The 119,939-nt window shown below is 44.3% G+C and overlaps 1 protein-coding gene across 1 annotated transcript; it reads right to left on the reverse strand.

The window, feature by feature from the left end:
* Positions 1 to 11,142: 11,142 nt before the first annotated feature.
* SCFD1 (sec1 family domain containing 1) lies at positions 11,143 to 115,906 on the reverse strand. Its single transcript, XM_066608574.1, has 25 exons — positions 115,825 to 115,906; positions 110,851 to 110,921; positions 107,994 to 108,082; positions 107,818 to 107,908; positions 104,978 to 105,100; positions 102,116 to 102,203; positions 95,413 to 95,502; positions 92,804 to 92,859; positions 91,269 to 91,354; positions 89,199 to 89,298; positions 72,012 to 72,151; positions 69,765 to 69,855; positions 66,929 to 67,002; positions 66,380 to 66,461; positions 45,128 to 45,224; positions 29,827 to 29,897; positions 25,843 to 25,922; positions 25,679 to 25,741; positions 23,357 to 23,432; positions 22,627 to 22,680; positions 16,968 to 17,020; positions 16,717 to 16,750; positions 14,573 to 14,638; positions 13,722 to 13,790; positions 11,143 to 11,757 (listed from the first exon to the last, which is right to left on the reverse strand). Exons 1-25 carry the CDS (start codon positions 115,853 to 115,855, stop codon positions 11,734 to 11,736), a joined length of 1,899 nt encoding a protein of 632 aa, XP_066464671.1. The 5' UTR covers positions 115,856 to 115,906; the 3' UTR covers positions 11,143 to 11,733.
* Positions 115,907 to 119,939: the final 4,033 nt, after the last annotated feature.

Consider the following 119,939-nt stretch of genomic DNA (forward strand, 5'->3'; position numbering starts at 1 on the left):
GAATTCCTATATAAACGTGGTCAAAAGAATACAATCGTTATTAGCCTATATAATCTTTTAGTGAAAAAACAAATAGTCAAAATTAACTTAAACATTTTATTTCAAGCATTAATTATTTTCTGTATTGTTCCTAGCTGTAATAATGTAATGTATAACGTTATGAATATGGCCTAATGATCATCTGTGCTCTCTTACTATGTTGGATTCTGCTGCAGATGCTGATGATTTCAATGGCAGGTCTGACTCTGTAGCCCAGGGCAGCATTGAGATGAGTAAAAAACTAAATTCTTTATTCCTCCATTTTAAAATGGTAACCAGCGACGTTTCGACCCGTCCAGTGGGTCTTTTTCAAGCTTGGTTAAGCCAGGCATAATGGTACATATATATGCAAAATTCTAAAACCACATAACAGCTGTACAAAGGCAATTCATTAGCCATTAACTCTTCCATAGTTACTTTACTCATTCATATGCGAATTACTCACATTGATGGTAACCTATTCCACAGTGCAACAAGGAGCTGTCTCTGCTAGTCACCTGAATAGGGTTAATCCACATCAATTAGGGAGGTATGTGTCAGTGCGCATGCATGTGAACTTACGTATTCACACGATGTTTGGCAATGGCAGGTCTGATTGACTTTAGTATAAGTCGAGGGGAGATTTTCAGCCCACTTTTATTGCGTTTTTTGGGAGGCAAAAATGCTAAAAAAAATTTTTTTACACTTTTTGCCGTGCAGGATAAAAAGAGTGTTTCATTTATTGCATACAACGTTACGGACGCGTTGATACCAAATATGTAGGATTTTTTTTGTATTTTTTATGCTAAAATGAGAAAGCATAAAAAAGTTGTTTTTTTTGTTTTGTTTTCTTCATTTTTATTTTTAGACATTTTTTTTTCTTACACCATCTGTGTCCCTCTGAGGGACTTTCACTGCAGCACCGATGATCGCTACGATAAGGCATTGCAGGACTTCTCTCCTGCAATGCCTTATCGCTTATTACAGTGATCATAGACAATGGCAATACATGACACCGGTATCTGGAGTTCTGTTGCCATACCAACCAGCCGGGCTCTCTGCGATAACATTGCAAGAGCCGGCTGACGTGATAAAGGGAGCGCGCTCACGCTGTGAAGCCTTTCCCTGCCGCGATCTACTTAGATGCACCCTATTTCCAATGCACCCCCACTGTCGCAGTGGGAGGCTGGCTACTAGTGACAGCCGGCTCCTGCTGTGGGATAGCGCGAGATCTGCTATGATCTTGCGTTATCCCTATGACGTAAGGGTACGTCATTTTGCGGGAAGTACCCGGCTCCCACGACGTACCCTTATGTCATGGGGAGGGAAGGGGCTAATGGATTATTAACTAAATAATCTTACTGATCTACTTATGTTATAATCTTGCGGAAATATATTATGAAAAATTATACAATGCTTACTGTTCAGTACTGCGCGGCGCAGACAAATACGCATTTGGTACATTATTTGGTACATTTGGTACTCGTCATTATTGGAGGAAGTAGATTATAACTCGGTATTATGCAAGCATCAGCAAAAATAAACTATAGTATCATTTTCTATACATATGAATGGTTATTTTAATAAAAAATATAACGCCGGACTAGTCCAGGCTAATTTTCTAGGTCTCCATATTGTATCCATATTGAAAGAGCTCTTATTTTTAGATCCACTTACCCCCTATTTTTAAAAACGGATAAATTTAATAGCAAACTAACAGAATTCTGAAATCCATCCCTTAATTATTTTCAGTAATCACTTCTTATATAAAACATAAATAACTGTATTACACAAAGATAGTGCAAAACGAATAAAAACAGCAAATTCACAATCCGAAATATAAGAACAAGATGCGACTTGAAACGATTGCATCAGACGAGTGGTGATCAGAACAAAACTTGACTCTACCCATCGGAACAGACTAGTCCCTCATCTTTATTAACAAACAGTTATGAGCGCCATTTATGAAACTTGATTTTTTGGACTTTTCACCAGTTATAGGAATTCTGGCCCACTGTGTACTGGTGTGATGGTCTGGGGGGCCATCGCATATTACAGTTGTTCATCTCTAGTATTGCCATGAGGGAGCATGACAGCTCAGCTTTATGTTCAGGACATCTTGCAGCCACAAGATCACCAGATGCAATGCCAAGCATCATGTGAGAGAAGCCATAATATTTTCTATCCTTCATTTTGCCTTATAATCTGCTCTTCTCCATTTCTCTGTCTTTCTTTAGCACATATTCAAATATTATGATAGCAAACAATCACAGCAATGCAAGACCATTTTCAAAGGCCATTTACTGAGGTCTCACGAGAAGCAGCTTCAATCGGCCTGAGAGAAGTCCTGCCTTTAAAAAGATGTCATAGTACTGGCTGAGTTTTAAATAACCAATGATGATAAAATGAATTATAATAAAATTAGGCATATTCACAAGTGAGGCGTCTTCTAGCCTCATTTCAAATCTCTTTGTATAAATGCTTCTGCTGATTAACAAAACAGACTACTTCCTATCACATTCAATGTGGTGTGTGATTTGTAAGCTTCCTTCGAGTATTAACTCTTTGAATTTGGCCACCTGAAAACATACCAACTAGCAAATATTGCGCTAACAATTATCTGGAGTGGTATTAAGCATGCTGCAAATGGACTCTGGAGCAGTCGAAATGTGTTCTCTGGAGTGACAGATCACGTTGCACTACCTGGCAGCTTAATGGACAAATCCAGGTTTAGCAGATTTCTAGAAAATGCTACTTACTAGAATTTGGGGCAAGAGCTTGGGGAAAGCCATTTTCAGTTTTAGCATGACTTTGCCCCCGTGCACAAAGGGAGGTCTATAAAGATAGAATTTGACAAGTAACTTTTGGCTGCAGGAACTCAAGTGCCACAAAACCCTGACCTCAACAGCACTGAGCACCTTTGGGGTGAATTAGAACACTTATTCCGAGCCTTTTTATCCAACATCACTGCCTGATCTCATAAAACATTGGGCACAAATTCCCACAGACACACTTCAAAATCTTGTGACAAGTCTTATATAAGAGTGGAAGCTGTTACAGCTGCTAAAGGAAGCCAGCTCCATATTAACACCCACAGTTTTGGAAAGAGATGTTCAACAAATAAATTAAGGTGTGATATTTGGTTGTCCACATACTTTTGGCCATATGGTGTTGCTTTGAAAGATTTCTTCTTTTGCATGGATACTCAAGGTGGAAAAACCATGTTATTATCACAAAAACATATCCCCACTCATGCACATACAGTACAGATTTTTTTAGGCTATGGGGCATGTTCTAACTTGTGTGATTGGCGTGGTCTGGTTTTCCAGTCTTAAAAGGAATCTGTCATCAACTATAAGCACTATAAGCTAAGTTATGGTGCTTATGGTTTAGGTTGTGTGAAATCAGGAGAGCTTCTTTTCATACTCACCCAGTCCCTCTTTTCTGCGGTGGCCCCCGGAGACGTTAGTGCATGAACAACCAGAATGACTCTTCTGAAAAAAAAAGTCAAGCGGCCTGCACATGCTGACTTTGCTGGTGAAAACCGCAAGTACGCGGAACCGACCCACATAAGTTGTAGTGTACAGCAATGTACTATATATTTAGAGTGTGACAATTCAGTCTCTGATCCAGACATTACACATCTGCTGTCAAGTCTAAAAATCCCTTCTCTCAGCTCCTGCATCCAATAGCTGGTTATCAGCACAAACATTGTGTTCAGTCCCTTTGTTTTCTGTTTCAGAGTCCACGCTCTGATTACTTTAACAACTTCTGCTTTGCAACAATTCAGCAACATATCTTCAGTTCACGTCAGTGCCACACCCATAAGCATTCGGCATTTTAAGTATGTGGAATCACGTCTCAACCATTATGTATAAGGGCATTCTAATTTTTAAACCACCATTAGCAATATCTGCATTATCACCATTTCATATAAAATGGTCTAATGGTCATAATAAACTGCCCATCATTGTCAGGATCAATGGATGTCTTTGGGTCAAATCCAGAAGTGACACCTGAAGTACTCAGTTCTTCACCCTTTCACCCAACCAGTTGGATCTGGACTTTGCTGTTGGGGACCCAGGCTGTTACACTGGAAGTGGTACTAATAATATGGTAGCTGACGCTACAATAGATCAAAGTGTGGTACCCGACCGAGTGTGTGAACAGAAGAACATTCAGAGAAATCCAGATTGAGACAGGCAGCATGACTTCAGAACAAGGGACAGTCTAGAGATCAAGGCATACAAAACAGGTGCAACACGGTACAAATAGATCAGGAGCTGGGGCAGGCAGGAAACAGGAGAATAGTGAATACAACAAGCAAGGTCAGCAGTGGCGAATGCAGAGAAATCAGGAAGTCAACACAAATAAATAGTACCTTAAGCTGAAGAAAAAGCTTATGCACCCTGCCTGATAAAACCAGTGATGCTTCATGATTAGTAGGGAACAAATTAGTAAGGTGCGTGCTGGCCATTCAATCCCTTAATGACGCGGCCCCCTTCCCCCCCCCCCCTCCCCCCATTTTCGTTTTTATCTCCCCCCCCCTTTTAAAAAATCATAACTTCTTTATTTATCCATCGACGTAGCTGTATGAGGGCTTGTCTTTTTCTGGACAAGTTGTATTTTTCAATGGTGCAATTTAATGTAACATAATGTACTGAAAAACTTAAGAAAATTCTAAGTGGAGTTAAATTAAAAAAAAAAAAAAAAAAAAAAAAAAAGACATTCCGCCATCTTTCAGTGTGTCTTGTTTCTACGGCACACAAACTACAACAAAAATGACATAACTTTATTCTATGGGCCAATACGATTACTACCATACCACACTTGCCTTTTTTTTTTTTTTTTTTTTGTTGTAGTACTTGTATTTTTTTCAGACATTTAATTTTTTTAAATTATTTTCCGCTGCATCTTCTGCGCGCAATAACTTTTAAATTTTTCCGTTGACATAGTTGTGCAAGGGCTCATTATTGTGGGTTGTCCTGTAGTTTACGGTAGGACCAATTCGGAATACATAAGGCTTTTTGATCGCTTTTTATTGCATTTTTTCTGGGAGACGGTGACTGAAAAAGTGCATTTATGGGGTTCTTAATTTTTTTTCGAACAACGTTCACCGTGTGGGGTAAATAATGCACTAATTTTTTTTAGTCGCGGTAATACACAAATATGTATTTTTCTTTTACAATTTAGATTATTTTATTAGAGTTATGGCAAAAGGGGGGCGATTTAAACTTTAATTGCTTTTTTTTTATACAATAAAACTTTATTGATGTTATTTTCACTTGTTTAAGTCCTCCTGGGGGACCACAACATGTGATGCTTTGATCACTCCTGCAGTATGACGTAGAATAGCAATTACATCTTACTGCGATTTGACAGGCAATCTATAAAGCCACTACATGTGGACGGCTCAATGGGCAGTCTGCCAAGGCAGCCCTGGGGCCTTTCAGAAGGACCACAGCTGCCATGACACCTGCACGGCTCCCTGCAATCTCACGCCGGGAGGGCGTACGGGACCCCCAAACATCGGGGGATTTAAATGCTGCTGTCAGAATTGACAGCGGTGTTTAAAGGGTTAATAGCAGCGATAAGCCTCGCGGGCGATTGCAGCTATTGCCCGCGGGTGTCAGCTGTAATAAACAGCTGACATCCACGATCTCTCTTCATACATATCCCGACGCTCCAGCGCTCCAGGATGTAAATGTACGTCCTGGAGCTGGAAGGCATTAATAGCACAAGCTGCTTCCTTGAGTCAGCAGAGAGAAAGTGGGAGAACAATGGAGCCAGTTAGAACATATGGATGCCGTAGGAGGGTCCTTCCCCAAACTACTCTGAGTGGGCAACGGCTACAGAGATAATTTCTCATTTTGGCTCACTTGGCAGAACCCTTTATTTTGGTCTCCCATTCATTTATATGGCCTGGTTTAATATAAACTACTACAGGGAAAGCATGTGGACATCCTAGAGATATTGTCTGATCACAGGGTTTACAGTAGGTGTATCCAGATGGTCATTAGAACAGCTAATTTCTGAGAAGGAGCCATACGCTTTAGACAACCCTTTAAATGTTATTGAACATCTACTCCATCCCAGTCACCTAAACAGAAAAACTAAGAAGCTCAGGACACTTGTGTGGACAGGTTTATATGTATGTGAAGTTAAGGAACAAAAATCATCCCGTGGATTAAAGGCGCAATTCCACTTGCTACTTGGTTTACACATCTGTCATCTGGTGTTTAAGCTTTATGACATTTATTGTTGGCCTTGTACGTATAGTCCATAATATGCTGACGATAGTTAGCTATACAGGGTACAGCCGACTGGTAATAACTAACTGTTCTAGTGACCATTTCTTCCAGTGGCACCATAACATCTGCGAATGGGTTAAACATGTAAGAAGAGGTGTAACTGCAGATGTGTGGGGAGAGGAGCAGATGCTTGGAACAGTTACATCAAATACCTGGAATTGCCAGTTCTATTCCTCTTCCCGGACCTAATAAACCTCAGCTGTATAGCATGAAATAGCATTACAAGCGTTTCAATGAACAAACCTTGAGTAAAAAACATAAATCTAGTTCAGTTACATAATAACATACCACTTGACTGAAAATGGACGTGTGTCCATCAGGTACAACTTACCCAGACCTAACAGTCTGACTTAATTAAGCAGATAATATGTATTATGCCTTTCTCTAAGGCCAGCTTCACACGGCCAAGAAAATCACACGAGATTTGTGCGTTGCGAGGCGCACAAAGCTTGCACAAAATAGGAACCCCATTCTTTAGAATGGGGTCATAGACATCAGCGACTTTTTCTTGCAATAGCACCATGATGCAAGAAACATATCGCGGCATGTTCTATCTGGCTGCATGATCTCGCCTCTCATTGTTTTCAATGTAGTCGGCGGCAACAGCAGCGCTGGCCCTATTAAAAGAAATGGGAGAAATATGCGTTCTTCTGCCATGGCTGTGACAGCCACGGCGGGGGATTCCCTGTATTCCCGAAGTGATGCCAAGCTGTCTTCACATGAAAACACCTTGCATCCCTTGGGCTTTCACATGGATGGCCCTCACACGTGTGAAGTTAGCCTAACTTTTCCAACATTTGACTCACTGTAGTGTGAGAATTTCCCCGTATCAATTATGTATCATTCAATGCTAAATTAATAACTACCCTGAAAGCCATTTATAATTAGATAAACATCTAGTCATTTCTGAAAACAGTCATGGTCTCTGCCATTACTATTTCTTGGGGTAGGCTGTATTTAAGGCTGTATTTACACGGGTGACTTTCCCGTGTGAGCTTTCTGCATTACGAGATGCACAAAACTGGCACAGACTGACCCTGTTGTTTTTAATAGATCTATGTTCATGTGCGATTTTTCTCTCTTAGCGTCTTAGAGTCCTGAGTTAGACTCGGTTATCAGAAGAAAATCGTCTAAATAGGGTACGATAATAATGCTAAAAGATTGTAAAAAGGCTACTCCTTTTAGAATTATTTTGGAAAAAATCTGAGGGGCGGAGAAAATCCGGAAGGGTAGGCACACAAACTGGTGTGTGTTCGCGATAAGCAACGCGAACCGAAGGTATTGCTGGAAGTCAGGATGAATCGGCATCCTTGAGATCAATGGTGGCCATAACACTATGTATCGCAATTAAGGGGAGATAGTCTCCATTTTAAATCTTTTACACATAATAAATTTATGATTTTAGGTTTATTATAGTTTTATAGGACCCATTTGTTCCTAGTTTAAAAACAAACAAAAAAAACAAACAAAAAAAAACTAAGGGGAAAAGAATCTGCTGAAAAGGTCCCCCACTGGGACCTGGACAATAGCCCCGCAAGGACAGCAAATCCAGGAACCCTAACAGCAGTGCCTGTTGCAGAGGATATGACTGGCAGGGGGTGACCACAAACCTTCCTGGAGGAGTAGAGAACTCGATTCTATAAAGTACAGAGCCCAAGGGTTAGAAGTCACCTCTTCCCGCTTAGAGGCACAGAGAGACAATCTACCCCTTACTTTCTGAACGCAAGGCCTTAACAGGCCAGCAGGTGGACTCTCACCCCTTCCTCCTTTCGGATAGGACCAACACGTCTGGACTTCTTTCCCTCTATATCCTTTCGATAGAGGGTAGGATAGGGGAGGGCGCCTGAACAGCCTCTATATCGAGAACCTGTCAATCAAATGCCTTCTCCAACAGGGATTCCAGAAGTGGACCAAAAATGTGATGGCCTTGAAAGCCTAACGCACAGTCTATTTTTAGACGGACTATCCCCAGACCATGCCTTAACCCACACAGCCCTCCTGGCTGTATTGGAGAGTACTGCTGAGCGGGCTGCAAAGCGGATGGATTCCATTGGGGCATCCACCAAAAATCCCATAGCTAGCTGGAGAACGGACAGACAATTAGTGATGTCCTCTCTGGAAGCCTGCCTAGGTAGACGCTAGTCTCGCTCTCTTAGCTAGACCTCCTGGCTGAACAAGGAGGCTGGATAAAGCAGATTCTATTTCCACTTGAATGATGGAGCATATAGGCCCATTTAGACACAGCGAATATTGCTCAAAATTTGCTCAAAAGCCATCTTTTGAGCGATAATCGTTGTCTAAATGCGCTGCCATCGTGCACTGTTAGTTCATTGTTAATTTCTAGCAAGCTAGAAATCAACAATGACTTATCAGCACTGCACATTGATATTCCCAGCGGGCAGCGCTAATAGAATTCCTTTAGCTGGTATCCCACTGGGACTTCCCAGCGGGATACCAGCTGAAAGCTCTGAGAACAAAGGAGCTGTCAGCGCTCCTGCTGTTTCTCTGAGCTATCAGCTCAGCAGGACACCACTGATAACTGTGAGAACAAAGCAGCTGCTTGCATATACAAAACAGCTGCTTTGTTCTGAGTTATCAGCGGTGTTCAGCTCCGCCTGTATTTAAAGGAGTTGTCCGGCCACACAGGGTAAAAATTTTTATAATGCTGCTGCTTCCCTTTCAGTAAGGATAGTAACAGACAGCATACAGGGGCTCAAACCGGCCAGTAGATCAGCTGCAATGTCAGTTTATTACCTTAGACTGATCTTCTCTGCAGTTTTCAAAGATGGCGCCTCTGTGCACCTTCTCACATGCCCTGCGCCCCCCTCCCTCTTCTGTGTGCGCGCTCCCGATGGTAGTAAGACATGAAAAGGCAGGATTTCCCTCAGCTCACGTCCTAGCCCCGCCCACGACACGCCCACCTCTATTGAACTGCTCTACAGTCTCTCCCCGCCCAGGCCCCGCCCCCTGCTAAAGTAAAGTAAAACATTTCCCCACACACACATGCCCTCATAGTGCCCCTCTCACAATGACCCCCCCCCACACTTCTGTCAGCCGGGTCAATGCACATACACATCACTGCACCCCCCCCCCCTTCCCCTGCACACATCCATCCATCCATCGATCTCTCCCACTCCACACACCCTCCCTTCCCCCGGGACTTCTGTCAGCCGGTCCGTGCACATACACACACATCACTGCACCCCCCCCCCCTTCCCCTGCACACATCCATCCATCCATCGATCTTTCCCACTCCACACACCCCCCCTTCCCCCGGGACTTCTGACAGCCGGTCCGCGCACACCACACACACATCACTGCACACCCCCCCCCCCATGCACACATCCATCCATCTCTCCAACATTTCTCCCCTTCTCCCCTACTCCCCTTCTCCCCTTTCACATACTTTTAAAGTCCCGACGGTGTCTTCTTGGCTCTTGTCCAAGCAGCAGCGGCAGGCAGTCACTCACTCCGCTCTGGTATATGAAACCAGGAAGTGAGTGTACTGCGCATGCGCCGACCGGCGGCGCGCGTCCCCTGCGATGATGAGGTAAAGAGCGCGGTCCCGGCAGAAGAAAGAAAGACTGCACATGCGCGGAAGGGAAGAGGAGCGTTCCAGCGCCGACGAGAGCTGCTGCCGGCCCGACAAGAAATGCAGAAGATTTCTTGTCGTAACCTGGGACGACCGAGGGTCAACACAGGGGGGTGCACCCCTAAAGGTAAGTCCAAAACTTCTGTTTGCTTCATTTTCCATGCACAATGTATATTACAAAGTGCATGGAAATGGGCAAACAGAAGTAATGAGCTATGATGTTTCTGGCCGGACAACCCCTTTAACTCTTTTTTGCTAATTAGCTACTTAAGATATGCAAAGATAATCGCTCAAAACGGTCACTCAAACTGCCGTTTGAGTGATTTTTGAGCAATCATCTTTCAGTTAAATGCACCTTTAGTCCGTCATTATGGAGGTTCTTTCATCACGAGCAACTTTAGCCGTGCAATCTGCGCAGAATGACTTGGTACAATCCTCTAACCACCTCAAGCAAACCGGACATTGTTTAGTACGCTTTTAAATAGCCTTATCTTTCTGCGTATTCCTGTCCTGCAAGACATGGAATAGGCAGAGTTTTAAATTTAAACACTAGTGCATAGTTTAAAGAGGATACCCCCTGGCCAGAGGCTACTCACAATTTGTATGCTCTGAGTCCTCTTGGTGGACATGATAGCAGTCTGGACACGCTGACGTCCGTGACAAAGGGATTTTGGCTCCATTCCCTTTGAGGCTTTTTTTAAAATTTCCTGTGGCTCTGTGCTGCCACGCCTTTTCCCGGCATGTGGCTCCTCCCATGTAACGCAGCGGAGTCTGACGTGATTCCGTGTGCATCAGACCCAGGGGATGCGCTGCAGGTGGCTGTTGCTCACAGCCGCTCCGGACGAGAAGCTCCACCAGGACCCTGCTGTACCATAGTGCCTGGACAAGCCCCAGGTGCGTATTAGCTCTTGGGCAGGCCACTGGAGACTGCTCCGGCGGTCCTGGCGGGTGAAGGACCATACTTGGAAGTCTCACCTGCGCAGTCCCTGACAGCACCCAGAGAGAGGAGTCTTCCCTGGGGTGGATGGGCTGCAACTTGCTTGCATACATGTAAAGCTATCCACCTGGACGGTCCTGTAGGGACAGGAAGACACTTGTAAACTGGTGGAGGGGAGTTACCTTTGTACTTTCCGCTTCCTGCCCCTACAGGGGTCCAGAGGACAGCCCTCAGGTGTATGCTGTCAAGATGATGAGGGGGAAAAACAATTATGAATTACCACCTTGGTTTAACTTTTGTTTATTCTTTCTAGTGGACATTGTATAAGAAGAAAAAAAAAAAGGGTAAAATAAATGGCAGTAACCACAGCGGTCATTCAGATTTGACAGCAGTCTACTTTCATACTTTTATCGCCACTATCCACTTTGAATAGGGTGGTCCCCAGGTGGCTGTTTCATAATTTACATTACACTCCTCAGGGTATCCCATGTTACAGTATTCGTTATGTTACCTTCAAATCCTGTTGCTGTTAAAATATATGAACTCTCAACATATATTATTGCTTTACAAAATTATACATCATCAATTGTTTTATTTGGAAGTGATCTGTGAGGACAGAGATTGCGTTAATGTCTCGTTACACAGACTGGTCACCTCCAGCATATTTAAATAAACAAAATTGGTAGAAAAACCAGAAAGTTATTTGTGCAGAACACAATAGATCTCTCTGGGGAGTAGTTTCACTGTTCTTCTCCCACACCTGCAGCCCCTGGTGCTGGTGAAAGGGTTAATGGAACAGTACAAGTATAAGGTTTAGTCTCTGACGATCCCTTCACAGACACCAGAGAGGACTGTAATGCGGTCACCGACGTCTCTTACTTCTGTCCAAGCTGAGACAACTGAAAGAGGAAGACAGAAAAAGTTACTTCAGATTAATCAATAGTAATTTGTATGTGCTGTAAAAACTGAACCTCCTTTTTCATGGAGCGATTTATCGTTCGCATCAGTGAATGATGACGGAGGTCACTTGTTCTGCCTGTTTACAGGCAAATACATTGTTCGCTCGTAAATCATTCAGTCGTTCCCATTCTCTGTACAAACGACATGCAAACAATTCTTTTTATGTCTGCATAAAATGAAAAACAATTTTTTGAATGATAATCATTCCGTGTAAAAAGGCTCTGAGGCGTGTAATGAGAAAGAATAGTGCTGGAAGAGTTATTAAAACAGATAGTGGCCCAGAAAACTGTATGGATAAGGGTCCGTTTAGACCTGCCAATTTCTTGCTTGATCTAGCGAAGGACACCAGAGTTTTATACATCGTTGGCCCATTCAAACGAGAAATGGTTCAGTCGTTCACATTCGCTGTATAAGTGAGAACGACTCAATGGTGAGTATTTAAACTAAATGATAAGTGAACAAGCCAATCATGGTTTGTATGCCTGCATGAAATGAACGACGAACAAAAAGCAAATGACTTATTCATCGTTAGCTGCGTTTACACTCAACTATTATCATTCATTTTTGCTCGTTTGAATAATTTTTAGAATGATATTCTCTCTTTCTGCGTAAAAGGACCTCAAGTCAAGATCAGCTAGATGTTCCTGAGATTTCTAATATTTCATCTTGTGTTCTTGGAGAACAGATATCAAAGTATGTTGATACAAACATAGTAAAAGCTTTTTTCCCCTCAAGCACTGAATACAAAAACAGTTCACTTCAAATATGACTCTATACAAATTTAAAGGTCTCATTAGCATGACTGCCCATACATGATCATAATAAAAGATTAATCTAGTTCGGCATCAGGTTCTGAGCCTGGAGTACAAGTACCCCATGGGATATTAGCCATGCTTCTAGAGGCTGCTTATACTACAGTGTTTCAAATAAGACTGTGTCTTATAATTTTTGCCCCAAAAGAGGCACGATGCGGGTCCCTTCCGTGTCTCTCCATAACTCCGTCGCTCCGCTGTGCTGCTTGCATTATTCGGCCACCAACGCAAGATCACTTCCTGGTTACGGCATTAATAAATCCCACCTCCAGGAAGCGATGGCTCAGACTGATTCAGCGACTGTGCTCAGCCAATCGACGCAGCACTCGCTGAACCAACGTGACGGCTGTGATCGGTTCTTTGACTGCTGCATTGATTGGTTCTTCGACCGGTGCTCAGCCAATCACAGCCGTCACGTTGTGGCTACCAAGCGCCACTGTGTGAGATCACAGCTGTAGGGCTTTAACATGCCATTTGAAGAAGTAGAGATGAATACTTAGTTTAGAAACATTGCATTAGGAAGGTCCAATATAGGGATAACTGCAATCATACAACATACTACACAAATGGACCATTAAAAGTTAAGTTACCCTCAAGAACCACAACTAGTCAAGCAGTGCCACATACTGCAGTTCACTCTCTAAACCCAAGTGCTGCTGATAATTTCCGCTATGGAGTTTGCTGTGGATCTGCTACAGATTTCACCTTATGCATTGCAAAGGATGAAATCTGCAGGGAAAATACCATCTTTTCTACAACATAATGAGCTGCAGACTTAAAAATCCACAAGATGCTTATATTTACACACTCATTTTTCCTCTATGTGTTGAGGGTGCTTTGGAAACAGCATCCACGTGTATTGTGCTACAAATGGATTTGCAGTGTGACACCTCAGCTGCGTCTGGACCCAGCCTAATACACTACTTCAACACTCCATGGTATTGGTTGTCAGTCTTTCTATAGAAGAAAACTAACATAACTGAAATGTCAGATATTTCATTATGACATAATATACAGTACAGGCCAGAAGGATGCTAATCTATAGGTTATATTTGGGTTTAGAAACAGTCTATGGCCACTTGGTAGATCACCTGCTTAACGAACTGTGCAGCATTGAAGAGTTCAGTGCAGCCGTAGAGAATGTGCTTTGCTTGTTTGGTCTGGTAAGAGAACACAGCAAGGTAGAAGGTTTAAACACTCATATAGGCAATACATGGACTGAAATAGGAGACAATACAGAAGGAAACACCAACGCTCCTAAGTATGTTACTGTCAGTCAAAGGGTTAAGCAAAAAACTAATGTATTGCAAGTAGCTTATGATTATAGAAGAAATGGTCCTGGGAGGAGTTCTGTAGAGTTGGCCATGTAAATAAATTCTACGCAACAGTCAGCAAAAGAAAGACAGACCTTAGCAACCGGCAGGAAGATCCAAAAGCAAAGCAAAATCAGAGCCAGATGCCTGCCATGAAATTTATTTTTATGGGGATGAGTGTCTGCATGTCAATCAGCCAAAGTCATCTGCTTGAGAGAGAGCAGTCCAGGGAATAGTTACAATGAAGGAAAGAATATAAAGACATTGTAAGCAGGATAAACAGCAGTAGAACGGTCCAGTGAACAGACAAAGTGGTAAAGAGCTGTCAAATAAGGCATAAAAAAAGATAAAAACAATAGATTAGAAAAACAGACGAGATAAAATAAGAAGCAATAAACAGAATGTGAACAGTGTGGAACACAGGAGGAATAGGCAGAGGGGATGGACAGGAGGACAGAACATAGAAGACGCACAAAGTGCAGTGCTAAACTGAAGGGAAAACATCATACCTAAAAGGCAGGAAAAACTAGATTTACAATAATGTAAACATAAACCCCCAGGAATAAAACAATAGAGGATAAAAAGTCAGTCAACTAGAAAAAAAAAAAAGGTTTGGACTCAGAACATACCTTTATGTAATCCACTAGGTTCTGATACTCAATGTAGTTTCCTCCTCCAACGACAAACACAATGGCCTGTGCAAAACACAATATAGTCATTAAAATTTAATGTTAAAATACCGATGGCATCATGCTTACCGTATATTAATAATGTACAAACAATACAGATTTATGAAGCACTTACAGAAAAACACAAAATTCACCACCACCCTCCACAGACGTCTATGGGCAGCATGACACAACACCCTCCTCCTTCCCGTTACCCATCCTGTTATCTGTGTTACTAGAAAAAGACTCCACTTGGCATAGGCAGTGGACAGCAAAGTATAAGGAAGGTAGAGTCCCTAGTGGCCAGCCCTTTAGAGTGAGTTTTCAACACAAAAATGTCATTTTTAGGTAAATAAAGTGAATTTCACTTACTTTTGCTAGCTATCCCTTTGACTACCATATTAGCATAATTGATCTAAAAGTACGGTGACCATTTAAATCTGCAATTTTTCTATATGAAATCCACAAAAAGATTAAGCATGTTCATCCTACTTGTGAACTTAATTTTCTGTGGCAGGGACAAATACTTCATTCACTTGCATCAGATGCAGAATGTTAGAAAATTAAGTTAGGTGTGCTATCGAACCTAAAGCCTCATCAAATCCAGAATGCGTGAATTTGATCTGGTATTACAATTGACTAGATCATTTGCTGCTCTCCAGTATGCTGTGGGGGCATGCTGGCATTACTCATGAGTACTCCGTGTACAATAAATATAATCATAAAAATTGGACAGTGAAAAGCCAATGTTCCTCTTTTTAGGGGAAAAAAATCCTTCCAGACTCCAATCTGGCAATCAGAATAAATTTCTGGATCAACAACCCTTCTGAAGTAATCAGTGACTATAACATGTAATATTGTTACACTGAAGGAAGGCATCCAGACACCTCTTAAAGTGAGTTTGCCATCAACACATCCTCAGGCAGAGACTTCCACAGTCTCACTGCTCTTACAGTAAAGAACCCCCTTCTATGTTGGTGTAGAAACCTGCTTTCCTCTAGACATAGAGGGCATCCCCTTGTTACAGTCACAGTCTTGGGTATAAATAGATGATGGGAGAGATCTCTGTATAGACCCCTGATACATTTATACATAATTAGGTCGCCCCTCAGCCGCCTTTTCTTGAAACTAAATAACCCCAAATTTGATAACCTCTTTGGGTATTGTATTCCATCCATTTCATTTAATTTAGTTGCCCATCTTGAACTCGCTCAAGCTGATATGTTCTTTTCGAGTACTGATGCCCAAAAATATCCACAATATTCCATGTGTGGTCTGAACAGTGACTTGTAAAGAGGAAGAACAATGTTCTCATCATGCGCCCCTAGACCCTCCCACCCCACCATGGTCATATTTGCCTTGGCAGCAGTTGGGCTCCAGTTAAGATTACAGTTAACTAAAATCCTCAAGTCCTTTTCCATGTCAGTTTTACACAGTGGTTTCCCATTTAGTGTGTAATGGTGACATGTATTTTCCCTATATTTGTTTTTAGGACAGCCATTGTATTTTGAGTAACCACTTGTACATAAATCAGATATAATAAAAAAGGGCCTTTCACTCAGGGAGAATTAATGCATATTAACTCCCACCGATCACCAGAAAATGCCGAAGGCCTAGTTTTCATGAACAGCAACTCTCTTGTCTAGGCCTTATGCAGACAAATGCATGGAGAGCAACACCGCACATTGTGAATTTCAGCAAAGAGCCGAGGTGCTCCACAGAACATCTCTAATAAATCAAACAAAAATGAATAGTACTATATTTTATGTGCAGCAAATGTTCCCTAGAGACTGGGCAACTTCTGCCTGTTTCATTATAGAATACTAACATTTATAAGCTTTTTACTGGCACACTGCAGCAGTACGATGAAAAGTTAGGCGGTTATATTCTGGCATCTCCTTGACACATGAATAGACATTTATGGGGTGTGAGTGTAAGTGCAGCTAGGAAATGTAATAGTAAATAGCAATTACCACCAAACTAAAAAGTCTTATTTTCTATTACTAATTGCAAAGATGCCAAAATATTTAGCTATAGAGTATAAATAAGTTCAGAATCTATCAATCTATTGCACATTTACATACGATTGTGTAGTAATTACTTACTTCCTGAAAGGGATTTTTGTTCCTTGGTATAGAACTGTTTTAATGAAGAAAACAATTTGATACTAGTCAATTTATTTCTTCCAAGAACATACAATTACACAAAGACTATTTTATTTGAAAATAGAAGCTTCAACTAAGAAACATATGAAAAAAAATCCAAAAAGGAGAAAAAAAACCCCAAAAGTGATGTTTACTGTTAAAATTGTATTGCTACAGGCAGGGAGAAAATTATGTGGATTTACAAGTGTCACCTGTCATTTCCACGTAACATCTTGGGGTCAAAGTATCTGTAGTCATCAGTTTCCTGCAAGAGAAAAAAAATCCAGTTTGACATTTTAGAGAAACAAAAAAAACAAACAAAAAAACCACTCCAAAATAACAAAAACTGACTGAAACAGAGCTGTAAAATTACGATTCTCCCTTGTCCTCTGCATCACTTATACGGAGCCACTGTGTTGCTCATAAAGTGCCAACATCCAGCGATAGCTGTTCAGAGTACATGTATTAAATGACAATTGCTGCCATTATAATGGAAGTGTAATGTGTTAAAAAATTGAAGACAGACATCCAGGTCCCTTTTGTACTCTTTTAGCAAGTTCCCCATCACCATATCCTCAGGCTGCCTTCACACAGGCATCAAAATCACGCGAGATTTGTGCATTGCAAAATCCACAAACATGAACCCCATTCTTTTGAATGGAGTTAAACACAAGTGATGTTTTCCCACATGGCACCGCGATGCAGGAAACAAATTGTGGCATGTTCTATCTTGCTGTGTGCTCTTGCATCGTGGCGCCCATTATTTTCAATGGGGCCGGCGGCAGCATCGCACCACGTGCTAGGTGCACGCTATGCAAGATATCCCATTGAATGCAACGGGAGAAACTCTGTGATCCTCTGACAGCCACGGCAGGAGGATTGCTTTTTTTCCTCAAGTGATGTGAGGCTGTTTTGACATGAAAGCGCCTTGCATCCTCAGGAAATTCACATGGTGGAGAGTGTGATATAGGGACGCGATTCATGGCCCCATATCGTACTCGCCAGTGTGAAGTAGCCTCAGGCAGAGAGTTCTATAGTCCCACTGCTCTTACAGTAAAGAACCCCCTTCTATGTTGGTGTAGAAATCTTCTTTCCTCTAGTCAGTGCTCAAACTAAACCTTGATTTGTCACTGAAGACAACTTGGTCCACTCAGTAGCAGTCCAGTTTCATTGGTCAGGACACTACTGCGAACTGAGGCGACGGTGCATGGGTGTCAAACGCACTACAAGTAATGAGAGCCATGAGATCAAAGGACCTTCAGTTAAGCGCAAGCTGCAAATGGATGTAACGATGATGCACGGCCCAGGTGGAGGGCAATTCCTCGATACCACCATACAGCTTCACACATTCCCTTTCAAATTCTGCTAACTGGCTGAAATCTCTTCGATTGCACTGCTCGCCCCACCACCTGCGCTAGAGATCCTCTTCCCTCACACCTCCTCCGGTCCCTCTCCCTGGTGGTCATCTCCCACCTCACCACTATATTCAATCTTTCTCTGACCTCTGGCATTTTCCCCTCCTTATTCAAACACACCATTATATCCCCGCTTGTAAAGAAACTGACTCTTAACTCGACTGATGCTACCAATTATCGACCCATCTCCAACCTATCCTTCATCCAAACTACTAGAACGTCTGGTTTACTCTCGCCTTATAAGCCATCTCAGAAAACGCTCTTCTTGACCCTTTACAGTACAGCTTCCGCCCCCTACACTCGACAACAACCTCCCTGGCTAAAGTGTCAAACAACCTCCTGACAGTCTAATTGAGGGGCGACCACTCCCTACGGATCCTCCTCGATCTCTCTGCATTTGACATTGTTGACCACAAACTCCTCCTCAGTATGCTTTGCTCCATTGGACTAAAGGACACTGCCCTCTCCTGGTTCTCCTCCTACCTAACTGACTGCTCTATCAGTGTCTGCTTTACTGGCTCTACCTCCCCTCCTCCTCCCCTTGCTGTTGGGGTCCCCCAGGGCTCAGCCCTCGGCCACCTCCTCTTCTCTATCTACACAGTCCCCATTGGACAGACCATCAGGAGATTAGGCTTTCAGTACCATTGCTATGCTGATACCCAGCTATACACCTCCTCCCGTGACATCACAGCAACATTCCTCCAGAACGCCACTGACTGTCTGTCCGCTGTCTCTAACACTATATCCTCTCTCTACCTAAAACTTAACCTCTCAAAAACTGACCTTCTCCTGTTTCCGCCCTCTACTAACCGACCACATCCTGATATCTCCATCTCAGTGTGCGGCAACACCATAACATGTCAGCTGCACCTCAAGATCATCGCAAAAATATGCCCTTTTCTCACTATGGACACGCTAAAAACGCTCACTGTTGCCTTCATCCACTCTCGGCTTGATTATTGTAACTCGCTGCTGATAGGCCTTCCCTGATCCAGATTCTACCCCCTCCAATCCATCCTGAATGCGGCAGCCAGGCTCATCTTCCTGTCCAGCCGCTACTCAGACGCCTCTGCCCTGTGCCGGCCACTGCACTGGCTGCCAGTTAAAACACAGAATTCAATGTAAACTCACTACCATCATCCAGAAAGCGCTCCACAGCAGCGCCTTGCCCTATACAGCTTCCCTCATCTCAATGCACCATCCAGCCCACGCCCTCCACTCTGTTAATGAAATCAGACTAAGTGCCCCTTTAATTCAAAACTCTCATTCCCACCTCCAAGACTTCTCCAGAGCAGCACCAGTCTTCTAGAACACGCTACCTAAAAATATACAGGCAATCACTGACACGCTGAATTTCAGGCGTGCTCTAAAAACGCACCTCTTCAGGGGTCTACTGACAATTTTTACCTTACAATTTTAGAATAAATCGAAGCAAAGCAGTAGGAAAAAATTACAATTTTCATTTTTTTGCCAATTGTGTCAATTTAAAAACGGTTTTCTTTGTACAGCACACATATAAATTGACTCCTTAAAAATAATCCCCCCCCCCCAACTTCGCACCCTTTTTGGCATTCCCCAAATCTTAGATAAAAGTAATGATGTAAATTGTGTGGGTTTTTTTCGAAGACAGGGGTAATTACAGGGGCCTGGTTGGGATGGGTACATGGGGCAATAAAATCTGGTATTCTCCCCCTCCTCTTACCCTTTTTGGGGGGTATTTCTTGACCTCAGCGGCAGGGACAGGGTGTAAAGTGGCGCACTGTGAGTCTCTGTAAGCTTGACGAGGTGCTGCGGTCTCACACAGGAGGCATTCAACAAGCTTCTTGTAAATTACGTATTACAGGTAGCGGCCTTAATAATGCCAGGCTCACACAGCCGTATGTGGAATCCGCTTGCGGACGCCTGCAGCGGATTCCAGCTGTGAACCTGGCCGTGGCGCGGCATACAGACGCGTAATGTACTGCGCATAACTGCCTACTCACACAGGTGGTCATGCGCAGTACACTTTTTTTGTTTGTATTTCCCGCACCGTCGATTAGCGATGACACAGGTACCCGCAGCCCGTACACAATGTAGTTGCGTATGGGCTGCAGATATATCCACGACCATGGAGCACAATACGCACTGTGTTGCAGATATCCGCAGTAAAATAGAACATGCTGTGTTCTGTTTTCTGTGAGTGGATTATGTAATTCCAACCCGCTAATGTGAGCAGAATTGTGTAATCCAGTGCGATTGATCCACGTATTACCGCGGATCAGACGCATACGGGATCCGTAATTACTATCCGGTCATGGGAGACCGGCCTAAGGTAGATCGCTTTTTTTTTTATCATGTGACCGGGGACCGCTCACCGCTCCAGGCGCTCGGCGACCGGGAGCAAGGAGATTTTAACTTTCCTAGGCTCCTGCCTCCTGCGCATGTGTCCGGCATTTTGCGCAGAGTTTCAGGAAGGTCTGCGGAGGAGGAACGCATCGGGCTTCAAATACGGAGGCCTCCAGTAAAAAGTTTCATCTCCTCTCACCGATCTGTGAGGGGATATGATCCATGAGAGGAGATGAAACATCAGCTTTTTAAACTTTTTTTTTTTACTTTTTCAAACTTTTTTTTTAACTTTAAATGATCACTGTTATCTACTGGATAAAAGTGATCACATCCTGGGTGACATCCCTCTGCTCCTGGCTACACATGGTAGCCAGGAGCAGAGGTATTTTGAATTTCCCGGGGCCTGAGCCCCTCTGTGCGCGCGCCCGATGACTGACGTCAGGCATGCATGCGCAGAAGGGGACTTCAGATCCCGGGGGATCGGAACACCGCTGAGGCCCGGGGGTGAGTATTTTCACATCCCCTCATGGATCCGATCCATGAGGGGAGGTGAAACTAAACTTTTTAAAAACTTTTCCGCGATCGCCGCTATGGATAGCGGCGATCACGGGCCTGGGGACTGCTTACCGCAGTCCCCGGTGACATCTCCTGGTTCCCTGTTACCTTCAGGAGCCAGGAGATTTTAAAATTCCCGCGGCTCCCGTCCTCCTGCGCATGAGCGTGATGTCATTTGTCTGGCGCGCATGCGCAGAACAGCGGCACGGGGTCCCGGAGGACCCTTTCACCGCCGGACACCTCCAACAAGGCAGGTGAGTTATTTCAGCTGCCCTGATGGATCTGATCCATCAGGGCAGCTGAATTTTTAACTTTTTAAAACTTTTTTTTAGTGTTATTAAGATCGCATTGCTTGGGGTGGGAGGGGGGGGGGGACTGCCCGCAGCCCAGGATAACAGCTCCATGCTGTTGGCTACCTGCGGGCACTGACAGCATGGAGCTGTCACGTCCTCAGCCAAGAGGGCTTTAATCCTAAGAGGATGCATGTTTCTACGTCCTCTAGGATTAAAGCCCACTTAGTGAGGACGTAAAAAAGGCAATGGGGCCGTCACTAAGGGGTTAAACAAAGCAGTTCCTATCCAAAGGGCGACTTCACATGGAACAATTATAATCCAAATAGTAGCTCAATAGAGCAAATGTAACCAATAGAACCATGGAACAGGGTGACCAGCGACAATTAGTTGGCTAGTTGCTCCGCTTCAGCTAACCTTAAAAATAGTTGCTGGTTGATGAATTATGGTCTGTTTTTCAAGGACTAGCGCAATTTTATCTCTCTGAAACTGATTAATGGCGCTGTGTAAAAGCACACAAACAGTTGCTTTTATGCTAAAAACTCACTGTTCAGATTATTTTAAGTAATTATTTGGACAAAAGTTGTCATGTGTAAAGCCACCCAAAAGGAAGAAAAGGTAGAACCATACATTGATTAACAAGTTAGAATGAATTCACTAACTATAGGAAGGTTGTGGACACTATGTAATGTTATCTAAGCTTATGCAGTAAAAGGTTAGCTTCAGTGTTTCAACCTAAAATCCTTCTCGATTTGCAGTGGGTGGACGGATATTGAACAAAATAATCCAGTGCACTACGGGTCTGGAACAGACAACAGTTTAGCTGTGTCTGGAAATGGGTCGGGCATTTACATGGAGATGGGACTTTGTATACAAACACATGGCCCCCAGAGCCATTAGTTTACGAGCTCTTGGCAAGTGATTTGGCTTTAGGGAGGGCGTCCGGCTGGGGCCACAGTTCTTTCCAGAACACAAGGCACTGTTTTTTTTTCTATCTATTTTTACTTGCAGCTGGGAGCAAATAAAATAAAACCACCAATAACAAAAACACAAACATATAAAAGAGGGAGAATAAAAATAAGTGGTAGGAACAGAGCGATCGGGATATAAATACAATTATAATGATGGAAGAAGAACATCTTCAAATTTCTCTGTGCTAAAAGTGATGGCATACAGTAGAAGAGGTTATAGGAAATTACTGCACACGCAGTAGAGAACATGATCTGCAGGGAAGTAAATTACGAGGGGACTACCGGAGCACCCGCAGGATGCAAACCCCTTCTTACCGGATTGGATTTCATTTCCATAAGGCTATCAAGGACTCGAGTGACTGGCAAGTTCTACAAAGAGAAGTGACAATATATATTTAAATACCAATGTACATAATAAGTGGGAGACACAATTACATTGTAGGATTTATCACAAAATGCTAATCTGGAATGATTTGTTATGAACGAGCTGTATGTCAATTTTGGGAGTAACTGAACAATACACTGACACTAGTATGTGGATTTCCACATTCACGTAGCCGTCTGGCTACAATCGCTGACATCTTCCAGCTGCCATTCTAAGAGTAGACGCATTTACTATGGGCTCAGTGGGAGATGTGACAGAAAGTTCTGTGCCCAGTGTTTGTATCAAATGTCCAAACATATTCACAAAGCTCCTTGTTTTGTGCAGCCAAAGCAAACAGGATGGGGGAACTGGGCTGGATGGGAATGTGGCTCGATTAACCCATAACGGGAAGATGGAAATGCTCCGCTTTACAGGGTAGAGCAGTGGAATGATACCTTTATGTTCAGCCGATTAGCATTGACCTACATGTAGACTTCTGCAGGGTTGGACCTCTCTGTGGTTCCTCTCAGTAATGACAACTGCATTGACTCTCTGCGATCACTTATCGTACTTTTTTATGGGTAGGTCAATCACACCCACATGGGCTATCAGTAGCAGGTGGGACGTCTGCCTGCTGATTTTACACTTGTCAAAATAAATCTTGTTCCTTAGGCTGTTTACCTGCTGCTTTAGGACCAAGTTTTTCACCCCCTCCATGACAAACTGTGACCCCGTATTCATGACTCTGGAGAGCAGCCTGGAAGTAGAAAAAAGAAGAGGCATATAAAGAGATGCACCTCTGGTGCCAGATACTACTCACTCAACAGGCTGCAGAGAAGGGGGTCATTGTACCTAAATAAACAGTGTGTAGCTTTGAACACTTCAGAGGTGTACACGTCTATGTGGTGTCTCACACCATCAGGGGGAGGCAAGTTGGGGCACAAGAGACCGTCTGTGGTAGAAGGGAAATGTGTAATGGTAAAACTGGAAGCATCCGCAGCTTTCCAAAGAAGGGCACATCTGTTCTAAGTGATGATGGAATATTAATGGTATAATATACTACTAGTTGGGCCAGGATGTAGTGTCTGAAAGCCAAAGGTCATATACAGGTAACTGGCAATAGAAGCGCTACTATCAACTACATGTCCATTATGTCCCTTGTCATATGTATGCATATGTATTGGGAAAGAGTGAGGGTGGTATGCTGCAGCACTTGATTAAAAGTCCGTAAGTTTATTAGTACATAAACAAATGGCAAGCACATTTCTGTGAAGTTTTCCTACGCGTCTGAGCTTTAGAAAGCCTGAATCATACATGTACATTACTTTGTATCAAAGGTATATATACACATATGATACAAGAAGAACAAGTTCCCCTCCCACTTGCTCCATACAACTCGCAAAAGACAATAAGTTAAAAAAAATTTATTATATTGAGATATTTTATAACATATATTAGCATGAGATCTGTTTGATGATCGAGGCCTTAAAGGGGTTGTCCCGCGGCAGCAAGTGGGTCTATACACTTCTGTATGGCCATATTAATGCACTTTGTAATGTACATTGTGCATTAATTATGAGCCATACAGAAGTTATAAAAAGTTTTTTACTTACCTGCTCCGTTGCTAGCGTCCTCGTTCCCATGGAGCCGACTAATTTTCGCCCTCCGATGGCCAAATTAGCCGCGCTTGCGCAGTCCGGGTCTTCTGCTCTCTTCAATGGAGCCGCTCGTGCAGAATGCCGGCTCCGTGTAGCTCCGCCCCGTCACGTGCCGATTACAGCCAATCAGGAGGCTGGAATCGGCAATGGACCGCACAGAAGAGCTGTGGTCCACGGAGGGAGCAGACCCCGGCGGCCATCTTCAGCAGGTAAGTATGAAGACCGCCGGGATTCAGGTAAGCGCTGAGCGGTTTGTTTTTTTAACCCCTGCATCGGGGTTGTCTCGCGCCGAACAGGGGGGGGGGGTTAAAAAAAAAAAAAAAACCCGTTTCGGCGCGGGACAACCCCTTTAAGGAAGTCTAGACCTGAGTTACATAATCCAAAAGGCTTCACGTGATAAGGACTTCCTAAACCAATTACCTCCTCTAGTAGGACATGAGACCTGTTCAATTGCAGTAACTCTCAAATGAGAAGTGTTAGCTTCTGTCCGAAAACCGGACAGCTGGACGGCAAGCGGGTGGACACAGTCGTCAATGGGGTCTTCCCGACGCGGTTTGGAACAGTTTGGCCGTGGAGTATGGCCTTTCTGCTCCCTAAATGAAGCTGGAAAGCGGAACCCTTTCATAGGTGTGAACGCACCCTTATTAATTGTAACAGAACCTGTTTGCTGCATTACGATAACAAATAATGTAAAGTATCCGCATTCCTTTTCAAGAAATCAGAGTGAAATTCACGCTGGCATTCTCAGGGCATGTTCACACATGGCGAATTTACTGTGAAAGTTTCTATTTGAATTCCATCTCTGGGTCCAAATCCGTGGCTTTCTGATTGGTTTCTTGGCGCAGATTCACACGCAGATTTTACCCACTGACAGGGAAGAAGCTGAGGATTCTGACCCAATATTCAGAGGTGGAATTTGCACAGAAAAATCTGCGTTGAATTCCTCAGTGTGAACATACCCTGAAAAGCAAAACTGACATACATATACAATAATAAAGAATATTGATGAAAGTGCATGGGTTCAGACAGGGCAATGCTGAAACAACAAAATCACCACAAAAACAGAATCAATTCTCAGCTTACTCTGCTAACCACCCCGGGCCTTATGGAGAAAACAGCTTAATTAATGGGCATTTAGAACAAGACATCTATTGAGCACCATTATTACACACACAAGTATATGAGCTTTGAATATAGCAGATTGATAAGTGTATACACAAGCAAGTCTTGTAGTAGTATATTGCAATATTTTTTACCATTGATAAAAAAAAAAAAAAAATTAAAAAATTTGCAAAACAGATCTTATCGGTTAACGTGTTAACTAGCCCTGTTAACTAGCCCTTACCCTTTGGATTTAGTAGCACCAATCCCATAGTTCGCTGGTGCTGCCGCCATCTTGGCAAAGGCTCTAAACAAATAAGCAGACACATGTCAGAATACAAGGAGTCTTTTGTGTTGCCAACATCTACTTGATATGTAATATGATATAATATACACTAATTTTCTTACTTCCATTGTTTGATGTAGTTTAGAGGAGCTAAGCTACAACCAGCATCCTCCAGAGCTTTCTTATATTGATCTAGATCAGTCTGGGAAAAGAAAAATGACAATTAAAAACAGCATTATAAAAAGTACAATATCAGCTTTCTATTGTCAGATCCCATGTACAGCAGAGTGCCTGCAGAGGGGGTCTGGAGAGAGATAAGGACTCATCAGGGAATTTATGACTTTTTTTTGCAGGGCGAAAAAGATCTATGGTTGCATCTATTGTTCCTGCAAAAACATTACTTTTTAGTCAACGAGAGATTTTTATTTGAACCTCTGCGAAACAGGCAGCGTATCATATAGCTCTGGTTTGCCGGACCCTAAGGGCTCATGTCCACGGGGAAAATATGATTTAGGATCCGCAGCGGATTACCTGCACGCGGATCCGCACCCCATAGGGATGCATTGACCACCCGCGGGGTAGATAAATACCCGCGGATCGTCAATAAAAGTGATTTAAAAAAAAAATGGAGCATGAAAAAATCTGGACCATGCTCCATTTTCATGCGGGTCTCCCGCGGGGACGGCTCCCGCGGGCTTCTATTGAAGCCTATGGAAGCCGTCCGGATCCGCGGGAGACCTAAAATAGGAATTTAAAGCATTTACTCACCCGCAGCGGGCCGGGAAGCTCTTCTCTTCCTCACGGCCGCATCTCCCTTGCTTCGGCTCGGCGGATGTGCCTGGCGCATGCGCGCGACACGTCGACGACGTGCCGGCGACGTGCCGCCGGCGTCAGGAATTCATCCGCCGGCCGAAAATGAAGATCCGGCCGTGAGGAAGAGCAGAGCGTCCCCGCCCGCTACGGATAGGTAAATGCTTTTAAATTCTTATTTTCAGCGCTCATGTCCGCGGGGCAGGAGGGACCCGCTGCAGATTCTACATTGAGAATCTGCAGCGGATCTGATTTTCCCCGTGGGCATGAGGCCTAAGAGTATGAAACGAACACTGAAACTCCACAACCAGCAGGATGAGTGTATGCTGGAATGAATTACTGCGCACAACTCATCATCATGATCAATAGAATTGTTTTAAAGCCATCCACAAAACAGAGATTCAACAATCATTACCATGGCTCTAGCTCTCGAATATATATAATATATATGTGCATGTATGACTACAGGAATTTTGTCCACCAAATTCCTTCATTCAGAATCAGACCGTCTACTTTTTCTGTCTTATTAACAAAACAGCGTCCATGTGTGAGAGACAGAAAGGCTTTCTCTTCTTGGAGAGACCATAGGATTTCCTTTAAAGTACAACTAGTAAATAAAAAATAGTCATTCTTAGTTGCACAAAGGATGTTTGTAAGGCTAAGACAGAAGAATGCACCGAGCTTATTAAAATACATCGCTCAGACATTCCACTTAAATACAGGATATGCTGGATGAAAACAACAACGGGCAGTTCTATCACTTAGTTGACTATTATTTGAGTTTACTTCAGATCGTCTTGCATTGTGTTGTATTTTATTTTAACTTTTCAACTTTTTACTTATCTCTGATTAGTTACTCTTTTACGCTTTAAAGCGGTTCCCATTTTGCTTTTTTATGGCAGAGATGGGAAAACCCACCGCTCTGTTCCGACCACCTATTGGAAAGAGCCAAGCCCTGTTTCCGTAGCGGTCATTGAAGAGGAGTGAATGGGAGCTATGGAAACAGCGTAACACAGCGTGCTTTGCAGTTTCTGTAACTTGGAGAGTTTTGGAAACAGCGTAGCATGTTGTGCTATGCCGTTTCCGTATCTCCTATTCACTTCAGTGAGACCTACAGAAATAGAGCTTGGCTCTTTTTTAGGCTGTAGCCCGATGGCCGTCAGGCATGGCAGTGGTTTCCCATCTTGGCAATGAATAGTCAAAATGGAAAAATCCATTTAAGGGCCATACACCTCATTCATCCAACAGCTATTGTGTTTTCAGTGGAGGGGAATAATAAGCTGCTGCTAAACACCTCTGGCGGCAGCCGATCACCGGTAAGAACAAAGGATAAGGCATGCTGAACTTGAACATGTCCAATCCTTCTTTCTTCAACATCTGCTGTCAGGGGAAAGTCAAGAGACCTCTATATACACATTAGGCAATTTTTTTTTTTTTTTTTTAAGATGAATCATTATGGAAATAGCAGATTGTTTTTTTAAAAAAAGTATCCCAACAATATGGAATGGATCTGTCTTTTTTTCTTCTAAAAATATGTAACAGAACCACACCGGCAGTGTTAACAGCTGCAGTTTATGCATTACCATTTTTAATTGTTTGGAAATGCATCTACATCAATTTAAACAATACAGAATATCAGATATAATATAGATACATGGTTAAACTCAAGCAGCACAAAAAAATAATTGAAATTTTAAAATGTAATTGAAATTATTAAATTTAAAAAACTTAAGTTTTACAGGTGTGTTCACACATTGTGGAAACGCTGTAGAAAAACTATGGTGGAAACGTTTAATATTAAAATTAGTGTGAATAAAGCAAATCCTGTTAACATGTAGAGGAAAACCAACGCTGCAGATTCCCTGCTGTAACTGTACTGTAACTCTCACCTAAGGTTTTGCTGCGGATCCACTTTGGAAATTCCACAACAAGACGGCAGCACATCCGCAACGTGTGAACGCACCCTAAAGAGGGCCTGTCATGTCAGTGGAGTTGGCTGCATAGCATTGCAGCTGCTTCCCCGCTGACTCTAATCAGATCTTTTTTGCGCTCATACTTGCCTTCATTCCCTTGTATGTGCTCTTCTTAGATTCAGCTCCCAATGCTGTGAATGTGTCAGTGGGTGGCATCAGACTTGATTGACAGTGAGTGGTGGGGACCACCGACATGATTCATCCACAGTACAAGAAGCTGAATCTAATTAGAGCCCATATGGGAGTCGGAGAAGGAGAGAAAACATAATAAAGCATTCTATACTCACCACCCCTGGATCCCCAGCAGTTCCAGCACCGCAGCTCTTGCGACGCTGTTTACAGACTGCAGTACCGATACAATACATCACAGACCTCAGTGTTCAAACGCTGAGATCTGTGATCAGTAGCGTCAGACTAACATCCCATGAATAGACTAACTGCAGCCTGTCAACAGAGACCCGATGTCGAGAACGGAGCCATGGGGGAGACAGGAGGAGTTAAGGGGGTATTCCGGGGATGGGGCATTTTTTCCGTTTTCACCTATCCACCAGATGGGTGAAAACTGATAGATTAGTGGGTGTACAACTGCTGGGACCTCCACCAATCTGAAGAATGGGGAACTCGTGTACCCCCTATTTCACAGTTCATAATACCTTCTCACACTTCTGTAGTGTAGCGGTAAAATAGCCCATTCGCCATTACACTAGTGAAATGAGAGAATGAATTGCGAACTATTAAATAGCAGATACACAGGTCCCCCATTCTCGGGATAGATGACGGTCCCAACTGTCAGACCTAACTGAAAAGAAGTTGCCCCATTGACGAAATACCCCTTTAAAGAGTATATTTAGACTAGCATTAAAGGATTCAGTTTTCCTGCTCCATTATGAGTGTAAGAAAACGGCACCCTCTGACCAAATAGAACTGTCATATGATGGAACTGAACACACCTCATTAACTGAAATGGAGTGCATTCAGTTTCCAGATAGCAGTGCTATTTCATTCTGGTTTTCAATTAAATTCAGTGAAAGGGGTTCCAGCTAGAATCGAACACTGATCTGAATGAGCCCTAAGATGTTTTAGTATTTTCAGGCATTGCAAGCATGAATTAAAAAAAAAATTAACTCTGACAAAGTCTTTAAGTTCTCTGGCTCCTGTGAGTAGACATAACAGAAGACATTCAGAGGATGAGCTAAATCCTTTTAACATTTCTCTCAGCAGCCACATTTCCTTACCTAAGATGTCTAAATACTTCATTACATTTCATTCAGAAAACCAATGGAAATTTCTTTTTACTCATCAAAATATAGCAGTTGTCGGTACCTCAGACGGGGGCTGCGCAGACGTGATGTAATAGATAAGAAACAACCGCATCTTGTCTTCTGGCGTTCCAGCTACAAATAAACAGCAGGAAACATACCAAAATGTAAAAAATATTTAATAAAAAGAAACTACTTGTTGCATAATCACAAGTCAATGGAATAATAAATTAACTCTAATCCGGACATAACGTTTCAAAAGGTGTAAAAGTAAACATGGTGTAAATGATTCCCTGCATGTCAGCAGCTGGCGAGGTAAGGACACGTGTTAGTTTAAGAATGCTGCTTACAGTTCTATTAACTAGTTAAGGTTGCTCCGACTGACAAAAGAGTAGGAAAAAAAAATAAAACTTTACAAAAGTTCCAAGATGCATTAACCCCTTGAGTGGCGGGTTTCCTACCACCCTGTCGTGCCCACCAGGGCAGGTTTTTTAAAATGGTCTAATCATTGAATTTCAACTAATTTTGCAGTTGCGTCTCAAGAGCCATAACTTTTTCATTTTTCCATTGACATGGCCATATGAGGGCTTGTTTTTTGCGGGACAAGTTGTGATTTTTTAAACAGGGGGGAGGAAAAAAAGAAATGGGGCAAAAAGAAAAAAAGGGGCCATGTCATTAAGGGTTTAAATAATGCATTAACTTCCTTCTCTGGGTCATTACGACGCACGGATACCACATGTGTGATTGTATTTTTGATTTTTTTACAAAGTAAAGGGAGACAAGTGTTTTTATAATTTTTTAACTTTTTTTTTTTTTTTATTTTTTTTTGTCCCTTTAGGGGACTTCCACAGTGACCCATCAGGACCCCTGATCACATTCCGCAGGTCGGATGGTGACAGCCCTTTACATGCTGCAGTGACAGCCCTTTACATGCTGCAGTCACATAGACTGCAGCATGTAAAGGGTTAACACAGCAGAGATCGGAGGTTTTCTCTGATCTCTGCTGTAAGAGCTAGTACCTAGCTGTCCTCTGACAGCTAACAACCAGCTCTCCCTGCCACAGAGACCATCAGCTTGCTTCTGACAAGCCGATGGTCTCTATGGCAACCTGTAAACAAAGCAGGAGAGTGCCGACATATCGGCAATATCTTCTGCTGGTTTTTCAAAGGCCTTGCTTTGTTCTCTGTGGGTCTGTGCAGGCAGAGCACAGTGTCACAGCTTGTGGCATTGTGCTCTGCAGCTCCCATAGTGATACATAGCCCGGAAATCTTCCGGGCTATGTTGCTATGAGCAGTGGAGCTCGTCCCGGAAAATTTCCGGGCGTGCCACTCAATGGGTTAAAAGTAGTTGTGTGACACAGTATAAACGCCTCGCAATATAAAGATTTATTTATTGGGCACTATTTTCAGTGCTCTACATTCAGCCATCAATCAAAATTATGATGGGTTTGCTCTGATTGACATGGCCAGATCTAGTTACACACAGACAGATCCTTAGTTGTGCCTATTTGGCAACACGGTGGAACACCCCTGTTTATTTCCTAAGCTACAGATCCAACTCTTTCCTAGCGGAGAAGCTCCTGTTCCTCTGGCACTATTGATTCCCCCACTGGCGGTGTTCCACCATGTCAGCTAATAGGCACAACTGAGAATCCAACCAGTAGCCTGTTGGGTTCTATCCCAGCTTAACTGAAGAAGAGGCTGCGCCTCTCAAAATGCCTTTTTCTGCTGGTTCTAAAAAACTTTATCCAATAAAAAGATATAATTTTCTCTTCAACCTTGTCCCTTCATTTTGGAGTCGTGTTTTGTGCCACATTTTTAGCTACTTCTCATACTTTGCATGAGCCATTACATACAGGTTTGGACTGGCTGGCAGCACCTACCTATAGGTAGGTTAACATATATATTATGAACATCTGTCCCTAGCCGGCCACAAAATTCCACCATGGGGTTGCTCCACCTCTCTTTTTTCCTTCAGCATTCACAAATGAAGAAAGGAATAATTTTCATAGGTGTTGAGGGCCGAGTTGTTTGGGAGACCTGCTGAAGTTAGCCAGACACATTTTTAGGATGGCCATACACATTAGTTGTGTATTAGTTAAAGCTGCCAATTTTCGTGGGTGTGGTTTATCGTCTAACGCAGGGGGTGTCAAACTCATTTTCACTGAGGGCCACATCAGCATTATGGTTGCCTTCAATGGGCTGTTTAAAAGGGCTCATCCACACAGGTGTATATGCGCTCAGTGTACATTTTGCAGGCATAATGTGGACAGCCTAATCCCCACTGATTTGCATTGGGGTTTTTAGACATGTTTCTCACATGTGCATTTTACGCATGTGAAATACGTCACAGTATGTTCCAATTTGGTCCGTATTACAGACCAAAATTTCCTATTGAAGTAAATCGGATCGCATTAATATGCGTAAACCATGAGTATTCACAGCATGTTTCTGCATAAAAGGCAGGAGAAATCTGACTTTTTTTTTACATTTTTTTTTTAAGCGCATGTGTAAAGCACAGTGAATGTGTGTGTAAAAAAAAAAAACAACGCAAGAAGGTCCAAATACGCAGTTTTGGTCTTTGAAAACACTGCACATTTCACGGACCGAAACTGCATATGGCCGTGTGATTGAGCCCTAAAATGTAATATAGCTACAGAGCTCTATACACTATAATGGTGTTTCTCCCATTCTGACTCTTTAGCACAATGTGTCCTACCATGGAGTGGCTAGGGTGCCTGGGTAGAGAGTTGTCAGAGCTGGGCCACCACTTTCGAGTTGTTGAACAGAGTAGTGTGGAGGTGCTCTCCAGAGCTCAGAATCCAAGATGGCACCCGCTCCCTGTACTGGATCCAATTCCTCTGCCAAGCACTGGCTAGGTCCCCCAGGGAAAGTGGAGAGTCGGTCCTTCTGCGTCTGGACCTCAATGAGGGTCACATAAAATCACATGAAAGGCGAGATTTGGACCACGGGGTTTGAGTTTGATACATGTGATCTAATTTGTATAGGGGGTCTCTTGACTGACCTTTGTCAGCATATGGCAGGGGAGATAAGGACCCTAAAGTAGGATTTCAATTACCCAATCCTTTTGTTCTCAGACAGCAACTTTCTTCTCCTTCATTCTGAACACACGCCTGTGCAGCAGATAGCATGTGTGTTGGCCAACAGCTATCTAACATGTATGACCACCTTTGCTAGACATATGCAAAGTACATGTACCTTTACAATAAAAGGTAGAATCATTTTAACTTCCAGTAGTGTAGAAAATCTACTAACCCAACATCATTACAGTCCATTGCAGACATTTGTAGTTACATGTGAAAATTTCTGCATTGCCAATCTGTGCGCCCGACATTAACATGTGAACTAATGGCTATAAATAACATATAGCTATAAACTACTCATCACTGTGAAGTACTTTGGGTCGTTACAATGTGCTGCGCCATGCTAACAAGAATACAGCATACTGCTCCCAGTAGGCTCACATGTTCACTTGTTTTGTAAGTAGGTAATTGCTTCGAAGCATCCTCAGTCTTCTAAAGGCACCCGAATATATGCCTGTAGTACCGAGGAGCTCTGATCCCTGGATCCAATTTATAAAGCATGTGTTAATCTCTCTCACCTAATAAAGCTTAACACTTCCTTGACAAATGTCCAGAGTAATAAGCTCAGAAATGATTATGGAAGTGTAATACTAACAGAAGGGTAGCAGTGCTCGGAAGCTCAAGACCAGCAGGACCTGGAATTGAAAAGTCTGATTACGAGAAGCTAAAACACTGTAATGAATTGTAATTGGTAAACATTCTAAGTCTTTCTCCCCCCAGTGCTGCAGCCAGTTTGGATGCTTTTGCTGTAACGTTTTCATACTCGCATTCCGAACGCCATGAATTTTTTTATCTTTTCTGTTGATGTAGCTGTACAAGTGCTTGTTTTTTTGCAGGTTGAGTTGTATTTTTAATAGGACCACTCGATGTACCTTATAGTTTATTGAAGAACTTTTAACCCCTTAAGGACCAAACATAGTAAAATTTACCGTGCTTGGTCTTGGGCTTTAATACCAGCCGATAGCAAAAGTACGACGTAGGATTAAAGATTATGCTCCTGCAATGAAGCAGGAGCAGGTCGGGTTCTTGGCTGTCAGACACAGCTGAGGTCCTGGAGGACAATGTACAAAAAAAAAAAAAAAGAGATAGCGGAGGTGTTAGTTCCACTGCTAGACCCAGCGATCACATGGTCGCCCAGGGGGCCTCAACAAGGTGGAGCTGCAGGATCCTAGCAGACCCTAAACAGCTCTGCCAGTGACTACTGTCACTACATGTAGAGATATGTAGGTCCGAAGCACTCAAAATATGGCAAAAACTCCCGCAAGGAAGGAACCACATTTAATATTAAAAAAATGCAACAGCCACGAACAGGTTGTGAACTGTCAACCTCCGTATGATCAAATATAAATGAGTGTGGCAGCATAAACTGGTGCGAATAGTTGTTAATTGCAAAAAAGTCAATACTTTATTATTCCATGGAGGAAGTATCAGGCAACGTTTTGGCCAATAATTGGCCTTTATCAAGCCACTTCTCCTGCGTGATCATGCAGGGAGTCCATGCTGGAAGCCATTTGCAGGGGGAGGAGTTGTCTCTATGCTAATTTTGGAGAAAGAACAGGAGAAACATTAATAATACCTTTAAAAGACTGCTGACCAGTGTTGGACTAAAATACATTGGTCTCACCAAAGAAAATAACCCTGAGGGCCTTGTATCCAGATAAACAGAACAGGTCTCCTTTAATTGAATTGAATTGCTTTTATGACTGTACTTAGACTATATCTAAAATAGAGAATGAGGCTTTGTTCACATCCCTAAATCCTGGCCAAAATAGTACAGAATGATGTTGAAAATGTTTAAGGGCATGGCAGAAAGCGGATGACCCCACTATAGCCAATGGAGTCTGTCTGTTCGCTTCAGTTATAGGAAAGATCTGTTTTTAAGTTTTCCTGCTCCGATGACCGAACAGGAAAATAGAAGCCTAAGCATAATAGTCAGACTTAGCCCAAATTGGTTATCTGTACTTGGATTCCCAAAATGGTAATAACTAGCAGCTACTATTGAGTCACATTATCCAGTCAGACTATGGTCCTTTGCTACACAAGAATGATGCATTTAGATTGGTCTGTTAATCTGAAAAGCATTTTGACCTTTTTTCAAACTTTGTGTCATAAAACAAATATTAGCCAGTTGAAATGCACATGATAAGGCAGTGACTAAGAAGGATATACAATCAATCAGAAGCCACATAGGATAAATAGGTAAAAGCCAACAGGTGAAGAATAAACGTTTACAATTAATGCAGAATTTTTCAGTTCACTGAACAAATGTGTACAAGCAAGAGGTAACCGCCTAGGGAAATTAATTCTTAGAAGCCGTAGCCCATCTTCTCAATGACTGGTGCCAGTTATAGAACTTCTAAAAGAGTTACGGTACTTTGGAAGGAACTCGCAAAGTGTTGCCACAAGGATGACATTTTAAACAGCGTTGCTTGCATGTTATATTTTCTTCTATTTTGAACAGTTTTATATTTCCCTTTGCTGTTTGTGTAGTTTTTTTCTTAAATGAAGTAGGTACTTCACCCATAATTAAATGGCAACATACGTAGAAGTTGAATATTATGATTAGGTTGCTGATCTTATCTAGACAAACTCCACAGAGTACATTTACTAACATCAGAACATTTTCTCCCTTTTTTCTGACATTGAGCGCTGAATAAGAATGTTGTTCCCTGGGGAAAGGGGAAAAAAACTGGACCACAAATTGTTACAACACAGAAATAGAGGAAAATATAGTCTGTGTGTATAAAACAGTCCAATATAAAAAGTGACGATGTTACTAACAGCAACCTAAATTCACTGTATATTGGTTACTATGATATTTATACAAGGCAATTGTTCTGAGGTTTTTAGGACATAATAACACAAAGTGTCTATCGTTTTTGTATTAATCTTGAACAAATTTCCCCAAAACACATTACATCACTATGTATAGTATAGACCAACACCCTGCTCAACCTCTCTCTCACAAACAATAGAGAAGAAAAAAAATTGACAAAAACAAATAATTACCAAAATATTATCCTCCTTTAGTCCTAGACAGGGAACCTAGCATGCGAGTTCCACGAGTTAAAAAATATTTGCAAGTTTTTCTTGGTAGAAATTCTCTTCTCCTTAAAAAGCATGTTATTTACCATGTATTTACAAGATTAAGATCCCCACCAATCTCCAAAAAGGAGGTCCCACGTTCCCCTTTTCTTTTCACTACACCTTATGCAATGAGATGGAGGTTGAATCGAGCGGCAGTCAGCAATGCTTACTGCTCCTCCATTCAACTCTATGGGACTTCAAGAGACAGCAGAGTGCAAACACTCGGCTATCTCCAGCAGTCCCATTAAAACGAATGGAGCAGCAGTGTTCATGCTTGGCCATGGCTCCATTGCAGGCCTTCCTCGCTGGGGGGTGCAGTAAGGAGAATTTAGGGACAATGGGACCAACAACAATCAATAAATGAGGTGATAATTATTGAGTCTGGGAATCAATCCCTTTAACAACAAAATACCGGCAGTGCTCTGGTTTGTTGGTGTTACTATAGCATTCATCACCTATTAAACAAAATGAAAAGGAACAAAGGACCTCCATCTGATATACTTCAGTTAATGCCCATTTACCAGCAAACACAATCTTTAAAACAATTGAAAGATTGACAGTTTTAGTGATCGTTTTGCATGAAGTGTTAATAGACACCAATGTCTATTAACTAGAGATGAGCGAGCGTACTCGGCCACGCCCCTTTTTCGCCCGAGCGCCGCGATTTTTGAGTACTTCCGTACTTGGGCGAAAAGATTCGGGGGGCGCCGTGGGCGAGTGGGGGGTTTGAGCTCCCCGCTGCTACCCCCCGCTCTGCCATGCCTCCCCCCGAATCTTTTCACCCGAGTACGGAAGTACTCGAAAATCGCGGTGCTCGATCGAGTAATTACTCGAAACGAGTAGGTTCGCTCATCTCTACTATTAACACTTTATCAGCTTCATCTCCACATAAAAGGGACTCCAGGAGCTGTTTGCCGAGCACAGTGTGTGGTCTGAGATCTGCACACAGCTTCATTGTTCATGCATGGGCTGTCGGCAGAATACAACGTAATCTCCGACTTCCGTGCAAAACACAGCATGCGGTCCCTGTTATCTCTCTCCGGCTGAACGATGGATTTTAAGCTCACCTTAAAATCATTGTTTAGCTGAAGAATGAACGATGTCAGCGTTTACATGCAACAATATAATTATCGCTTATATGCCATTGGTTGAACGGATTTTGAGGAATAATTGTTGCGTGTAAATGGGCCATTAGTTTTTGGCCTGCTTCTAATATATAGGAAGTTTTAGACATACTGAAAAGAATAGGATCAGATCAGCCGAAGCTTGAGAACATAGATGGACACGTATCTGATTGTTTTTAACAGATCTTATTTAAAAATTGAGTAGTATAGTGTAACCTATAAATAATAAACCAATGTGTTGTGTTCCAAAATGCACTATAAGTGATATTAGTTATGTTCTGAAATATTCTATCCCAATTTTCCTGTGAATTGACTCCTATATCCTTACGTCAGCTCTCATATCAACTAAATTTATGCCCCTCACATAGTTTATTCATTAAAAAAAGGCTAAAGTTTTCTTTTTGCAATGTAAATCCAAGAAACATTCCAAAATAATAAAATCTTGCAACGTAAATATAGAACACTTTGCATGTACTACCAAAGTATGCCTCAGTTGAAAATATCTAAAAATATTGTGTCTGGGCAAACCAAACTCCTTAGTCCGCATCTGAACAATTAATGACCTATACTCAGGACCCCTGACCATCAACAGTTATTTAATTCAATGGGAGCTGTGCCTGCATTGCCAATCTGGGCCGCTACAACCTCTACAGGTTCAGACCTGGTTCAAGCCCTTTAAGTGAAATTTATTACCTGCTCAAGTCTATAGATTTTGTGCCTATACCAAAATTCCATCCCAAGCTCTTTATTTAAATGTTGAAAACATAAGTTGCCCCAGTTATCCTGGTAAACCCTTTAATAGAGACTAGAGATGAGCGAACGTACTCGTCCGAGCTTGATACTCGTTCGAGTATTAGCGTGTTCGAGATGCTCGTTACTAGAGGCGAGCACCACGCGATGTTCGAGTTACTTTCACTTTCATCTCTGAGACGTTAGCGCGCTTTTCTGGCCAATAGAGAGACAGGGAAGGCATTACAACTTCCCCCTGCGACGTTCAAGCCCTATACCACCCCCCTGCAGTGAGTGGCTGGCGAGATCAGGTGTCACCCGAGTATAAAAATCGCCCCTCCCGCGGCTCGCCACAGATGCATTCTGACAGAGATCAGGGAAAGTGCTGCTGATGCCGGAGCTGCTACAGGGAGAGCGTTAGGAGTGATTTTAGGCTTCAAGAACCCCAACGGTCCTTCTTAGTGCCACATCTGACCGTGTGCAGTACTGTTGAGGCTGCTTTTAGCAGTGTTGCACAATTTTTTTTTTTTGTATATCGGGCGTGCAGAGCATTGCGTCCTCAGTCTGCAGTCATTGTACAGAGTATAGGGCCAGTACTGGTGAGGCAGGGAAAGATATCCAGGCTATATAGGCAGTGGGCTTATTCAAAAAAATTGGGGAAAAATTCTATTTTTGGGCTGCCTGTGACCGTCTTCAGTTTACTGCGTGTCTGCTGGGGGTAGTAGTCCTAATTAATACGCAGCTAAGCGTTACAGCAGGCTTGCGCAAAATTGTTTCCTGGGTCTGCTGTCTCTGTTATATCACCGCCGTCATCCCGCCAGAGGGATGATAATATAATATTATACGCTGCCTACAGTATCTGTCTGCTGTATCAGCTCAGCATTTTAAAAAAATAGAAGCAAAATACTTAAGGCCTACTACTGGCCTTTGGCCACTTGACTGCTTCTGCGCTGTGAATTCCAGTAGCTCAGTCATACGCACCTACGTCTCACTACAGGCGTGCGCAAAATTGTTTCCTGGCTCTGCTGTGCGTTCCGTAAGGGAAGTCAGCCTCCAACCACAGGCCAATAAGCGGCACATTTAATTACAGCGTTCTGTTTCTGCACTACTGGTAATACAGCATGCTGAGGGGTAGGGGTAGGCCTAGAGGACGTGGACGCGGAGGCACAGGCCGAGCTCCTGATCCAGGTGTATCGCAGCCGACTGCTGCGGGATTAGGAGAGAGGCACGTTTCTGGCGTCCCCACATTCATCTCACAATTAATGGGTCCACGCGGTAGACCTTTATTAGAAAATGAGCAGTGTGAGCAGGTCCTGTCATGGATGGCAGAAAGTGCATCCAGCAATCTATCGACCACCCAGAATTCTGCGCCGTCCACTGCTGCAACTCTGAATCCTCTGGCTGCTGCTCCTCCTTCCTCCCAGCCTCATCACTCCATTACAATGACACATTCTGAGGAGCAGGCAGACTCCCAGGAACTGTTCCCAGGCCCCTGCCCAGAATGGCCAGCAATGGTTCCTTTCCCACCGGAGGAGTTTGTCGTGACCGATGCCCAACCTTTGGAAAGTTCCCGGGGTCTGGGGGATGAGGCTGGGGACGTCCGGCAACTGTCTCAAGAGCTTTCAGTGGGTGAGGAGGACGATGACGATGAGACACAGTTGTCTATCACTCAGGTAGTAGTAATTGGAGTAAGTCCGAGGGAGGAGCGCTCAGAGGATTCGGAGGAAGAGCAGCAGGACGATGAGGTGACTGACCCCACCTGGTTTGCTACGCCTACTGAGGACAGGTCTTCAGAGGGGGAGGCAAGTGCAGCAGCAGGGCAGGTTGGAAGAGGCAGTGCGGTGGCCAGGGGTAGAGGCAGGGCCAGACCGAATAACCCACCAACTGTTTCCCAAAGCGCCCCCGCGCGCCATGCCACCCTGCAGAGGCCGAGGTGCTCAAAGGTCTGGCAGTTTTTCACTGAGAGTGCAGACGACCGACGAACAGTGGTGTGCAACCTTTGTCACGCCAAGATCAGCCGGGGAGCCACCACCACCAGCCTCACCACCACCAGCATGCGCAGACATATGATGGCCAAGCACCCCACAAGGTGGGACGAAGGCCGTTCACCGCCTCCGGTTTGCACCGCTGCCTCTCCCCCTGTGCCCCAACCTGCCACTGAGATCCAACCCCCCTCTCAGGACACAGCATGACCGTCTCCTGGCCTGTACCCACACCCTCAACTCCGCTTACCTCGGCCCCATCCACCAATGTCTCTCAGCGCACCGTGCAGCCGTCGCTAGCGCAAGTGTTGGAGCGCAAGTGCAAGTACGCCGCCACGTACCCACACGCTCAAGCGTTAAACGTGCACATAGCCAAATTTATCAGCCTGGAGATGCTGCCGTATAGGGTTGTGGAAACGGAGGCTTTCAAAGGTATGATGGCGGCCGCGGCCCCGCGCTACTCAGTTCCCAGTCGCCACTACTTTTCCCAATGTGCTGTCCCAGCCCTGCACGACCACGTCTCCCGCAACATTGTACGCGCCCTCACCAACGCGGCTACTGCCAAGGTCCACTTAACAACGGACACGTGGACAAGCACAGGCGGGCAGGGCCACTATATCTCCCTGACGGCACATTGGCTGAATTTAGTGGAGGCTGGGACAGAGTCAGAGCCTGGGACCGCTCACGTCCTACCCACCCCCAGAATTGCAGGCCCCAGCTCGGTGGTGGTATCTGCGGCGGTGTATGCTTCCTCCACTTAACCACCCTCCTCCTCCTCCTACGCAACCTCTGTCTCGCAATCAAGATGTGTCAGCAGCAGCACGTCGCCAGCAGTCGGTGTCGCGCGGCACGGCAGCACAGCGGTGGGCAAGCGTCAGCAGGCCGTGCTGAAACTACTCAGCTTAGGAGGAAAGAGGCACACGGCCCACGAACTGCTGCAGGGTCTGACAGAGGAGACAGACCGACCGCTGGCTTGCGCCGCTGAGCCTCCAACCGGGCATGGTCTTGTGTGACAACGGCCGTAACCTGGTGGCGGCTCTGCAGCTCGGCAGCCTCACGCACGTGCCATGCCTGGCCCACGTCTTTAATTTGGTGGTTCAGCGCTTTCTGAAAAGCTACCCACGCTTGTCAGACCTGCTCGGAAAGGTGCGCCGACTCTGCGCACATTTCCGCAAGTCCCACACGGACGCTGCCACCCTGCAACATCGGTTTAATCTGCCAGTGCACCGACTGCTGTGCGACGTGCCCACACGGTGGAACTCTACGCTCCACATGTTGGCCAGGCTCTATGAGCAGCGTAGAGCTATAGTGGAATACCAACTCCAACATGGGCGGCGCAGTGGGAGTCCGCCTCCTCAATTCTTTACAGAAGAGTGGGCCTGGTTGGCAGACATCTGCCAGGTCCTTGGAAACTTTGAGGAGTCTACCCAGATGGTGAGCGGCGATGCTGCAATCATTAGCGTCACCATTCCTCTGCTATGCCTCTTGAGAAGTTCCCTGCAAAGCATAAAGGCAGACGCTTTGCGCTCGGAAACAGTAGGCTGCACCCGCGGATGGAAACATCGTTCTCTATCACCATCAAAAACGGGGACCTTTTAGCTTCATTAATCTGTGTATAATATTCCTCCTCCTCCTCCTGAAACCTGACGTAATCACGCCGAACGGGCAATTTTTCTTAGGCCCACAAGGCTCAGTCATATAATTTTTGTAAACAATTTTTATATGTTTCAATGCTCATTAAAGCGTTGAAACTTGCGCCTGAACCAATTTTTATTTTAACTGGGCTGCCTCCAGGCCCAGTTACAAATTAAGCCCCATTAACCAAAGCTATTAATGGGTTTCACCTGCCCTCTTGGTTGGGCATGGGCAATTTTTCTGAGGTACATTAGTACTGTTGGTACACCAATTTTTGGGGCCCTCCCCTACAGTGTAATCCAATTAATTTTTTGCCCACCTGCATTAAAGCTGACGTTACATCAGCTGTGCTGGGCACTGCAATGGGATATATTTATGTACCGCCAGTGGGTTCCAGGGAGCCACCCATGCTGTGGGTCCACAGGGAGTTGTAACTGCATGTGTCTACTTCTAAAGAACCCCAGTCTGACTGGGGCATGCAGTGTGGGCCGAAGCCCACCTGCATTAAACATGACATTACCTCAGCTGTGATGGGCAATGCAATGGGATATATTTATGTACCGCCGGTGGCTTCCTGGCACCCACCCATGCTGTCGGTCCACAGGGACTTCACAATAGGGAGTTGTACCTGCCTGTGTCTATGAATTAAAAAGCCCAGTCAGGTTGGGGCATGCAGTTTGGGCCGAAGCCCACCTGCATTTAATCTGACGTTAGCTCTGCTGTCCAGGGCACTGCAATGGGATACATTTATGTACAGCCGAGTAACGAGCACTTTGGTGCTTGCTCATCTCTAATAGAGACCAGTTATTAAACATACACCAGATTATTTGCAACATAACAATAGATTCTTAACAGTATTCTGATAAAACAAACCCCCTTCCGATGCATTGAAGCAGATCGCCGTCAACACCCATCTTACTCAATCATACAAGTGAATCATTACATTTTTAAATATAATTTTACACATTACCAGCTGTAAAAGCAAACTGATCTGTATGCACAAAGGAGCCTTAAAATAGTTTTTAAATAAACTAAATGTGTCAAGATTTAAAAAAAAAAAACAAAGCACAGAAATTACCTCTCAAAATCCTCAGTATTTGTTTACTTAGCTGCAGTGATACAACATCGACTCGATTTAAGACCACAGCAGCCAATTACAGACTGCATTAGGCCTTTTTTCACACGGGGGGCGACGCGACATCACCATAAGAAAATTGCAGCGATATCGCATCGGTGGTCTATGCGATATCTCTGCGTTTTCTTGTGTTGATACTTCGATTTTCTGGCGCTAGAAAGTCACAAGTGGTGCGACAATGTGACGCGACTTTGTAGCATCACTTGCAAGGATTTTTGGGGAGGTGAGCTTAAAATATAAGCCCTACCCTAAAAATAAGCCCAAGCTGCAGGAGGAAAAAAAAAAACAAAAAAAAAACATCACCCTAGAAGCGCTGTCCGGCTCCACTGCAATTTCTTCCAGATCCCCGGCATTGTTCTTCATTATCTCTTCTGGCTGGGAATTGAAAAATCCCTGACTCCTGGAAGGACTGCCTCTGATTGGTTGACGAGCTCCGTGGCTCAGCGCGCAGCCAATCACAGCCAGCCCTTCCTGGGAGGTGGGGATTTTGATCCTCCAATCCAGGAAGAGCTGACAGAAGACTTCAGCAAGTGTCGGGGAGCTTCAGGGGAGACCCACTCCGGAGATAACAGCGCCTCTTAGGTGATGTTTTTTTTATTTTTTTTTTACCCTGCAGCTAAGGCTTAGTAGCTACTGTCAAAGTTGCATTGCACTGCAGGAAAATCGTGTTTTCAAGCGATGCAACAGAGAGTAAGACTCCACAGGGAAACATGGACTACAAAAACCTCGCAAGTCGTGTGCATATCGCGAAACCCGCAAGGTTTTTGACTTGCAATGTCGCATGCTAAAAAAACATGCATATGTGAAGGAAGCCATAGGAAAGCATGGGCTTCACATACACGCGATTTGTAGCATTGTAGTAACGCGTGAAAATCGCGTGACTGTCACCCATGTGAAGGATGCCTTCGTGAGGTCGGTGAAGTCGATAGGATACTATATGGCTGCAGCAAAGACTGGTGGGTGACCACTGGTAGGGGGGTATTAAAAGGTTAAGTACAAAGTGTTTTGTTACTGCAGCCTATTTTCCCTTTTTTTTAACAAGGAATTATGTAATTGGAGATTTGTTTCTGTATAATGAAAAAGTTATGCGTTATCAACCAAGTGTCAATGATTATGTAAAATGTCCATTGCCCTCTGTATGATAAGTTCCTTCGTATACCAGCCTAGAATGTTCGGGCTCTGAACACAAGGTACCTCCAGATTTTGTGGCTCATGATAAGTCCACCAATTTACTGCACAGATTCCGCACCAACTTACAGTACAATACTTGTGGATGGGGTTGTAAATGCATCATCAACGGGTAGAAGAGAAGTAGAGTAGTACAAGAGTAACTACTTATAGCTGAGTTCAAGACTTAGGCTGGGTTCCCACAGGACGTATTCTCAGCGGAAATCTCACGGTTTTGCCGCAGCAAAAAAACGTGAAATTTCCACCGGGAAACCGCAGCTTCAAAACCAGTGGCTCTAGCCGCGGGTTTTGAAGCGGCTTGGCCGCATGCTTTTCCATAGCGGTCTCGCTTCTCTCTATGGCTGCAATGGATGGGAAAAAAAAAAAAAAAAAAAAAGAAATAGACATACTGCAGCCCGGGAATCCGTGCCGCAGAGCCGGCTAATGCTGGCTTTGTCGTGATGGATTGCCTGTCCCGCGTGGTCGAGATTTTTGATAAATCTCGTCCATATCGCTGGCCAATCCTGGGATTAGCGTCCACAGGCGGATTTGCCGATGCAAAATCCTGCACGGAATGTACGTGGCAAATCAGCACTGTGTGAACCCAGCCTTAGGGAGATTGGGTGGCTTGTGACAGTGTTAAATATTACACTACAGTAAGGGTGGTTTCACAATTGAGCTGGGGATTCCGCTTTTCTGTTCCGTTCGGGGAGCAGGAAAGGGGAAACCCAGCATCCGAATGCTTCAGTCCACAGATGAAACCAAACATTGATGGGCACACCCCATTGACTATGATGGGGTCCACCCGCTTTTCGCCCAGCTTTCGGACATAAGAAAGTCCTGCCTGCTGTCTTTTTCGTCCCGTATTCTCAGCCGGATCTGCAATGGAACCTCCGATGCAGACGTGAAACCACCCTTATTCCAGTGGCGAATATCAAAAGTGCCACTTAGAAACAAGGTGCTACATTACTTTTATAAATAAAATCAACATTTTCTGACAGCTCTATAACCACCAAATTTCTGCAGATCCCAAAGTATACCTGAGGTCTTGTAGAGAAAGTATATAGAGTATGTAAAGAGCCATTGGGACTAAAATACACACAGATGACGTTGGCTTAAAAGAACAGTGCCATCTACAGAGATGTGTATACTCTCTGCCAGCAGCTTTCTTAGGGCATGCTGTGAGGCCAGAGACATGTGAAATCAATGAGGTGTTGAGTGTGCTGGCTTCAAAGCCAAGACCTGAAGAGAAGAGTGAGGATTAGGAAGGAAAACAAAGCTAGTGGCACATAACACCTACTAAGATGGCAGGTTAACCTATTCATTGACATTGGGCCGAAAAAAAAAAAAAAAAAATTCACTAAATAAATTAAAAAAAAAAAAACCCAAAAAAACCACCTCACCATCCGGATCAGAAATAATGTCTAGAAGAGATTTATCCAGAGTAGATTTGCTCATCAACTTCTCTTCATATTCAAAATACACATCCAACTTCCGAGCCTAAAATGTGGGAGAAACAGTATTTATTATATGCGTATGAAGTGAATTAGTATAATATTTATCAATGCTTATGACATTTATAAAAACTGAAGGATCAAGAAACAACATACTGGGTTTCCCTGAAAATAAGCCGGCGCTGGATTAACCAATCAGAGCATTAGCTTCCTGGCTTCCAGAAAGAACTGCTCTGTCGGCTTGAAGAAGGACAAGGCAGCCTGCAGCAGTGACGAAGACCAGCGCAAGGACCGGAATGCCAGCGGTAGGGGAGTATTTTTTTTTTTGGGCAGTTTATATTTCGGCATAGGGTCTTAATGAACGTCATGCTGCATGTAGTGTTAGATCAGTTTCATCATTATCGAATTCATGAATGAGGCAGGCTAACATCTTGGACTTATTTGCATTTATTAGGCCGGTTTCACATCTGCGTTGGAATCTTCAGCTGGAGGTTCTGTCAGAAATCCGGCTGAAAGTACCTGAAGAAAACGCTTCATGCACTTTTTTAGTCATCCAAAAGCTTGGGCGGAAAGCAAGCAGACCCTATTATAGTCAATGGGGTCCGTCTGGCGCTGTTCGTTCCGTCCAAAATCTGTCATACAATGTCAACATAGACTAATGATGCCCATATGGTGCCAGAACAACACCTGGAGTCTTTATTATATAGACTAGTAATTATTAGGAAATTATAGTACCAGTGTTTCTGGTGGTGCTATGAGCCACATAGCTCTGCTACATGCACGTCACACACAAAGCACTGCTACATGTACATCTCATACAGCTCTGCTACATACATTCTTCCTACAAGAGGGATGAAAACCAGAACAGCAGAGTCCTGCACACACTGATCACCCAATGGTCATGTGACCCAGACCCCTCCCACAGGTGACTGATCACATGACAGTGACATCATGACAGGTCCTGTAAACACACGGCTACTGTAGGCTATCATTAGTATTCCATCCCCCACAACCGCTGCAGCCTCAGTTTCGATTGAATTCTAAGGAACACCTAGCCTAGTGCTTACAGGATTTTTGATGACGTCATTGTCATGTGATCGGGGGGAGGAGCATGTAACTCACTCACTTGGGATGAAGGGCCATTGATGACATCACCATCATATGATCAGGGGCAGAGCAAGTAACTAGAGATGAGCGAGTATACTCGCTAAGGGCAATTGCTCAATCGAGCATTGCCCTTAGCGAGTACCTGCCCGCTCGGGAGCAAAGATTCGGCTGCCGGTGGAGGGCGGGGAGCTGCGAGGGAGAGCGGGTAGGAACGGAGGGAAGATCTCTCTCTCCCTCTCTCCCTCCTGCTCACTGCCGCAACTCACTTGTCACCCGCGCTGGCAGCCGAACCTTTTCTCCCGAGCGGGGAGATACTCGCTAAGAACAATGCTCGATCGATGTCCTTGTATCAAAGATGGTTTCATCCAAATACAATAAACCAAACCTAGATATACTATAGCTTAACTAGGGAGAAATAGGGCTATTTAGGACATGTTTCTGTGCACAGTTGTCCTTTTCAGGTTGGTTACCCAGCTTTATCATCATGAACATGCAATAAAGAGCACAACAGGGTGCAAGTTTTTTTTTCTGAATGCTTAAAGGGGTTGTCCCGCGCGGAAACGGTTTTTTTTTTTTCCAACCCCCCCACCCCGTTCGGCGCGAGACAACCCCGATGCAGGGGTTAAAAAAAGAACACCGGACAGCGCTTACCTGAATCCCCGCGCTCCGGTGACTTCTTACTTACCTGCTGAAGATGGCCGCCGGCATCTTCTCCCTCCATGGACCGCAGGGCTTCTGTGCGGTCCATTGCCGATTCCAGCCTCCTGATTGGCTGTAATTGGCACATGACGGGGCGGAGCTACACAGAGCTACACGGAGCCCCATTGAGAAAAGGAGAAGACCCGGACTGCGCAAGCGCGTCTAATTTGGCCATTAGATGGCGAAAATTAGACGGCAACCATGGAGACGAGGACGCCAGCAACGGAACAGGTAAGTGAATAACTTTTGATAACTTCTGTATGGCTCATAATTAATGCACAATGTACATTACAAAGTGCATTAATATGGCCATACAGAAGTGTATAGACCCACTTGCTTTTGCGGGACAACCCCTTTAATGCATGAATTAAAAGTTATGTTTTATATAGAAAACAGACTTATCTGTGACATTTTGATATTACTGGTGACTGTGCAGAGTAGTTCTAGCTAGATGAAGGGGATTGTATTCCCTGTGATTCTGTTAGACATGTCACTGACATGTCAAAAGTTTTGAAAAAGTGCAGTTACTCTTTACCATTTATTAAGAAATCTAGAGCCCCTTTAATTCACCTTTTGCATGCAAATGGTAACATAGCTGAGAACAAAACACTGAAGAAATTACAAAATGGTAATATTCCTTGTTATAAAGAAACGGGAAACAAAGATGTATTAAACCCAGGAGAGCGTAAAGCATAATAGCTAACACATGACTTCTGTTCTTACAGATCCAATAAATATTTTAATTGCATGCACTAACAAGCAGACATTTCAGAAGAAATACAAAAGAGGCCAACTCATAATATATTATATATCATTTACTAAAAACACTTATATCACAGAACACTATAGATAATTTTGTTACTTTTACCAACCAGGTTTAATTCAGCCAGGAGGACACAGAATACAGAGTGATGGAGGAGGACGGAAGGTTTGCTTACATAAGTGACGACTCCTGCGTCCGCTCAGTGAGTGGAGGCAGTCTCTTGATTGCCGGGCCCATCCTCATATGCACAGCATCCCTGTTTATGGGCCCGACGTTGAGTAGATTAGATATTAGGAAAAAGCTTTCTGACAGTGAGGGTGATCAATGAGTGGAACAGGTTGGCACGGGAGTTCTCCTTTAATAGAAGTCTTCAAACAGAGGCTGGACAGACATCTGTCTGGGATGACTTAGTGAATCAGGGGGTTGGACCAGATGACCCTGGAGGTCCCTTCCAACTCTACAATTCTAGGACACGAAGAGTTGTGATATTCTTGCATATACCCACAACTTAGTAACTTTGATTTCAGTCCAACCAAAGATTCAGACAATATTAATAGTAGTACCTGGAATCTACTTTACCTACGTAAAGTAGACTCGTGGCCTGTACTTAAGATACAAGAAAACATCTCTTATAAACAGGAAACCAGATGACTAATTATCACCTTTTTTAAAAACACAATCTCTTCCCTACGGTAGAAATAGGCTATTTCTTCAAAAGTCCTAGGTAGAACGAAGTCCTGTTCCTACTAGACATGCAGGGTATACTGAGGCCTTCCATATTTCCTGGATCTAGTAGGATAGTCCCAGATTTTATGATCTCTCCAAGGTTTCCCTCTCACATCCCAGCAGGTTGAAGGAATAACCCGAGGATTTGGTACTGCAGGTGCTGTTCTGGCACCATGAGTCTATGTTGACATTGTATGATGGACCAGAGTTTGGAAGGAACGAACAGCACCAGACAGATACTATTGACTACAATAGGGTCTGCTCGCTTTCTGCCCAGCTTTTAGACAGATGAAAAAGTGCATGCAGCGTTTTCTTCAGTTATTTTCAGCCGGATCTGCAACAGAACCTCCAGCTGAAGGTTCCAACGCAGATGTGAAACCGTCCTAATAAATTCAAATAAGTCCAAGATGTTAGCCTGCCTCATAAGTTCAAAGGGTGGTGCTTGTAAACTTTGCTTTATTGAGTCCTATTCCTTGTTATTCCAAGGTACATGTGGGTATTTTGGAAAGCCAATAATACATCAACATGTATAGGAGGATGTATTTTAAGAGGGCTAGAGAAAGACTTCGCCCGCCTCCACCCCCCCTCCCAAATAAGACATTACAGGAAACGCATATGAAATTGAGCAGAATCACAATGAGTAATCATTTTAACAAATACACTCATAAATATTTGCTATATTATAGTAAAATTATATGTATAATTATCTTTTACTACAATCCAAGCATTTTAATGACTCTTTAAATTGAATGAAAAGCGTGTGTACTTTAAAAAGGAAAAAAAAAATCTGCTGTAAAAAATTAAAAAACAAAACTGTAGAAAAATAAAACTGCGGCTGTACGTTAGGATCTAAAGTTGAACAGTTAACTTTTCATTCCAGTATTAAAGGCAGTCCACAACAAAATGCTAATATAGAAACCACAGACCTTCTCTATGATAAACCTGAAATCCACACAGGAGAACTAGGACCTGGAAATAAGAGAGTTCCTTCTTGTCCCTTCATCCATACTATGCCATTAGCTAACAAACAGGCAGAAAACCTACTGGGGAAGATCGATTAGGCTTTAGATGCAAGCCTGATAAATCAATCTCCGGTCTGATGGGTTGGCATCTCATGCTACACTACAAAGCGGGATGGCCTCGGGACAAGGCTGGGTTGGCTGGCTCTTCACTGTTTTTGGTGGAGAAGATACTGGCGACTACTAACAGCTGTTCCAGCCAAGGATAAAGACAGGGGCTGTTTGTTGAAATCTTTCAACCTGTCGGGGTGTTATGAGACACAGACTTTGAGTCAAAGCACTGACTTAATCACCCAACGTGCCAGCGAGCTGCCAGTACACACCAGAGGAGCTGATTGATGGTCAGTTTCCTTAGGAAGATGCTAAACGCAGATGGAATATGAGCAGCAGGGACAAAGATCACATATCACAAGCAGTGTATGAAGACTTCAGAGTTCTCGCCAAAAGAATCTACAAGCACATTGCTGTGTGGAAGTGTCTGCATGAAAAACTGACTACACGGGCAGCCGTCTTAATTAACACAGTTACCGCACAATTCATTACATTCTATGCAGTGGATACATAACGCGGTAAGAGTCTAACACAGAGCAGTATTCACAAGGCTGCAGCGTATTACCAAAGTAAAAGTCAAAATATTGTTTCTTGGATTCTAATCCTTGGAATACTTTGTATTCCGACACATACTTAAACTTTTTCATATCCCAAATCCAGCAACCTCCCCACTACACAGCCATAGTAAAGTGACAAGGTGCTCCCAGAAAGGAGACTATTTTATGCAACATCTAATGTCCCTTATCATTAGCAGAAGAGAAAATTCACAGAATCTAATCCATGTCTACGTAATATAAAGTTATGTTGCTACTAAATTAAACGTTTATGATTACTAAATAACTATTATGTCAGCTCATGAGTTACAAACAAACAGTCACTGAAATTGATGGGATCTTGGCCTGCAATACCAAGTTTGGCCACTGAAGTAGAAGCGGCGATGTCTGATTCCTGCAGAAATTCGCTGAGTGCATAAAGCACACTGGTGCGGGTCCATGCTGAAAGACCTCACTAATCTACTGTTGATGACCTATCCTGGGAATAGGCCATCAATAGTTTACAACTGGACAACTCCTTTAAATGGATGCATAGGCAAAAAAAGATTTAAAAATAAAAAAAAAACTAAAGAAAACAAAAAAACTAAAGGCACTGAGCATTTTCTGCAGTTTGCAGACAAGGTAGCTTTAAGTATCAGGAAGTGCTATGTTCTATCTATAATCAGGATGTTATAAAGATGTGAGAGTCCTCTATTATCCCACAAAGGAGTCTCAGAAGGGAGGGCGCCATATTCCGTCACTTGCTTGGCTAGTTCCAATATTTGGATGGCTAATTTATGAATTGGTAATAAATATTTACAGTACAATATATCCTGTGATTTTGCAGGACTGTCCACAACAAAGAAGAGAAGTAGTACATCAGGTTATGTTCAGCGTTTGGTAGGGGCTGTCTGATACCCAGTGTTATGAATATCTCATTTGACTTGCTATATAATATAATTTAAAATCAGGCAGTGCCATTCCCGCCATCTCTTTAGGGTGCTGTAAATGGTTCTATTCCGATTTTATTCTCGAATGTCCCCAAATGAAAGAGGACAATGTTGAATTTGCTGTGCCATTGTAACATCACTATGCTTTATACTATAGAGAAGCTTCAGAAGGGCTATTGTTTTAATAAGATTCATCACATCTATTTGTTAATGGGATTTTTGTATCTTCTGAGCAACTATGACAGATATACGATATACCCTGATTGAGCTTCTATAGTGTTTACTGGAACTTCTGGGCACAAAACAACGGAAACACAATGTACAGATTTTGTTAGGCAAAAATTATTTTTAACCCTTTAAAGACCAAGCACTGTAAATTTACTGCCCTTGGTCCCAGGCTTAAAGCTCAGCCATATGTAAAATTACGGCAGGGATTAAAGCCTCCTGCTTCTGTAATCAATCAGAAGCAGGACGGGTTGTCAGCTGTTAGTCACAGGAGGGAGAAGTGGGTTTTAACTCTTTCTGCCTCCTCCTTTACTTTTTAGTACACTTCGCTCAACGAGCGCTATGTACTAAAAAAGTGAAAAGTAGAATTCTTTCTTTCACTACGTGAGCCGGCAGTCAATGACCGCTGGGTGACCTCTGGCACAGCAAAGCTACAGGGTATCAAAAGACCCTGATCAGCTCTGCCAGTGACTAATGTCACTGCAGGGGATGTTTTCCCCTGTAACCAAGGCTCCTGTGGATGCCTCAGCGACAGTGGAAAAATGTCAATTAAAAAAAAAAAAAAAAAAAAATACACATGTGAAAGTCCTCCAGAGGTCTTATATGACGTGATGGTGGACATAGATAGTAAAGAGAATAATTACATAAATAAGTAAAATAAAATTACAGAATAAAACAATATATGTATGAAAAAAAAGAAAATGACCCAAAGCCGACGCCATCCAAACCCGTCACTATACGTTTCCTGTAATCCAAAGCCATACATACTATATATCAAAATGTCCAAAACATGAGGAACCCACTCCCATACTTTATTTTAGTGTAAATATACCAATTTAAAAAAAAATAACTATAAATGTTAAATATATTTTTTTCAAAATAGCCCTATATGTCACAGAAAAAAAAACCCGAAAGGGCAAAAAACCTACCACATGGGTAAAATCCCTAAAAATATTTTTGGGGGTTAAAAATAGAATGTGTCCTGAAAGATTTCATTAGCTTTGGGATATATGGTGCAATTCTTCTAGTACGATTTTTACACACACAAAAAAACCTTATTAATTTGGTACAGAGTTATGTTAGGTAGAAACAGCGATACGGCTCCTTGTATCACCCTAATGTGTATTCTTACTTTCCTATGATTTATCAGTATGTGTAGTAGAAGCTATTTCATAGTCAACAGTAATTAATCACAACACAAATTTTCATTGTTCTATAAATATTTATTCCATTTAATCTATTAAGCAAAATATGGATATGTAAAACGTGCGTGAAAAAGACCGCAGTATGCTCCATTCCACCACATATTACGCGCGTACAGCCCTATTATATATGGGGAGCGTATTCCATACAGTGGTGCTATGAGATAGAGTCGCGAATCACACTGCACATAACAGCGTGCACGAGATACGTCGTCATGTGCAGTGCACTGTTGCTGCCATAAGCAGCGATAGCCGGCTCACCTACGGCTCCCGTGGTGGTAGAATACCGCATGGACCATGCAGCATTTTACGCAAACGCCCGTTGGAATGAGCCCTAAGTGTTATAAACCAAAGATTAGATCCTATAGGTTTTCTTTAACGGAAGATTAGCAAAAGAGGTTTAGCATGGAAGACAGCAGAGCTTGTAGGATTAGGTTCTCTCTTAGAACTGAATTTCATTCACCAGTGTTTGTCGTATCTATTTCGATTTCTTTACAGTTTGATAGACCGAATGTTTTAACTTTTTCAAGTTCTGAAAATTTTGTAAAATAAAGCTGTTTAAATCACAAAGATATGAAAAATATAATTTTGAATATTTGACTTTTGATTTGAAGGCTAAATCTAAGAACATGTATATATGAAAGTCAAGTATCTCCTACATCTTATACCTGCAATGCCAAAATAGTGACAAGAAAATTACGTAGTGTGTGAATGAAGTTTTTATAGTAAACCTATTTTGAAAGAGTTTTTAGAGATTTTTTTGATATCACAAATTATACTTTCAAAAAAACCCTAATATCCTGCGGTTTTCACACTGAACACCAAGACTAAGGGCTCACTCACACTATCATTTTAGCGATAATCGGTGCGTGTAAATGTGCGCCCATTGTGCACTTTTTGGGCACTGCTAGCTGATCGTTAAATTCAGTCCAACCTAAAAATCGTCCCTCATTTTTACTAGTTGTTCTCCACGGGGAGTGCTGATAGCATTGTTTCCCTGTGGAGAACAAAGGATCTGAGCGAAGATAAGAGCCCTGGGCTATTAACTGTGTTCAGTGAAGGCTTAATGTGCACACTTAATTGGTACTTAAAGGGGTTGTCCCGCGAAAGCAAGTGGGGTTATACACTTCTGTATGGCCATATTAATGCACTTTGTAATATACATCGTGCATTAAATATTGGCCATACAGAAGTTATACACTTACCCCCTCCGATGCTGGCGTCCCTGTCTCCATGGCGCCGACCAAAGCTGCTTTCACCCTGGATTAGAAGCGCTTGCACTGAAGGGGCCGCTCCGGCTTGCTCGCGCCGCATAGGGCTTCAGCCCTGTGTGGCGTGAGCACACCGGAGCTGGACAGAAAGCGCAAGCGCGTCTAATCCAGGGAGAAGGCAGCTTTGGTCGGCGCCATGGAGACGGGGACGCCAGCACCGGAGGGGGTAAGTATATAACTCCTGTATGGCCAATATTTAATGCACGATGTATATTACAAAGTGTGTTAATATGGCCATACAGAAGTGTATAACCCCACTTGCTTTCGCGGTACAACCCCTTTAAGTAGCCGAGTAGCTACTTAATACTTTATGCAAAATGATCGCTCAAAGCTGTTACTCAAACTGTTATCTGAGCGATTGTCTGCTGGTGTAAATGGGCCTTAACACTTCCTGTTTTGTAGAGATTACAATAAAAAGGTAACACTTATATGTACTGTAGGTAACACAACATTCTCTATTCATAATAACTCATGGTCATTCTCCCCTCCCTCCAGCCTGCAAAGGCGGGTTAGCTATATGCTCTACAGGGGAATCCTGGGTAGGCCGTTCTGGTCGTGGGCTGGCATCTAGGCAGATGCCCAAACCCACTGCACTGCAGCCGATTCAAGGTTGATCCAAGATGAAGAACCTGCTACAGATCTAGTCTCCTGCTGGTTCAGGGCGCCCAGGTAGCAGCTGCAGTGTGGGACCTTTTATTACAGAAGTCAGAGTTCAGTACACAGCATGCAGGTGCTAGCGCCCGTGTAATCATTAGACGTCAGCGGCATCTCTTCCACTTTAAACATGCCCCACTTCTTCCATTTTGGAGCAATAGAAAGCTGAGCTTGGACAATTGTGTTCTGTGCCGAGGTCATCCAGACCCAGAGAAACAAGTTATGAAGGGATGACATTTCAAAGCATAAATGAAGCATCAGGTAATACTTGTGTATGTCCCCTTGGGACCCTCCTACAACATGAGGTCTTTATTCGATTTTTTTCCAGGGCCATTTTACGTTACCAATCTATCCCTGCCTACTAGCGCAATGATCTCTAAACAGGTCGCAAAGCACACCCACAAAACTCTCAGACAGAAGACAATGGGTGTCCATTTTGCGTGTAGCCTATGAAGCTGCTGTAAAGCATATCTTTAACTGCAGCTCAGACAAGATGCAGTTTTATATCCCAAGTCAGCAGTTTAGCCAATGGTCATGTACAGACAATAGAATAAAAGAAATACAATCAGGAATTAAAAAGCAGCATAGAAAAAAATGCCATGTGATTAGATATCCTCCAAGGGGCACTTTCCCATCTGCTAGGATGAATGCCTGTTTCTATGAGTATGCCTGTTATTGGTCAAATTAATAGCATAACTGCATTTTTGCAAAACGTTTCTTAAAATTTAGTCAGAAGTGCTTTAAAAATAAAATAAATCCGGAGGGTCTGTAACCAAAGCTAAACTACGGTATTAGACTATTAAAAGTCTGGTTCTATAATCTTGAAATAAAAGACATGATAATAGAATTAAGTCAAGGGATTCCGGACAGGGTTAAAGTGCTTTGAAAAGCTCCAGGGGGACAAAAAAAATATTAAAATCTTATAATCTATACTTTATTTTGAATGCATTCTATCATCATGTTCTTTATTTTAAAGCAGCACCAGACTATTGCCTAGCCATGGAACCACCAATATCTGGATTCATCAAACACATGCATCACGCTTTTTGGCGCTGTGGTAAGAAGCTTCATCCTTCATAGCAATGTAGCTCCCATCCGGGAACCATTCATTGAGCCGAATGGATAGGCAATTCTCAATCACACAGCGATACTGTATGCAGATAACCTGGACCCTTGCAGAGATACCCCCATCCCCAAACCATCAATTTGTCTGGATGCTTAACTTTTTGGACACCATCATCCTCTAGAAATTCTCCTCCTGGCTTCCGTTTACATACAAGCAACCATTATCCATTGCATCAGTGACTGACTCATCAAAGCACACGCTTTCCCAATGCAGACCTACAAGTTTTATAGGCCAAATCAGGAGGTTAGTAGAGATGAGCGAGCGTACTCGGTAAGGACAGATACTCGAGCGAGTATCGTCCTTACCGAGTACCTGCCTGCTCGCCTGCAAAGATTCGTGTGCCGGCGGGGGTGAGCGCTGTGTTGCAGGAGGGAGCTTGGGGGGGGGATCCCCCTCCCGCTCTCCCCCGCCGCAGCCTGCCGGCACCCGAATCTTTGAAGGGCGAGCAGGCAGGTACTTGGTAAGGACGATACTCGCTCGAGTATCTGTCCTTACCAAGTACGCTCGCTCATCTCTGGAGTTTAGCCTTCATTTGTGAAGTTAAAAGCTCCTTCTTCCTAGATGGATCAGCTCGGTACCCTGCGTCGCACAGCCTCCTCCTTGCGGTCCTACAGCTTAACTTGACACCACTTGGTTACATTTGCAGCTCCAAAGATTTGGAGCATGACTTCCAATTTTTCCAGCACTGTAAAGTAATCGGTCATCCCTAGGGCTGGTGATTTATTTCTTCTGACAGTACTGTGTATACATTTCTGAATAGGCTTAAACAGGCCTCTGCCTTGACTGGTTTAGTATATTATGGCATACCACATGAAAATGGTTCTGAAACTGCTTTTCTTTTAACTGTGCTGTGTCATTTCTCGAATATTCCTCCTATAAATGTATGAATACTTTAGACTAGTGATGGCAAACCTTTGAGAGACCGAGTGCCCAAACTGCAACCCAAAACCCACTTAGTTATAGCAAAGTGCCAACCCTGCATTATAAAAAGGACAGGGCTGTTTTAAAACAGACGAACGAACGCCATGTGTTTTTTCCTAGCTGGAGCATTGGAGTACCATTGGTGCAGATTTTGACTGGAAATCAGCTGCGTACCCGCATCTGATTTCATACTATGCAGCGCTCCCCCTCACCACCTCCATAGGCTTCCCGCTGTTAGTGCTCCTCGGATTCTGGTTCTCAGCGGCCTGTAATGGCCTCACCTGACCAGCGACGTTGCACCTGACCAGGCTGGTAATGACTTACATGGTGACCCGATGTTAGCACGCGTGGCTCCTATGGCAAGCATGCCATAGGTTTGCCACAACAGCTGTAGATAGAGAATGGTAACACCCAGTTGCTATTGTCAAAAGGTGTGTTTCTACACTGGCAGTACTGATTGGACATTGCCAGAGTTTGCAGGCACATACCCCCAACTGGCAACATCCAGTTGTAAATCATTCTTATATTTCTAGGAGGACCAACAGAAGAATGGCACAATGACAAATTATGATCAAATGCAAAGATGACCTATTGGCAGATCTTCCACATTTTCATCCTAAAAATCCATACAGCCATTTCTATCCAGGCATACTACAAGTGATGTGATTTGTGGGGGAGCTGTGACCACCACTAATTCCCCAAATCAGACAGCCTTGAAAATCTCTAGAGCCAACAGAATGCCTTTTATACTCAATGGAAATCTCATCAATTAAAGTATATTAAATCACATCAGTACCATGTTGCATTCAAAGTATGTAAGAACAGACCCTCTAAGAAGAACCTAACAGGTTAAATATAAGACATCCTCACTGCTAAAATGATTTTCATTTTTTTTTTCTGGATGTTTTTCACGTTTTATTTTTTTTACTAGAAACTGGAAAGTGCAAAACATTCCCCGCTTGGAACAAAATTTTCCACAGAAACATCATTCTCAATTTGTTTGACAAACAAATTATCTTAACCTACAACTTAATCTGAAAGAGCAAGAATAGCTGGGATGTGCAATTAGAGCTGACACACTTCATAACACTTAGTTATGTCAAAAAGCCTTTTGAGTGGGCAGACGTGCAGCCGCTTCTCACAGAATGCCTGGCAGCAGAAAGCCTCATATCAGCCGTCACTCAATTCTAGACATTGTGTTTCATGATCACTAATTATCCTGCTGTTATAATGTCCACGCCCCAGCATTTATGAATAAAGCTTATGGCTACTGAGGAACCTGAAAATGGGCCACGTCTCCTTCCCTTGCTGTGATGGGTCACAGGATCTGTTTTTTCATAGGACATCTCAAAAGGAGTGAATTTCTTACCGAAAATCCCTTTTTTCCGAGTCATCCTGATGGTAGACATGGAGGTTGCACCTTGACCTCGTAGGGACAGGAAGCAAGAGACTTCAAAAGGCTCCTCTCGCCTCCCATTCACCAGTGTCTTCTAAATTACTTACATGGACATGTCGTGGTTAACCAAGGAAGATATTTATTTGCTCCGAAAAAAATAACATGGTTAGTTCCATTTGAACATAAACAAGAAGAGGGTAGCTTACCCGGACTTAAACAAAGGAAATATGCACAAATTTACCGCATAAAGGGAAATGTCCAACATAGAAGCCTCTGGGCTACAGATTCATGCCCGCATAAACGTGTGAATTTTTGGGAGGGAAATACGTGCCGTCAGGATGACTCGGAAAAAAGGAATTTTCGGTAAGAAATTCACTCCTTTTCCCCGGCGTCATCCTGACAGCAGACATGGAGTATACCAGATTAACTCTTTAGGGAGGGACCACTGCTTGCAAGACCTTTCTCCCGAATGAGAGATCGGAGGAGAGGTCCGCATTCAGCCTGTAATGTTTTGCGAATGTGTGCAGGTTGGACCATGTGGCTGCCTTACGAATTTGGTCCGGCGTCGCCATAGCCCTCTCTGCCCAGGAGCAGGATACTGCCCTGGTTGAATGGGCCTTGAGTCCTTCCGGGATAGTTCTGTTGCAGGACGAGTAGGCCTGCTGGATGGTGGATTTTATCCAGCGGCTAATGGATCTCCTAGAAGTCGCTCTTCCTCTGCCCGGCCCCTGGAATTGAACAAAAGACAGTCAGCCTTCCTAAAGGATGATGTCTGCTCTAGGTAGCATAGAATGGCCCTTCTTACATCCAGGGCTGTGGTAGTCTCTTTCCCTATCGTTTTGGGGATTTTGACAGAAGGATGGGAGAATAATTTCTTGCTGTCTGTGGAATTTTGAGGCTACCTTTGGAAGAAAAAAAGGGGTCTGTTTTTAGTATGACTTTATCGTCCTGGACTAATAGGTAAGGTGTTTTACAAGATAGGGCCTGGAGCTCGCTTACGCGCCTCGCTGTTGTGATAGCTACCAGGAACACAGTTTTAAATGTGAGGAACCTAATTGGAATCTGATCGATAGGTTCGAAGGGGTCTTTGCAGAGGCTTTGGAGAACTAGGTTCAGGTCCCATGGGGGGACCGTACTACGGCTAACTGGCCTCATTCTTTCTGCCGCTTTCATGAACCTGCGGATCAGTCTATGATCCGCCAAAGGTTGGTCTAGAATGGCCGAGAGCGCTGATACCTGTACTTTCAGGGTTCCTGGTCTCATGTTTTTATCTAGACCCTCCTGGAGGAAGTCCAAAATCTCCGCCACCGAAGTGTCAAGATTGGAGACTTCCAGCCCCCTCCAGGAGGAGAATTTTTTCCCGATCTTACTATAAATAGCTGAGGTTGCAGGTTTTCGGGAATGGCGTAGAGTCGCGATAACTCTGGAGGACAGACCTGGTCTTAGTAGCGTACGCCAGACTGAAATCCCAACTCTGGGAAAAAGCGTCTAACCCCTCGGCCTTGTCCCTCGGATCTAGGGAAAAATAGGCGGGGCATTTTGAATTTTTGCTGCTCGCAAACAGGTCCACCTGTGGACTGCCCCAGGTTTCTGTAATGAGACGAAATTCCTCTTGATTCAGAGACCATTCCCCGGGGTCTAGGCGTCTTAGACTGAGAAAGTCGGCTGTCAGGTTCTGGGATCCTTTGAGATGGACCGCTGTCAGGGACTGTACCGTGGACTCGGCCCATCGGAAGATCCGGGCTGTTAATTTCAGCAGGTGAAAGTTTCTGGTGCCTCCCTGGTGGCGAATAAGTGAAAAAGCGGTCACGCTATCAGAGAAGATCTTAACATGTCTCTTCTTTAGGATATCCTGAGCTCTGTGAAGCGCCTCCCAGATGGCCCTAAGCTGTCTGAAAATTTAAGGTTTAGACACGCGGTGTCGGACCCCATTTGCCCTGGAGCAAACGCTGCCCCACTTGCGCTCCCCAGCCAGACTGGCTTGCGTCGCTGACTACGGAGATGACGGGCTCTGCCACCCATGGGGACTCTGCCTCTAGGTTGCCAGTTGACCGCCACCAGCAGAGGGACCCTGTGACCGATGACACGGGCATTCTGCTGTCCAGAGAGGTTGTTGCCCCGTCCCAGTTGCCCAGGGTGGCTCTCTGTAGCGTCCTTGAGTGCGCCTGAGCCCAAGGAATAATGCCGATACAGGAGGTCATGAGGCCCAGGAGCCTCATTGCATCCCTAATCGTTATTTGTTTCTTCTGGCCGCATTTCTGTGCTGCCAGCCTAAGGTTTTCCTGCCTGGGTGGAGGCAAAGACAAGGTCTGAGACACTGAGTCCATCTGTACCCCCAGGAAGGTCTTTCGCGTCTCAGGGAGAAGACTAGATTTAGGGAAGTTAACTATCCACCCCAGTCTCTGAAATAGGGAGATGATTCGGCTGGTATCCTCTTTAAGGATCTTCGGCGAGGATGCAATTACCAGGAAATCGTCCAGGTATGGGACAATGTTTATGCCTGCCACATGGAGATGCGCCACCATCTCTGCCACTATTTTAGAGAATATCCTGGGTGCTGTTGAAATTCCGAAGGGTAGGCACTGGAATTGAAAATGGTGTACACGGCTGCCCATCCTGATGGCAAACCGCAGGTACTTGTGATGTCCCGGCAGGACTGGGACGTGGTAGTACGCGTCCTTTAGATCGATGGTACTCAAAGTTCCCTCTTTTGATCAGAGTTACTGCAGACCTGACGGTTTCCATCTTAAACCTTTTGTAGGTAATAAACCTGTTCAGGCCCTTCAGATTAAGGATCATCCGAAAACTGCCGTTCGTTTTTTTGATCAGAAATAGGGGTGAGTAGAACCCCAAGCCCTGTTCTACTGTGGGGACCCGGACTACCGACCCCATCTGTAGCAGCTTAGAAATTTCATTTTTAAAGATATCCTGCAGGGCGGGGGATTGCGTGGGGGTGACTCTGAAATTACTGGGGGGCCGGGTGAAGAGTTCTATTCTGTACCCTTGGGCTATGAGCTGCAGGACCCACGGGTTGTCTGTAATCCCCTGCCATTCCCGGGAAAAGCTCAATAGTCTGCCCCCCACCTGGTACTCGCCTACAGGGGAAGGGGTTGTTTTTGTCTTACCCCTGCCTCCTTTGGGGTAGGACCAGCGCCCCGTCTTTCCTTTGTCTCGGTATGGCTTGAAGGATGGCTGACGTTTGTGGGGAAATCCCGTTCTTGCTTGGTCCGGGAAACTGTGGGTCTTGTTGGTAGCTCTTTTTAGGATCTCCTCCAAGTCCGCGCCAAAGATGTGCTGGCCATGAAACGGGATGTTACACAGCCTTCCTTTGGAAGCCGTATCTGCTTTCCATGTTTTCAGCCAGACCGCCCGCCTGGCCATGTTAGACAATGCAGCGCTTCTGGCTGCCAGCCTCATAGATTCGGCAGACGCGTCTGCCAGGAAGCCTGCTGCTGATCTAAGTAGAGGCATGCATTCCAGTAACGCATCTCTAGGAGCCTTCTGTTTAATCTGGTCGTCGAGTTCCCCCAACCAGAGGAACATCGACCTCGCCACAGAAGTCGCTGCGATATTGGACTCCAGCGTATAGGCCGTTGTTTGCCAGGCCCGTTTCATCAAGGCGTCAACCCTGTTGTCCATCGGCTCTTTAAGATGAGAGGAGTCCTCGAATGGCAGGGCTGTCTTTTTGGCCATTCTGGCCACCTGTGCGTCCACCTTGGGGACCTCCTCGTAGATGCTCACGTCTTTCTCCGCAAAGCGGAGTCTCTCTTTATATTCGCGGGACAAATAGAGGTGTTTGTCCGCGCAAGCCCACTCATCCGTGATTACTTTCTTCAGGGTATCAGTAACCAGAAACACTATGCGGTTCCTTGGTCTGAGCCTGCCGAACAAGTCGTCCTGTACGGACCTTGGCTCGACCACATCCTCGACCTTCATCGTATCCCTGACTGCTTTGATCAGGTCATCCAGGTCCCCAGATGAGAAATAGTACTTTTTATTCTCATCCCTGGCGTCAGGGGGACGGTCAAAGAGTTTGCCATCTGACAAGTCGCCCAGGGATTGCTCAGACTCTGAGCTCGTTAGCGGTATGTGGCTCGCCCTTTTAGCGGCCCTTCTTTCCCGCTGAGCTGGGGGGGGGGGGGGGGGGGGAGACTAGAAATCGATGCCCGGACCTCCTCTCTAACCAGGGATCTAATATCTTCCCTGAATGCGGCCTGTTCATCCATAAGGATCTTGGAGGTATAATCGGGGCATAGCGGCTTTTTATACGCCTCGTCCAGTTTTTTAAGACACAGGGCGCATTTCCTGTGTTTTTTCTTTAGGTCCTGTTTAGACCGGGTGGATTCCCTGTCCTGCAAAATATACATGCATGCACATAAGGGGAAAAAAAACCCACACAATGCTAAATCCTTGAGCATAACATCCCTGCAACAAGTAACACTTACAGTTTGCAGGGCTTCCATCTCTGGTTCCTTTGTAGTCATGATGCAGAAAACGCAGACAGAACCAGATTAGACAGATAAATCCTTCTCTGAAGGTGTGCTGTCAGTGGAAGCTTGCCAGGGGGGGGGGGGGGGGGTCTCCATTTTGAAATCTCCTGCTGTTCCGGGTCATCTGACGGCGTCTGACGTCACCGCGTCACGCCGCGTCATTGGCTCCGCCCCCCGACGCCGCACGCGGCCGCGCCGGCATGCCTGGAGGAAAGAGGCATCTGAGCCTATGGCCCGCCGCTCTCCCCAGCTGAAAACAACTGCGCCGAGCTGTGGAAGAGGAAGGAGGGGACTCAAGGACCTCTGGTCCGCCGCTCCGACCGCTGCGGTGGTGAACCCCGGGCGGTCAGACCTGTGGCCCTGCCGTGCTCCCGGACCGCGCTGACACCCCAAAGGGAGATGAGAAGGGAAGCAGCCCTGTGGACCGTCAATCCCTACAGTCAGCCTGCTTTGGAAGAAAGGTGAGGGGGGAAACAGCCCCATGGACCGTTCCCCCAGCTGTCATCCTGCAGCTCCCTGGAGGGAGCTCTTCTTGCATGTCCCTGTAGGGACAGGAAGCACTGGTGAATGGGAGGCGGGAGGAGCCTTTTGAAGTCTCTTGCTTCCTGTCCCTACGAGGTCAAGGTGCAACCTCCATGTCTGCCGTCAGGATGACGCCGGGGAAAAACAAGTAAATATGAAGCAACTTCAATAGCATCGGCACTGGTCTATAATATACCTTTATTGGATTGACAAGAACAGAGGCGATATTAAAGGGCTATCTGGGATTTTAATATTGCTTTAGGAAAGATCATCAGTGAGGGTCTGATTCCTGGCATCCCTATGAATTGCAGATTGAAGGGGTAGCAGTACTCCAGTGAGCGCTATAGTCTCTTCATTGTTTACCATGCACAGCGGCTCTCTCCAGCTTAGGGTACTTTTAGACAAATGATTACTGTTCAAAGAAATGAATCAATAATCGTTCAGTCTAAACGATAGACGAGAATTGTGCGCTTCTCGTTCGTTGCTCAGTATAGATGAGCGAGTATATTCGCTAAAGGCAATTGCTCAAGCGAGCATTGCCTTTAGCAAGTATCTCCCCAGCTTGAGACTGCAGGTTCGGGTGCCGGCGGCGGGCACGGAGGGGAGATCTCTCTCTCCCTCTCTCCCCCCCGCTCCCTCCTGCTGACAGCTGCTACTCACCGCTCCCCCGCGCCGGCACCCGAACCTGCAGTCTCGAGCGGGGGAGATACTCGCTAAAGGCAATGCTCACTCGAGCAATTGTCTTTAGCGAGTATACTCGCTCATCTCTACTGTTCAGTATCTGCAGGATTAAAAATAATCGTTGGCTCCTTTATTTGTCGTTCTGTTTAAACACTTGTCGTCCAGGGTTTCACATAGGGAATGTTAACACTCAACGGGAAGTCAACGAGGAATCTGCCTGCACGAGCGCGAACAAGCGGGTGATGACATCACCAACTCATTCTCTCGTGCATATGTGAGTTGTGCTTTAAGGCTCATTTAGACGTAACAATTGTCCCTCAGAATTCGTTCCAACGAGCAAAAGTGAACGATAATGGTTACGTGTAAATGCGAAGCCATCGTGCACTATTTCTTCACTTGTTGTTTATCGGCAAGTATCATCCTACATAAAAATAGTCGTTAGTTCTTTCACTTATTGCTAGGTTTCAACGACAGTTGTTCGTTCTTTCAAACTTGAGGGGAGGGGCGATTGCTTGCTGTGCTAAACACAAGGACTCATGCCACAGTGGATAATTACTTTTTTTTTTTTTGCACTAATTGAAAACCTCCCACTGAGAGATTCTTCGCATAAACACACGCTCACCTGCGCAAACAACATATAGTGTTTACTTAGCTAATGAAGGAAATGGCGAGGATTTCAGACTATTATCTTGACAAGTAAACGCCCAACATTTAAACGCAAAAAAATAGATCGTTAAGTCATTCGTTCGTTTAAATGACAATCATTATGTGTAAATGGGCTGTTAGTCCCATTTAAGTGAAAATAACTAATCTGAATAGAAGGTTGTGCCTAGTAAATAAAGGAGGGGTCACAGCAATTGCCAGAGCTCAGCTGAGAGTCACAACCCCACTGATCTGATCTTGATAACCTATCCTAGAGGGCCATTTACACAGGATGATTATCACTCAAAATGAGGTCAAAAGAGCAAATTTGAACGATCATTGTGCAGCATAAATGCACAAAAAAAAAATTAATAATCACTCACTCTTTGTTCAGATTTTTAAAGCTTAAAAATCATTGTTGGATCGCGGACTTGTCATTCCCTGCTCAGCACGAAGCCTGTGATCCAGCGGTGGAGTCTGCATGAGTGCTAACAACCTTAGCGGTGACGTCAACACTCATGCAGTCGTTTACCCAACTTCTCAGCCCAGATAAAAGGGCCATAAAGAAGGATCATCAATACGTACGCCCCAGAAAACACTTAATTGACAAGAATGCATAACACATTTCTATCAATCCAGCATGCATTACCCTAAAAGATATAATGTAAGCATACATAATAACCTAAGAACACTGTAGAAAACCTTTCAGGGGTTCCAAAGAACTTTTCACAATAGGGATAGAAAAATTATTTTGTCTTGGTAAAGCAGTCAACACATCTGCCTGAAAACAATACTTCATGTGCCCCTACTATGAAGTAGGAAAGAGTAGGGGGTGCTTTGGGGGCAGAAATTGTTTAGGAGTTTCCCCACAGGAGTAAGGTTGGGAATCTCTGAGCAAGGAATCCTGGGATTCCTGATTATGATGGACAATAATACATGATATAACCCAGACAGAATCTGTGTAAGAAAAAGTTATTTTATGTGGATTTCCTCTGATAGTAAACTGCTGTTCAAAGGTGACGCCATGTTGTAACCTTATAATATGCATGCACTCGAAATTCTGCGCTGAGATGAGAGACATTGTTACTGCAGGACCCATTTTGTAGGAGATTGGTATAAGCAGTATGAGCACTTCAGCTCTGGATTGCTTTGTGTATTAAAATGTGAGGGGGAGATAAGGAATTGATCTATGTACTTGGTATACAGCTTTCAGACAGGAGCTTTTACACCAGCTTTAGAGCTCACTCACATGGCCGTATGTGTAAAACGCTACGTGGGCATACAGCGTTTTACCGGTCTGTGTAAGCAGGCTATCGCCGTGTATGGTAGGGAGTGCACTGCGCATGACAGCATATATCTCACACATGCTGTGATGTGCAGTGTTTTTCATTTATTTTTTTATTCCTTGCTCTGTTTTTTAGCGATGCTGCGTATACATATTGACAGTGTTGCATACGCTACCCATACAAAAGAGGCTGTGTTTTACATGGTGAAATATAGCACGCTTCCATCTTTTTAGTGCATGTTATCTACACGCAGTCTTTACACGCCAATGTGAACGGATCAATAAAAGTCCATGTACTTTCATTGACTTCAATCACCGCGTGTCACGTGGCCGTGCATAATATGTGCCGAAATCACAGTCATGTGAATTAGCCCTTAGGCTGGGTTCACACAGGGTGGATTTGCCGCGCGGAATTTCACCGCGGCAAATGCGCTCGCGGCCGCTAATCTCGGGATTAGCCAGCCATGTGGACGAGATTTCTCAGAAATCTCATCCACACGGGACGGCCAATCCGCTGCGCTAAGTCCGACTGAAACCGCGGCTGCAGCCGCTGTTTCAGTAGATGCAGCATGTCTATTTACTTTTCTTTTTTGTTTATTTTCGTCGCGACCGCGCACTCCTCTATGGAGCGCCGGCCGCAACGGAAAAGCGAGCGGCCGGGCCGCTTCAAAGCCGCGGCGGCTTAAACCGCAGCGGTTCTCCTGGCGGAAATCTCGCAGTTTTTGCTGCGTCCAAACCGCGAGATTTCCGACGGGAATACGCCCCGTGTGAACCAAGCCTTAATGTATTCAGCACTGTAATGGCTGCCATCAACAGGGAGCTGCTCCCAGCAAAGCTAATCTAAGTGGTGTCATAAAGTACTTGAAAGTATTTGATCTTTCTCACAATATGAAGACTCACAATACTATATGTAAACAGTTCAACACTTCACAACTGACCTTGATATGCTCCAAAACTGCAGTGGCCACATTAGTATGTAGATCAATGAGCCTCTTCTTCTCTAGAAGTTCTGGAAGAGAACTGAAAAGAAAGAGAAAGAATGCATTTTATTTCACAGACACTACATAAGTACAAAGGTTCTAGTTACTCTCCATGCCATGAGTCGTGTTCTGCTGACCCAATAAATGACTACCCAATGCAGTTATCATGAACCACTCTGACATCTGCATATGAAATAGTCTGAAGGGAGCCCTCAATGCAGATGTCTGGGCAATAAAAGAAAGACTGCCACAGAGGAACGGGCGGAACACAACTAGTTAAGAACTCAGGAGATTCTAGTATCTAGATATTGTAAATTTATTTATTTTTTTTAATCTTTGCTTGCCTGGAATTTAACTTCAGCAAGCGATAAAAAGCTAGATTTATAGCACACCACAAACAAACAGAAGAAAAAAATAATATAGAAGTCTCACTCAGACACCTTACTTAATCAACAGGTCATATTCTGAATATACTTCTCCTTTAAACACCATCCAAGCAGCACGTACCTGACAGCAGATGTAAGTTTTGCTGTGTTATCCGACAACATACTGATAGCACCTTCATCTTCACCTTCCAAGCCCTGAGACAGAGACAGAGATTCATGAAGCATAAACTGCAGGAAAAGCACCGGAGACTTAGCAGAATAAATAGAAATTTACAATTGGTATCAAAATGAATAAGATCCCCATGTGTACCTGTGTGTATAACACCAATGCTACTAAGAAGGGCAGCAGGGGCAATGCACCACCATGAAGTACTGACATAAGGTACTGTGTAACATTTAAAAAAAGTTTCCCTGAATCAACACTTATCCATCAACAGGACATGTAGTAAATAACTGATGGGGGGTCCTGTGTTGTCCCACGTTGATCCTGAGACAACCCTTTTAACTAGTGTGCAATTTAGGTAATGGATCGCTTTTGCAACACTAATCAAACACTGTCCAAGTTCCCACCCACTAATCTCTGACCTGTCTTCCTAAAAGTGCGTTTAGACGGAAGGAATATCATTCAAAACAATCATCAAAAAGAATGAAAGTGAATGATAATCATTCAGTTTAAATGTGAACGATTGAAAGAACAAGAATCGGTCGCTTCTCCTTAGTCGTTGAGTTTCAGATGACGTAAAAATCATTGTTGGCTCGTTGACTTCTTGTTGCGTAAAAGTGCCCTTTTAGGCGACACAATTGTATTTTGCTCAAGCTGGTGACATCTGGTGACATCATCACTAACTTGTTTGCTCTTGTGCGGCCTGTTTGGACATGTAGGTTCATTGTTGACTCGTTCAACGAGAATCAATCACTTCTTGTTCAGTTTCATAATCACTATGTGAAACACTGAACAAGTCGTATTTAACAATGATTTTTATGCCCGCAGACACTTAACAAGGAATGAGAAGCAAACGATTCTTGTTGTGATTTAGTTGTTGGCTAGCATTTAGACTTAACAATTAAAGCTCACTTTTGTTAGCTTGAATGATTTTTTTTAATGATAGTCGTTCCATCTAAAAGCACCTTAAAGGGGTTGTCTCACGCCGAAACGTTTTTTTTTTTAATTCAATAGGCTCCCCGTTCGGTGCGAGACAAACCCAAGGGATGGGTTAAAAAAAAAAAAAAAAGAAGTTTATTACTTACCCGAATCCCCGCGCTGCGGCGACTTCTTTCTTCCTTTACCAAGATGGCCGCCGGGATCTTCACCCACGATGCACCGCGGGTCTTCTCCCATGGTGCACTGTGGGCTCTGTGCGGTCCATTGCCGATTCCAGCCTCCTGATTGGCTGGAATCGGCACACGTGATGGGGCGGAGCTACAAGGACCAGCTCTCCGGCACGAGCGGCCCCATTCACCAGGGAGAAGACCAGACCGCGCAAGCGCGTCTAAAAACGCCAGAAAACAGCTAATTTAGACGGATCCATGGTGACGGGGACGCTAGCAACGGAGCAGGTAAGTGAATAACTTCTGTATGGCTCATAATTAATGCACGATGTATATTACAAAGTGCATTAATATGGCCATACAGAAGTGCTGAACCCCACTTGATTTCACGAGACAACCCCTTTAAGCCATCTCAGTGGTCCCTGTAACAGATTTCACTCTTAATACAGGTCCCCATAAGTGAATCCTCCTCTTCTACTTTTCTCATGTCCTAATTATTCTAAACATTATCTTTTTCATCCAAGCAAGGATAGCCCAGAAGATTTCATACATATTCCATTCGTTATTAGTTAGAGCACAATAGGAAACAGAAGAAGATTACGGAAACTGTGGGTTGCCAGTCAGAGATTACACCACACCAAATATTCCTGTTTTAGCATATATAAATCCCCATTTGACTGGAAACATTTCCGTTATACATTTAAACCCCTTCATTTACTAACATTATGAAGTGCTTCACTGCTAGTGTCACATTAATGATGTCAATGATATAGCCGAGCAACAGGAAAGAAAAAGACAGCCTCCTGAGCTGGTTACCAAGCACTGATTATAGCCTCAAAGTAAGATCAACCTTACATTACACACAAACTGAATACTCCAGCAGCATTCTCATGGATGAGAGATGTTCTCTGATGGGGAACCATATCATATATAAAATAACATATATATATATATATTATTATTATTATATCATGGGTATACGTATAGGGGGTGCAGTCGCACATGAGGCCAGGAACCCTAAGGGGCCCATAAAGTCTCTCTACCCCATATTTGCAAACCAATACTATCAATAAAGCTTTATAGTTGGCGGCTCAGTTCCAGATTTTGCACTGGGGCCCCGCAGCTTCAAGTTACGCCTCTGTATATGATGTTGCTTTTTTTTTTTTTATTCAGTATCTGGGTATGTTGCAGTAATATGATCTATGACGTACAAGCAAAGCCATGTCCTCCTCTGGGCACTTGTTGTGTTTCACCAAGCTGCTGTTAGCATCATAGCAATTGCAAAATTATGATTCAGTGGCAGAAAAATTCTTCCTAAAATTTCCTGTGTGTCAGGCCGCTTCTTCCCTTGGATTGGTCTGTGCAAACTTACAATAGTAGCGCTATTCTTCCCTTCAAAATCACAGAACCCTAATGGACCCCAAGTCAGTGGCATCTGTCAGGATCTGTACAAAGGATTCGGCAGGATGTTGTTGTGACTTCCGTTATAAGTGGAAGTCATAATGCAAATGTGAACAAAGTCCAACTTTCCAGCTATTCAGAAGTAAGAACAGACAGACACTGTTCAGCGGCGATGTGCAGTACATTACATAAACAATATTTTATTGTCTGCCTGCAGATTCATTTAAAATGCATAAAGGAAACTACAATGTGAGATTTTGCATTTCTCATGGTGGTAAAACACTTACCATTATGGTTTTCAGTCTTTTCACTTCATCCTCTTGGTTGCGGTAAGATTCCAGCTCTTGCTGCACTGATTCAGCAACTTCCGGAAAAGGGCTGAGGAAAAGAAAAATCACAAAGAGTGCTCTAGTCTGAGCAGCAAATACTCTCCTTCCAACTATTTTATTGTCTGTTACATTGTCCTATTGATTCCCAACAGGAATTGGGGTGAAACCAGCCAGGTTATCAGCGCTAACTTGTTAGCTGGCATTTATGTATGCTTCGTGTGTATGTGCATTTACACAGGGCGAGCTATCAGGCAAATGACAGCTCGTCCAAGTGATGCTCGCTCCTCTGCCATTACACAGGAGCGAGGATCATTGGCATCACTCACATCATCACTTTGTGGTACGAACATGCGATATGTAATGATATTCCAAGTTACAGTCACTAGATTTCAGATGGTTTGTTGATCCAGGGATTTATTCTGGAAGCCCAATTTGGTGTTATGAATATAGTGGAATCTTGGAATGAGGATAATTAGCTTCTAGCTCATGTTTTTTTTTTTTTGCCTTACTCTGGTTCAGCTCTGCAATGTTGTAAGGTTGAATTAGATACAAATGTATCTTCTTCAGCCTTACAGACTATATTGCTATGTTTAACATGATATTTTAATGGCTGGGAGTGAAGAGCAAAGCAGGATTCTCCATTTACATACAGATTATCAGTGAGGTCCTCAGAAAAAGGTAGAGCAAGTTGCAGATTGAGTTATTTTTTTTAAAGGGCTTCAAATGTGTAATTTGTATACTTAGGACCCTTTTACATGGGCTAATAAATCATTAAAATTCCTGCATCCAGCAGGAACCGGAACGATTATCATTCGGTGTTAATGCATGTCCTGACTGAACGACGAATTAGTTTGCTTCTTGTTCGTCATTCAGTTTTTGCATGAAGAAAACAGAACAATGGATCGACCCGTGTAAACAGGCAGTCGCTCACTTATGAATGACTGTGCTTACTGTGAATGGAGGCAGGTGGGCTGGAACAAACCCTTGCCAGCTACACTTCCATTTACTACTGATACTTGTTCCTGTGTAAAAGAACAGGAATGATTAATGCTGGGACAATGTAAAAGGACCTTTATATTACCTCCTGCTACTCCACTGTGCACCTGCGAGCTGGCCAATTGCAGCATTTAGTGCACTACTCATTACTAAGCGTGCACACTGTAGGGTAGGACTATTGCTCTTATGCTTCAGCATACAGCGAACTGCTAGCTTATATGCACACAGCGGGCGAATGAACTCAGTTTCTTTATAATAATCATCCATTCCTTTAAGTTACGGGTGTTGTCTAAAGACATTAGATTAATCATATATATAAAATTTTTCCACAGAAATAGTTTTAAGAATAAAACCCTCCTCCCGCAATCACTGTAAAATTGTCCAAAGATAACAGCTTACGGGGTAAAGGCCATTTACAGCGGATGAATGTGGGGCAAACAATGCCCGACACTCATCCCTATGTATACTCGCTCCTGTGCTGCTACACAGGAGTGAGTATCGCTGGCTCACTCTCAGAGGGGCCAGCAGGGCGCCAAGGTGGCTGGAGGTGATTTCACTCCTGGCTCTCCCCCGCCCCTGTTCATTCACTTTGCCAGCGGAAGTTCAGTACTGAATGCTGCTGTTTACGCTGAACGATTATTACGGTTTATGCAGCTTAAACGATGATCGTTCAGTACTGTACGGTCGCTGTGTTAAGTGAATGGAGAGGGATAGGGGAGAGCGAGGAGTGAAATCTCCTCCAGCCGCCCCAGCCCCCTGCTAGCAGCTCTGAGTGCGAGCCAGTGATACTTGCTCCTGTGCAGCAGCATGGGAGCGAGCATGTGGGGGACGAGTATCAGGCGTCGTTTGCCCGACATACATCCAGTGTACATGGGCCTTTAGAACATTGTTTCCCAAACTCCAGTCCTCTTGACCCACCAGCAGGTCATGTTATCAGTATTTCCGCAGTATTGCACAGGTTATGTACTTCTTGTCATTGACTCAAACATTGCACCAGGTGTTCTTACTGCAGGATTACCTGAAATCAATATTGGGGGATCGTGAGGACTGCAGTTTCAGAAACACTAGGCTTGAGGAACAAAACAAAACAAAAAAAAAAAAAAAAAACACACACACACACACACACACACACAACAAAGCTCTAGTAATACTCTTTATAAACTGTCGCTTTAGTATTATATCTCTCTGTAGAGAAGTTGTAGACTTTACCTGCCTTTGTGTTTTTGCCAGAACTTATCAGCCACTGTTAAATCATAGGACTTCTTGTTTTTCTTCTTAGGTCGGGCACCCGAAGGGCTGCTTTCCACCGCTGCAGACTCCTCTAGATTTACTCGGTTTAAGTGAAAGTCCTACAACACAAGACATAAACATTAGATACATACTGTACATTCAGCAAATGGTTTGGGTTTTCTAAAGACCTAAGCACGAAACTAGAAGTCGAAAACAAAACCAATAAAAGACAAGATGCATTTGAGCTTACGTAATTTCTACTTCATCTTAACTTACCCAATTAGCAGAAAAGATTACAACCAAGTCCAAAGTTGTTAATGTAAGTCAAATTGTAACAATCAAATACACTTATTTCTTAAAAGGGACGTGAAAATACTGAGGACTTATCCTCAGGACACGTCACTAATTGCAGGCTGACGGGGGTCCACTGCTTGAGACCCCTGCTGATCAGTTGATGAGAAGCTACTATGGACGGCATAGAGCAGTGGCTTGGTTTGGTATTCCATCTCCTTCTCATACACGTTAATGAGAGAGAACTGCAATAACAAAATGGGTCATTGCCCTATGGAAGTTGTTCTAAGCATTCTGGCTAACCACAGCAACTTCTCATCAGCTTATAGTCAGGAGTCGCAAATCGCAGACCCCCTCCAATCTGCTATTGATGATTTATCCTAATAACTCATTAATAGTTTTTCTCCTGGACACCCTCCAATCTATTGATTATCCATTCTAAGGATAAGTGATCAATAGTTTCTCTGGAAAACCACTTTAAGTTTGTCATACACAAAGTATCAGTGGCCTGAGCTCTTACTTGGCTACCCCCCCCCCCCCCACCCCACACACACACACACCTCTCCATAAACATGCAGGCTTGAGCTGGGTATGCCATTTCAAAAACGGGAGAGGGAAACCCAATCAGTCCTGGCAGTGTCAATAAATGTACAGACATGCCCCATTGGACAAGGGGAATGGCTAACACCCAGTAGTCAATTCCTTGATACATTTCTACAGGTAATACAAAGGAATGGCACAAAGCGAAGTTTTTTAAAAAAAAGTAAGCTTTAGTATTAGTTCTCCTGATAGGCCTATTTTAGTAACATAGTATGCTAGGCTGAAAAGAGACAAATATCCATCCAGTTCAGCGTTTTCCCCTTCCAACCTTGTTTATCCAGAGGAAGGCAAAAAAAACAAAAAAAAAACCAACTAACTAACAATGAGGCAGAAGCCAATTCACCCTCATTCTGGAGGGAAAAAATCCTTCCCTACTGCATAATGGCAGTCAGAGTAATCCCTGGTTCAACATTTCATATCAACAACCCTTCTGGTTATTTAATGTCTATATCCTGTAATGTCATAGCGCTCTAGAAACGCATCTTGTCCCCTGTTAAATTCCTCTATCAATTTTGCCATCACCACTTCCTCAGGCAGAGATTTCCACAGCCTGACTGCTCTAACAGTAAAGAACCCCCTTCTGTGTTGGTGATTAAACCTTCTTTCCTCTAGACAGAGGATGCCCTCTTGTTAGCATCGCAGTTCTGGGTATAAACAGATCATGGCGGAGATCCTTGTATTGTCCCCTAATGTATTTACCCAATTATTTAGTCGCCCCTTAACTATCTTTTTTCTAGGGTGAATAATGCCAATTTTGATATTCTAGTCCTTTCAATCTGTTTATTAGTGTAGTTGCCCTTCTTTGAACCCACTCAAGTAAAATTCTTGTATTCCCCATGCAATGACAGAACCTCTATAAGAATTAGACAACATACCCTTGCATTGTCCATCTATTCCCCCTCCTCCCACCCTGTAAGAATTAGACAACATACCCTTGCATTGACAGTTAACAGGATTCAGTAAATAGAAGCAGTAGAGTATAAAAAAAAACATCACCAATAGGATTTAAGAATCCTATCTATAGTTTAGTTACTGAACATAAAAAGTTGTGCAGTGGCAATGCTGGGAATCAGAGGGGAGAAGAAATAGAAATTACTAGCAGCCACTATGCATGTAATCCTTCCGCAGGTTTATCTAGTAATAAAATCCAATAGGTTACACATTCACATAGGCAGTAAAAGTAGACAGTCCCAGCAATGAAGGCTGTACAATATTTTCTCTCTGAACTCCATATACTCCATTTCTCCCCGTGCTCCTTCTGGATCATGCAGAACTTCAGCCCCAGTCATTTTTCTGTAGCACTCATCTTACTACTACTTAGCATGCAGAGAATAAACACCTGAGGAGGACATGCTCTCTGTCAACTCCAATCACATTTCTAATGTGTTAACTGGCTCGGGATGCCCTGTTCCAATCACCCGACCGCAGGAAACCAGAGCTCTGTTACAATGTACTGCACACAAGGACAGGAGCAAATTATGACAAAACACTGTTGTAAATGAGATCCTTTATAATTCGCAGACAGTAAACAACCTGCTGAAACAATTCAGATTCTCAGATATTTTACACTATTAGGACTAATGCACATGGCAAAGCCGCCGGCCGTGGCACTAGTCATATAGCGCAGAGCCATACCGCCTCCATGCACTCGGACAGACTCCATATGTACGGAGATGTTCTTCGCTAGGGAAGTGCCTGCATACATAATATTGTGGCATGTGCCCTCAGAATACCGAAAAATAAGGCATCCAAGGAATCCAAACAGAAAAAACAAACAAACTGTGTCTCCATATTATATTGGAGGCATATAGAGGTACAGCGACAGGCTCGTGCAAGTCTATGTTAGCCCTATTAGGACTCCAGATAAAATAGAGCAGAAATAGAGCCCCATGCACGAGCCTGAGGGTATGTTTACATAATTAAATCTGTGACGGAAAAATATGACACAGATTTCAATGGAAAACCACTGCAAAAATCTATGTAATTTATAGTGACCCTCCAGTACTGAACAAATAAAGATGGCTGTATTGCTTCTCTGACTACCTGATGCACACTATGCATTAGTATGTATCATTATTCTAAGACACAGATTTGATATTAGAAAAAAAAACTTTGACGGTGAGGGTGATCAATGAGTGGAACAGGTTACCACAGGAGGTGGTGAGTTCTTCAATTTAAGTGTTCAAACACAGGCTGGACAAATAACTGTCAGATGATTTAGTGACCCCGATTTAAGTAAGTGGTTGGACTTGATGACCCTAGCTTTCTATGACACTACACCTACTTCAGAGCAGCATGTAGTGTCTTAAGACTACCAGAGGGTTGCTATAAGCATGGGTTTCTACTGCATATTGGTTGGCATGGACCCAGAAGCCTCATTCAATAGGTCCAATCTCCATGCTGAAAGCCCAAAGTGGAATTCATATCACTTTTTTTTCCTCACAGGGTTTTTTTTTTTAAATCAATGAGCAAAGAAAAACCATGCTGTGTAGACTATGGCACAAATTTATGCCAGATGAATAGACATCTTAAATGATGTGGATTTGCCATGGATTTGATGCAGAACTAGTGCAGATTCCAACCTGCTGTGTGAAGAGGGCTTTAGGCCGAATGCCCACGGCCAGGTTGGATTCTGACTGTGAAATCCAGAGGCAAACGCTCGCTTTGGATCCCGCAGTGCAAATACAGCCGTGGGCACTGGGCGTTACTGATGTGGTGATGTAAAAAATATTGTTAAAGGCAGCATAAACGATGCAAACAAAATACCAACAGAAGCCACTATAGATAATATTCATACGTATTAAATTCACGTCAAGTCCTCTTTATCAGCTCCAACATGTATTGCACACAAGAGCGGACAATTCTGCATTACGGATGTTGCACCTTGGTGACATGAAGACCTCAAGAAGCTGGAAACTGAACAGTGAGCTAGTGCAGCCTTAATCCAAAGATGCTCTATATGGGAAACGCAATGGTTATTTTGGGCAATGCTTCAATTTTTCCTGTGCACCAACTTTGACAATTCTCCCACTATTGATTTGAGATCTGGAAACTCTTCAGGCCAATGAAGAAAAGTAAACCTCTCATTAGGTTTCTCAAGTCATTCCATTATGTCATGGTCCTTGTGACAAAGTGCAGAGTCCTGCTGAATGTATCCAGTATGCACGGTAAACAAACACGGATGATCCAGTCAACAAGCATTTGAAGTAAAGTTCAAGGGGAACATTTGGGAATTTTTAAATTGACATCTATGAATAATATTTGGATGATCGCTGTGTTCTGATGCCTGAATGTGTCCGTTATACAGCAACGCATAATTTGACAGTGTTTATTGCCTGTATACCATTGGTGGAGACATGTTTATAACCGCTAGGACGTCTCTTTATAGGATGGTATAATAAAATGTTTTGCAAGTTTCTGAAATACTTGTGTTTCAATCCCTTGTCATTTTTATCATTCTTGTTTACATCCTAAAGGAGGTAACCTTATGCAGACCTAACACTTTGGGTAGCTGAGTGTTGGTTACGATATATAGGCAATTAGGACTAAAAGTACCTTACATGGGCAGACTGCCTGACAACCAATCCAATGACTATTGCTGCTGTACTTTAACACAGATTCAATAGACCTTTAGTGAATGGTCAAGGAGTGGGCAAAGATCTCTTAAGGCCGCTTGCCTCCATTCACTGCAAACAGGCAGTGGTTCATAGATGACTGCATGGGCAGATAGTGGTTTGGTTTTTAGGTAAGCTAAAAACTAAGCAACTCCAACAAATTAACGTTTTCTCGCTCAGTACCCTCCTGCTTGCCGTGTGTACATGAGCCGACTATCACTGCTTCCAGCGATGATCACCTCATGTAAAGGGTACCTTAACCTATATGGATACAGTCTAGCAAACTACCTGGAAAGGAGGAAGTATATGTGCCAATTGTGTCTTTAGTTCAGGGATGATTTTCCAGACTGAATTAAACTAGCTGTGACAAGTACTAAGTCCGCTCAGTTTTCAACTACTGGATGTTTACAGCGAGGCTTCTTCTACATTATATTCCCCTTTCCAGTGCTGGATCTTCCATGCAGAATGTGTGAGGCAGAGATCTCTTTGGTCTCCAACTCACATAGTTTCCGCCTCTGTCAATCATTTAAACTAACCAGAAATGCGCACATTATAGCTATTTTCCATCCAGTGTAAAAGACAAAGCAAAGAGGTCTGTGTCTCACATATTGTCCCTTATGGGGCCCTCTAGGGTTTGTCTAGGGTTTGATGACACCAGCCCTGTGGAGAGAAAATGTCATGTGAAAGAAGCCTCAGCAGGGCTGTGGAGCCAGGTTCAGGTGGAGTGGAAGAAATATGTACCTACACTAACTCGTTTCAAATTAAGGATATTAGAAAAACCATTTATTAAAATACACTGAATGGCAATATTATTAGACACTCATCTAGTAGCTCATTGGACCTCCTTTGGCCTTCAGAACAGCAGTAATTCGTCATGACAGCTTCCACTGGGTGTTGAAATCGTTTTGCAGGAAAACTTTCTCAAGTGGGCAGAAAAGCATCTTGTAGTTGCTGCGAGGGTACACTGTCAGCACTGTGCAACAAACATCTGGGTTCATCTGACTAGGTGGTGTTTTTCTACTGCTCAGTGATCCAATTTTTCTGCTCTTTTGCCCACTGAAGTCCTGCTGTTTTGTTTCTTCTAGATAGCATTGGCGCTGGAGCTGGTCGTCTACCATTATATAGCCCATCTGTGCTAAGGAAGCCGAGTTGCACCTTTGGATGCGTTAGTTGGAGTAACAGCATTGTATGCTGCTGTGCAGCGCCTGTTCACCAGAACGATTTTTGACATTAGTCTCTGACCATTTGGTCAACTAGCTTTTAACATCCACTGAATCTCCTTTCTCTGGATGTTTTTCTCTTGACCACACCATTCTCTGTAAATTCTCAAAAGCACTGCAGGCAAACACCCACAAGGTTGGCAGTTTTTGAAATACTGGCACTGGCTAGTCTAGCACTAATGACCATATTTTGCTCAAAGTCACTCAGATCACTTGATTTCTCATTCTAATGGGGATTCACACAAACTGATCAACAGAAAACTTGCTCATTTAAAGGGGTTGTCTCGCGAAAGCAAGTGAGGTTAAGAACTTCTGTATGGCCATATTAATGCACTTTGTAATATACATTGTGCATTAAATATGAGCCATACAGAAGTTACTCACTTACCTTCCCTGCGCTGGCGTCCCCGTATCCATGGCTCCGTCTAACTTCAGCGTCTAATCGCCCGATTAGACGCGCTTGCGCAGAAGGGTCTTCTGCCTTCGGCTCGGTCTGGCACGAGCTGCGTTGTGGCTCCGCCCCCTTCTACGCGTCATCACGTAGCTCCGCCCCGTCACATGTGCCGATTCCAGCCAATCAGGAGGCTGGAATCAGCACCTGTGACGGGGCGGAGCTACGCGATGATGCGTAGAAGGGGCGGAGCCAGAAGGCCGCTGCTGCCGGATAGACCCGAGGGCAGAAGACCCTTCTGCGCAAGCGCGTCTAATCGGGCGATTAGACGCTGAAGTTAGACGGAGCCACGGAGACAGGGTCGCCAGCGCAGGGAAGGTAAGTGAATAACTTCTGTATGGCTCATATTTAATGCACGATGTATATTACAAAGTGCATTAATATGGCCATACAGAAGTGCTTAACCCCACTTGCTTTCGCGAGACAACTGCTTTAATGTTATGCTGCACTCGAGGGTCACATGTCTTAATTTCCATACAGGGAAGCTCTTATAAACTGAATGGCCAGTGTCGCTAATAAACTGGCGATTGAGATCATTAGGGGTCTCAGCTAATCTGCTGAGACCCCTAATGATCTCAAGAACAGCGGTCCCGTGTCCCCATCTTTCTCACTCCAGGTTGCTGCACCCCCTTCTTCCCAAAGTAAGGAAGAGACTGAATTAAGTACTGGTTGTGCAAGCACATCACTTTCAATTCACTTTCAATGGGACTGCCAAGCTACCTGAACAGTACCTGCTCAGGTATTTCCGTCAGCCCCATTGATGTGAACGGAGCACTGACCAGCACTCCCATTTAGAGTGATGCTACTCCGGGAAAAGAAGTGAACCCCACAATGACAGGAAAGTGTGACACAGGAGTCCCATCCTCGAGATCAGCGGCGATCTCAGTGGTGAGTCTTCCACTGATCAGCCAGTTATCCCCTATCCTTTGGCTAGGAAATAACATGAAATTCTGGAACAAGCCCTTTAACCCCTTGAGTGGCACGCCCGGAAATTTTCCGGGACGAGCTCCACTGCTCATAGCAACATAGCCCGGAAGATTTCCGGGCTATGTATCACTATGGGAGCTGCAGAGCACAATGCCACAAGCTGTGAGTGTGCTCTGCCTGCACAGACCCACACAGAGCAGTGCAAGGGCTTTGAAAAACCAGCAGAAGATATTGCCGACATGCCGGCAATTTCCTGCACTGGTTTGTTTACAGGTTGCCATAGAGACCATCGGCTTGTCAGAAGCAAGCCGATGGTCTCTGTGGCAGGGAGAGCTGGTTGTTAGCTGTCAGAGGACAGCTAGGTACTAGCTCTTACAGCAGAGTTCAGAGAAAACCTCTGATCTCTGCTGTGTTAACCCTTTACATGCTGCAGTCTATGTGACTGCAGCATGTAAAGGGCTGTCACTGCAGCATGTAAAGGGCTGTCACCATCGGACCCCCGGAATGTGATCAGGGGTCCTGATGGGTCCCTGTGTAAGTCCCCTAAAGGGACAAAAGAAAAAAAAAATTAAAAAAAAAAGTAAAAAAATTATAAAAAAAATAAAAACACTTCTCCCTTTACTTTGTAAAAAATCAAAAATACAATCACACATGTGGTATCCATGCATCGTAATGACCCAGAGAAGGAAGTTAATACATTATTTAACCCCTTAATGACATGGCCCCTTTTTTTTCTTTTTTCCCCCATTTCTTTTTTTCCTCCCCCCTGTTTAAAAAAATCACAAGTTGTCCCGCAAAAAACAAGCCCTTATATGGCTATGTCAATGGAAAAATGAAAAAGTTATGGCTCTTGAGACGCAACTGCAAAATTAGTTGAAATTCAATGATTAGACCATTTTAAAAAACCTGCCCTGGTGGGCACGACAGGGTGGTAGGAAACCCGCCACTCAAGGGGTTAAGCCTGCTTTTACTACAGTAACTTTATACATTTCTGAAGGAGTCAGAGTAGGAATCAGAAGTTTGACTTACTGGCTCCACAGCCCTATATATAATAAATTTAGATCTATGGTTTTTTGAGTTTGTTTATAGTAAAGGCAAGTTAACAATTGTAGTGATTTACCGGCATACATGAAAGAATTGGCTGACCTTTCATTCTCGTAAATAAGGTATAAGCAATACTCAAACTTGGAAAATCAATCTACCTTGTGAATGGTCATGCCTACAAATCGTGAAAAGAATCACAATTTTGCAAAAACCTGAATTGGGTACAAAATGTGCTCAAATCCAAATATATATATATCACCCAAATTAATCATGCAGGATAAGATGTCAAAATTTTCATTTCAAGTCCTGTGTTTTTCTTTTAATACAGAGTAAGATTTCAGACTCTACTAGATGGCTAGAGACCTCTTGTGGAAGTAGAGCGGCACCAGCTTTAAATTTATGAATGAAAATAAGTAATGAGGTTTATAAAAAGGTGAAAACGAGAGGGGGAAGAAAAAAATTACATATATATATATATATATATATATATACATACACACACACAAAAATATATATATTATATACATGTATAAAAAAATGTATTTCTATATACACATACATATTATACATATAGATGTATAAAAAAAAAAGTTATTATACCCACCCGATAATCGGGTTTTCAGGAGTCTCCACGACCGCACCACCTGAGATAGCCTCCCCCTGATAGGACAGGAACACACCGAGAGGTTAAAAGCTCCCCCCTTTCCCCACCTTCCTCAGTGGTTTCTAACGAATTGCCAGGGTAGGAGCTTAACTTAAATCTTTACCTGGTTTTTTTTTTTTTTAACCTATATTCCCTTTTTAAGGGAAATTATATTTCGTAATTTTTCTAGCACCTCCTATTTATCTATCTTCTTTGGGAGGGAATATACTGGTGCTGTCGTGGAGACTCCTGGAAACCCAATTATCGGGTAGGTATAATCTCTTTTTTCCCCCGTCGTCTCCACGACAGCACCACCAAAGACGTACCAACCTACTTATCTAGGGTGGGATTGCCGCCGAGAGGACCTTGCGGCCGAAGGCCATGTCCTCGTCCTGCTGCACCTTTACCCTATAATGTTTAACAAAAGTGTGCGGCTTCTTCCAAACTGCGGCCTTGCATATCTGCTCAACGGATGCTGAACTATGCTCGGCCCATGAAGACGCTACTGCCCTTGTAGAGTGGACTTTAAGAACCAAGGGGACTTCTTTCCCCAGGGCCCTATAGGATTCTGTAATGGCCAGGCGGATCCACCTGGCTATGGAGCTCTTTGCCGCTTTGCTCCCTTTGTTTGGCCTGAAAAATTGGACAAACAGATTGTCATCTCGTCTCCAGTGACTTGTGGTGTCAATATAACTCAGGACTGCTCTCCTGACGTCCAGGCAGTTTAGGACTCTTTCTCCCTCGTCTTTAGGTCTAATCGAAGAATGAGGGGATCACTACGTTTTGGGATCTATGGAAGGGAGACACTACTTTTGGCATAAAGGCTGGATCCGTTTTAAACACTAGTTTTGTGTCCGTGATTTCAAGGAACGGGTGGCGAATAGACAGGGCCTGTAATTCACTAACTCGTCTTGCTGAGGAAATGGCTACCAGGAAGACTGTTTTAATCGTAAGCATTTTTATTGGCAGTGCCTCGATCGGTTCGAAGGGTTCTGCTGACATAGCCTTCAGGACCCAATTAAGATTCCAGTCTGGAAACATTTGTGGGCCTGGGCCGTAACCTGTCTGCAGCAGTCAGAAATCTGCTGATCCACCTATTCTCTGAAAACTTGGTGTCACATATAGCACTAAGGGCTGCGACCTGCACTCTCAAGGTGCTTGGAGAGGCCCATCTCTAGGCCCCCCTGCAAGAACTCCAGGATCAAAGGGATGTCCGGAACGGAGTCCCGGGAATCTCTCCCCTGCCTCCATAAGGAAAACCTCCTCCAAACCTTTTGGTAGATAAGGTTGGTTGTCTTTTTCCTACTTAACATTAAAGTCTCGATTACCCTTTCTGAGAACCCTCTTCCTCAGTGTGGATTCCTCAAGATCCAGGCTGTTAGGTGGAGTCTGTCTACGCCCGGGTGGTTCAGTGGCCCGTGTTAGCAGATCTGCCCGAGCAGGAAGGATGACTGGATCCTGGGTGCTCAGAGTTGTCAGAAGATCGAACCAGCTTCTCTTTGGCCAGAATGGGGGTCACCAGGATCAGTGTGCATACCTGCGCTCTGAAATGCTGCAAGACTCTTGGAATCAGCGGTATTGGAGGAAAGGCGTACACAAGCCCCTCTCCCCAGTCGTGGCTTAGGGCGTCTATTGCTATTGGCCGATCCCCTGGTCTGATGGAGAAGTTCCTTGCCTTGGCGTTCTCCCTGGTCGCAAATAGATCTAGTTGTGGTCAACACCACTTGTTTGTCAGGATTCCGAATGTTTCCTAAGAAAGAGACCATTCTCCTGGATCTATCCGCCTTCTGCTGAGAAAATCCGCCCTCTGGTTCAGCACTCGTTTTAGATGTGTTGCTGAAATTGAGAGGACCTGGCCTTCTGCCCAGCGAAAGATTTTCTGCAAAATGCTCTGTAGAGCGTGTGACCTCGTGACCCCCTGGCACCAATTGTGGGTGACTGCAGTGGTGTTGTCCGACAGGATCTTTATATGTTGATTCCGTACTGAATCCCCCAGCTGTTGTAGGGTTTTCCAAACCGCCTGGAGCTCTCTGTAATTTGAGGATTGGTCTTTTACCTCCTATGGCCAAGGACCCTGAAGAAGCTGGCCTCCCACGTACACCCCCCATCCCCAGGCACTTGCGTCTGTCGTGATGTGTGTGGCTGGGTTTTGTATCCAGTGGACTCTCTTCCGCAGGTTCGCTGGGGATGTCCCACCAGCGCAGGGATAACTTCACTGAGCTTGGGATGCGCATTTTTGTCCCTAATGAGGACTGTCTTTTGTCCCAAACTGAAAGGACTGCGGTCTGTAGGGCTCTGGTATGAGCCTGGGCCCACGCTACCCCCGGAATGCATGACGTCAGGCTTCCTAGGAGAGACATGGCCTCCCGGATTGTACATGATTGTCTCCGCAGGAGGGTTTTGACCAGCCGACAGACCTTCTGTACCTTTATCTCGGGAAGAAAGGAGCACTGAGATTCCGAGTCTAGCGTTATGCCCAGGAATACTTTTTTCTGCTGGGGTCTAGGCTGGATTTTTCCCAGTTTATTATCCATCCTAGGAACTGGAGCAGGTCAAGCACTGTCGCCAGGTGTTCTGTTAGGAGTTCTCTGGACCCTGCTACAATCAAGATGTCGTCCAGGTAGGGTATTATCAGGATGGATTTCTTCCTCAGGTAGGCGGCTACCTCTGCCATGATTTTGGTAAAAATTCGGGGCGCTGAGGAAATCCCGAAGGGCAGGCATCTGAACTGCAGGTGACTTGTTCTTCCGCCCATATCCACTGCGAACCTTAGGTATTTTTGAGAGTCCTTGTGGATCGGCACATGGAAGTATGCGTCTTTTAAATCTATAGACGCCATATAGGCTCCCCTGGGTATCAGCTTTATTGTTGAGGAGATTGACTCTATCTTGAATTTCCGGTACCTGATGAAGGCGTTCAGAGGCTTCAGGAAGAGCCAGGAGTAGCTGCCCCGGGTTTCTTCGTTCAGAGGTACAGAGGATATTGCGTTTGACTCCTGTAGTTCTCGAACGCTCTGTTATAGTAGGCGCAATTGTTGTGCTGAGCCCCTTGTGGTGACATTTTCTTCCGCGAGGGGGTGGGGGACGGGACGGGGCACCAGTTCTATTTGGTATCCCTGCTGTAGGATCTTTGGGATCCATGCGCCCTCGCAGATCGCGGCCCATCGATCCGCAAAGCTCCCCAGCCTTGCCCCCACTGGGATGGCGTCAGGGTCTCTGCTTCGTTGGATCCCCCTGGTGGGGGTTGAAGAGGAACTTTCTCCCTCTGCCCCCTTTGCGGTAACTCCAACGGCCTGTCTTGCGTTTGCCTCGGTAAGACTCGGGCTGTTGCGCTGGGGCCCGAAAAAGGTCTCTCCCCCCCCTGTTGCCTTTCCACTGGGAATCCCTTCTTCCTGTCGGCCACCTTCTCGAGGATTTTGTCGAAATCCGGGCCGAATAGAAACTGGCTGTGGAACGGAAGAGGACACAGCTTGTTCTTAGAGGCTAAATCGCCCAACCACGACTTCAGCCATAAGACCCTTCTGGCAGAATTAGACAGGGCTGTCGCTTTTGCGGAGAGCTTTACTGTCTCTGCCGATGCGTCCGCCAAGAAGTTTGTGGCCATCCTTAGGGTAGGGAGAGAGTTTAGAATCTGCTCCCTCAGAGTTTTATTTGTTATATGGAGCTCCAGCTGCTCTAACCACACTCCTAGGGTCCTGGCCACGCAAGTGGCTGCGACCCCTGGTTGGAGTAGGTTTGCTGCTGCCTCCCACAACCTTTTCAGGAGGCCTTCAGCCTTCCGATCCATTGGATCCTTTAATTGCGCGACATCCTCGAAGGGCAGGGTCGCTTTTTTAGCCACCTTGGCCACCGAGACATCCACCTTGGGTACATCTTCCCAGTTTGCGCATACCTCGTCCTCAAACGGGTATCTTCTTTTAACCACCCTAGTGGAGAAAGATCCCGCGTCGGGCTTCTTCCATTCTTTTTGGATCATTTTGGTAATGTTATTATAGACTGAGAAGGTGTGTCTACGCCTCTCCCCCAGTCCCCTGAATATCTCATCTTGTAGAGTACGCGGTTCTCTGGATTCCTCCATTTTAAGCGTAGCCCTGACCGACTTAATGAGCTCTGTTAAGTCGTCTTGGTGAAATAAATATTTTTTGTACTCTTTATCGTCAGAGGACTCTTCGGGCGCCGGTTCCTCCTGCTCTGACCCGACCGAGCTCTCGGGGTCTGAAGGCTCTTCTGGGATATACGCCCTTTTTTGGCGCTTAGGCCTGGATGCCCCCGCTGGTGGCGCTATTTGCGATGTCAGAGCTGATCGCACCTTCTCCTTAACCAGCTTCCTGACGTCTTCCAGTCCCCCTCCCCCCCCCCCCAATTCCTCCTTAACTAGCCTGGCTATGCATGCCTTGCATAAAGGCCTCTCGTACGTAGCTGGCAGCCTTGCCCCGCACTCTGCACACCTTTTGAGTTTTGTTCTGGGAGAGGCGTCTTTTTTATCCCCCTGGCAGACAAACAGTTTTTTTGCGGATAAGAGTGCAACATTCCAAACATAAATACATTGGATCTTTGCATAGACATTTTGCCGCGCTGGATACTTACGGTCCCCGCTGTGGCTGAAGATTCAGCAATGTCCGGTGCTGGAGCACTCATCTCTTATACCAGTGCTGCAGACACCCAGGAGCAATCTTAAGCCGGCCTGATAGTAATGGCTTAATTCACCACTTCTCCTCTATCAGGTTCCTTTTGGCCTTTTGTTTTTCAAATTTGGCGCCTCTGTGCCAAGCCCCGCCCCCTCCTCGCGTCCTGTAAAGCCAGCGCGATGACGTCACTGCGCCGGACACGTGACGCGGCGCCCCTCTCCCCCCCCCCCGCCTGGCAGCACACACACAGGGCAATATATAATCTATTCCCCCCCGCTCCCCCCCCCAGCACACACACAGGGCAGCATAAAATGTATCTGCCGCCCCAGTAATAGGCAGTCCCCCACCCCTAGTAATTAGCGGCAGGCCCCCCCCCTCGGTGGGAAGCGGCCCCGCCCACCCAGTAGTAAGGGGCCGCGCCCCCCCCCCCGGATAGTAAGCGGACCCCCCCCCCCCCGGATAGTAAGCGGACCCCCCCCCCCCCCCGGATAGTAAGCGGACCCCCCCCCCCGGATAGTAAGCGGACCCCCCCCCCCCGGATAGTAAGCGGACCCCCCCCCCCCCGGATAGTAAGCGGACCCCCCCCCCCCGGATAGTAAGCGGACCCCCCCCCCCCGGATAGTAAGCGGACCCCCCCCCCCCCCGGATAGTAAGCGGACCCCCCCCCCCCCCGGATAGTAAGCGGTCCCCCCCCCCCCCCCGGATAGTAAGCGGACCCCCCCCCCCCCGGTAGTAAGCAGACCCCCTCAGTAGTAAGCAGCCCCCCTCAGTAGTAAGCAGCCCCCACCCCTCAGAAATAACCCCCCCCAACCCATATACTTACCTCCTTCCTGCCGTCAGCATTGCTCCCTCTCTGCTTGCCCTGAGCCCGGAGCAGACTGTAGTCAGTGTGCAGCACAGAACGCTTCCTCCTCAAGTCCTCTCCTGCGTAACTAATGAGCAGGGGACTCTGGGAGGAGGATCCTGGCTGCACACTGACGTTAGTGTGCGCCGGGATCAGTGGCAACAGCGCGATTACCAGCGGGGAGCTGCGGCACCCCAGCTGGTAATCGCTTCAGTGGTGAGCGGCGTCGGCACGCCGCTGGCCACATAACATGAGGCAGCGGGCCGGATTCGGCCCGCGGGCCTTGTGTTTAGAACAAAAGTTCCCGGCGGTGCCGCGGACCGGCACTAAACACCTAACGGCCCGGTCCGCGGACCGGGGGTTGGGGACCCCTGCTCTAGAGTGTCCATAAGTGTAACAAGACTGCAAGAGAGAATGGCAACTTGCACGGTATTACAGACTGTGATACAACAACCATCCAGTTCAACATGGCAGAACAGATCATTAAATGGATTCATGGCATGGTAGTACGTCATTAAATGGATTTATAACGGAACAATACATATGACAATGTAAACAAACTATATTGAAACTTGCAATCATCTTATCTAATTGGCCACAAACTAAGCATTTGTTCTACTGACATTTGTTGTTCACACAGATAAGTTGAGTTTGCAGAACACAGTGTAAATGGAGTATTATAAAGTGCATTTTTCAGACAGATGATCGCTCAAAAGTCGCTCAAATGATAGTTTGAGTGACAGTTTTGAGCGATCATCTTTGCATACTTTATAGTAGCTAATTAGCTACTATACAGCTATGCAGGCACAGCGGCACACCGCCGCTATCTCTCGGCAAACACTACAGCTGTTCTGCATGAACAAACAGCTGTAGTGTTCTCTGTGCTTACAGCCCATGTCCCACTGTGAATTCACAGCAGGACACAGAGAATCTTATCAGTGCAGCCGCTGATAACAGGCAGATAACAGCTAATCGCTCAATTCTAGCAAGCTAGAATTCGTCAATCAACAACTCGTGCATGAAAACTGCACGATGTCCCTGCATTTAGACAAAACGAGAATCGCTCAAAAGATTCTTTGGAGCGAATTTTGAGTGATTCTCGTTGTGTCTAAATCAGCCTTAAAGCTGGCTATGAATGTCAATCTTGTATTTTCATTTTTCATATACAATACGGCCTGTTTAATCATAGGAAGTTTTGATGTTACTCAGTAATTCAGTAAGAATAGAAATGTACAGAATGGAATACTAATTATATAATATATAGGCTTATTATATATTATATATATGTATATTATAGGCTGGGTATAGTCTGCACAGGGGAAGCAAACTTCATTTTTTCTTCTTAGCATCACATTTCCTACTCCCAGCAGCCTATATTCATAGTCTTGTGTGCCCCAATGAAATGCATGAGAAAAGATAAGAATCAAGGGGTTGCAACGGCCTAGTCAAAGTCTAGACCTTAACCCAATCCAAATACTGAGGCAGGGCTTAAGAGAGCTGAGAGTAAACGAATGCCCACAAACCTCCATGAGCTTAAACAGCGTTGTAAAGAAGTGTGGGCCGGGATTCCTCAAGAACGATGTTATTGCTTTCTATAGGACGTCCATCAATCTATAACTTCAAGCTACTGCCGCTAAAGATGGTTCTACAAGCTACTGATTCATGGGGTGTACTTTATCTTTCATATACAGCAAAATTTGTTAAATAAATAATGACAGCGATGATACATGGTTCATCTGAGGTTGTATTCACCTAATTTTAAGACCTAAGAACCAGATGCTATTTTCATTGTGTCCTGACAAGTATCTCAGCCGTGTTTTGTGCAATATTGCTGCTTTTTTTGCGGCAATATTGCGACTTTGTGGCGCTCTTTTGTCAGGATTCTCGTGGGGGGGGGGGGGGGCTGGCTTGAAATAGAAGCCCTACCCCAAAAATAATCTCTGGCTGCATTAAAAAATATATATTTATACACACATTACTATCATAGAATTGAATGACTGTGATTGGTTCTCGAGTACCACAGCTCAGCCAAGGAGAGCCAGTGCTTCCGGGAGGCGGCGTTTTTGAAATCTCTGACCAGGAAGTGCCAGAGCTTCAGGAGAAATGCGGCGGAGTGGACAGCACCTGTTAGGTAACGTATGTTTTTTGTTTTATGTAGCTAGGGCTTATTTTATAGACAAACAGTAGGACTTCCTAATGTAAAAGTTGCATCACATCGCATGCAAACCGCGATTACGTGCAATGCAACACAAAGGAAGGGTCCATGGGGAAACATGGGCTACAAAAGATCACAAAATTGCAGCTGTATAGTGCATGCTGCAATTTTTTTTTTCTTGCAATGTAGCAGCCTGCAAAACATCGCTAATATAAAAGGAACACATTGGAAAGTATGGGCTTCACATACATGCAATTTGTAGCACTGTCACATCGTGAGAAGAAAAAAAAAAAAATGTTGTTACCCGTGTGAAAGCGGCACAAGAGTCCACGCTCATGGCCACCAGCTAAGATCTTTCTTTTCATTGTTTTTATCAATCTTGCCATTTTCTGCCAGGTGATGCATCGACCGCCTCTTCCTTCCAGACAAAAATATGAACTTCTGACTTGCATTAGAAACAAGGATACACTTTCCTAATCCCTGCATTGTGTTTTGCATATTCAACAGCACCGTATTGTGAGGCACTAGCGGCCATAAAGCACTTCCTTGGACAATAAACTGCCAAAAAAGAGGTCTTCGTTGGGTCTCTTCCTAACACCCTGAAGCCATTGCAGATTAGTTTTTCAATGTCGAAAACAGAAAAACCGCAAGGGGGCAAATACTTTCGCAAAACACTGTACATTCAAAAACAGACACATACTTCTGAATTGATTCTTGCATTTGCTAAACATTTAAGACATAGAAGCTCACCAGAACATCATGTACTAAGGCCTGGTATGTCCATGTGTGGTGAAGAGGAGTGGCGAGGTCTATATTTCTATCCACAAGAACTAACAAAGGTCTCTGGAAGCTGAGGGCAATAAAGAAGACAAAGCTTATTAACTATTGCACGCTGGTTAACTTAAGTAATATCCTAACCTCATAGGATACAAATACTCTTATCATAACTATGAAAGGGCATTCAGCTTTTTAACAAACCGTGAAGTTCTGCAAGAGCACAAGCTGTAACTTTACAACGTAACAAAAACAATTTCCACCACTGATTTTTTTCCAGTCTCTATTTTCCAGGAGTTCACCATATGGTATCAATGAAAGGCTACCAAACATTCTGCAGGTCAAGAAGATTACTTGGTATTGCCAAGTAATACTTTTTGTAACTACTTTTTCACAATAAAAACGCTTAAAGGGGTTTTACAGGTAATAAAACAAAAACAAAAAACACACATATTCACCTGTCTTTAGCCCCATGGGACCCAGCGGAGCCACTCAGCTGTGTCCCGGGAAAGCCTAAAACAGGTTAGTATGCATTTTTTAAAAATTATTTTATCACCTGTCTAGTCATTAAATGTTTTTCTTATAATCACACAACCCCTTTACATAATTGTATTTGCATCACTGCATTACAAGACTCATAATATTTTTATTTCTCCACCAAGCTGCGTGAGGTATTGATGTTTGCGGGATGAGTTGTAGTTTCCATTGGTAGCACTTTGGGGTAGTTTTTTGATAGTATCTTATTGACTTTGGGTCAATCAATACGATTACTGCAATACCAAATAAATATGTTTTATTTTATTACTTAGGCACAATAAAAAAAAACACAAAACTATATATATATATATATATATATATATATATATATATATATATATATATATATATATATATATATATATATATATATATATATATATATATATATATTTATTTATTTATTTATTATATATAAAAAAAATAAATAAAAGATAATTGTGTTAGCATCCCCACTTTCCACAACCTATAAATTTTTAAAGAGCCGTGGGAGGCCTGCAGTTTTCATTTTTTGGGTACATACGACCTTTTGATCGCTCTTTATTGTTTTTTTTTCAGAGAAGGATGAAGGGGACTTGAAGATGCAGTAGTTCGCTGTTATACTACAATGCACTACTAATTTTGTACAATGTAGTGTACATTTGATACTCAGCAATCAGACTTTGCCAGAGGCAGGGATAGGCTGGTATGCCTAACAGAAATGGAAACTTTAAAGAGGTTGTCCAATTGTAAACTACTGATAGCCTATCTTCAGGACAAGTCATCAGTAGTAGATCAGAGGCGGTCCACCACCAGGGATCCCTGTTGATCAGCTATTCGCTGCGCTGTTGAGCTCATCCACGCAGATTTCTGCAGAAAGCAGGCAGCTCAGTTCTCACTACAGTGGCCAGGTTTATTATTACAAGCAAAGTTCCAACTCAATGCAATGGGCCTAAGGTCTCTAAGTGAGCACCATAAAATCATGCACAGGTGGTCATTAAAGGGGTTGTCCCGTGCTGAAATCAAAAAAAATTTTTTTCCACAGACCCCACCTTAGCAGACAGTTAAAAAGAATCCATTTGTTATTTTAAAAAAATTTTCTTCTCCAGTCTTGCGTTCCACTGCCGATTACAGCCACTTCATTGGCTGATCGGCACCACGTGACGGAGGCGGAGCTACGATGACGCGGAGAAGAGGGAGGAGCCAGGACGCAGCTCGTGTGCCCGGAGGGAGACAGAAGAGGATTCCTCTGAGCAAGCGCGACTGTTCGTGCGACCAGAGAAGAGGCTTCATCATCGCCATGGAGACGGGGACGCCAGCGCCGGAGGGGGTAAGTATAACTTCTGTATGGCCAATATTTAATGCACAATGTATATTACAAAGTGCATTAATATGGCCTACAGAAGTGCATAACCCCACTTGCTGTCGCAGGACAACCCCTTTAAGAGGTTAATATATGCAAAGTTATACAAGACCAATTTCAGGGGGCTATATAAAAAAAAAAATGATTTGTTTTAATGTAGCAATTACCTGAACTGTCCGGTCCCAAGATTATCTCCAGTGAACAGACTATTTCTGGCATCTCGAAGATTTTCACGTAACTTCTTATCCAGTTTCTAAAAAAAAATAAAAAAATAAAAAATATATGACAGTATTAACAGAGATGGATCAAGGTAAGCATCCATGTTATTACGTGGAATCAATGCATAAACAGTAGTTTTGTAGGATAACCCTCTATCTTTAAAGCTTCAACATCTCAATGACAGCATTTCTGAGCAATAAAATGAGCAATTCTGTTCAACTGTCTTCCTCCACTCAGGGCCGGCTGCTCTGAACCATAATGGAAAGTGGACCTGTTAAAGCAGCTCCCATTCTAGCAGATGTAATCCAATCTATGTATTACTGGGCAACCATTACTCTGAATGGCCACCTTGGAATATTACATGTACCAGGCAGCAGCAGCTGCAGGAGTGATGCCTGGCTGACTAAAGCTTTCCCCAGCAAAATTAGCTGTTTGCCAATATGCAAGGGGCTCCGAAATGAAACATGTTGTCTCCGCTGAAATAATACCTTTAATTATTCAATTTACAAAATAAAGTAGATTTTAACCCCTTTAGGCAAAAATAAAAAAGCATACATGTACTCCCTACAACAGCAGGGAATATAAGTAAAAATACATATTTGGTATCGCTGCGTCCGTAAAAGTTCAATCTATCAAAGTAGCGCATTATTTTTGCGGCACAGTGAACGTTGTCCGAAAAAAAAATAAAGAACGCCAGAAATGCACTTTCAGTTACTGTCTCCCAGAAATAACGCAATAAAAAGCAATCAAGAAGTCATATGTATTCCGAATTAGTACTATCGGAAACTACAGGACATCCCGCAAAAAATGGGCCTTTGCTCAACTACGCCGACAGAAAAATAAAGTTATTGCGTGCACAGAAGATGGCGGCAGAAAATTGAAAAAATTAAATGTCTTTGGGGAAAAAAAAAAAAACTATACAAGTTTGGTATCCTAGCAATTGTACTGACCCATAGGATAAAGTTATCATGTAGTTTTTGTTGCAGTTTGTGCACCGTAGAAACCAGACGCACCGAAAGATGGCGGAATGTTTTTTTCTTCCATTTTACTCCACTTGTAATTTTTTTTAAAAGTTTTTCAGTACATTAAATAGCACCATTAAAAACTACAACTCGTCCCGCAAAAAACAAGCCCTCATACAGCGACATCGATGGATAAATAAAGGAGTTATGATTTTTTAAACAGGGGAGAAAAAAAATGAAAATGGAAAAAAAAAGGGTCGCGTCATTAAGGGGTAAAGTGATGCAACAAAAGCACTACATGAATTTTGGTATGGTCATTGCACCGACCAACAGAACAACATTACATTTTTGAAGCACTATGTACACCGTAAAAACAAGACACTGCCTTACAAAGGCGTTATGATTTTTTATTTTATTTTTTTAAAGCAGAGAGGAAAAAAAAGAATCGAAAAGTGGCTCGGAAGTGAAGAGACCAATGTCCCGACAACTCAAATATGTTATCCTTTATATATACTGCTCACCTCTGCAACCATCCCGGCAGCATTGCCCCTTGGACATCTGATGATAGGCACTGCTCCTATAGAACAGAAACAAGTTTTATAAAGTTTATATTCCTGTCAATGAGTAAAGACAAATGACACCTTGGTGCTAAAATGTCAGTCTATTATAAACTCATTAAAGCACAGTTCTAACTAAAGTCCCTGTAAATTATGGTATATGGTCTTAATTAGGAAGGAATAAAAATTAAAGAGACCCAGAGACCATCTTTTGAACCCCTCTCAGAGCACCATAAGGTAGTGATAGTCACAGTGATTGGTGTATTGTGTGGATTTGTGCAGTAGTTTTGGAGAAATGTATATTTTATTAGCAGCAGCCAGACACAGAACTAACTTGAAGCCTGGGTTCACACAGGGCGGATTTGCCGCGGTTTTGCCGCAGCAAATCCGCCCGCAGCCGCTAATCTCGGGATTAGCCAGCCATGTGGACGAGATTTCTCAGAAACACGGGACGGCCAATTTAAAAGATGCAGCACATCTATTTGTTTACTTTCGTTGCGGCCGCGCTCTCCTCTATAGGAGCGCCGGCGGCAACGGAAAAGCAAGCGGCTGGGCCGCTTCAAAGCCGCCGCGGGTTTTTCCGCGGCAGTTCTCCTGGCGGAAATCTCGCTATTTTTGCTGCTGCCAAACTGCGGGATTTCCGGCGGGAATACGCCCAGTGTGAACCCAGCCTAAAAAGTCCACCCCTCTGAGCCCTGCTTTATTTAAACTGCATCCGTGAGTTCCCAGTAAAATCAGGGATCTGTGGTCTGAAGTTCTCTGGGGTAATCCACTAAGCATCAGATGAATTGGGTTCCTCTGAGGGGTTAGTTGTTGGTTGCCTTTTCAGAGGTAGAGGGGGAGGGGTCAGTCTCACTTGGTGATGAAGAGAATAATGCTAGAAAAGTGGGGTCATGTTCATTAGCCGAGTCTGACTCGATTATTGCAAAAGCCTCCTCCGTAGTAAATATCCTGCAGGTCATACTAGAGATATTTAAATTTATAAATTTATTATGCAACTTAATAAATTTTAGTTTTTTTTTTTTTTTTTGAGGGTGTGACCCAGTGATCACTGGGACAGGGTTGGGAACACAGCAGAAACTTTTGATTTTTGTGATAGTGTTAAAAGAAAACTTTTTTTTATATACTGATGGATACACTGACAAGATCAGAACCTACACTAAATATACGGGCTAAATTAACACTACACTGACTGACACTGATTACTGTACTAACACAATAATATACTGACTGACCAATCACAACAAGATTGGGGCAGGACCACTGTGATTGGTCCCCCAGTAGCAAGTAGTTATTGGCTTCTGACTATGCTGGCAGACATCACTACAGTGTCTCCACCACGGCAACACTTAACACAGGACGTAAGCTTATGGCGTATTGTTCTGAATACCAGGCACCCAGAATGTAAACGTAAGAACCTAAGTCCTGTGACGTTAAGGGGTTAATATACACACACACACACACACACACACACACGCACACACACACACACAGGCTTATTTACTAATACTATCTAAAATATAGACTGTGCAAATTAGACTAGACAGTCTTAAAAATGTGTCAGCTTTATCATACAATGAAAAATCTGTCGAATTTTAAGACTGTCAAATCTAAAAGGGCCATTTACCCTGGACGATCACTAAAAATTCGCTGATCGGCGATAGTTTTAGCAATAAGCGGTGCGTGTAAATGGGCGCGGGGCACCCGCATTTTGGGCACTTTTTGGTGATCGTCAAAATCAAGCTTACTTGATTTTGACAATCACTTTTATCAGCCGTTCTTGGGGATGGGGGGGGGGGGGGGGGGGGTAGTGCTAATAGCATTGTTTCCCCGTGGAGTACAAAGGATCTGAGCGCAGATAATAGCCTTGGGCCATTAGCTGCATTCTGAGCTCAGAAAATAGCCTTGGACTATTAGCTGCATTCATGGAAGGCTTCATTTACATACATAATTGGTATTTAAGTAGCTGAGTAGCTACTTGAATACCTTTTTTTTGCAAAATAATCTGTTTGTGTAAATGGGCCTTAAGTTTTGACCACCTATAAATTTGGCTTAGTTTATGCCAAACATTGCGCCAAAGTTTTGGCACAATTAATGGCAATTTGGCACCCCTTTTTTTTTTTGGACAAGTCTGGAAAAACTGTCCAGAAGTGTTTAAAAACACACAATAAATGTGGCACAAGCACGTAAGACAGTTTTCTGACGCAAGTTGTTGTAAGAGTTTTTTTATTAATGAAATTGGAATAATTCTGGAATCCACGGAAGTGCTGGAGGTTTTTTCTGTTGCACCAGAAAACAGCTGAATTCTGAATAGTAAATAAGCTCCAATATGTTTCTAAATGGAGGTTTTTAACCATTGCAACAGTTTTCTTAAGTCACACATTGCTGTAGGTGTGTGTTGGGAGTATTTTTGATCTATAGTCTCCCATTTTACAATACAGCATTTAAAAACTCAGCTGAAGTGCTTTAGGTATTATAGTTCGGTTTCTTAAAATTGTTAAAAAAAAAATTAAAAATCTTTATTCAAGTCAGACCTAAGTGGAAGAAGAACCTGATCATATGCCAAAAATTACCTAGTGTGACGAAGAAGCAGAACAGGCTGTCCACAATAGTATCCATGATCGTTTCCATCTCTGTGTCTGTGATGTCTGGTCTGTTCAAAGCTAAATAAAATATGTGAAAAGTACATTAATATTTTACATCACACAACACGTATATGCCCAAGGGTTAAACACAATACTTAAACTACGGGACTACAAAACAAGTTAAGAGTTTATACATAGTCAACAGATCAAGATTTTGCTGATTGGATCTTGGGAAAAGCAAGCAAATAATTTCTGTCTTACCTGTAGCTTATATGTACGGTTACAAGAGGACAAATACACGACTAAAGGCCCTTTTACTCAGGCGACAGTCTTTTGGACGACTGCACAAGTGCTGACATCACCGCTGAGGTCATCAGCTATTGTGCAGAGCATACAAACTAACAGACATACAGGCGGCTCGCGGGCTTCTTGCCCGCTTAGCGCTTCCCCTCCTATGGGAAGCGGGGACTGCTTACACGGAATGACAAGCCTGCGAGCCAAGGTTTCTAAGCTATTGAAAAGTCAGCTTAAACAACCGCTAACGACAAGTGAGCGATTTTTTTTGCATGCATACTAGATGATTACACAGGTCTGCACAAAAAAAAAGTTTTAAGAGCTGTTTTGGTTATTCCATGTAATCTTTATATTTTTTGGTACACCGAATCCGAAAATGACCATCATTTTGTCAGAACATCACGTTTCAAGACAATTCAGTTATGTTGAATAAGACTATACCTCAAAATAAATGCAAATAGACTTATTAAATTAATTTCTGATTACAAATTTTACATGAAAATCATTTTTGAACTGAGCTGAGCTCACTAAAGCACACTAAAATGGTTTCTTCTTCCCTGTGAGGCTCCTCTTGGTACATTAACGCTTGTGAGTAGCATCTGGAACGTCTCTTTGAAGCATCCAACAGTAGTCTGCCATTATTGGAATGCTCGATTTTTCCCTGGTATCTTCTTTCCATCTCTTTAACCCTTTCCAATCCAATGTCGGGCCTGCCCCGACACCATAATTTCCCTCCACAGCTCCGATGTCGGGGCAAGCCCGACACTGCAGTACAGGAGTGCATCTGCACCCGATCAGACACATCGGGTGCAGATACACTCTTGCACTGATCCTCATCAAGGACCCCCGAAGAGAAGGCAGAAAGGGTTTTTAACCCTTTCTGCCTTCTCCTTTACACATTACATAGCGCTATGTAATGCAGGAGATTGCGTCCGGCAATCATGTGACCGCCGGTGTCACCTGACCCCCAGCGGTCACATGAACGTCGAGCCGGGAGCCTGCACCGTGGGGGGGGGGGGCTGCTTACCTGTCCGGCGTCTTCCGCATTCTCCCTTCTGTCTCCCGACTCGGCGATCATGTGACCGCTGGGTGCCACCTGACTCCAGCGGTCACATGATCGCCGAGCCGGGAGACAGAAGGGAGAATGCGGAAAACGCCGGACAGGTAAGCAGGCCCCCCACGGTGCAGTGAGCATCTGCACCCTGCAGAACTCTGTCAGTTCAGGAGGGTGCGGGGAAATGTATTTTTTCTCATCTATTCTCACCAGCTCCAATTTATTTGGAGCTGGGGAGAATAAATGAGAAAAAATAATTGGATTGGAAAGGGTTAAGTCCTGGTGGAATCGTTCACCTTGTTCTTCACTCACAGCTCCCAAATTTTCAGTAAAGTAGTCACGGTGGGATTGGAGGAAATGCACTTTCAAACTCATCAGGCAACCTAAAGCTTGAAATGCCTTCAGCATTCGTCCGATGATCTTTTTGTAATCAGGATCTTTCTTATTGCCTAAAAATTTCTCTACGAGCTCTTTAAATGCAATCCACCCTTCTTTTTGAGAATCAGTCATGGTATTGACAAACTCTTGATCAGCTATAAGGCTTCTAATGTCTGGTCCGACGAATACACCTTCCTTCAATTTTGCCAAGAGTCCTGGAAACTTGGTGACCAAATATTTGAAGCATTCTTCATCTCTTGGAAGTGATTTCCCGAATTGCTTCATCAATCCCAATTTTATATGAAGAGGTGGTAGAAGAACGTTATGTGGAGGTACCAAAGTTTCTCGGAGGACATTTTTTTGACCGACTGAGCACCCTCAGATGCCAACTTTTCTTGGTCCAGTGATTTTGCCGGTCTTGACTGTCCCATAGACACTGTCCCATAGACACAGAAAACAAGAGTATTTTGTATATCCAGCTTGTTGCCCAAGCAGCATGCACAAGCTCTTTAAATCCCAACACAGTTGCCAACCGTGGTCTTTATATTTAAGTTTACAAAGAACCAATTCCAAGTTCTCGTAGGTTTCCTTCAAGTGTACAGAATGACCTATAGGGATTGAAGCATAAGATCCACCGTTGAGCAGCAAAATTGCTTTAAAACTTTTTTGCTGCATAAAAAATGAGCGATGAAGTTCAGCGCTCATCGTGCAGTTTAAACAGCCGCCGTTCCATAGCGAACGGCCTCTGTGTATCTCAATGGAGAGGGGCAGGGGAGCAAGAGGAGAGAAATCTCCAGCACTGCCCCACCCCACTGCTGGCCGCTCCGTGAGCGAGCGAGCCGTACTAGCTCCAGTGCAGGAGCACGGAGACAAAGGCATCATTTGCCTGACACATGCTGTGTAAATGGGCCTTTACCATCCTCAGCCAGGGGGACACCAGCACATGCAGACCTGTTTGCCTTGACAGCACTAAAGAAAGCGCAGCACGAAGGGCGAGCAGAGAGCATCTTCACAATACACAGTATCAACAGGCGGAGAGGAAGACTGATATTTCCATCGATTACAAACAACTGGCAATTGAGGTAGTGTTACGCATTACGCCTGTCATCCAGTGAACGCCTGAGACAATCATCACTTTCACAGCTGCAGTCGGAGTTTGCAGCTACCTCAAAAAAAAAGTTGGAAATTTGGAGCACACTATCCATTAATTCCAAGCAGAGCATGACTACCTTAAAGCAACAGTATACTAGAATGCCCAGGCCCTTAAACAGTTTAAAAACAAGCTGGATGACCTGAGAAACTGGTCACACTGGAATAATCTGAGGATAGTAGGCCTTTCCAAATCCATTAAACCAGGCGACCTGCGCATCTGTGAAAAAAGAGTTCCCAAAAGCCATGGGCTTCAACTCGCAATGTGGAGCACGCACGCCGCATCAGCTCAGACTGTTACAGTGTGTGACAGAAAGTTAGAAACGCTTGCAGACCCCTCGGCAGATTGAAATACGAGTACTAGACTTTGGGGACAAGACTGCCATGCTACGCACCTTTAAGAGCAGAAACCACCCTACTCTTTTAAGAGGACACGAGCGCCTCCTGTTTAAGGACTTGTCAGCAGAAGTAGCAAGGTGGAGCGGACGTTTAGTTCAGTTTGTACCAGGCTAGTCCACGGAAAGGAGAGTTTCCTGTTGCAATACCCGGCAATCCTGCGTCTTTACCATTCCAATGGCTCTATTCCCTCACCCCATCCCCCCCACTCCCCTTTCTCCAATCCCACCACACAATGGACCTGGAGGAAGCCCTACAGGGGATTGCAACGTCAGGGGTGAGACATTAACAGGGCAGCTCTTCGTCACATGGATCCCCATCTTCCAAGAAGCGGTCTAAGCCACAAGCTAATTACACCCCCTTGATTTTGAAGCTAGAATCAGAGCTGCAACACTGGTTACACCTCCTGCTATCTTTCCTGGGAAGGTGATATGTCATGAAGATTATGATCTCCCCTAAACGGTTAGACCCCATGCAAACCATTCCAGTACTCATCAAACCCCGATGTTTCTTGACTTAATTCAGAATTTCTTAAATTGTTATGGGCAGGTAAATAATATTGCATTTCCCTTCATAAGCTGATGCTACTTAGGTCGGAGGTCGAAGGGAAGCATAAAGTTTCCCAGCAATATGGAGCTACAATCTCTCTAGTGTGACACGTAATAGACTGGATACAAGGCTCATAGATATGGAGGCAAATCTTGCCTATCCTTGAAACCTCACAGCGTACCTGCATACCAGATTCACACGCAAATTTTTCCCCAGTGGCCAAAACACGCAAGTGTAAGCACATTTTGGCTGCGTGTTCGAGCGGCCAAGTTGAATTTACACCCATCTGAAGCCAGACGAATGGAAACACATTTGCTTTTAACTACATTGTTGTTCAATAGCAGTTCTGCAAGCAGGGGAGAACTACAGTTAGGGCCAGAAATATTTGGACAGTAACACAATTTTCGCGAGTTGGGCTCTGCATGCCACCGCATTGGATTTGAAATGAAGCCTCTACAACAGAATTCAAGTGCAGATTGTAACGTTTAATTTAAAGGGTTGAACAAAAATATTTGATAGAAAATGTAGGAATTGTACACATTTCTTTACAAACACTCCACATTTAAGGAGCTCAAAAGTAATTGGACAAATAAACATAACCCAAACAAAATATTTTTTTTTCAATATTTTGTTGCGAATCCTTTGGAGGCAATCACTGCCTTAAGTCTGGAACCCATGGACATCACCAAACGCTGGGTTTCCTCCTTCTTAATGCTTTGCCAGGCCTTTACAGCCGCAGCCTTCAGGTCTTGCTTGTTTGTGGGTCTTTCCGTCTGAAGTCTGGATTTGAGCAAGTGAAATGCATGCTCAATTGGGTTAAGATCTGGTGATTGACTTGGCCATTGCAGAATGTTCCACTTTTTTGCACTCATGAACTCCTGGGTAGCTTTGGCTGTATGCTTGGGGTCATTGTCCATCTGTACTGTGAAGCGCCGTCCGATCAACTTTGCAGCATTTGGCTGAATCTGGGCTGAAAGTATATCCCGGTACACTTCAGAATTCATCCGGCTACTCTTGTCTGCTGTTATGTCATCAATAAACACAAGTGACCCAGTGCCATTGAAAGCCATGCATGCCCATGCCATCACGTTGCCTCCACCATGTTTTACAGAGGATGTGGTGTGCCTTGGATCATGTGCCGTTCCCTTTCTTCTCCAAACTTTTTTCTTCCCATCATTCTGGTACAGGTTGATCTTTGTCTCATCTGTCCATAGAATACTTTTCCAGAACTGGGCTGGCTTCTTGAGGTGTTGTTCGGCAAATTTAACTCTGGCCTGTCTATTTTTGGAATTGATGAATGGTTTGCATCTAGATGCAAACCCTTTGTATTTACTTTCATGGAGTCTTCTCTTTACTGTTGACTTAGAGACAGATACACCTACTTCCCTGAGAGTGTTCTGGACTTCAGTTGATGTTGTGAACGGGTTCTTCTTCACCAAAGAAAGTATGCGGCGATCATCCACCACCGTTGTCTTCCGTGGACGCCCAGGCCTTTTTGAGTTCCCAAGCTCACCAGTGAATTCCTTTTTTCTCAGAATGTACCCGACTGTTGATTTTGCTACTCCAAGCATGTCTGCTATCTCTCTGATGGATTTTCTTTTTTTTCAGCCTCAGGATGTTCTGCTTCCCCTCAATTGAGAGTTCCTTTGACCACATGTTGTCTGGTCACAGCAACAGCTTCCAAATCCAAAACCACACACCTGGAATCAACCCCAGACCTTTTAACTACTTAATTGATTACAGGTTAACGAGGGAGATGCCTTCTGAGTTAATTGCAGCCCTTAGAGTCCATTGTCCAATTACTTTTGGTCCCTTGAAAAAGAGGAGGCTATGCATTACAGAGCTATGATTCCTAAACCCTTTCTCCGATTTGGATGTGGAAACTCTCATATTGCAGCTGGGAGTGTGCACTTTCAGCCCACATTATATATATAATTGTATTTCTGAACATGTTTTTGTAAACTGCTAAAATAACAAAACTTGTGTCACTGTCCAAATATTTCTGGCCCTAACTGTATATCAGCTCTCTTACAGCAGCTATACTTAACATATACCTAACATCTATACTGCTTGGATCACTGTAAGCATAACTTTGGGGTGGTTAGAAGACAGAATCCTACATTAGTGAAGAGAGGAGTTAGGCTTTAAAGGGCCATTGCAGGCAAACTTTTTTTTATTGTTACCTTGGGGTGCAATTGGCACACATGGCATATTGGGGCAGATCCCTTCACTGATGAGAGTTGCACCGCTCCAGTCCCACATCACCCTACTGTGTCTAGTTGAATTCACCTATATCAAATATGTAAACTGGAAGTGAATTTTCTTCTACAATGCCCAATTAAGAGTATAAGGACGTAAGAGAGTTATGGCCCATTTACATGTAGCTATTATCGCTCAAAATTTGTTCAGACCGAATTTTGAGTGATGATCGTTACGTGAAAATGCAAAAAAAAAAACAAAAAAAAAAACTATATCACTCACTATTTGTTTACTTGTCGTTATGGTTGAATTTCAGTCAGCCAAAAATCTATTGCAGGCTTCTCGTTATGTGTGTTCATATAGAAGGTGAAGCACTGAGCAAGAAGCCTACGATCCAGCGATAAGTCTTTCAGTGTAAACTCTCTGCTTGAGCGCTGACAACCTTAGCGGTGATGTCAGCACTCATGCAGTTGTTTAAACACCTGTTGACCTGTCTATAAGGGCCATTACCACTTGAAACCAATCTCTATTAATTAAAGTAGAGAGCTGCTGTAAAGAGTAGCCCTTGCTTTAGATAATCTACTTGTCTGTTATACTTTCTTCAATATTGCTTCCTACTTTCTTGATCAGCTCATATTAGGAGAACCTATGTTCAAGTGTAACTTTACTCACCTCTGTAAGAAACAAGCTCCTTATTCTGATTGCACAGTACAAACATGTCATCTTCTAATGTAATAAAATTCAAGTACTGATCAAAAACCTGGAAAAAAAAAAGAAATGTTAGTACAAAGTCTCCACTACAGGATGGTTCACAAAATTGAACTGTAAAAGTTTAGAAAGTCAATAGAATAATTCTAAAGATTTGCTAAAACCTCACCAGGCCTCTCAAGTCTAGCTGAGAATACTAATTTGGACTGGTTGAGACCTCGGACATTGGGACTGGCTGGATCGCTCCTGGTAACGTCAACCCGACTCCGACGGGCCTTCTGTGGTGGACATCAGTGGGGTGAGCAGATGTCGTCGGCTTCTATATCCTCCTCCCCTCCCCCTCCTTTTCCTTCCCTTCCCCTCGGACATACCCCCACCCCCCCCCCCCCCTCTTTTTCTCTTTTTCAAAAGGTTTAATTCAACAGTTAATATATAAGGATTAGACATAAGGGAAGATCTCCTTGCTAAAACAGTCCATCTTTCCGACGATCGGAGATCCGCAAATATGTGCATTATATTATGTTTATTGTCTAATGAAAATCTACCCCCTGTCAGGGGACATAACCTTGTATTGTTAAAAAATCTTAATAAAATCTGATTTACAAAAAAAAAAAGAATACTAATTTGGACTAATACATGTAAAGATTAGAGATGAGCGAGCGTACTCGGAAAAGCATTACTCGCTCGAGTAATTTGCTTTATCTGAGTATCGCTGTGCTCGTCCCTGAAGATTCGGGTGCCGGCACGGAGCGGGGAGCTGCAGGGGAGAGCGGGGAGGAACGGAGGGGAGATCTTTCTCTCCCTCTCTCCCGCCCGCTCTCCCCTGCTCCCCGCTGCGACTCACCTGTCAGCCGCAGCAGCACCCGAATCTTCAGACCCGAGCACAGCGATACTCGGATAAAGCCAATTACTCGAGCGAGTAGTGTTTTTCCGAGTACGCTCACTCATCTCTAGTAAAGATACATTGTTTAATGTCAAAAAATAGATAGAATCTCATTATGGCAATAAAGTTTCCCAGTCTTGTGTATGGAGCTCACTCCGACCCCGTGTCTCGTAAGCATATACCAAACAAATATTCCAGCATGGATTTTAGGAACAAATGTTAAAAATCCACTTGAATCAATACAAAACGGTTAGTGTCCTTTGACAGGTGCTTTGATTAAAAAATACTCTACTTGGGAGTACTGTTCAAAAAGTGTAAGGGTCTCTGTACTGATTAAAGTGGATTTTTAACCTTCATCTGAACTAAAGCAACATTTCTTCTTAACATCAGCACTGGATTATTGGTTTGGATTATGTCACATTAGATTTCCCTGCATTCTCATTACAAAATCCAATCTTTTATTTGCCCCATTAAATGGGCAAATCAGCATGTGGAGACTGCATCGAAGCCTTTTCCATCTGCCTACAGAAAGTCCACACTGTATGAACTTCCAATACAACTCCACATGAACAGGGCCTCAATAGGTTTTCAATTCGAAAAAGAAAACTATTTTTGTACAGAATTATATAGAAACGTACACAAATGATAAAGGAGTATTCCGGAACTTTAACTATTAATGACCTATCCTCAGGAAGGATAAGAAGCCTGGGCCAGACCACAATGAGAAGCCAGAGGTGTAATAGGAGGCAGCGCTCCCATTGATTTCAATAGGAGTAAAGAGAGCCATTACACTTCTGATGCTGACCAAGGATGACAACTTTCAGCCCACTGCACCGACAGGCAGATCAGCCAGCTGATTGGCTGGGATCCCAAGTGGCGGGCTCCCGTCGATCAACAATTGATGACCTATCCTAAGGATAAGTCATTAATAGTTCAAGTCTCAGAATACCCCTTTATAAATATGCAGGCAGTTCTTATCGATCTCTGCAGGGACATTTTAAAAAAAATCCCTACAAGGATTCCCCCTATAGCCCCCCTGCTGTGCAGGAGCTATGCGAGAGTCTAGTCACAGCTCAGATCACATAGACTGCCTGGAGACCAATCAGTATGGTCTCCAGGCATGTGACAGCCAATCACAGCCATCACAGAGGATAAGTACTGCTGTACCTTCCCCTACATCTCACAACTGTATGTGTAAAACAGTGCGTGAGTAATGCAGGGTTTTACCATTGTGGAGCCGGCGGTAAACCAGCCTATTGCCACATATGGCGGCAGTGTTGTACTGTGCATGACAGCGCCTCTCACGCATGAGGCCATGCGCAGTCCACCTGTTTTTTTTGTCTTCATTCCCTGTGCCATTGCGAAGAAATAGTCTAATTGTTTATGGGCAACATTAATTATGCACCCATAGAGAACGGGCTTTATCTCGCATAATAAGCCCCACAATAGAACATACTGTGTTCTTTACTATGCAATTCCTGCACACCAATGTCAGCGGAATTACATAAAGGCAATGTATTTGATTCCCTGCGAATAACCATGTATCACACAAGCTACAGCGCATGCGTAATACGTGGTAATCTTATGCTCGTGTGAGCCGGGCCTCAGAATATGTTCACATGATGGAATTCAGCGTGAATTTTTACACTTCTAAAACCCGACAAGCATGTACTTGAGAGCCAATGCATATACATGCTGACTTCTATCGTATTGCAGGCTTGCCTGTTAACACACAGCTCTGTGCTCAGGTGTGTGCCATCTTCCCTGGATGTGCACTGTGCTGCGGAATATGGCACACACAACACTGCGTTAATCAGCAGTAAGGCAGAATTAGCAAATCTATAACAGGCTGTATTATGAACTCCCCTTCTGTTTAGCACTGAACCAAAAAGGCGACAGGATCTTATAGACATCAACCATTCTTAAGTAGAAATCAACATCACCTTTGAGACATGAGATACTGTGTTAGCAGTGAGTGCTGCACTCGCAATGTCTTCCAGTTTACTGCGAGATATTGCAGATATGAAGTTTAAATAGTAAGACTCGTATAATTGTGTCCTCAGGTCCTGTTATGAAAAGTAAAAGAACAAAAGCTTTGACATCAGAGAGATCACAAGTACAAAATATTTAGTAAATATGAAAACTATGGGTTTTAGTAGAGACCATCGGGATACTGGTTTGAGATGGAATCGATTGATTCTACTAATAGCTGCATTAGTAAACAGAGGGGTCCCAACTTCTTTTTTGCTAAAACAGTTGACAACAACCAGGGCTAGAAAAGGCCGGACTTGTGGTTTCTATATAAAAAAAAAAGGTTGCCTTCATGAGACAACATTCAGTTACATAGTAACATAATATGTAAGGCTGAAACAAGACACATGTATATACGATAAGTAGTCAGTGAGCAGCAACATGAGTGTCTTCAGTAAAAGTGCATCCACATGATGCTTAATTACTCCATGACAAACACACAGCACAACGTTTCAACCCACGCAGGGGTCTTTCTCAAATAAAGAAGCATCATGTGGATGCACTTTTACTGAAGGCGCTCATGTTGCTGCTCACTGACTACTTATCGTATATGCATGGATTGATTGGAACCATTAGAGTCTGGTTCCCTTTCTGGTGAAGCTCTGCAACAACTACTTCAGAAATCTCCCACTAATGCGGTAACCTGTGCCGCTGTGACTCTTTTCTATGTTGAAACAAGACACCTGTCTATCCAATTCCACCTATTATCCTGCAATGTTGATCCAGAGGAAGGCAGGTTCCTTCAATTATGCCACGCCCTAAACAACCACATCCTCAGATCTCTAAATATTCCTTGAGTCATACTTAATTCTCAGGGTTTCTGTGGTTCAGTAGCCCATGTCTATACTACTCTGGCACTCATCCTTCTTCCGGTACAACGTCGTTGGATGAGAAAAAAAACCTTTTTATTAATGATGAGAGTTGGGCAGAGATCCTGGAGTCACACACACACAAACCTGTTTCTCCAGCAGCCAATTACATACTCCCTCAGTTCTAGATTATTCATCAGGCTTATTTAACACCAGTGCGCCTGCATAGAATGGGTAGAATTCCATCCCCACCATGCCCAATATGTCCGATTCCTTGATGTGTATTTTTGGCATTCTTGACGCAGAGCAGTGGTAACATTACCACTGTATATTTTTTATTACGAACATTTTTTGCTTGCAAAGCTATTGCTTTACATTGGGTAAATCCAAGACCGCCACAACTGAGACAGTGGAAAGCTTTAGAAAATCAGACGGTCTCCTATGAGAAGACAGTCTACAAAAAACACAAATGTCCCAAAAAATATACTTGTGTTTGGGGGGCCTGGTGTGACTCAGCTAAGAGCTTTAATATAGCGAGGGTGTTGTAGGTTGGTTGTAAGTTTTGGAGTCTATGCCAGATCCAGTGAGATAACTGCCTAATGGTTACTAATACCGCGTTTTTTAAAAGTAAGGTCTACCCCGATTTTTCATAATATAACTTGAAATATAAGGCATACACAAAAATAAGCCCTAGATACACTAGAGTTAAAAAAAAAAAAAAAAAAAAGACAGCAATACTCACCTAGGCGATGGCATCCCAGTCCCTCGCCCTGCCCCCGAAGCTGCGGCAGCCTGCTGTGTCCTCCGTGCTGAAAGCCCTCTCTTCCTGGTAGCGAGGCTTTGAATACCCTGCCTCCAGCAGGCGAATACTGTAAATAGATCATGAGCGCCACTGGCTCAGCCAATCAGATCCGGTTCTCGATCATTCACAGCCATTCAGTGTATGACATCACTGAATGGCTGTGATTGGTCCATCAGGTGCTGGCTCTGGTTTGCTGAGCCCCGTTACCAGGAAGAGAGTGCTTTCAGCACCGAGGACACAGCAGCATGAGGCACCGGGATGCCGCTGGCTAGTTAAGTATAAGACACCCCCGAAAATAATCATATAGTAAGAAAGACGTCAGGCAGCAGGTTTGGTGCGGTTGTATTTTATGCATTCATGAGAATACACAGATAGTAATGCCTCCTCAACACACAAGATGGCGACGTTTCGACTCTAAAGAATGAGTCTTTGTCATTCTCATGAATGCATAAAATACAACCGCACCAAACCTGCTGCCTGACGTCTTTCTTACTATATGCATATCTTTGGGAATTTGGACTCGTTCCCGGTCTGGGCGTGCAGACAAGGCTGAAGGATACAGCTTAGGATTTTTTTTCCCCCCCGAACTGGTAGTGGTGAGTGCTGCTGTTCAACTTTATTTACTTCAAACCCCCGAAAATAAGACTGTGCCTCTTTTGGAGCAAAAATTAATATAAGTGTTTTATTTTTGGGGAAACACGATAGTTACCTTTCTATTCTATATACATTGCTGCTTTCTAGAGGACGTTATTCCTTTTGTTCTGTATGAACACTTCGCTGACTGCTTGATTTCTCAAAAGTCTGTTCATACTTGGCTGTAATCTCTGCAGTGGTTTATACTTTGAATTTATCTTTATTTTTTTTTATTCACTTTATTGAACAAAGTCCAATGATTGAGCAAAATAATTCTTGAAATATATGTTGACTTTTAACTAAAGGCTTTCTCACTGCTAAAAGAGCCAATAGCCAGAAGTTAGAAGAGCCAGAATCGTGGTTTCTATTAAAAAAGTTGAAATAATTTCTGACATATGTTGGCTATTTACAGCAGGCCTTATAATGTTCAAAAAGTAACCAAAAAAATCTGAATACATTGAAATAAAAACTAATAAGAAATTGGTGGTACACGCTTGCTTTTGTTTACCTGACAAATTCTGTCTACATTTTCCTCTGTAGGCATCACAAAATATATGGCAGGAACATCAGGGATGGCATCACGGTCAGAATGCAAGAGACTGGAAAAAAAACATGCAACTTGTCATAACTTCTCATCGTTGGGGGCAATATCCTAAATTCTAACAATACTTTTCCTAAACTCACAGATGTAACGTGACGCCCATGTCTCGCAGCTCCTTCACAGACAGCAGGGGTGAGATGATGTCCTGGCCAAACCGATCGTAAATAAGAACCTGTTATGCAACAAGTGAAAAAATAAAGAAACAATGGAAATTATTCATCTCATGAAAAAGAACATACTGTAACAAGCTAGCAAAGCAGCAATGTTTATGAACTCAGGAAATGTCAATTAAAGGGTTTTTCTGGTTCTTTGATGGCTAATCCTCAAGACAGACCATCAGTATTCGATCACAGGGGGTCTGACTCTCACATCCCAACCGATCAGCTGTTTTAGGGAATGTGCATTTCAATACTTTACCTTCTGTGAAAATATTATTTGTATATTTCCTACATATTCTTCATATTAAAAGGAGTTTTCTAGTTCTTTAACCCCTAAACAGCACAAATTCACACCCTGGGTGTGCAGGGCTTATGTGGAGCAGGATTACAAGCTTATCCCACTCCATACATGGCCGATGCCGGCTGTCCGTGATAGCAGATATGTGGCTGTTAACCCCCTAAATCCTACTGTCAATTCTGACAGTGGTATTTAAATACCTGGATCATTGTTTGGAGATCCTGAATGCCCCTCCCCCCTTCTGATGAAATCACAGGGTGCTATTCAGTTGCTATGGCAGCGGGAAGCCTCCTGAAGGCCCTCAGGGCTGCCATGTATAAATGTTTGTCAAAATAAGGTATAACGCAATACTGTGGTATTACATTACACTGTATGAGCAATCAAATGATCACGGTTTTTGTTAGTTACTGAAAAAAATAAATGAAGTTAAAAAAAAAAACACAAACAAAAAAAAACACTAAATACATCTTCCTATATTAATGATAAAATAATAAAAGGAATATTTGGTATCTCTGCGTCCATAAAAGTTCAATCAAAGTAACACTATTTATCCCGCACAATGAGCGTCATCAGGAAAAAAAAACACATCAGAATTGTGCATTTTTGGTCACACCGTCGCCATGAAAAAAAAGGAATCAAAAAGTCACACGAATTCCCCAATAGTAACTACAGGATATCCTGCATAAAATGGTGGAAAAATAAAAAAAGTTATGGCTGGAGGCAGAAAAATATTTTTATTTTTTTAAAAGTAGTGCTGCAAAAGTAAAACCACATAAATTTGGTATCATTGTCAACGTCCTCCTGTCCCACAGAATAAAGTTATCATGTCATTTTGTGCCATTGTGTACGCTGTGAAAATAAGAGCTCCCCCAAAGAGGGCAGATATTTTTTTTCCCCCATTTCACTCCACTTAGAAATTATTTTCCAGTACATTATGCGGTACATTAAAAGGGATCCTTGAGAAACACAACTCATCCCACCAAAAACAAGCCCTCATGTAGCAATGAAAACGGAAAAATAAAAACGTGGTGAGTTTTTAAAAAAGTGAGGAGAAAAAAAAAAAAAAAACTAAAGAATTGTGTCCTTAAAAGGTGAAAATTGATGGACTAGTTATCGGAGAGGCCATGAATGTTATATTAATGGGGGACGGAGTGTCGGCACCACTGCCGATCAATTGTTTAAAAGGGCCTTGCAGCTCCGGTGACCAATGCATGCATGTTTACCAGGCACCGCTCCTTGCAGTGACAGCTCTGCAATTAGCTACAACTTCAATTCATTCAAGTGAATGAGACTGATGCTACTAAAAGTACAGCTCTTGTTGGGCCGCTCTCACACAACCAGATTTGCTTTGCGGAGTCCGTGATCAGCGTTCACACAGACTTTCCACGGTAAAACACAGGCATTGATAGACATGCTTGTTCGAAATTCCCTTCACATTTGCAGATACGAAGTGCGCATTCCACAAGAGGAAGAAAAATTACAGCACACTCTATTTTACCGTGGAATCCAAGCCTTCATTCATGTTGGACCTGCAGCCCATATGCAATTAACATTGTGCATAGGCTGCAGGTACCTGCGTCATCGCTAAGCTACGGCGCAGGAAATACAAACAAACAAAGAAAAACTGCACACGACCACCTGCGTGCCTCCGCGGTAATCCGAAACACAGTTTAGAGATCTACGCAGGGTCACCAGCCGGGCTCACAGTTGGCCTCCCACATGCAGAATCCAACTCGTTTGTGTGAAACCGGCCTTCATCACAGAAATACTGCCAGCAGGAGTCATGTACAGGTTTTTTTCTCTACATGGAATCATCCTGTTATTTAGACAACTGCCCCCACTGAATTCAATGAGAAAACCAGCTAAAACAACCTGTCCGTCTGTAAAACGTACTACCTGTCTACTTCAGGACGGCATCCAACGAGCATAAGTTGCTCACGCATGAGCATAGCGTTTTTGCAGAACGTACTATGATATTTTGCGCGCGCATGGGCGCATTATTCTGTACTGTGTCTGCACGTCATGTTCAATTGTGTGTGGAAAACAAAGCCTCAGCGATTGAAATGTTTACTTAGCCTTGATGCGTCCCAGATGTGTTCTTTTTCCAGTGATAGAAAGCACAAGTGATTGACTTCCGTGGGACCTTTGGTGCGCAGACATGCAGAAACATTGAGCATGCTGCGTTATTCTGCACGACCGAAACAAGTGCACAAAATAAGGAAATGTGAAGAAACCCATTGATTATCAATGGGTTCCACTCCCTGCGTATTGCGTGCCAAATACACCTGTGTGACGCCAGTCTCAGTTTTTTTACACTGTGAAAACGGCCACAGCAAACAGCTGATCGGCACGGGTCCCAAGTGGCGGACCAAAGCCGATCAACTATTGATGAGCTATTGCTTACCAATCATCAAGACAGTATAACACCCTTGACGAACTAACAGAACACTACGTATGAGACTGTCGCAGTGCTAAGACTCTTACCTTCCATACTGGCTCCCCGGTTGTGCTCTTCACAACTGGAACATTGAAGTTCAGCATACGCTTTAAAGCAACTGCAAGAACACAAGTAACAAAATCATAAACACATGTAATAAAGAGGGATTTCTGGACTGTAACTACAGGGCTTGTCCGGAGTGGAGGGTTTATTAAAAGCTACAAAATGTGCTAAACCTATAAAAGCAGCACTGCTCACCCATCTGTGGCTGCAGCACCCGCAGTCCTCCATGTCTTTGTTTATGACCGCCACCACCTGACTGCTGCAGCAATCACCTGCCGTTCTCCTGACATCATGGCTTCCAGAATGGCACATGACTGTTGTGAACTCTGATTGGCTGCAGCGGTTAGGTGGTAGTCACTTGTAAACTGAGATCGCAACGACCGCAGGAACTGCGGACTTATTTTATCGTTTTTACACATTTGTAGCAATTTCTAAAAAATCATCTGCACCTGTACAACCCCCTTAAGCTGGGCTCAGATGGCCATAATTTGCGCCGTGACACCTACGGGAGACTCATACATGACATGCAGCAAGTGCACAGTGACATTGCGTACCTGCTGTGTGCCGTAAATCGCCATGCATTATCTTTGCGTGCATGCACATGTAATAAGCGCCTAGATAGAACTTGCTGTGATTTTTCTTGCGCACGTATTTCGCACAATTCGCCACGTAGTCGAGATTGGTGCAGCATGTTCTGCATGCAGAATACACTATACCAACGTGGTTGTGTGAGCCCGGCCTTATAGGGGTTGTCCCGCGAAAGCAAGTGGGGTTATACACTTCTGTATGGCCATATTAACACACTTTGTAATGTACATTGTGCATTAATTATGAGCCATACAGAAGTTATTCACTTACCTGTTCCGTTGCTAGCGTCCCCGTCTCCATGGTGCGGTCTAATTTCAGCGTCTAATCTCCCGATTAGACGCGCTTGCGCAGTCCGGTCTTCTCCCTGGTGAATGGCGCCGCTCGTGCCGGAGAGCTGCTCCTCGTAGCTCCGCCCCGTCACGTGTGCCGATTCCAGCCAATCAGGAGGCTGGAATCGGCAATGGACTGCACAGAGCCCACGGTGCACCATGGGAGAAGACCCGCGGTGCATCGTGGGTGAAGATCCCGGCGGCCATCTTGGTAAGCTAAGTAAGAAGTCGCCACAGCGCAGGGATTCGGGTAAGTACTAAACCTTTTTTTTTATTTTTTTTTTAAACCCATCCCTTGGGTTTGTCTTGCGCCGAACGGGGGCCTATTGAATAAAAAAAAAAAAAACGTTTCGGCGCGGGACAACCCCTTTAAAGTACTGCTCTTGTTATACATTTTTTTTTCTAACCAGCTTTATTGAAGGCTCTAGGGCCTAAATCCTGACACTATCCACTGGCAATTAGCGAGTAATACAAGTGAGAGCTCTGGGAGAAGAAAAAAAAATCAGTACAAACTAATGAGCAGGCTGGAAATGTTATTATCCCCGGCATGTTCATCATGGTCACAGTTTTTGCTTAGTATAACTACAGATCATATGCTCTAAAAATTATACAGCAGATATGCCAAATCTTACATTTGTGAACAGACCGGGTGGACAAAAATATGGAAACACCATACGAAATGCATGGGATTTTAATCATTAGCACTGAGATGCCCTTTTGACCCCTGCTTGGCGGATTCATATTTAACGGGCCTTTTAGGCCGCCTGCAGACGAGCGGGTCGGATCCGGCAGCGAGAATTCTCGCCGCGCGATCTGACCCGAGCGCCTGCAGGGACGAGCGCGTACTCACCCGCGCCTGGCAGCCCTGGCTCTTTCATGTGCCGGCTGCCGCGCAGCCGGCGCATGCGCAGACCGGAGCCGGCGGCCGGGTGAGTGCGTGCCCCGCAGAAAATTAGGACATGCCGCGGTTTGTTTGCCGCGCGAGATTTCGCGCGGCCAAACCACGGCCGTCTGCATAGGAGTGCGTATTTTAATGCACTCCTATGCAAACTTTCAGCGGCGGAAATCCCGCGGGAAATCCCGCGGCGGGATTTCCGCTCGTGTGCAGGCGGCCTTACCTGGCATATCACCTGGGATGTGCAGACTCTTTATATCCACTGTGCGTTAAATGTACAAAGAAACACCCCTACCATGAGGCAACCGGAGCCTGCAGCCTCAGGCGGCAGTCTGCAGGACCTCAGATAGGCGATGCGCTAGGGCTGTCACCCGCTCTGTAACTTACTGGCCAAGCTGGTACTTAAGGCCAGCATTTATGTTTTTTATTGGCCATACTAACAGTTGGTAAAATAAAACTGGCAGCTACGAGCCGGCAGGCCAGCAATCTGCCAAGCAATTAACTCACTTGAGCTACAGCTTCGGTCTGGCAGCGCCAGCTGCTGTAATCAGACTGTGACCCCTGACCTCTTCCCCCAGGGTCCGTGCTACTTCAAGTAGCCGCTATGGGGCAGGGGTAATAGACTGATTACCGTAGCAATGGTGCCGAACCAAAACAACAGAATGACAACAGAACGAGCGACTTAAATGCTTGATGTTGTCGTGTTGCTCTCTGTCCGGAGTTCCACTATGGGGGCCACTATGGGTTTGGGGCCACTAACGGGATCGCTATTGCAACCAGGGTCATTATCCTATTGTAACCACTACTGAGGCCATTAAGGGGATCACTATTGCTACCAGGGCCCCTACCTAGGTCACTATCACAACTGAGGCCATTAACAGGGGTCACTTTCACTATTGGGACCACTATGGGGGCCATAAAGGTGGACACCTACTACGGGGGCCACCAACGGCGGCATCACCACCACCCCCCCCCCCTACGGGGGCCACCAACGGCGGCATCACCCCCCCCCCCTACGGGGGCCACCAACGGCGGCATCACCACCCCCCCCCCCCTACGGGGGCCACCAACGGCGGCATCACCACCCCCCCCCCCTACGGGGGCCACCAACGGCGGCATCACCACCCCCCCCCCCTACGGGGGCCACCAACGGCGGCATCACCACCCCCCCCCCCTACGGGGGCCACCAACGGCGGCATCACCACCCCCCCCCCTACGGGGGCCACCAACGGCGGCATCACCACCCCCCCCCCCCCTACGGGGGCCACCAACGGCGGCATCACCACCCCCCCCCCCCTACGGGGGCCACCAACGGCGGCATCACCACCCCCCCCCCCTACGGGGGCCACCAACGGCGGCATCACCACCCCCCCCCCCCCCTACGGGGGCCACCAACGGCAGCATCACCACCCCCCCCCCCCCTACGGGGGCCACCAACGGCGGCATCACCACCCCCCCCCCCCCCCTACGGGGGCCACCAACGGCGGCATCACCACCCCCCCCCCCCCTACGGGGGCCACCAACGGCGGCATCACCACCCCCCCCCCTACGGGGGCCACCAACGGCGGCATCACCACCACCCCCCCTACGGGGGCCACCAACGGCGGCATCACCACCACCCCCCCTACGGGGGCCACCAACGGCGGCATCACCACCACCCCCCCTACGGGGGCCACCAACGGCGGCATCACCACCACCCCCCCCTACGGGGGCCACCAACGGCGGCATCACCACCACCCCCCCTACGGGGGCCACCAACGGCGGCATCACCACCACCCCCCCTACGGGGGCCACCAACGGCGGCATCACCACCACCCCCCCTACGGGGGCCACCAACGGCGGCATCACCACCACCCCCCCTACGGGGGCCACCAACGGCGGCATGATCACCACCCCCCCTACGGGGGCCACTATCGGCATCACCACCACCACCCCCCCTACGGGGGCCACTAACGGCATCACCACCACCACCCCCCCTACGGGGGCCACTAACGGCATCACCACCACCACCCCCCCTACGGGGGCCACCAACGGCGGCATCACCACCACCCCCCCCTACGGGGGCCACTAACGGCATCACCACCACCCCCCCCTACGGGGGCCACTATCGGCATCACCACCACCACCCCCCCTACGGGGGCCACTAACGGCATCACCACCACCACCCCCCCTACGGGGGCCACCAACGGCGGCATCATCACCACCCCCCCTACGGGGGCCACCAACGACTGCATCATCACCACCCCCCCTACGGGGGCCACTAACGGCATCATCATCACCCCCCCCCCCTAAGGGGGCCACTAACGGCATCATCACCACCACTACTGGGGCCACTATTCCTCTGTTACTTCAGACATGCCTCAATGGTTCACAGATGTGTTGGTGTCTTGTGTATTAGCGCTTTCAATGCCTGTAAAATATGGCGCCATTTCCCACTTCACCTCAGACAGCACACGGCCACTCTCACACAGGCGTTAGCAAAATGCCGCGTTCAAAAACACAGCGTTTCCCGTAGCGTTGAGAGGCAGTTTCGAACATATTCTACAGCGTTTTTCAACAACCCCAACATTGTAAAATCACAGCGTTTCTAACACTAATCTGAAGTCAATGGCAGCGGCGTACAGCGGTGTGTGAAACGCCACGCTGAGCGCTGCAGAGAACGGTGTGTGAGAGCCGCCTACAGGCTTGGGGCCCCCCTGAATGTACACAAGGCCCCTAATGTGAGCCTCCAAGACTGAACCCCCCATATAGCAGCTTGTATACGACCTCTTTAACAACGATTGCCGGCCGCCATATCCAACCGTGCAGGAAGAAACTTGCATACGTTTTGTGGACCGCTCCCTATAGCAGTGGTCCCAGTCCTACTGGGGGCAGCCACTAGGTGGGGCATTGTGATATTTAGAAGGGTAGTTCCTCTGGCCGCACACAACAGTGACAATGGAGACTTCAGGAGAAGAACAGAGGAAAAAAAATTCTGGACATTTGTGGGGAATCCCCCTAGGAGCCCCTAAACCTGTCACTTTTTACATCACTGACCACCACGTGACAGATGACCGGCTACCAGAAGCCCCTCCCACTAACCAACTCTCTGTTCACGACACACCGGTAACCGCTAGTAATTCCCGGTTATTTCATCTCCTTCTCACCCGTCTGTTTTTCCCGGATAGAGGCCGCCATCTTGTCTCCTTATCTCCGCCTCTCGCCCTGACGCAGCCGACGGTGACGTGGCAGCCGTAGCCAAAAGTCTTAGGCCAGCTGTGTCTCCATGGCGACCGGGTTGGCGCTAGAAGTGAATCCCTCCACTGCTATTGGCTGAGCCAGTAACACGTGTGCGGTGTAGAATGCGAACCCGGAAATGTATGCGTTCCACGGTGGCTCGGTCCAGAACAGAAGTGTCGGTCCTCATTCCAACACTCTAGAATCAGATGCACTACATGTATAATATTACTATCTTTGTACAGTAGCACTCACTATATACTATAACCAGGAAGTGCTACTTGCAGGTTTATCTTTGTATCATACCATAGAGGAAACTATACTACAAAGGAATTGTGTGGTTATAGCAGACACTAAAGCCACATTCATTCTTCCACAGATCGTTTATTAGTAATTCAGCAAATACAGGTCATTCATCGTATAATGAAAAGTTCTGTATCAAGTCATCGCCATTCCTCCTTTTTTTTCTTACCATCTTCGTTTTTTCTCCCCTCTTTTAAAAAATCATAATTTTTATTATTTATCTATCGACATCGCTGTATGAGGGCTTGTTTTTTGCAGGACGAGTTGTATTTTTCAATGGTCCTATTTAATGTAGCATATAATGTACTGAAAAATTTAAAAAAAATGCTAAGTGGAGTAAATTGGAAAACCCCCAAAATTCCGCTATCTTTGAGTGCGTCTTGCTTTTACAGCGTACACACTGCAACAAAAATGACCTGATAACTTTATGGGTAAGTACGATTACCATGACACCATATTTATATATTTTTTTTTTGCTGTACTACTTTTATTTTTTTTAAAGATAATACATTTTTTTAAATTATTTTCTCTCGCCATCTTCTGACAGGTATAACTTTTTTATTTTTTCATTGACTTAGTTGTGCGAGGGCTCATTTTTTGCGGGACATCCTGTAGTTTGCGTTGGAGTACATACGACTTTTTGATCGCTTTTTATTACATTTTTTCTTAGAGACGGGGTGACCAAAAGAGCACAATTCTGGTGTTTTTTTCTGACGATGTTCACCGTGCAGGTTACATAACACATTATTTTGATAGGCCAGACTTTTACTGATGCAGTGATACTAAATATGCATTTTTGTTTTATTATTTACATTCTTTTATTTAAATAAGGCAAAAGTTGTTTTTTTTAAACTTTTATTAGCTTTTATTTTTTTTAATAATTAGTAAAACTTTTTAAAACTTATTTTTTCTTTTTTTTATTAGTCCCCAGACAGGACAAGAACATGTGATGGTTTGATCGCTGCTGCAGTATGATGTAATGCTATAGCATTAAATAATACCACGATTTGCCAGGCATTCTATCAAGCCATTCTATAGGCATGGCTTCATAAGCTTTCTGCTATGACAGCCCTGGGGCTTTCTCGGCAAACCCCGATCTAATCGTGGAGGGCTGTACAGGACTGAGGAACATCGGTCAGGGATTTAAATGCCACTGTCAGAAATGACCACAGCATTTAAAGGGTTAACAGCTCCTATGAGCAGCTTATTGGAGCTGTTGCAGCCGGCGCCTGTGTTGTATGGAGCGAGATCGCCCCACGATCTCTCTTCATGCATACCCCCGAACATGCAGTACGTAACTGTACGCCCTATAGCATTAAGGAGTTTTACTAGGATCAGAAGATATCTTCTAGCCACAGGACAGGGAATAACTTGTAGATAGTTAGATCTGGAGAACAGGGGTAGCTTCTCCCACTGCAGTGACGTCAGAATGAATGGAGCGCTGGCTTGGCATGCATGATCAGACCAGCATTCATTTCAATGGGGCTGATAGAAATATCCGATGCTTGACGCTTAGCTATCTCCGAAGTCCAGTGGGAAAGTGAATGGAGCGTCAATGCCCTTGTGCGAATTTGCTCCTATTTTTTCTTCCAATTGTCAATGGGACTTCCTAATGTTAAAACCATAATGCGACGCAACGCAACTTTGCCTTTTTAACATTAGAAAGTCCCATTGACAATTGGAAGAAAAAATAGCAGCAAATTCGCAGCAAAAAAAAAACGCTAGTGGGTAGTCACCCTAAAGGGGTTGTACCACAATTGCAAGTTATTTCCTATCCACAGGATAGGGGACAACTTGCTGATCGGTGGCAGTTTCAGCATTGAGCCCAACATCCATCCTGAGAATGAAGGCTCTGTGGCATCCGCTTGGCTTTTCCCGTCAGCTCCATTAAAAAGAATGGAGTGCTGACTGAGCATGCCAGGCCAGCGTTCCATTCACAGTGTTGTCACTGTGGGGGCAAAAGCGACCCCAGCAGTGACATGCAAAGTGGTACACAGAAGTGCAGTTTTTGAGATCGGTGAGCATCCCAGCAGTAAGAACCCTACTTTTCAGCAAGTTACCCTCTATTTTGAGGAAAGGGAAGAACTTGTAATTGTGGTACAAACCATTTAATACTTTTACATAGTTTTTGGACCCCCTGCCTAAAACTATATTTTTAGTAATATGCTCACCGTGGTGCCAGAACCACAGCCTCTAACCTGTGATGAGAAAGGTCACGATAGTGACCGAAACGTTGCAGGTTTTCCTTTGATGGAGGAATAAAGAGTTTGAAGCTATCTTGAAAAATTCATCTGATGCTGCCTGGTCTTTTGTTTTACACTTCTTCTGACCTGTGATGTCACCAGGTCTACTGCCACACTGACATCTTGTAAACCAATCACATATCGGGGACTCTTTTTGGCTGTAGCGGTCATATGGGTAAACAACCCACTGCCACCAATATATTTATTTATCGTTAAACCCTATCTCGGGAATCCTATTTCAGTGTGTTCAAAATCACTTCCGTAATTCCGTAATGCTCCGTTCTCCAGATATGGATTCCTCTGCTCTCTGGTTGTTTACTGCTCGTTCCACAGAAGAGTTGGCATGTTTCGCTGGCAATGAGCAGTAAACAAGCAAAGGGCAGAGGAATCAGTATGGTATGGTTTCAGATTCAGAGATTTCAGCACTCACTCACACGTTGTTCATTATACACCAAATTGTGAGACCGTCTCCAAGTTGATTTTCGATGGCTATTTGCAATCCACTGCTGAATGTCATGGGCAACCTCGGGCATCCAGACTGACGGAGGCCTTGGTTTCTTCGTGTTTGTGCTGAACCAGGTATTTGCACCTGGATACTTGGCGAAGGCCTCTTGCGCTTCGCACATAGCCTTCCATAATAACTATTCGCTGCTGTAGGACAAGCACCATGAAGTAGATTTATAAAAGCCGTGTTAAAAAGAATCTCTCTGTTAACAATAGCAACCAATGACAGTGCAGCTTTGACTTCTCATACTGCTGAGGTAAAATTAAAGCGCTCTTCCAAAATGTGTGGCGCCTAGATCGGAGGCAAGCTAGTTTTTTATGGGCCACCCTGTATACTGTATATGTCTAGATCTAAAGTGCATTAAGATGTGTAGGGGATACACTGGGACAATGGGAGTTGGGTTCTAGGGCCGAATGTAGAAGAGGGATAGACAGAGAAGAGTTAGATTATGGGATATGCTAGGCCTCCGCAAAAAGATGTCTTTTTAGGGCAAGCTTAAAACTGTGGATATTGGGGATTAAAGGGGTTGTCTCGCGGCAGCAAGTGGGGTTATACACTTCTGTATGGCCATATTAATGCACATCGTGCATTAAATATGAGCCATACAGAAGTTATTCACTTACCTGCTCCGTTGCTGGCGTCCCCGTCTCCATGGCTCTGTCTAATTCTGATGTCTTCTGGCGTTTTTAGACGCGCTTGCGCAGTCCGTGCTTCTGCCTGGTGAATGGGGCCGCTCGTGCCGGAGAGCTGGTCACCGCGTCGTCATCGTAGCTCCGCCCTGTCACGTGTGCCGATTCCAGCCAATCAGGAGGCTAGAATCGGCAATGGACCGCACAGAGCCCATGGTGCACCATGGGAGAAGACCCGCGGTACACCATGGGAGAAAACCGCAGTGCATCCCTGGGAAAGGACCAGCGGCCATCTTAGGGAGAAGATTTTTATAACTTCATATTTCGTCAGATCGGTGAGTAGCAAGCGGTTTAAAAACCGCTTT

The sequence above is a fragment of the Eleutherodactylus coqui genome, chromosome 6, assembly GCF_035609145.1.
Source record: "Eleutherodactylus coqui strain aEleCoq1 chromosome 6, aEleCoq1.hap1, whole genome shotgun sequence".
NCBI lineage: Eukaryota > Metazoa > Chordata > Amphibia > Anura > Eleutherodactylidae > Eleutherodactylus > Eleutherodactylus coqui.

What these genes read in the sequence shown, in the direction of transcription:
- SCFD1 (XM_066608574.1), bottom strand. Translation starts at nt 115,855, where the DNA reads ATGGCGGCCTCTATCCGGGAAAAACAGACGG. An exon ending in CTTGGGACCGGACAGTTCAG is followed by an intron (nt 89,299 to 91,268) that starts GTAATTGCTACA and finishes TATTGCCCTCAG; the next exon opens with CTTCCAGAGACCTTTGTTAG. An exon ending in ATGTTACGTGGAAATGACAG is followed by an intron (nt 16,751 to 16,967) that starts GTGACACTTGTA and finishes TCATTAAAACAG; the next exon opens with TTCTATACCAAGGAACAAAA.